Source organism: Anser cygnoides, chromosome 25 (assembly GCF_040182565.1).
Source record: "Anser cygnoides isolate HZ-2024a breed goose chromosome 25, Taihu_goose_T2T_genome, whole genome shotgun sequence".
Classification (NCBI taxonomy): Eukaryota; Metazoa; Chordata; class Aves; order Anseriformes; family Anatidae; genus Anser; species Anser cygnoides.
Window position 1 is genome coordinate 3,979,316 of NC_089897.1, and position 121,960 is coordinate 4,101,275.

Sequence of the window (121,960 nt, forward strand, 5' to 3'; positions counted from 1 at the left end):
TATATTCAGCTACTGAATGTGGGATTACTGAGTACTCCTTGCAGTTCCCAGAATGTTTTTCCTTGTTTAGCTCAGCAGTTTTGTACCCCGATGCTGTTCCAGAAACAAATACAGGGCTAGGGTGATCCTAGAAGTGCCTGGAAAAGATGCAAGAATACAGTGAAAGATGGCTTGTGCTACAAGACAGAACAAATACCACCTCTCGGGTTATTCCAGAATTAGCTCTAAGCAGCATTTTTCCTTAAGGCATAAACTAAGCAGCCAGCAAGTTGGGAGTTCTCACCCTAAAACACTGCTCTAAAGAGGTGTGACCAACCCCAGGCCCTTCAACTCATTCCAGACATTCCTGTGCCGTGATGCGTCCGGTGAGGAGCGCAGCCACCAGGGACGTCAGGAGGATGTTCGTCAGCAGCGGCTCCGGCCAAAATCCTCCCACCCCGCCTGGCCAGCCTCACATCCCACTAAGTCTTCTTTCTTGTGGTGAAAATGCCCACTATCCTAACAAATTTCCTGACCTAAAAGCGTGGAGTGACAGATCCTGGTTTACATAAAGCCAGGTCCTTCTTTAAAACCAGTTATGGCAGGTAATGCCGTGCAGCACTAGGTGTCACTGGACATCACCACCTTCCTGTGCTCTCACCTATCCTGAGCTCCTCAAAAGCATTTTGTTCTTAGTTCATTGCAACATAAGAGAATAAATGATTCACTGTGCTAACGTCCAACACTATGCAGCAAAATACAGAAGTGTTTAGGCTCTTCTAATTAAAGAAGGATCAGATGTTCTGCAGCCTCAGGTCACTTCTACTCACAAGGTGACACCTCAGATTTATTTCAGTGCAGAAACTTGGAAGTGCTTCAGGAAAAAAAGAAGAAAACCTTCAAAACCACACAGTAATCATAGTTACACAGTTGTGCTAACCAGTAAGCAAAGCAAATCTACAGTATTCTTTGTCAATTAGAGCAACAAAACGTTAGCACCTCCGCTTACACCAAGCCAACACCCAACGTGAACATGAGCAATTGCACATTTTGGGTCAATTTAAAAGCTCCATCAGTACAGGAGCCCTTACAGTCACGCAGTTACTGGTTCAGAGCTTACAGCCTGCTCCCAAATTACTACCACCTCTGTAACACCAATTCTGCCAAAGCATTTAACATTCTCAAAGCGAAATACATGGGCACGAGTTGGGCTTCAGCACCGTTACACGACGTCTCCCGTCAGCTCTTCCAAAGAAAAGAACAGCACAGCATTATCTTGCAAATATCTTTATTACAATTTACAGATTAGTTCTGAATAGTTTTGTTATGTACAGAAATATAACTTTAGATATAAAAAACCCAACAAACTCGACACAAATCAATTAAAATCTGTATAAAGCCAATGTTGAAGGTTTTCTAACTTTCTCTAAATTATACAAAAATAAAATCTGATAATTACAGTTTTGATTTAAAGTTCAACAAGTATTATTTTTTATGTTTCACTCCAAACGCACATGTACACATCCGGTAAGACAACTTTAAGGTAAGTTATAGGGAAAATGGTGACAAAAAAAAATTAGCTTGCTCATAAATTTAGTGTTAGAATAACTTCCTACCACCACTGGATACTCTGGAAGTATGAGGTTTGAGAGGAGGGAAAAAACTTACCCGAGCAGGCACGTTTCTCTGAGAATCAGAAGTTTTAGAACAGAGCGCTTGATACACTGCAGGTTGAAAAAAAATAATCTCAGATATCAGAAGTACTTTTGGAAGGAACAGTTTTCAACCTAGCTTGTAGATAATTTGTCAATTCTGTTCATTTCCAGCTGTAGCCTTTCCCAAGCCTCTGCAAAAAGTTGATCGGTGTCTGCAGGTGTTAATTCACATCACCCTAGAGTTTTTTTTTATGAACACCACTACACCAAGTTAACCAGAGCAACTGAAGCAGCAGCAAGCTTTACAAGACCAAATAAACTCGGAGTGTCATGGAAAAAAGCTCTCGTATATTTTACCAAGAGCGACGAACAGCATTTTTACTTATCAGTCACGCTAGGACCATATGTCAACAATTTTTCTCTAATTCTAACACATTAATCATCCTGCGTGCTTTTCCCTAAACAAAACAGCAGAACACCTGTTATCAAATACGACACAGGAAAATTAACTCCTAAAAACTGAAAGCTAATCCATAGGATTCAAGGGCATGATTTATGATTTCACAACCAAAATAATCTTTTTTAGAAAAGAATGTGGTTTTTTATTCCACAGGGATTAAAATAACATTGTTGCATGGCTTTCAATTAGCCAATCCAAACGGCTGCCTGAGTTTCAGCCATACTTTGTGTGACAACTCTACTATACCTCAGTTAACTCTCTTAATTTCATAATGAACACTTCTAACACGTAGGAGAGAAAGGTAATTTTTAAATCCAAAGAACGAACTTTTTCCATAAAGCGTAAATCCCAAAGCTCTGAAATTTGAGACAATTAAAATTGCCAAAAGCATGGCAAGATGAAGCAGAAAACTCCGTAAAGCTTTGGGAAGCTCTTTTCTCCATGTATCCATAACTTCTTTTGAATTCAAAATTGAAGAGATTAATGAGACGACAAATTTCAAGTGTTTCTAGGTCTCTTCCTTACAAAAATAGAGGCACTCCTAGTCAGCTGAATGAACAAAATAGCAAATCATTTACTCACACCATTTTTTGCAAACAGATACGAATTCTTTAGATCTGACTGGTATTTATTCCATTGCATGACCTCATTCCTGCTTGGGTTACAGCCATACAACATCTTCCAGGTCCAAATGCATATCCAAACTGTGCTGCTCTTTTATTTTGACTGAAACAATTAAACATTTTAAGTTACAAACACAAATAAGGAGTGTTTTCCTTCCACCGAGGACCTCAACTTTCAGATCCCAAACGTGAAATGTTATTTTGGTACCAAATGAACAAAAGTGCAGACGCAGAGAGGTATTAATACTGGCTTCTGGTAAAGAACACAGCACTCTGTAGTCTTAGATTTCCAGAAAGGTAATTCTCCTTACACGTACCAGATAAAAGAAATACAAAGAACACCCCACTTCAATCAGGAAGCAGAATCAATTAGGGTGAAGTTGCTCTGAGATTACCTAAAGACCTACGGCCTAGTTCCACACGTGCAGCTATCTCAATTCAGACCATCAGCCACAGCTTTGATATGTACCTTGAAGCTTCAATTATTGATCAGGACGAGGCCTTTCACTGCCCTGAAAGCAAAGCGGCTTGGTGCACAAGCAGCCAACACCCTTTGGAACAGTACTGGGTAAAGGTACTACTTAAATAAAGACAAACCAAAGGGCTTAGAGTGCACCAGAGTTCCCCTGAATCCCCCAGTGTGCTAGACTGAAATATTAAGACATCAAAGCGTTACATCGACACTCAAACAATTAGATTGCACGCAAAACTGGGACCTTAAAAAGGAAGCAAAAAGCATCCGCTTTGTGCAGTAAAGTTAACATCATGAGCTAACAAAATCGGAGACTTTTGTATAGGTTAGAGAAAATGGAGAACCACAAACAAATAGCACATGCCTTTACAAACTTTAAATCAAAACTGCAATAACTAGGTTCTGAGCTCCATAAATATTTCCTTCAAAATGTTTGCTTTTTCAAAGTGCAAAATTCCAACTGAATAGCCACCACTTCTCAACATACGGCAGACAAGGCATTTTTGGAATGGATTTAACCTAAAGCAGTCTGTTTCTCAAATGGTACTGAAGAGGAATGCAATTATACCACCCTCACCCTTGTTGATACTCGAAAGGTTTTGTTTGGATGTCAAAAATGGGATACACATAGGTATATTCGTTGGCTGAATATTAAACTGGGAAAAAGTGTTAGAATCCCACTTTTCTCCCCATTTCAAAACAGCACACGCAGCTGCCACTTCTTGGTTTGAAGATTTTGATGAGTGCTTCGGGTCACACACAACCACCAGGTCTTTTAAGGTGCTAGAAGAGATCAAACCCCTTGGAGTAGGTTTCTCGGAGTCTATTCAAAACTCTCTGTCTATGCTCTGTGGTGAAGCAGTACCCTATGGCTTCTTCTGTTTCTTGGATACGTTTCTGGAACCTGCAACCATCTCGGGCAAGCTCTTCCCAGGGTCCTTTCCGATCCTCCTCGCTGCTGACGTAATACTCAGTAACTTTTTCAAGGAAGGTTACCTGGAAAAGACAAGCCATTTATCAAAGCGTTAGCCAAATACTCATGCAAAAGGAGCTTAAACCTCATCTGCACATACAATTACTTAAAAATAAAAGTTGTCTAAAATACCAACAAACACTCAGGTGTGCTACCAGTTCATGCTATGTCTCTGAACCAGCAGGGAAGGAGTGTGTTTCACCTCTCAGGTTTAAAAGCAACCTCACGTGCAGCTGCTGATTCTCCCTCCACCCAAAGCAGTGCTCAGACTGCCAGGTAGTCCCTAAACGGTGGCCTAAGATGGGCTGATATCAGAGCAAACAACGCTCCCTGCGAAATAACAGCCCCCCAGCACCACTTTAACCTCTCACAGACACAGTTCCTGCAGGTTATTCTGGAGGATATACCAGAACACTCATTTAAGACTAGATGTTACCAACCAGTTTCTGATTAGTACATCATACAAAAAGCGAGAGCCATTGTTCTGTGGAATGAGTAATCGTGTGAGTCAACTCGAGTGCCTGATAAGAAATCTTACTATGCTGCATTTAAGGAATCAACACTCATCACCGTATGACTGGAACAAACTCATCTGTTCAGTGCCAGTATCAATGGTAAGCTCATGGAAGGAAATGAAGTCAGTTGGGGCACTTCAAACTGAATGCAAATTTTTTCCACTCTTCATTATTCTTAAGAAAATGGAAAAACCTTGTAGGGTCAGGGTCTAAACTCAGCAGTACTTAGTTGACTGCTATATAAAGATTCAAGTCTCTCTCTTATCAAGTGATAAGAGAAAGAGAAACTAGTTGAGATGCCTGCAGAATTATGTGTGGCTTTTTATTTAGCTACATAAAAGGCTTAAAATCGAAGGACAAACTAACTAGCTGTCAAAGTCCCTTGACTCTCAGGCTAGGACCAATTCTTGAAGACAAGGAAACTGCTGTAGTTATATCAGCATACTCTAATTTGCTGCAGGAAGACCAGGAAGGAATCTGTGGAGGCAGAAAACACTTACTGCTCTATTCCTGCATTCTATTAACAGAAACCCACAGTTTCACACCCCGTTCATGTCAGCATAATGAGAAGTGTAGGATGAGATGGCTTTGCGTGGTACTGCCACCTTCTAACCCTCACAGAAAACATGAAGGTGAGAGTTAGAGGAGAGGTGACCTACAGGAATACCCACCAGAAGACGCAGAGCCCCAAGGGACTGTGCTGAAAGCAAACCCCAGAGGTCACCCAGTTCCAGTGCAGCCACCCCAAATTACTTCGAGCGGTCTGGGAAGTGTGGGCACCAGACCCCACATGCACTGCGAACACACGTGCTATCCCACGAGTGACACAAACACTCCCAGGCTTTAGGGCTGTACAAACACGAATATTGCTGCTGTTTGCACGATGCCACAGAGGAAACAGCCCTGTGCGGGGCAAAGGACTCCAAGGTTTCCTGGGTAGGCGCCGGTCACTGCTCGGCGACCTCTGCTCCCCTCCGCTGGCAGGCCTAATTAGGTACCTGCCTTCAGGCACCCGGCGCCGTTACATCAGCCTGTCCCTTAGCGCGTTACCACCTTTCAGCCTTTTTACATCAGTCTAAGATACCCTTGGGCACAATTACCGGATTTTGTAACAACGCACTAAATATTGCGTCTAGACCATTGTTGTTTCACCGTGTCACTCGATTACTGTAAATTAGTCTAAAAACATTATTACTGCAGTCAAGAAGTGCTGTTAAGTGTACACATCTGCCACGCAACGAGATTTTAGGGCATGACAGCATGAACTTACAGCAGGGCTCACCAGTGCCACAGCATTTCAGACACATGCTGTCAGATACAAAGGTCCTCTTGCAAAAACTGTTTTCCATTTAGGTGGCAAAGCAGTGGTTTGTCTCGTGTTAACCTTCTAAGTTTGTAACCACCACCTGCCCCAGCAAGAGCAGGTATGAAGTGAAGTCCAAGCCGGGCTCTCAGGGAAGCAAAATCTGTGCTGTAAGAACGCTAAAGAAAGCGGGATACAACTTGTCTTTGTTGCTATCTTGTTACACCAGGGCATTATCCTGGGACTTGGTATCACAAGCTATTACTCACACAAAGGTATGAAGTGTCAGGCAAGACCCAGAGGAATATCTCGTGTCTGAAAAGCAGTTGTGTCCATCTGTAGCATCACAAAACCTTTTAGAGGGCAAATTTATTTAACTGAATCCTAGCACATTCACTAACGTTTAACACACCGACTCTTCAAACACGCTACACCTCCAGCTAGCATTCAAAAGCCTACTTCCATTACATCCTTTTTTATAAAGACTGCTGAATTATAAGTAACCTCTTAATCAGAATTATGAGCGTTAAAGCACTTCTATTGAAAGTTTTAACAGCTTACTGCAGCATGAGCTAACCCAAAACTGAAGAGTTCTTCCTACTCCCAAAGACTTTTGCTGTCTAGAACTCAAAAAGTAGGCTTGACACACTCCTAGATACTTACCACACTTAAGTCTCAGTTACACTGTGCACAAAAAAAGTCCTAAAATACTTTATCAACGTGATTCACAACAGAAAAGGGTGCTTTCCAGGGGCAAAACTTAGATCACAGTTCTCATCTGTTCGTCTGATGATGGAAGCTACATTAGAACGCAAACACAGAATTAAAGCTGTCTTTAAAAAGCAGTTCAACTTCCAGTCTAGAAATGAAGCATAAAGAAATTCTGTGCCCCGTGTGACTGAATTACAAAGCCTCCCATCACGTATGAGGCACACTGATTACAGTCAAATAATTAGACCATAAGCTCACAGGGTATGATCTGCCACCACCACGGCTGGAATCCTGGTGCAAATGACCTCACCCACCCACATACCACTTAGCAGATCCCAAACAAAAACAAAAACAAAAAAAATACCTTTTTCCGCTTGGTACTTCTACATTTCTCACCCAAAAGAATGCCATGCTGCACCAAGTCTGTGACCCCACAGTTATGTTTTTCCAGCTGTACCCGACAGACAGTTAAGTGACTATGCTCAGAAGTGCCCAAACTCGGCCCCTCTGTTCCTTTTGAGCCAGGCTTCCCTTTCTTCTCTGCTGTTTGAAAGGGTGCCTTGAAATTTAAAGGATTATAAGGATCGTCTGAGGTACAGAATGAGTTCCAAAGTTTCAAGTTTTCTGCCTCATCCACACTGCTACACTCCCACTCGTCATGCTCTTCAGAACTGAGGTGAGGAGAGCCCGAAGATGAGTCTGCCCATGAAGAATCATCCTCCTCCTCCTCCTCGTCCTCCTCCTGTTCCACATCTGACCCACAGTGCATCTCCTTTCCTGGACTGCTGGAAGATGTCTGAATGGTCGCCGTGAAGTTCTGCGGGTTGTAAGGATCCAGGCTGAAGAAGGACTTCCAGAGGTGCAACCTTTCCCCGCTCTGGCTCCCGTCGTCTGAATCCGAGAGGAGCCCTTCGCTGTCAAACCCATCATCATCATCATCCCAGTCTTCCTCATCATCATCATCACCCGCACTCTCCTCCCCGCTAGAGGTTCCCCCTAGGATATAGTCTATCAACTTATTAGCACAAGCAGGCCTGGCTGAAATCGGAAGGTTTCGCTCGATTTCTGAGTCCTCGTCGCCCTCTGCGGCCAAAGCTCCCACCTCAAGCTCCCCTTTCGGGGGAGGGGAGCCCCTCGCCGCCTCCTGCTCCTCGGGCTTCCACGGCTCCCCGGCGGTTCCCCTGTGCTGCTGCTGCTCCTCCTCCAGGCTGTGGTAGCCGTGGTCGGGCTCGGGCACGACGAGGAGCCGCTGCTGGAGGAACTCGAGCCGCTTGCTCCGGAGCAGCTCCACCTCGGGCAGCCCCCCGCCGCCCCTCCAGGCCTCGCCGGGGGGCTCGGCGCTCAGCGGCCGGGGCAGGCGGCTCTTGGCGGAGCTGCCGCTTCCCAAAACGAAGGAAAAAAAATCCCCGCTCCGCACCGCCAGGGCGGCCGGGCCGCTCCGCACCCCCCCGGCTCCCTCCTGCCCCTTCTCCTCGGCCCGGCGGAGCGAGGGGAGAGGCTCCGGCGGCGGGGGAGCCCCGGTGGCGGGGCACAGGGCGCTGCTGAGAGCCGGGCCGGGCCGCAGGCGGTGAAGGAGGGCGGGCAGCGGCGAGAGGAGCTGCGAGGCGAGGCGCAGCCACGAGAAGGACGGGCTGGCCTGGGCCGGCCCGGGGGCGGCGGGGGCCGCGCTGGGCACGGCCAGCTTGGGCCAAAGCGGGGAGAAACCCAGCAGGGAAGCGGCGCGGGCTCGCCCCGGCACGGGGCCGCTCCGTTCTCGGCCGCTCGGCTCCATGAGGGTGAGGGGGAGGCTCCTCAGAGCGGCCCGGGGGCGGCGGAGGGCGGCTCCCCGCGGGGGCCCGGCGCCATCCCGGGCCGGGCCGGGGAGGCGGCGGCGGCCGCTACAAAATGGCGGCGGGGGCGCGAGCGCCGCGGCTCCGCGCTGCCCCCTCCCACCCGCGAGGGGCGGGGCGGGAGCGGAGGGCAGGAGCTGTCCGTCAAGGGGCGCCGCCGCGGCTGATTGGGTGGAGCCGAGGCTCCGCCCCCCCGGTTGTGGGAGGGGGGAGGAGGAGGCACCGCCCGCCGGCACCGCGCAGGGATTGCGTCAGCCGCCGCGCGGCACAGCGCCCCCTGGGGGACGGGAGGGGCGGGGGGGGGACAGCCACGGCGGGGCGGCCCTGACGGGGGACACGGCTACGGGGACCCATGGGCATGGGGACATGGGACACAGGGGCAAGAACATGGGGACACACAGACACGGGGGGACATGGGACACAACGGGGACATGGGGGACACACATGGGGACACAGGACATGGATACACAGACACACACACGGCTACAGGGACACAGACATGGGGACATGGACATGGGGACACAGACACAGGGACATGGGAACACGGACATGGGGACACACATGGGGACACAGGACATGGATACACAGACACACAGCTACAGGGACACGGACATGGGGACATGGGATGCAGGGACTCGGGGACAAGAACATGGGTACACAGACAGATGGACACAGGACATGCACACATGGCTACAGAGACATGGAGACACGGCTACAGGGACATAGGACACAGACATGGGGACATGAGACACAAGGACACGTGGAGAGGGACATGGGAACAAGAACACGGGGACATAGGCATGGACACGGGGACACAGACACGTGGGGATACAACGACACGGATACGGAGACATGGACACAGGGACACAGGGAGATGGCGACAGGGACACAGGGGTATGATGACAGGGACACAGACATGGACACATGGCAACACGGACACATGGGACACAGCGACAGGGATATGGACATGGCAGCACAGGGACATGGGGACACGGTGGGTCCTGCGGCACAGGCCAGCCAGGTTAGCAGCAGCCAGGCCGGGTGTGGGGCGCGGGGAGCTGCACCCACCTGCAGCAAGGCCTGGGCTGGCTCGGTGAGCAGCTGAGGTGGGGAGGTGACAAGGTCGAATGGCACGTTCATTAGGTTTAATTGGTGATTGAGATACCCCGTGCTGGGTTTGCCACGGGCACGCTTAGTCAGTCTGCGGGGTAATTATGGGAATAAAAATTATTCCGTGCTCGGCAGAAAGAGCGGGGCCGGGACACGTGCCATGGTGCGTGGGGTGGGACAGCAACTCTGTCCCCGTCCCTGTCCCCATCCCAGTCCCCATCCAGCCCTGCAGGACCGCAGGGAGACGAGAGGCTCCCCCTGGCCCCGTGCACTTCATCGCCTTCATTTTAACACCATTGTGCCACGGCCAGGAGGGTCCCAGCCGTGGCGAAGTGCCGGCTGCAGGAGCCTCTGTACAAACCCCATGCCCCCCCCCTCATGCCCTCTCCCGCTCGATACAGTATTTAAAACTTTTAATATAAAGGTAAGTTCATTATTCTCGATCCTGAGAAACATTTCGTCCGTTTACGGAGCTCTCGCTGTAAACAAAGCACCACAGGCACCAAGCCCACGACACCCTGGCGCAGGCGTCCCCGGCTGCGGGGCCGGGCGAGGGGCCGAGGAGGTGGCTCTGTGCTCCCCGGGGGGCTGGCGGGGTCACCCCAGCAGGACCCCCCCCGCTGCACTGCTCTCCTTTGGGAGCAAATCCCCCGGGATGGGAATGGCCCGGATGCCAGCAGGCAGCTCCTCGAGGAGATAAGGGGGGTACAAATGTTCCTGGGGGGCACAAATGTCCCTGGGGGGACGTCTGAGTCCAACCTCGGCGATGCCACCGCCGCCGCCTCCTCTCCGCCCCGGTGCCCGGCCGCGCGCTACTCGTTGTTATTAAAAAAATTAAAATACAGATATCCCAAAGGAAGAAATAACCCCCCCGAAGTGCCCCGACACTCCTCCCTGCCCACCCCCCCGCGTTGCTCCCTTGACACAAGGTAAACTTAAAAAAGAAGACGGCTATGGCAGCTCCCAGCACACGGGTGCCCGGTCCCTACGGGCGCGTCCCCAGAGGTGCCGGTGACACCAGTGCCTGGCCCCGGAGCTCAGAGGGTGCCATGGCCACGGGAGCCCAGGGCGAACCAGCCCATCTTCTCCTGCGCCAGGTCGAGGTCCCGCAGGCGGATGCCGACCTCCCCGAGGAGGATGTTCTCCCAAAAGCCTTCCTCGCTCAGCACGCTCAGCCGCAGCTCCCGCTGCTGCAGGTCCCCCCGGGGGACGCCGTCGTAGACCAGCTGGAGGGGGACAGAGCAGGGCAGAGCCTCAGCCACTGCCCCCGAAAGCCCCCCAAACCCCGTCCCCGTCCCCCGTACCATCTCATTGTAGGTGGGGTTGCAGGTTTTTCGGGCCACTTTGGTTTTCCTCTTGGTGGTTTTCTGGGGGTCGGGCAGCAGGTAGGTCTTGACGTAGGGGTCGGGGTCATTGCCGTCCTGGAGGGGCTGCTGCCGGGCACAGCATGGGGCACGCCGTGAGCCCGGCCCCGCGAGCAGACCCTGCCCCAGCGCCGCCGGGACACCGCGCACCTACCAGCCCCCGGATGTGCATCACCATGATGAAGAGCTTGTTGTTCTTGTAGGAGATGGAGAGCTTCACCTCGCCGCCGACCTTCCCCAGGGGACGAGCCCACGTGGCGTCTGGAGAGGAAAAGGGACACAGGAGGGACGTGGGGGGGGACACAGGAAGGACACAGAGGGGATGTGGCGCGCACCCCAGCTCACCTACCTGCTGGCTTTGGTGCCGGGCTGGTGCCGGCCGCCTTCTCATCCCTCGGCAGTGGATGGAAGAAGGTGTAGATGAGGTCGCACTGCGGGGCAAAGAGGGGCCATTACTGGTGACCATGTCCCTCGCCATCCAGGGTGCGCACACAGATGCTTTACGCACCGCGTTTGCCCCCTTTCCTCCCAAATTCCTCTCCCCAGCACCCCCATCCCCACCTCCCGGGGTCCCCCGGCCCCGCACCTCGGCCACCTCGGGGGTGGCGTGGATGAGGTGCCAGATGTAGCCGTTGAGTTCCTCCTTCCTCCTCTCGGCCACCGCCTCTCCCCGCGACCGGCCGATGACGAACCTGCTGGGGAAGCTGCCGCGCGGGCACGGATGCTCAGAGACCCTGGGGGACATCAGGAGACCCCCCGGTGTAGGGTCTGCGGGGGTACCTGGGCAGCAGCGAGGAGGGGAAGAGGAGGCGCAGCTTGTTGTGCAGCTCCTGGAACTCCTCGAAGGTGCGCTGCACGAACACCACCTCGCTCGGGCTCTCCCGCTGCACCTTCACCACGTAGGTCTGCGGGGAGAAGGGGCTGCGAGGCGGGATGGAAACACCGGGACGCCCCGTGCCCACGAGGGTGAGGGGCTCAGGGATGGGGAACGTTCCTCTGCCCGTCCCCTCGGGCTGTCCCCACTCACGTAGCCCTTGCTGGGGTTGAACACCCTCTCGTGGCGGCAGAGGAAGACGTCGCGGATCCGGCCGGACGTCTTGATGGTGTGCGTGCGGGGGGCAAAGGAGAGCGTGGGGCGGGCGTCGGAGCCTGTGAACTTCATCTGCGCCAGGTTGTGGATGAAGAAGTTGAGCTTGGTGGCCACGCTGCCCAGGCTGGACTCGATCAACCTGCAACGAGGCCGCTTGCTGGGATGGAGAGGCTGGGTCATGGAGCCCACGGGCGAGACGAGATGCAGCCAGGGGCCGTGCCTCCTTCCTGGGGGTCCCTCCATCACCCCCCACCCCATCACCCACCCGTGTCCCATACCTGGTGAAGTACGTGGTGGCATCGGCATCGGTGTCCTGTGGCCTCAGGGCATCGTAGACGTACTTGAGGTCCTCCAGGTCGGAGAGCTCGGGGATGCCGCAGGACAGCATCTGGGCAGCGAGACAGGGGTGAGGGCGGGCGGTGGGACGAGGACGCGGCCCCCCCAGCCACCCTGTCCCCGCTTTGAGGGGCAGCGAGCGGCCCCAGGCTCTCACCAGCCCCAGCAGGTTGAGGAAGAGGTGGGTGTGCTTGCGGATCAGGTTGTAAGCCTGGCAGCACAGGTCGACGAAGTCGTGGAAGCGGCTGGAGGGCTTGTCCCCGCCGTTGATGACATACGCCATGTCCGAGGTGAAGACGAACGGGGCCCGGTCCCTGCGCCGGGGAAAGAGGGGCAGAAGGTGAGCACGGCGCCACGAGGAGAGGGGCTGCACCCGCAAAACCAGGGTGGACCCCAAAGCCAAAGCATCGCAGCCCCACGCGTGCAATCCCAGCGAGGGGGAAGGCGGCGCCGGGGGTGGCTTCTCACCTCTTGATGTTGCCGAACATCTGAGCGTGGCCCAGGAACCTGCCGAAATCGATGTGGAACATGTGGCCGGTGGTCTTGAGCATGATGTTGTCGTTGTGCCGGTCGCAGATCCCCAGCACGTAGGTGGCCACGCAGCAGCCGGCGCAGGAGTAGATGAAGTTCTCCACGGCCTGGGGGGGACGGAGGGATGGAGAAAGACAGGGCGGCCCCGAGGTGGGCTTTGGTGGCCCCCACGCTAGGAAGCAACATGTCTTGTCCCTGGGGAGGGGGACACGAGGAGCGGGGACCCTGCCGGGCACCTCCTCACCTTCTCGTACTCATCCTCCTCGGGGTTGTGTTTCTGCAGCCAGTCTGCCAGCGGCCGGTCCTTGAAGGAGCCCGTCACGCCGTGCTCCACCTGGATTTTGCGTAGGGTCTCGGCGTTGGGGATCATCTCCACCATGCCTGGCAGCCGGGACAGCAGGGTGAGACCCGTCCTTCCCCCGTGGGGGGCACGGAAACCCCAGCCCCCTTTGCCACCACCAACCCAGCTGCCATCCATGGGTGACATTCCACAAAGTTCCTACAAACGGTCTGTAGGAACCAAACACGGTCCTACAGATGGTCTGTAGGATCAAACCCAACGGCGGCTCACAGTGACCCGGGGTGGCTTCTCCCTGGGGATCCCCAGGACCTCCCATGCCATCGCCAACCCCAGAGCATCACGACCCGGGGACCAACGCCGCCGGGGGATGCCCCCGCACCGGGATACCTCGTCCGCGTCCCGTGGAGAAGCAGCGGAAGATGACCATGCGCATGTCCAGCCCCTCCTGCACCCAGATCTTGTTCATGATCCGGATCATCTGCAGCGTCAGCATGTCCTGCCGCAGGTCGTCGCCGCACTGCGAGCCCCCGGGGGAGCGACAAGAACAGGGGGGTGTCAGGGGCAGGGTGCCCACGGTTTGGGGCGCGGTGCCCACGGTTTGGGCACCCAACGGAGGATGAGCTCACCTTGAAGATGACCCGGATATTTTCCCCGAGGGGGTCGACGTTCTGGAAGGAGAGCTTCAGGGGGACGGCGTTGGAGTTGAAATAGGAGCAGTCCTGCCGCCGGGGAAGGGAAGCAAACCCCATCAGAGCCGGCTGGGCCCCGCTGGGTGACGGCACCCCCGGCGCCAGCACTCACCCGGGGCACGATCCCCTTCACCAGCAGGCTGGGACTGAGCGGCAGCCGGCATGAGCCGTTCGCCTTGAAGAACTGCTTCACCTCCTCCAGCCCCTCGCGGAGGATGCCCTGCGGGAGGACACGGGGGGCTGAGACCCAGCTGGACCCGATAAACCCCCCGATGACCCCGATACTCACCTGGCGAGCAGACGGCGCGGCGTCCCGCACTTGCTGGGCCAGCCTGGCCAGGGTGTTGACCAGCAGGCACTGCCGGTCGAATTCCTCCCGCAGCCCCTTCCCGCAGCAGCACAGCAGAGCCGCCAGCAGGTACTGGTAGCGGATGCTGAACTGGGAATCCTTCAGGCCGTCCTTCAGCAGCCTGCCCGCAGCGCAGAAGCACGGGGTCAGACTCACCACGGGTCCCCCCGGCCGCTCCCGGCCCCCCCAAAACTCACCAGAAGAAGTAGTGGGTGATTTTCAGGTCGCAGATTGCCCGCTTCATGAGGAAGCGCACCAACGGGCTGTCCAGGTAGCATTCGTACTTCAGGGCCTGCAGGAGGGGGAGAGGGGACAGTTTTAGGGTACAGCAGGACCAGCACATGCCTCATGCTGTGTCCTGGTCCCAGTATGTGCCCCACGCTGCATCCCCACCCCAGCACGTCCCATGAAGCATCCCCACCCCAGCATGTGTAGTACAGTGCATCCCCATCCCAGCACACATCCCGTACAGCATCCCCATCTGGGACTCATCCCAAGTAGCATCCCCGTCCCAGCAAACACCCCGTACAGCATCCCCATCCCAGCACACACCCCACACAACATCCCCATCCCGGCACACACCTGCACCAGCTGGGGCAGGTAGTCCAGCAGCTCCGTGTCGGAGATGGAGTCGATCCACTGCACGGCCGTCCTCCTCACCTCCTGGTCCGGGAACCTGCGGCCAGGGGCGGCACGTCCCCGTGGGCTGGCCGCCACGGGACCCTTCCCACTCACCCCACACCAAAAACCCGGCACCAGTGGGGCTGGACGCCCTCTGGCTCAGCCTGCAGCGGTCCCAAGCCCATGTAGCGCCCCGTGCCTGTGTGATGGTGACTTACGTGGCGTGCAGGAGCCCCAGGGCGTCCTGGTGGCTCATGCAGGTCCACTGGCCGAGCAGGGCGTAGATGTCGGGCAGGCAGGCCCACTCCCAGCTGGGCGCGCTGGCCAGCAGCATGGGCAGCGCGCCGGGCGCCGCGTGGCAGTAGTAGCGCTTCTCCCACAGCCGCTTGCGGTCGGCGTCCGTCAACCTGCACGGGGACGGCACGGGCTGGGGACGGGGCGCCCCGCTGCCCCCGGCACGCACGGTGCGGGGGGACACCGATAAACCCCTTGGGAAGAGGCAAAGGAAAGCAGGACCCTGCCAGCATCCCCCCGAGCTGCGGAAAGCTCAGCAGAGGGGGCTCTGCCACCCTGCGTGATGCTGGGTGCTGCCCATGGAGCACCCATGGACAGGGTGACCGAGCACCCACAGGGACCCCCGAGCCACCCCGCTGGATGTTTTGCAAGCAGGATCGGCCCTGCTGCTGGGTCCCAGTGGTGTGGCTGGCGGTGAGGGCACGTCCAGCACCACTGCTGAGCACCAGGGATCCGGGCACAGCTGCCGACACCTGATCCTCTCCGTTTATAGCCAGCACCATCCGACGCCGGCTGGCTCAGCCATGCTGGGCTGGACAAGGGGCCGGGCAGCTGTCCCTGCTGGGGGGACACCGCCGGAGAAGCCACCCTCGGGGCCGGGCAGCCGGGAGGGCTGCTCCTCTGCCCGCTCCCAAACTCAACCCCTACCCCCGGCTGCTTTCCTGGCAGGATCAGGCCCCCAAATACCCCCTGTGCCTGCCAGTACCGCATCAGCGCTGGGGGGAGCTCAGCAACCCCCCCGAGCAGGATGATGCTGAGCCCTCTGCTCACCAGTAGAGCGATTTCTTCTGCATCGCCTCCCGCAGCCTGCGCTGGTCCTCCTCGCCCAGGCTGCCGAATTCGTACTTGGGGCTGACCTCGGCCGCCAGCGGGCTCGTGAACTTCACGTCGAAGGCGGAGGTGGGGAAGTCGATCTGGGGCGGAGGCGGGCGGGTGAGCGGGGGCTCGGCGTCCCCCCCCCCCCCCCCGGCACCCCGCCGCCGGCACCCACCTGCAGGATGACGCTGTCGGGCTGGTTGAAGTTGGGGGCACTCGACCTGGCTCTGGAGTTGTCCTGGGTCGCCGGCCACAAGCCCAAAAGCTTTCGCCCGCAGGTCAGGACCCTGGAGGAGAAAGGAGGGGGGCTGAGGGTGCTGCTTTGGGGAGGGGGGGTGGTGGCAGCGCTGCACCCAAGGGTGCCCGCTGCGGCGGGACGCCCCACGCACTGCCTGAAGTTGAAGAGCGGGGTGGTGACCCAGCCCAGCGCCTCGGGGACCCGCCGCTGCTTGTTGGTGTCGGAGGAGCTCCCCGGGGGGGGCACGGGCACGGCGAAGAGCGTGACGCTGAGCAGCGTCTCCCGCGGCAGCCGGTTCACCTGGACGGGGAAGCAGATCCTGCAAGAGAGCAGTCGGCGGCTCAACCGTGCCGGGGACGGGTGCTGCCAGCGGCCTCCCCCCACCTCGGGATGCCAAAAGAGAGCCCAGCAAGCCCCCCCTGCTGCTGGCACCTGGCACCGGGGGTGCCACGTGCCCCCGGCACGGCACCGAGGCCCCACGTCATGGGCAAGCCCCCCCGGTGTCGGGTACAGCCAGCTGCTTCTGCGCCCTGGGAAGGTGGCCGCGGGACAGGGAGGGGTCCCCCGCACACTGACCTCGTCCCGGCTTCTCCCTGGGGGTCCCCGGGGTCGAGGCTCTTCTCCGACGTGCCCGGGGAGCCCAGGGCACCAGCTACATCCTGCCCGTGGGGCGGGCGGGAGGCACGGAGGGGTCGGCACGGCCCCACTCGGCACGGCCCCACTCAGCGCGTGTCCTTCGGGGGCACAGGCGCTTTCTAAAATTATCCCCGTCCCGTCCCCACCTCCCGGGGACACGGCGAATGCCAGGCATGGCGAGGGCTCGGCACGGCCTCCCCGCCTGCTCCCGGGGCTATTTTGGGAGCAGATCCCCTTTCCTGGGTGCAAACAAGCAGCTCCGGGGACGGCGCGGCTGGCGCCGTGGGGCCAGTGCTATTCCCGGGGATGACACAAGAGCTTCCGAAACCCAAAATACAGCGAGAGGCGCAGAGAGGAGGAGGAGGAGGAGGAAGCAGCGTGGCTGGGGACCACCCGTGCCCACCCTGCGGCCAGGGGGCTGCCTTACTGCTGGTCCCATATGATGAGGTGGAAGAGGTACTTGTAGACGTGGGCCTTCCTGGTGTGCAGCGGGCTGCACAGCTCCTTGCCGCCGTGCGTGATGGAGCAGGAGAGGTAGAAATCTTCGTAGCTGCAAGGGGAGCAGAGGGGCCGTGAGCAGGGGGAGCACTGAGGGTGCTTGGGCTTCACCCACGCCAAGGGGCAAACCCCATAGCAGCGGGGTGGGGAGGAGGAAGGTAATGCCTGGGGGTGCAAGGAGGCTCAGAGCTCTCCCCACCGCCGGCCGTGCTCCAACGCGGCCCCTGCACGAGCGGCTCCCCCTCCTCGCCTTCCCCCGGCCGGGCTTTGAGCAGGGGAGGGGGTGTAAAGCCAGCAGCCCCCACCCCTCCCGTCCCCGTCACCATATGCCACCGCGCATACCGTCACACGGGGGGCTGCCGGGGGGGGCCCTGCCATGTGGCAGGTGCCGAGCGACAATCCGGGGAGGGCTGCGGGGCGCCGGAGGTCAGGGGGATGCCGGCATTTCCCAGGCTACCGGCTTTGTTCGGAGCCAGTCACCAGGGGGAATACATTAAGGACGGGACAAAGGCGAGGGGTCCCCGGCGGGGCGGCTGCTGCCGCCGCCGCTGCCTCGCACGCCCTCCCCGCGGTGGGCTCCCGCCGCCCGCCGGGACCACCGCCGTCCCCCTGCACGGGGCCGGGCACCGCGGCACCTAACAAAGGAGCCTGCCGCGGCACCGGGGCCATCTGTCACATCGGGGGGATGCTGCAGCCCCGAGGGTTTGTGGGGTTGGGGTGGGAGAGCACCGCGGAGCCCGCCAGCATCAGCGCCCCCAGTGCGCACCCAGGCGCGCAGTCCTGCCCTTTGGGGAGGTTTGGGGTGGGTTAGCTCTAATGCGGAGTATTTGGGACATGCTTTTTACAGCAGCCTAGGGGAGGAATGCCCTGCTGATGGGTAACCAACAGGGTGCTGAGCCCCAGGACCCGCAGGCAGGTTTATCTTATCCCCTACCTGGCAGCCCAGGTGATGGGGATGCGGTGGGTGGCGTAGACGGTGAAGGAGAGCGGGCAGGAGAGCAGGCAGGCCTCCTGCACCACGCCGTGCTCCCGGCTCCCCTGCACGGCCGTCTGGAAGTCGGCGTTGAAGGTGTTGCAGTAGAGCCCCACCAGGTCGAGGATGGCGGCCGTCAGGCTCTCCACGATCCTCTCTGCAGGGGAGGCAGCAGGGGGGTGACACGGGGCTGCCCCGCACCGCCGGTCCCTCGGGGATGCTGGGGGGACCCCGGGCACGTCCCCTCCTCTGGGGCACAGCGGGCCAGGGGAGGGATTTCAGGCTTCCCACTTTGCTGGGTTCACGGGGAGGAACAACAGGCACGGCCTCCAGAAACCCTCGTTTCTTAAAAAACGGTTTCAAACGCATTTTTTGGCCGTAATAATCGAGGAGGAGGGGTTTGAGGATTAAAAGCACCAGGAACTTAAGCCCAGAAGGGGAGGAGGAGAATTGAAATACCTCGATTTTCCCTCTTGGCCAGGACATTTGGATCCTGTTGAGGAAAAAAAAAAAAAAAAAAAAAGAAGAAAGAAACCACGAGAGCAATGTCAGGAGGAGCCCCGCGCGTCGCCGCGGCTGGGAGCAGCTCGCCGAGCCAGCGGCTTTACGTAAGCGGCCGGGGGGAGCTCCGTGGTCCCGGCTCCTCGGCTGCTGCCACGGGCAGGGCAAGCAGCTGCCTGCTCCCAGCTATTGAGGAATTTTCCACGTGGTGCAGCGGGAAGGAGGAAGGAAGGATGATTTTTTTTCCCTTTACGCCCCCCCGGCCGAGCAGCTCCGCTCCCCCTGCCCTTACCTTCTGGATTTTGGGCTGCATGCGGGAGGGGCAGGGGGGCATCTGGTTGAGGGCGGCCGTGATCTCCTGGGACTCGACGGCGGCCAGGGCGTTGCAGATGGCCATGACCGACTGGATCACCCGCTCCGCCTTCAGCGGGAAGTCTCCCTGCGGGCAGGGGGAGGCTGAGCGGAGCCCCGGGCTCAGAGCCAGGGCAAAGCAGAGCCTCTGCCCTCGGGGAGCCGGCAGCAAGCAGGGAAGGGGATGGGGAGCGGCGCCTGCACCCTCTTGTGCCCAAGAAAAGACCAAGGAGAGGAATAAATGCTGTCCTCAGCCTTCATGGCAGCTCCCCAACCCACCACGCAGCTGCCACGTGCAGGCTTTCCCTCCTTTCCCTCCTTTCCCCTCCTCTGATGCAGACTTTGAGCCCCATCGTGATAATAAAAAAGTCTGCAGCAAATGTCTGCTGCGCTCCCTGGGAATATGGGAGCCCCTTCTTTTGGGGCGATGCTGTCCCCTCGGATATAGGCAGCCCCTTGGGGCACAGGAACGGGATGGGACAGGGTGGATCTGTGCAGGAACAAGTGGCGATGCTCGGAGGAATGGAGAGGTCGGGGCTCCCCGGGCAGGAGAGGCTGCTTGGAGCCTCTACCAGGAAAATCCGGCACCTTGGGCACGTGGGCAAGGGCGCCGGAGCCAGGCTGTGCCAAAGCCAGCCTCCTTCCAGGGAGGGGACGAGAAGGGCAGGGCTGTCCCGGTGCCACCCGGCGCTTCCCCAAGGCACCGCAGCCCCTGAACGCTCACCTCAGCTGCCAGGAAAGCATCCACCTCGTTGTGGAAGGTGTCGAAGAGGAGACTCAGCGCCTGCCTGCGGACGCAGAGAGCGGAGCTCAGCCCCAGCGGGGAGGGCACCCGGCGCAGGGCCCGTGCTCGCCCCATGCCCCCTACCTGCTGATGGTCTGCTTGATGGGCCTCTCCTGCAGGTGGATGTAGTGGTTGAGGGTGGACGGGCTCTGGTCGTCGTTGGCCTGGAGGAGGAGAGGGGCTGAGCGCGGGCTGCGGGTGGGTGCTGCCCCTGCACCGGCACGGGGCCGTGCCGCGAGACGTGCCACCCCTGCGAGCCCTCCTGCCCCTCTCCCCACCATGGGTCCCCTCTAAGAGGCTTGATACGGGGCTGGGGGCTCGATCCCTGCAGGTTACACCCAGCAGGGAGCTGGCAGGGAGGGGTTTGCCAAACCCTAACCCAGCCGAAGCATCTCCCCGGGGCAGGGTCCCGGTGCAGGCGGGGAGGGCGCTCCCCCCCGCGGGCACCCACCGTGCGGGCCAGGTCGCTGCGCACAGCCTTCCTCCTCATCAGCTGCAGGCGGATGTCGATGTCGAACTTCCTGCAGTGCTGGATGTACTCGTGGCTCCCCAGCGCGTGCTTGCTGCAGGGGCACAGACAACGGGCTCAGCACGCGGCCCCGCTCCACCCGCCAGGACCAGGCTGGGGGGAAAAATCCCCCAAAAGCAGCCCCGTGCTAAATCCCTGCGGCCGGGCATGGCTGTGGCTGGGGTTTGGCCGTGCTTTGCTCGCCTGCAAAACGCTTCAATGGGATGCTCGTGCTTAAAAAGCCCGAAGAATAAGTTATTGTTTTTCCTCCTTCCCCTGCATCCTTCAAAAAAGCCGCAGCCGGCCCCGCTGGTGCAAAAAGGAGCGGGCACAGAGGAGCCCGGCAGCAGCAGGGGGAAAGGCTGGCACCGGGGGCTCCTGCAGCATGGCAAAGCCCCCGACCAGAGCCCGCGGGGCTCGCCACACTGCCCCGCTTTCCTTGCCAGCTTCGGAAGAGAATGAGAAGAGAATGAGCCAATTCAGCCCTCGGCGGTGCCGTGGCCAGCCGGGCACGGTGCCGCGATGGGGGCGGCACATCTGCAGGCTCAATGGCAGGATGGAGCCGCAATGGCAGGATGCGGGGGGGGGGGGGGGGGGCGCCAGGGGCACCCCCAGGGCTGCTGGGGACGGGGACGCGGAGCCTGATCAGTGCGCGGCTGCTGGTGCTGGGTCCTGCCCTGCTGCAGGAGGGGCGCTGCATGCAGGAAGCCTGGCCCTTGGGCAGCGCCGTGCCCTTATCGCCGCGGGGCCGGCATCCTGCGCACCCCGCCTCGGGCTGCAAACGTCCCCTGGGATGCTCTGCTTTGTCCCCTGGGGTGCTCTGCTCCATCCCCTGGGGTGCCCTGCCCCGTCCAGCCTTCCCCCCGTGCCTCGCGCATGCCAAGCGGTGGAAAGCAATGGCAGCTCGGGCTGGTTTGGAGAGCTCGAGCGCCCGACCGGCTCCGCACGGAGGGTTTTGGCACTTCCAGCATCTCCTCTGTTGGGGGAAGACGTGGAAAGAAAAGACGGGCGACAAAAGGGCTTTATTTCCCAGGGCTTTCTCAAAGGTCCTTTGAGGGCCCCGGGAGATACGGGAGCTGCTCGCTGGGGACAGGCTGTCCTGCTGCAAGCCCAGGATGCCTCCAGCTGGGTTAACGGGCAGGACAACGCTGCTGCGACCCTTTTCCAAACGGCGAAGTTAGGCAGAAATGAGGGGATTTGCCCCAAATGGCGCAGGAATCCTGCACAGAACCCAGGACGGGCTTGCAGCCCTGACTGGCGGCCTGAGCCAGCTTCCATCCTCGAAAGCCCTGGCTCCCTCTCCAAAAAGCGACGCCGAGGAGCGGGCTGCACAGCGGCGTGGCAAAGCACCGCTCTCTCGGCTGGTGCAAATCCCGTTTTTCCAACGGGGGCTGTTTCTAGTTAAGGCTCATTACGGCAAACAGAAAACAGCTTTTTGCTGACAACGGCAGCATTTGCAGAAGGAAAGAAACCAACGGCTGAAGCCCAGCGGGTACCGAGGGGAAAGGGGGGCTCCCTGCAGCCCCCCCAGCAGAGGGACAGACGGACGGACCTGCTGCTGTGCCCAGGGCTGGGTGGCAGCATGCGAGCAACCCCGCTGCATCCATGCAAACACGCGCGCACACGCGTCCTGGGCTCTGCACCCCCCGTGCCGGTGCTGTGCAGGCTTATCCCGTGCCGAGCAATTCCCAGCTGCCCCTTTAGGGCCTGAAACTGGAGCGAGCAGCGGCTGTGGCAAAGCTCCCGCGATTTCGAGCGGCAGGGCCAGGCCGTGGGGCCGCTCTCCAGGCAGGGCTGGAGCTGGCTGGCGGCAGGCAGCCGCCGGGAGGGACGGCATGTGCCCCTGCGTGCGTGGCTGCCGCTGCCTCCACGCTGCACCTCGCTCAGGACGGAGCTTTGCCCCGGCTATCGGAGCCAGAAACGCAGCCTCGGTGGGAGCAGCAAGCCCCCAGGCAGCCCCGTGCCTGGGCTCCGTGCAGTCCCGGCTTCATTAAGGAAGGGAAACCTGTCCCCTTTCTCCCCGCTTCGCAGAGCGGGACATTTCTGAGGCTTTGAACCGCCCCCAGTCGCCGCTACCCCCCCTGGAAATGGCTTTTTCCAGCTCCTGCAATTTAAAAAACAGGCTGGGGGAAGCTGGGCTGCTGCCGGAGCAGGGCTCTGCCGCCCGGCTCAGTGACACGGCCGTTATTAATGCTCTCCCAAAGAGCTTTTTTGGCAGCTCCCAGACTCGTATCCTGCCCGGGGAGGGAAGGATGCTCCCAACACGCTGCTTTTGGCGAGAGCACTGCGGTGGCTCGGGAGGCAGGGACGGACCCGGGCCATCCATCACGCCTGCGCCGAACGAGCGCGGCCGGGCGCGTGAGCAGTGCAGTGCCTGTGTCCCCCCCCCCCCCCCAGCACTCACTTTTGCAAGAATTCCTCCAAGCCGCAGAGCTTGAGCACGAAATCCTCGACGTCGACGGCGTGCAGCTCATCGTGCGTGTAGCACAGCGTCTGGTAGATGAGCAGGTCCACGGTGGACGAGCCTGCGGGGACAGCGAGCAGCGGTGAGCCCCGGCGTCCCCAGGCTGGTGTGACCCCACGTGCGATGGGAGAACCCCCCCAAAAATCCCCCCCAGGCATTGCTCGGGGCTGATCCTGCCTCCCAGCCCCCCCGAGGGACACTCACAGTCGCAGGTGAAGGTGAGGGGCTCCCGCAGGCTGTCGCACACCACCGTCACCTTCAGGCTGATGCCGTGCCCCAGGTGCTCGGGGCTGAGGCTGACGGCGCTCCACACGAAGCCGGTCAGGGAATAATCCTTGGTGCTGGGGCCGGACCGCAGCCTGCGGGCAGGGGCAGGCTCAGAGCCGGTGCCTGCCTTCGTGTCCTCCCCCCCCCCCTCAAAACGCCTCCGTCTGGGGGCATTTCGCTGCCTGCCCTCGCCGGAGCACGGAGCCCGACACCCCCAAGCGAGGGCTCGGGGCGCGCCGAGGGGCGCAGGGACGGCTCGGGCACGGCCGCGGTACTCACACGTCCAGCATGTGGCAGAAAGCAGCCACCTCCTCGTCCCGCTCCTCCGACACCTCGAAGAGCTCGTAGCCGTTGGCTAAGGAGTGCGGCCGGGGGGCAACCTGCGGGCAGGGCACGAGCCCGTCAGCGGCACCCCGGGGGCTCCCCGCGTTCCCCCTGCCCCCCGCCTCGCTCCTCCGGGACCGAGGAGATCAATTGCCTCGTTCTGCCCAGCCAGGGCAGGCCGATCTGAGGATGCTGAGGGATGGGGGGACCGTCCCCGGGCCACCAGGGTGCCGCAGCAGAGCCCTGCCCGCGCCCGGTGCCAGGCTCCCCCCGCGCACGGGGGTCCCCGAGCCTCCGCCGCTCTTCTGCGGCGAACAATGGCCCCACTGTCAGAGCAATTAACCCAGCCAGCAGCTAACGGGAGACAGAGAAAGGCAGAGAACACGGCAGCCACTAAAGACAATTTTAATGCTCTTTTATAATTGGTTTCTGGCAGCGAGAAAGCCGAGGGCGACTTACACCGCCCCTGCCAGCGGTGCCCGGCTGCAGCGCTCGCCCACCGAGGGGGGGGACCAGGAGAGGCTGTGAGAGCAGGACAGGAGCCCGCTGAAGCCCACCTGCAGCCCCCAAACGTTCACGTGCCGGGCTGCTGGGGGCACGGCAGGGCTGGGAGCAAGGCGAGGAGGTTGGGCACAGCAAAGCCACAGGACACAAGAGCCTGCGGGCACCCACAGCCCCCCTCTGCACCCCCCATTCACCGCCCCATTTCCAGCTCTCCCCAGCGCTTTGCCTCCATCCCTCCCGACCTCAAAAGTGGGGAGCCAAAATCCTCTTACCGGATCGACGGAGATCCTGCGGTTCTTGTTCGGGGCCAGATTCTTCCTGTTGCCAAAGCGGGAGACGTAGGTCCGCGGGGGCACCTGGGGGGGCATGGTCTTGCTCCGCGCCACCGGCTTGCCGCTCGACTCCTTCTCGAAGATGCTCCTGCCTTCCTTCCAGCCCCGGGAGGCTTCCCGCAGCACCTGCGACTCGTAGGTGGACTTGAGGTTGAGGCAGGTGATGGCGTCGTTGATGCCCTCGTAGTCGGCGAGGCCGTAGGGGTCCTCCTCGGAGATGCGCCGGGCGAGCAGCTTGCCGTGCGCTCGCTCGTGCGAGAACATGTTGATGTCTCTGGGCTGGGGCGCTTTGGAGGACGGGGGGGACCCCTTCCCCAGGCGCTGGCTGCCCTCGGGGGGGCTCCAGATGGAGTGCCGGGGGGGCAGGGGGGGCGGCGAGAGCTTTTTGGGGGAGCTGCCCCCGCCGTCGGGGGGCGAGGTGCCGTTGAGGGGCTCCCCGAGGAAGTCCCCCTCCGAGCCGTCGAAGATGTACAGGTAGTCCCCGGCCAGCGGAGCCTTCAGCCAGGGCTGGCTGTCCGGCCGGGGGGGCGGCCCGGGAGGGGGCCGGGGTGCCGGGGACCCCTCTGGCACCGCCGGGGGGTCGTAGCTGAGCGTGGGGTCGGAGCCGGAGAGGCCCCGTGCTGCTTTGATGCCGGCGCAGCCGTTGGGCTCGGCGGGGTCGTCCCAGGAGATGAGGGGCCGCTCGCCCCGCTGCTTGGCGCGGCTCTCCTCCTTGTCCTTGTCCTGCCGCAGGCGCGACAGCGCGTCGTACTCCATCTGCAGGGCCTCGGCCAGCGCCAGCTCCTTGCGGCTGATGCCCACCGACTCGAGGGATTTCCAGTGCTCCCCATCGCCACGCGTGGCGGACATCTCTCCGCGCACCGGGACCTCTCCTTCCTCCCGCGCTCAGAGGGCTCAGGAGAAGGGCATGCTGCACCGCCGGCCACCTGGGCGGAGGGGAAAGGCGAGGGTTAACGGCTCTGCAAGCTCGTCAAGGGCTGGCCCTAATGAGCCTCGGAGCTTCATGCACCCAGGGGTCATTCGGAGCCCTACGGAGGGTTGGGGCTGGCAGCGCCCGAGGTCCGGCCCTTCCTCTCCGCGATGAAATAAAGGAAACGTTCACGAGCTCGGCAGAGCGATGGCTTAAAGAAAGCTTTCGCAGCCTCCAGGCAGGCGCGCGGGGCTGCTCGGCCCCCAGCAGCAGCTGCTGGGGCTATTGCTGGATTTCCCCGAGGACAAAATAAGACACCGAGGGAGGGCGGCGGGGCCAGCGCCAGCATCTGGGGCTGACTCAACCTGCAACCCCAGTGCCCTGCGCCGGCATCGCGGGGCCCGGCAAGCTGCCGTCGCGTGCCTCGGGCACGGCTTCGAGCCCCCCCGGTAGTCTCGGGGGCATTGCTGCGTGGAGAAAACCACGGCCCCCGCCAGCAGCACTCTGCAATCAGAAAGGAAAAGTGGAGGGAGAAAAGCAAGGGAGGAAGGAAGGGCGTCTGCGGCCCCTCCTGCCTTGCCTCCCCTGGGGGAGAGGATATTCGGGGGAGAGGATATTCGGTTTGCATCAGCGCAGGCAGCGAGGCAGAGCCCCCCCAGCCTGCCCCCAGGGGTTACCCAATGCAGAGCCCCCCCAGCCTGCCCCCAGGGGTTACCCAGCTGCTCTCTGCTCACCCCAAAGCCTGCACGGGGCCCTGGACAACCCGGAGCAACCACTGCCCACCAGCTCCCATTGCTATTCTCCAGCTCCCACCAGCCCAGGATGCTTCAGAGAATAAATCAGAGCTGAAAGCCTCCCCAGGGGACCCGACAAGTCCCTCCGAGCCCCTCCAAGCCCCCTCTGCCCCAGGGAAGGGCTCAGAGCCGGCTGCTGTCCCTCTGCAGGGATGCTGCGAGCCCCCAGCGTCGCACAGCTTCCAAACCCAGCGATTTTGCAGAACTGAGCCGCAAGCAGAGAGGAGGAAAAGCCTGACTCGAAACCACCTTCCTGGCCCCTGACCAAGGCACACAAACCGCGGTGACCGCGGAGCCGCAGAGCCGCCGCTCCCTCCCCGCCGTCCGCGCGCCCGGGACCGCTGCCGGGGCTCGCTCAGCGCCGCCAGGCCGGCCCGGCGCTCTCCAAGGAAGGCTATTTCCCCTCCTCTTCCCTTCCTAGCAAAATAAATACCCAAGTGGATGTTAAACAGAAAAGTGGAGCGAGCCCAAAGCCTCCGGAGACGTTCGGCACTTGAAATCTCCGGAGCTGAGAGCTGGCTGAGTGTTTTCTCGCTCCGGCCAGGGCTCACGAGCATCCACGAGGGGAGGACGCGGGGTGTGAGCTGCGAGCCAGAGCCCTCCTCACCCCGACACCACGCACCCTGCAAGGCTGGGGACAACCCGGTGCCCTGCTTCAAGGTGCGACCACCTCCAGCACCCAGCAGAGCATCCCCGTGGGATGCAGCCCAGGCTGCCAATTGCCCCCACAGCAGCCCCGGAGACCCAGCCAGCCCCCCCCGAGCCACGTGGCCCCGAACCAGATGGCTGCTAATCAGCCCAGCCCTGGCTTTGCCTGCTGCAGGCACGCTTTCTCCCCAAAATTACAGTTTTGAAGGAAAGGGCTCGACCCTCTCCGTGCTCGGGTGTCGGTGCCGCAGCCCTGGGTGCCACCGTGCAAGCAAAGGGGGGGGCGTTGCCGGCAGCCACGGGCTTTTCCCGGAAAAACAGAAATCCCAAAAGCTGGCAATCCTGGGCTGCTGGAAGCCGAACAAAGCAAACGTGCTTTTAACCCAAAAGCAATAAAATAGACCTGAGTTTTTGTGGCTGACAAAGCTACAAATCCATTCTTGTCTCCAGGAACAGCATCTGCTGGAGTCTGAAGCAGAGGAAGCGGCCCCGAAGCGGCCGGCCCCATCCTGCCTCCGCCACGAGCCGGGCAGCAGGACCGAGGCGATGCAAACCCACACGAAAAACCCCAAAGAGCACCTGCGCCAGGGCCGAGCCTGGCTCCTCTGTGGGGTTTGGTAAGGGGACGTCTGCATTCCCACCGAACGCCCCCTCTGCCCTCCAGCCCGTTATAAAAAGGGCACGGGGCTGAGAGCTGCGGGTTAGGCGCCGTCTGGCAGCTCCAGGGGCAGGCACCGAATTCCGGAGGCGCAGACGAGCGGATTTTTTTTCCCCCTCTTTAAAATATCCCTGCTGCTCATATAGGGGCGATTTTCTGACTTTAAATTTCCTGGCACGTGCGCTGGTCACGTCAGCCTCGGGAGACGCGTTCAGCGAGCGCTCGGCGTCCCACCTTGCACAGAAATGCTTCGAGACACGGAGCGGCTCCTGCTGCCTCAGCACGGCGCTCGGCTGGGGCAGCCCAGCAGGGAAAAGCACTTGTCCACTGCAAACCCTCCCCGGCTTGTGGCTTAACGTCGTTTTCTTCCTAGTTTCCACCAGCAAAGCCCCAAAAAGGGAGGTTGCAGCCTTGTGGGGAGCCGCACGCGGACACCACATCCCTCATGCTCCAGCAGGAACCGCGGCGCTGCCACATCGGCGGCTGCGAGCAGCAAATCGGGGGGACACCTCCCCGGCCACGCACGCCCCACGCGCACAAAGCCACCCCACCCTCCCGTCTGGGACAGTCCTCGGGTGCTGAGGACCAAGGAGAAACAAAACCAAGGCGAAACGTTTGCTTTGCCTTGCTCTCATCTACCGGAGAGCCCCACGCAGGAAGGATGCGCCCACCCTGTGCCTCCCCACGGACCCTCGGGGCCCCCTCGGGGAGGTGCAGAGAGGTCGGGGGGCTGTTTTCACACCTGCACACCCGGAGACCCCGCAGAGTTTATTTTTCCACCACCAAAAGAACCCGACCCACCCACGGCCGCCCAGCCGGCCAGCAGCGGGTGGAGAAATAGGAACAAACCCTCCCGAAACGCCCGGGGTTTTTCCCCACCGCCTTTTCATTTCTGAGCCGGTTTGCACGGCGCGGCCGGCCGGACCTGCTCAAGTCTGGTGCTGCCGGATGCTTTCATGGAAATACGGGGTCCCCGAGGGCCCCCAGCCCGGCACAACCTCCCCAACCCTCCAGCCAGCTGTGCCCGAGGGTCCCCCCCCACCTCCAAGAGCTGCAGCCCCCAGCCCGAGCCCTGGGGGATGCTTTGGGGTGGCCTTTGGGGTGCACGGCCCCCCGCAGGGCTCTCCTTGCCCCCGCAGCCAGCAGCAGCGGGACGGGGAGGGACAAGGCGCAAGGAGCCGAGCGTCGGGGTGGGAAGAGGGCGAGGGGGGACCAGGGTGGGCTGGGGGCGCAGGGGGCACCCGAGGGGTTTGGGGGGAGCTCGGTGCCCCCACGCAGCCGCCCCCCAGCAGCTGAGCAGCACCTGCTCGGCGTGGGGAGGGACGGGGGAAGCCGAGCAGAAAATCGCGCGGCCGGATCCCACGCACGGGGCCGGGAGCCCAGGGCACAGCAGGGGCTCGGTGCTCGCCCCCCGGCTCTGCCCATCCCCTCCTCCCTTCCCCCTCGCAGGCAGCTGCGCTGGGAGCAGATAGAGAGGCCTGGAGCATCTGGGAAGACATCAAACATCTGAGGGCGAGGAAGGAAAGCGACGAGCCCCGGAGGGGCACCCCCCCGGCGGTGGGAGCCGGGGGAAGGAGGTTATGCCTATCAGGGGGAGACAATTCCCACCCATTTATAACCCGGCGGAGGGAGGAGCGGCCGCGAGGAGGATAAAGCCCCCGCGAGGAGGATAAAGCCCCCGGCTTCACCTCGGGGGCTGCGGGTCCATCCATCCTGCCTCTCCTGCTGGACGGGGCCCGGCGGCCCGCGTTCCCAGCCACCGGAGCCGGGATGCTCGGGGGTGCCTTGGGGACACGGCTCCTGGCGGCCTCCCCGGCCCCGTGGCACGTCCCCGCTGTGCGTCACAGCACATCGTGGGGTGACAAAGCTCCCCAAATGTCCTGGAGCCTGCAGCAGCAGGGATGCTCCTATGTCCACATGTGCGGTGCCCAGCACAGCCTCACAGAGCCCGCCACCAGCTCCAGCTCCCCCAGAGCGCGCAGGATTCAGCCCTCCCTGTTCTGGAAGAGACTCTGCTCTCAGTCCTCCTGCTTGCCCCCAAAACAGGGGGAATTGGGGCCTTTGGGGGCCTTGGCACTGGTCTCCCAGCAGTGCAGTGACCGAGGGAGGCTCGTTGGGTCCATCCCCAGGTTGTGTTTTGATAGGGCCAAAGCTCAGGATTTTCTTCCTGGTTTGGAGCCGGAGCTCCAGAAAGGGAATCTGGTTTTAAAGGTCATTTCAAACCGAAACCGAAACCTCGAGCGTTTCGCTCCTGGAGCCCCACTCAGCACCACCAAAACACCACACCTTAACCCGAAACCCAGCAAAACGAGCACTCAGACTTATCCACTTGCAGCAAAATCAACACGATTCCCCCCAAACTGATCCCCACAGACACTTTCAAGCACCTCCAATTTTTTACCCCAGGAGCGATCGGTACTGCGGGAGCCGCGGGGCAGGGAGGCGACCGCTGCCCTTCCACCAAACCCCAACAAATCACCAGCAGAGCTTTCGAGGAAGAAGTCGTCGTCCCTCCGAGACGGAGCCAGCCCCCATCCCACCATCCCACACGCCCCGATGGGGAGCCCCCCACATTCCCCCCGGCATCGAGCATTTTGTGACAGGCAGCGAAGCAGCCCCGTGCCCCGCACGCGGAGCCCAGCAAACGCCTTGCAAACGCCCAGCACCGTTTGCTCCCAACCTGTTCCTCGCAGCTCGAGGAGCTCCTTCCTCCCGAGGCCACTACGCCTCCTATTAATAGGAACCCAGCCCGGTCCAAGCCCTCTGGAGGAGGCAGGATGTGAAGCTGTCCGATGCCAAATGCTCTTCGAGCATTTTTCTACGCATTTCCACCCTCGGGAGGAAATCCTGCCTGGGGAAGATGGGTCAGGCTCGGGACGGGAAAGCCCCCCGAGCACGGGGCAGCCGAAGGAGGAAGCTGTGCCAAGGAACCCCCCAAAGCCCCTCATGGCACGCGCTGGGGCCAGCGGAGGGGACGCGCAGCAAGGTGTGAGAGCCACACAGGATGCGCGGGAGGTGCTGCACCTCACCCAGCATCTGCAGGGCCAGGAGCAAAGCGAGGGGGACGCGGGGAGGGGCGAGGGTGGGACCTTTCTGCAAAGCCACCCGGCGCCGCTTCCTCTCCGGCGCTCGGTGGCTCCGGCAGCGAGCCGAAACGCCCGCGTCTCGCCCGGCCCCGGGTCACACCTGAGCTCGGGGTTTCTGTCTTACTCAGCCCCGGCTCCTCCGGCGCCCCGTGCCCGAAGCCTGGGCTGGGTTTTCTCAGTGCTCGGCGTCCCCGGGGGATGCTTGTGGTCGGGCTCCCCTGGCGCGGCGGCCGGGGCGCTCGGTTCCTATGCAAATCTCGGCTTCCTCCGCTGCGAGCGCTCAGCACCGCGGTGCTGCCCGCAAGGGGGGTGCGCAGCCCGCACGGGGGGCTCGCTGCCCTCCGGCACGGGCCGCTATAACCCCATAGAGCCCAGCGGTGTGAAGCACGGCACCGCAACGCCGCCCCTGCTTCGGCCAGCCCGGCTGCACCAGGGGGGTCCCGCTGGGGTGTGCTGGCAAGCAGCGGCTGCCCCCCGATCCAGGGGCCCGATCCTGCTGCAGGATCACTGCTGCGTGCTCCGTACGGCTGCTCCTGCTGCCCATCCATATGGATCCTGCTGCTACCCCCATCCGTATGGCCGTTCCCACCGCCACCGGGCTCACCCCCATCCAGGAGCTGGGTGCGCGGAGGACACGCAGCAGTTGGGGTGCGCCCCACTCTCTCCGGTCCCCCCCCATCGGGGTGCAGAGGGCACGGCCACCCCCAGCCCAGCCCGCGATGGGAACCGGCTCCTCGTGCGGCTCGGCGAGGCGGATTTGCGTCTCGTGGGAGTCAGACAAGACACAGCCACGCACGTGGGCCGGGCGTGCACGGCTCCTTCCCGGCACCCAAAACGCTCGGGACGGGCGGCGGCTGCTGCAGCTTCTCCCACGCCGTGCAAATTCACGGGGCGCATCCAAGCAACGCGCGCACGCACGGCAGCAGCGCCGCACGCCGCAGCGGGCGGGCAGGGCTGCCTCGTGGCTCGCCCTCCTGCCCGCCTGCCTGTCTCCTGCCCTCGTTTTTTTTAAGGCCGTGCTCCCGAGGCGAGGTGGGGCAGCACCTTGCCGGGGCGGTTAGCCCGGGAGAACCCGAGCACCCCATTTCGGTGCAGATTTCCCTCGCCCCGTGGCGCTCCCCGCTGCGCTTTCCCTCTCGGTGGAGGAGGAAATGATCGATTTTTTTTTTTTTTTTTCCGGCTCGCACTTGTGCTGGTTTCACCCCGGCCCAGACCCTGCGAACAATCGCGTTCGTGCCTGGCTTTGCAGCCAAGAATAGCTGCGGTTGAGTCGACGCATCTCCCTTGCTCAGGGGTAACAGCTCACATATCTGGGGAGTTCAGAGCTAAACACGCGCGGGAGCGTTTCCGCAGGGATCCGCGGGGCTGCTGGAGGAGCAGGGAGCCTGCAGCGAGCCCGGCACCCGGAGGAGCAGCACACGGAGCCCACGGCTGCACCGTGCCCTCGGTGGGATGAGCTGACCCTTCCCGGCCGCACACAAGTGCAGGATTGTCCCCACCCCTGTCCCCATCCCTGTCCCCATCCCCGTCCCCATCCCTGTCCCCATCCCTGTCCCCATCCCCATCCCTGTCCCCATCCCTGTCCCCATCCCTGTCCCCATCCCTGTCCCTGTCCCCATCCCTGTCCCCATCCCTGTCCCCATCCCCATCCCTGTCCCCATCCCCGTCCCCATCCCTGTCCCCATCCCCGTCCCCACCCCTGTCCCCATCCCTGTCCCCATCCCTGTCCCCATCCCTGTCCCCATCCCTGTCCCCATCCCCATCCCTGTCCCCATCCCCGTCCCCATCCCTGTCCCCATCCCTGTCCCCATCCCCATCCCTGTCCCCGTCCCCGTCCCCATCCCGGTGGGGGGACACTTTGACATCACGGAAAGCCTGGCGCTGGCTCCCCCCCCCCCCAACACTTCTCTCGCTGGCAACTTTGCAACGCGATGGGGGCTCTTTCACCGCTCTGCAAACGCCCCCCCCTTCCCCTACGACCCCCCCCAAGCACATTTTAAGGCCAGGACCCCCCCTCCCCCCCCTCCACCCCCCCCCCCCAGCTCGGCTGCGACTCCCCGGGCTGCCAAAATCCCCCGGCTGGGGGCTTTGGGGCAGCACCCGGAGGGGGGGGGGGGGGGCGCCCTACGGCACCCCGACACCCCCGCAGCGCGGGGGGGGGCGAAAATAAACCTAGAAAAAGGGGGGAAAACCCGGAACGAGCCGCAGATCGCACCCAACCGGCCTCCTCCCGCGGACCCCCCCCCCCCCCCCCCCGGTTTCCCTGCCACCTCCCGGTGCTCCCCGTCCCCCAGCTCCCCCCGTTACCTGCTCCGGGCGGTGGCGGCGGCGGGGGGGGTTGGGGGGGGGGTCCCGGCAGGTGGGGGGGGGGGGTCCCGGCGGGGGTGGGGGGGGGGGGGGGGTCCCGGCTGGCGGCGGCTGCGGGAGGAGGGAGCGCGGCGGCGGCTGCGGACAATGGAGGGGGCGCAGCGCGGTGCGGAGCCATCTCCCGGCCACCCGCAGCATTGCACGGGGCTGCCCCCCCCCCCTTAAAAAAAAAAAAAAATTAATAAAAAATGCAGCCCCGGCAGCCCCAGCAGCGCGCCCGGCTGCTGAGGGTTCCCCCAGGGGGTGTCACCGTGCCAGGGAGCTGGAGAAGGATGCTGCCCCCCCCCCCCCGATAAAAAAAGAAAATCGACCAAAAAATGCAGCCCCGACAGCCCCAGGGATGCAGGGAGTTGGGGGAGGAGGCTGCCGTCATGGGCCATCAGAGATCCAGGGAGCTGGGGAAGGATGCTGCCCCCCTTTAAAAAAATAAAAAATAAAATAAATAGATGCATCCCCACCAGCCCCAGCAGCGCGCCCGGCTGCTGGTGGTTCTCCCAGGGGGTGTCACCGTGCCAGGGAGCAGAAGGATGCTGCTGCAGCCCTGAGCCCGTGGGAAGAGATCCAGGGAGCTGGAAAAGGATGCTGCCCCCCCAAAAAAAAAACAAAATCCACCCCCAAAATGCAGCCCTGCCAGCCCGTGGGGGTGTCAGTGCTCCAGGGAGTTGGGGAAGGATGCTGCCCCCTCCAAAAAAAATCCCCCCCGAAATTCAACCCCACCAGCCCCACCAGCGCACCCGGCTGCTGGTGGTTCCCCCGGGGGCTGTCGGAGCTCCAGGGAGCTGGGGGAGGATGCGGGACACCCTACAGCCCCTAATGGGGTGGGGGATCCTCGGCAAGGTGTGGGGGGGGCTGCTCGCCCCACAGCCACGCTGCAGCTGGTGCTTCGGGTTTGGTGCTGACGTGGGATGGCTCCGGCCTGCGCTTCTTGGGGGTACCCTGGCTAAGGGGGTGGTTTTGGGGTTCACGCAATTCCCAGTGAACCCCAAGGCTCCGTCTCCCACCAGGCCCTGGGGGGTAAATCCGACCCTACAGCCCCCCGCGGGCTGCAGCCACCCTCTGACAGAAAATGTCCCCACCTCGGGGACAAGCCGGGCTGCTGGAAGAGCCCCGTGCCCTGCTGCTCCCCGTCCCGGCACGGATTGTTCCCCGCTCTCCTGTTTTAGTCTCCTAACCCCTGTGAGGCAGCGGAGGCTTCCCCGGCGCTGCCCCCGCACCGCAGCAGCACCCACGGCCTGTGCGGGGAAAAGGGCGAAGGAGTTTTGGGGGGGAGCCGCCGAGCATCGCCCCGTGCCCGATTCCACCCGTGCAGGAGCCGCAGGAAGGACGAGGAGCAGGCCCGAGCCTGGTTTGGGTTATTTCACGTGCTTAATGACCGAGGCGTTAAGCAGCGGTGTGTGGGGGGAGCCCCAGCACCCCGATTCCAGGCAGGTTTTGGTGCTGACGGCACCCACGGGTGGGTGCGAGGGGGCTGCGGGGGTGTGCTGGGGAGCCTCGCTGCTGGGTCCTGCTCCCAGGGCACGCTTTGTCCTGCCGGGCTCTGCTCGGGCTCCCTGCAGGGGGTCCCAAAATGCGGCAGGATGGGGGTAAAGGGGTACAGGTACCAGGGGGGAGGGAGGGGGGGGCAGCTCCCTTCGGTGCCTGCAGCGGAGCCATCTAGGGGCGGAGGGGGCTGATCTCGCAGAGCCCGGATAGCTCAGTCGGTAGAGCATCAGACTTTTAATCTGAGGGTCCAGGGTTCAAGTCCCTGTTCGGGCGGATGCTTCTTTTTTCCTTCCTTCATTAGTTTCTATTTTTCCCTTTTTCTCCTTCCTTCCCTAATATTTTATCTCAAGTTTTTCTCCTCCCCCTCCTGCCTGTTATCCCCCTCCAAAGCCTTCATAAGCCGGTGACGGATGCTGCGTCTCCCCTTCCCGGCAACCCGTCTGAGCCCCTCGGCAGCAAAGAAAAAATTAAAAAATTAGAGAAAAGCGGTGAATGAGGGAGGGAGACGCAGGCGGGGCTGGGGAGGACAAAAAGCTGCACCGCCCGAACAGGGACTTGAACCCTGGACCCTCAGATTAAAAGTCTGATGCTCTACCGACTGAGCTATCCGGGCTCTGAATTCGTAGGTCCGGCGCCGTCATTATCACCGTGCTGCTCCGATCCGTGGCTGCACTCAGAGTGCTGGGGGGGGCCTGCAGGGGGCTGGGGGAGTCCGTGGGGGGCTCGGAGCGGCCGGGGGGGGGCAGGGCCCGGCGGCGGACCGGGGAGGGGAGGCTCCGAGTCCCCTCGTGGCGCCTCGCGGGCCTCGCCGTGCTCGCCTCAGCGCGGTCCTCCACGGCGGGAGCGGGGAGGGGGCGCGGCGGGGGTCCCCTCTAGGACACACTTCCGGCGCGCTCTATGGTGCGCCCCCGGCGGGCCGGAAGCGGCCGCGCCGCCATGTTGGCTGCGAGGGGAAGCGGCGGGCGGCCGCGGCGCTAAGATGGAGGCGAGGAGCCCGCGGGGGGTGTAGGGGGAAACCCCCCCCCCCCCCCTCGCCTGTCCCCCCGCCACCGAGCCGGGCGTCCTGGGGCACATGGGGCTGCTCTAGGGTGAGATGAGCCGCCGGGGGATTGGGATTAAGGTTGGGATTAGGGTTGGGATTGGGACTGGGGGGTCCGGGCCGGGTTCGGGGGCCGCGGCCTCCCTCCGGGCTCCGGCTGCGGGCAGCGGATCCGTGGCCGTGCGGCACCCGCCGGGCGCTGCGCCTCGGGAGGGGGGCGGGGGGTAAATCTCGGGGTTTGTGGGGGAAAATCAGGTTTCTGACCCCAAATCAGAGCTGCCCCTTTGAAGTCTTGTTTCTGTAGCAGCGTTCGTGTCGCTGTGGCGGTGTACAACGTTTGGTGGGTTGCGCTGAGGGCTCTGGATTCACGAGGTGGCCCCGAACGCTGTGTCGGTGCCACTCAGAAACATCCAGACTTTAAGGATTCTTCCAATTATGCCTTGTGCTGGGCGCTTGGAGTCTGCTGGTGTCTGAGCCCGTGGTTTGCAGTAGCTGATGCTTAAATCACGCGCTCCAGCAGCAAAAGGAGACGTGACAAGTGTTTCTGCACTGGGGCATGTTTGCTGCAGCACCCTTCCTCCTCGCTGGGCTCTCGCAGACCTCGTGGGTGCCTGCAGCCTTGGTTGCTCTGCTGCCAAATTTAACGTTTCAGAGCAGCGTGATGCAGCCCGACCACAAAGTGAAGCTGGCTGGAACTGCCTGTGCCATGTGTCATCTCTCGCGCCACGATTTAACCTTAAACGCTGCCTGCTTTTCCAGGGCGAAACGCCGCCAGGGGCTGTGCGGTGTAACTGTCACGGCAGTGGTGCTGCTAAGAGCCGTGTTAACAAGGAAGTAATTTCAGAGAGGCATTAATAACTCAAAGATCAGGTGTGTAAAGCTTAGCAGTTATTGCACAAGAGGGACTGTAAAAGGAAATCCCTGTTTTCTGGGATGGTCAGTTCCATATGCTGTCTGTGGGTAGCGCAGAGTTGTTGAGGGTTGCAGTGCTCATAACAGAGGTGAAGAATTTAACCAAGTCCTGGATAGGATCGGGTTGAGGGAAGAACTGTTTTGGAGAATGAACAGCAACTCTCATATTATAGGTGAAGAATTTGGGTCCTGGATAGGATTGGGTTGAAAGAAGAACTATTTTGGAGAATGAACAGCAAGCAGGATTGAAAGGGCTGTTGAAACCCAGACTGCTGTTCCAGGCTGGATTTACACCTGCCCTGGTATTTGTTCGTGTCGTGTCTCCAGCAGCTCCACGTTACCGCGCTGCAAGCATGGCTGGCGCAGCTCCAGCAGGTTGTGCGCGCGCTGCTCCTGCCAGGTGGGTCAGGCCCAAGCGCTGCACCGCTCACAGGGAGGCTGCGTGGTAAACGTGCCGACTGAAAGAGGTCAGAATTTAGGTACTGAGCGCCCGGGCCTTCAGGGACGTGCTCTGGGCTTTGTGTGGCAGACAGGCTGGCAGGCGGGCTTCCAAGAGAACGCTTACGTGTTTAGCAACTCTTCCAGGAGCGCAGCAAAAACCCCCAGATACTCAGCTTAAGTCAAATGTCAGGCGGCTGGTTCTGCTGAAAATGTGATTAAAATAAGGACTTTTCTCGTTTTTCACTACTGCCAAGATTACTAGCTTTAGTTTCACTCCTTCTGAAATGCCTGGCTTAAAAATTAATCTGAGCTTTGTGACAGGGACAGTTAGCACGCTCTGGTTAGCCCTTACCTGGTGAAGAAGTAGCTTTTTTTAAACGCTCTGACTTGCTTCATCTCTATGTTTAAGTAGTGATATTGATTTGACGTCCACTTAAGGAAGTAGCCCAGAGAAAAGCCCGATTTAAGATATTAAAATAGAAATAAATGGAAGCAACAGCATGGGCGGCGGGGTGGAACTGCTGCAGGATTCCAGACATCACCAGCAACAACTACTGTCAGCAGCAGCTGATTTAGGGAGCTTCACGCAGCCGCTGGCCAGCATTCCTTTTTAATTGAAACAATCAGTTTTGTTTTCCTCCTACTTAACTGGTTTTGCAATGAAAGAGCATTGCATAACATTTGTACTCGATAAGTGCTAGCATTTATCAAAGGTTGGCTTGTTTTGGCGCCTTACTGGCAGAGCTGGAGGTAGCAGCACACAGCGCGCGGCAGATGCAGCATGTCAGCAACAAACTCAGGTCAGGAGAAATTCAGAGTTATTACATCTGCTTTATGAGGTCTGGATTTTATTCCAGAACAGTTTCCAAAAAGGAGTTCTTTAAAATTAGTGTTTCAGCTAGATGTTAAAAGTTGCAGCTCTGCCTTTGGTTGCCATAAGTAATGCGTTACAGGGCTTCTCCGTGGTGAAACTGGGTTTTTCTCAGGATACTTTTCCTAGTTAAATGCCAAGTCAACATCCAAACAACGAATCGGAGCACTCAACTAAGAGCAGGACAGCAAAAACTGAAGTCAAGCAGGCTGTAAAGCAAGAAACCTGTTTAAATCACGTAATCCATGCCCCAGCTCTCGCTCCTCCTGCTGCCACCTCCCAGCCAGCAGCCCCCAGGTAGCCCCCAGCACTGGGACCAGCTCACGGAGGCAAATCCCTCCAAGGTGGCACTGGAGGGGCAGCTCTGATGTTTCCTTGGCTGGCATCTTGCAGCTCTCCCAGAGGAATGGTGATGCAGTCAGGTGAGAATTACAGCCCGGAGAAAGGCAGAAGCAGCTGGAGCAGAGACAGGCTGAAGATGCGAGTGAGGCCTGGCTTACAGGGAGGAGTTGTGGTGTTCCCTTAGCGAGCCGGCTGAGATAGGTGAGCAGAACTGGCAGACACGAAAGCTCTCAGGGACTCACACTGATAGGGACAAACGTAATTAACTGTGACTCAATTGTCAGATTAGTGCTTGTTTAAAGCCTCCCCTTTGGGGCTTCTCTCTACACGATACCGTACATGAGACTGCAAGTTTGTTTTCCGGAGGAATTTTACAGTGTTTGAAAGCAGGAAGGAAGGGGCTGACTGGGGACAGGGCTTTGGAGCAGACTGTAAGAAGTAAGGCGTTAGCGAGACTGCAGGTACACCGAGCAGAACAACGCCTGGTTTATGCTCCTTGCTGCTGCCTCCACTTTGCACAGAAGCTACAGAGTGCATCAGTCTGGCAGAAAAGACAAAAAAGTGAACCGAATTAGAAACGTGGCTTCAACTGTACAGACACTGAGCGCCAAGAAATGTCCACGCACACAGAGCTTGCAGCCGCTTCTGGGTCTGTTAGCTACGATCTTTTCTCTCAACCCTGCCTTCTACAAGCACCAAATGTGCCGTGGTTTTATGGAGTTTTGGTCTCTTTCAGGAACTTTTACTCACAAAATAGGCAGGCTGTGCTCGTCCCTGTAGTGTGCATGACCATATAAAGCATTTGAATGGAAAAATCGTTGCTTCATGATTACTTTGTGATTCATGGGTTCTTCCAAGTCATCAGGCTGGTCCACAGTGGTTTTGTTACACAGCTCCAAAGCTGCAGAGGGGAGCAACCCTAAGTTCTCTGGTGCTTCATTCAGTTGGCTGCAAATTAATGTGAACTTCCAGCATTGTAGGGTAAGCATTTGGCAAGAAATATGTGGGGGAATACAGTTACTGGGAAAGTTATGTAGGACTGGAGCAAGGGGCTTTGCAGTTCTCTAGGAATTGGCACCATTTCTCTTTCTGGCTAGCCTGAGCACAACATCAGTGAGGTTTTCTGTCCTGGCAGCGCTGGGCAAGGCAACCAGGGGCTGCCTTTGTAAATCTTGTGGGCGTTTGCAGCCTGGACATGTCTCAGGACTTGCATGCTAGTTAGCCTAATTAAGAGGAATCTGATGTTACAAGTCAGTGCTGAGAATCTAACCTACTAAAAAATACCCTTTGTAAAGGCTGGAGGCGAGGCGCTAGCTCACCTGCCTCTGAAATAAAAGGAGCACTGAAAAAGTTCAAGTGTTTTTTCTGTCTTAGCTCGCTGCCTTACCCCGGGGTAGCAGAGTCCCCTTCCAGGAAGGCAGGGTGGGGGGAACTCCGCTCTTCTTTGCCTGTCCTTCACACCTCCTGCAGCTGCCCCAGGAGCTGATGCATTTAGCAGCCAGCTGTGGCCAGGAGGGGGGTGAGGGCAGGCTCTGCAGTTGCTCCTAGCACAAGGACTTGCAGGAGCACAGGCACAGAGGGGACGCGGAGCAGAGAAGTTCAAGGTCGGTAAGTTCAGCTGTGGATCCCACAGAGTGCAGCTCAGCTGGTACAGCGTAGAGAGGATCCCCTGGGTGGTTTGTGGGGCAGCGTGCGTGGCATTGGTAAGTAGACCGCTTGGAAGAAACTTAAGACAGCAGCGATTTTAGCTTTAAGTCAGTTATTTCTAGTTATACCTAGGTCTGGTTGCTATCAGTGAGATTTACCAAGCTTGAATTTGATACACATTTATCGGGCTTTAAGTATTTAGAGATGCTTGATCTTCAGGAAGGATTTTATCCCCAGTAGTGCTTATTTCAGGAAAAGGTAATGGTATAAGAAATACCAGAAGCCTCTTACAAAGTTAGTATCTGTTTCTTAATTAACGGGGCAGTGGGAGGGATAGGGGTGAACGTTTAACGCCGGCTGTCAGCTTGAATGTGTTTTAAAACCAACTTTTGTCAACTGAAGTATTTCCACTGCCTGCTAGATAAACGTCCAGCTTATTTTGTCTAAATCGAGGATGTTGTTACATTCCTAAGGCATAAGCCTGGTTATTTTGCTAGTGTTCACTTCTGAATGTAGCTGAGCATCCGACTCAGTCTTCCCGAAGCAATGTAGTAAGACTCATTTCCTGTCTCTCAGGAATCCCGTGGCAGCAAACTTAGATATTTCTTTGAAATACATGAAAAATTTTGGCTTCAGATTTTTAAATTAAACTATTACAAGGGTTAAAAGCTGACACCTCTCCCAGACTCCACACAGTAAGCTTTCCCAAGGTTGCAGCTGTGTGGGCAAGCTCAGGAGCCAGGCTTTGCTTTGTAGTTCATCTCCCACTTTACCAGTGTGAGCAAGAGTCAGTTGCAGGACTTCCTTCAGTAGTGCCCGCAAGAAATGCGACTAGATTAATGTCAAAAGGAAGAATTTATTGTAACTTGTTCCAGGGAAACAGAACAGCTTTGCTTTAGCTATAAATCGGTGTGCTGTAGAGCTGAGGCGATGCTGTGTGACAATAAGAGGTCAGGACTTGAGTTCCTTCTCCAGCAGGTTCAGTTTACTCTTTCCCCGTGTGCAGCTAATTAATACTGTCCTTTCTCTTTAAGGATAAAGAAGGTTTTGAACCTACTTTGTGTGGGGCAGATCGTGCTGGATTGTGTTGAGACCATGAGTCATTACAGATCATTCTGCATATGAAGCTGTGCTCTTTGGGTGGATGCTGAAACTGATAGGGCTCGACAAATTCAAATAGCTGCAGGACTTCCCCTTTTGTTCCTTTCCAGGAAAGGATCATTTCACCTGCTCAGCCAGCAGTGCTGTTGAAATTGTTAACTTGTGGCCTGCATCTAGTCATTCTGGATGAAGGCTGCAGCAGCTTTAGCAGGTTTTCATCTCTTAAAAAGCAGGTGGGGAATGTGCTAATCATTGCCATCAGCCCTGGCTGCTCAGGGCTTTGCTCTTCTGTGAAGATTTCCCTTGGGGTTATTGTGACTCAGCTTCTGTTCTCTCCCCCTCTGACTCAAAGATTTCAACATACTAAGCTTGCTAACAGCGTGGCAGAGGCTGGCACTTCCCTTGAGCTGGCAGGTTGAGGTTCCTCACCCAGCCATGCCACTCCTCGAGTGGGACAGAGCAGAAGCATCCTCAGTGCTGCAGCAGCCCCGGTCCCTGCAGCTCTGTCCCAGTTCTTGTGCAGCTGTTTTTCACTGAGCAGCTGGATGCAGCCAGGACAGAGCAAAACAGGTCTGTGGTAAGAGCAGGTGAGGGGGTACAGCGACATCAGCTCCATCAGTCGTTTAGGATATGCATGCAGGGCTATTTTTAAAACGCTGATTTCCTGAAACTTCTAAGAAGTGGAAGTGATTAAACTCAAGAGCAGGTTTCTCAGCTTAACTGGTACATGAAACTTCTCGTTTGTAGGTCTGTGCCACAAACAGCTAATCACTGCCACAATGACATCTTCAAGCTCTGCCCAGCATCCAGCAGCTGAGAATGCCTGCAGAATCACTCTTGGACAAGCTAACCAGGTAATTATCTCCCCTACTTACCTTCATTGCTTTCCCCTCACTAAAGCTCCCACTTTTTCCATCAAATTAAAGCTCTTTAATGCCATTTAAGTAAGAAGAATTTAGCCTGATGGAGTAGGGCTTTTATCCTGAAGATTTGTTGCTTTCACTACCAGATCAGGGATTTATGAGTGTTTTAAAGGGAAGAAAAATAGAGAAAGCAGTTAACATGGGCTGTAGAAGAAAGGGCATGATGCATGTTTTCATGCTGGACCTGTACTTAAGAAATTCTCCATCGAGCATTTCTCCTAGTGCTGGACTATGTGACAGTTGTACTGGAGCACCATGATGTGCTATGTTGCCCTTTATTCAGGCAGTAATGCATCCCCACGCCTTTTTTGGAGTTGCTTAGGTAAGTGGCAAACACAGCACTGGTCGTTATTGCCTATTCTTAGAGCAGCCCTGGAACAAAAAGGTAGCTGTAGCTTCAAGCCAAGGCCAACATGCAAGTGCATGGTTTGGGGCTGTGGTAGTCTGGCTCTGACCCAGTATGTTGTCAGCCCAAAGAAATATTTGTAGTGTAAACAGTGGCTGGAGAAAGCTGGTCTAAAGCAAGATGTTTCTCCAAGACTGGCATCCCACCTGCTGGAGCCATTTCATTGGAAAAAAGCATCTCTGCAATATGAAAGGAGGGGGCAGGAGCGAAAACGAGCTGAGAGGAAGTTAGAAGATCCTCCCATTTGAGGCTTAATTTAGAAGTTTTGAAACATAGCCAAGTCCTGGGCGGAATTTGTATGTATGAATATTTATTCCAATCACTGCTCAGAAAAGTACATAAATAGGCTCTGATATTATTACCAAAATATTGTCAACACTCAGTTTCCAGACTAACGCTTTCATTTTGGCTGTATTGTAATAAATAAGGACCCCTTTTAAATGGATCAAGCTAACTAGGTTATTTCTTTAATAAGAAAGATATGAAGAGTTATTTCAAAATCTATTTGAGACTGGTCATTAGAGAAATGAATGAATGCAAATACATAATTTCATCTTATTGAAAACTAAGTGCTGATACATGCAATTGTGTGGTGCTCAGCTTTTTCCTAGGGAAGAAGCTGTCTTAGAAAGACTTGTGGCTGGACATGAGTTGCTCTGAGTTTGAAAATGCATCTAACAGTTACAGTAATGAGAAAACAGATAGACCAGATACACTCACAGCAGAAATGAAGCTGTACAATGTTTAAACAGTGGAACAAATGCTTTGCCAATATAACCTCAGATAGCTGGGTGACAAATTACATTTGTGACAAGCAACCAAATCCCTCCTCTCCTTACCTTATGCAGGAAAATGGTAGTGCAGCTAAAGCTGGCTGTTGAGGAAATGCAGGGCTGTAAGCAGACTGCTCTCATTAGGCAGGAAAAGTCTTACAGTTGCATTTATAAAGGTAGAAAGGAGGGGTGTGTATGAGGTGCAGGTGAGCCCATCTCACACTGATTGCTGAAGTCCTTTACTAGCAGAAATTACATGCCCCTGAGAGCTTAGGTCTTGTCAAAGTGTAGGGGAAACAGCAACGAACATCATGTGCTGAGGATTGGACTTTCTGTCCAGTGACAGATTGAAATATCTTGCTGTATTAGCGTCTGGGTGACAAAGGAGAACAGAGGAAGAGGTTCAGTGTGGGAAATGTACGCATTAGCATACAATATTGTACACAATTACGTAGCATTCAGCTTCCAGGCAGAACAGTGAGGGCTTTCTGACATTTTTTAGGAACACAAGATGTGGATCCAGGGGGTGACACTCTCCTAAGAACTGCTAAAATTCTTGTGGAGTAGATGAAGTAGTGGTGCGGGGGAAGTAGCTATTTAAAACTTGCTGCTGTTTTGCATAGCATCATCTGTCTCCTCTGCTACTCAAAGTTGCTTGGGTGTGTGGGTGAAACCTAAAGAGGTTGTGGTGCAGTTGCATTGTTCCTAGGATTCTTTACATTTCATATAGTAAAGATTTTGGTTGGTGATTGAGGTCCACAGAAAATACACGTTCTGATCCTTGGTGTTAATTAACCATCCTTGCTCCTGAATATATGACTCAGTACGTTTGGTTAGTCACTGCCTAGGCCTCCATACCATGGCTCTGAGTTTCCGATCTTTCCTCACATGATGAATGACACCAAAGTTAATTGGACAATGTGAGCGATTAAAGCCTTTGGAGCAGTCTGCCCAAATTCCTTAGCTTTTTTTTGTCTTGCACTTGAGTCAGAGTGATTGTGCTAATTTTCAGTCCTTCTAACTTCTTTTTTTAAGCATTTGTCCATGCAGATGACTTGCAAAAGAGTACCAGCCCTCAGCAGATTAGCCTACGGCAAGGGGTGTTTCCCATGACCTCCAATTCATCCCACAGTTGTTATCTCTGTGCTTGGTGTGACAACCTTAAGCAGGTCTAGCAGCATGGGCTTGTGAGCTGTGGTAGGCATGCATGCCAGGGTGACATGCCTTCTCTCAGGACACTTCTTGTCGTTCTAACAAAAATCCCTGCTTTGTGTTTTAGGTGCGACCCAAACTGCCACTTCTGAAGATTCTGCAGGCTGCAGGTGCCCAAGGAGAAACCTTCACGCTGAAAGAGGTGGGCTCAGTTTCTCGGCACTGAAATTGTGCCTGTCCCTGGTCGCTGGGCAGATGGCTCGCTGTGGGGAAAGGCTGGGGCTGGCTCTTGATTCTTCTGTGCTTGGAAGCCCTACCTGCAAAACAGGGATACCACACCCATAGGGCTGCTGTGATTTGATTGATCGTTAATTGTCCTGAGAGCCTTTGAAGGAATTGGGAATGGAGTGTGAAATAAAATCAGAAACCTCTTTAAAGAGAGGAAAGATGGAATAGATAGTCACATATCTGAGAGGGTGTAGGATTCAATTGTCTTTCTGTCTGCTCAGTGCATGAAAGCCTTAAAAATTGGATTCTAGTTGATATTTTTCTTTTAAGGTTTCTTTGAAATGGCTTGTCAGCTAAACCTGAGAGACCCTGTGAATTCATTTATTTTAAGATTAAAATGCAATATATGTACAAGATTAAAAAACTGACACCGACTGTGATTTACAAGAGTAGCCTGTCTGCAAAGAATTAAATGCAGTGGTTTTTCATTATGAATGTGTCAAATATTCCTGCGGAGCCCTGTGACTTATTTTAAACACTTATGCATTTAAATAACTTATTTAGCTTCTAAAAAAGTTTTGCAAAAACAAATTGAATGGTTTAAATGGGGGGAGTTGAGTATTAAATGCAGGTTGCTCATATGGATTAACATTTCAACTCCACTAAGTCAGTTTTTCTGCAGTGAATGGCATCCTGTTAGCATAATTTTGGTGACATTTGCTATCATTCAGGTCACTTTGCTGGGTAATGGGGGATGGATCCTTGCCTATATTGTGCTTAACTTTTTTCACTTTTTTTCCCTCCTGTACTGTGGATTCCTCACTGTAACTGGTAGTGTCTGGTAGCTCTCACAGGATGTTTTCTCTCCATGCTTTGTGATACTGATGCTCACATTTTTGCATCTTGCAAGCTGTCTCCTCAGGAATGACACTGTAATAGTGGTCATCCTTTAGTAATGGCTTATACAGCTTTTAGCTGGTGATACCTTCTGCTTCCTCCCCATGCCATTTCATTCTCTTTACTCTGAGCTGTTATATTGTTCCCTCTCCCATTTCAAAGAGTGGACCTTGAATGACTTGCTACCATTCTTTCAGGGTTTTCTGCTCCGTCTGTGTCTTGGCCCTGTCTCTGCAGGGACAGTTCTTTGTAAGGTTGATGTGAACAGCAGCAGGCTCCATCCAGAGCTCTCACTGAGGGAGATGTCCCAGATAAGTGTTATCACCCATGGTGTGGTTTTTTTTAGTGTGGGGTAGCAGAATGATTCCTGTTTATCCATCTTCAGCTCAGTTTTCCCTCCTGTCAAGGGTAAATAGTTACAAACCTTGTATCAGTGTGGTAAAGCATACCTCTTCCTTAGTTGTGAGGCACTGACAGATGCCAGAAATGCAGAATTAGCAGGTACTGTTTGACTGACACTATGTAAGGAGGTGAGTAGCATAAACTAAAGCAAATTTCCAGGGCCTTTGGTGGTTTGGTTTCAGCTGCAGATGTGGCTAATGGTGTGTTCCGTGTCCACAGGTTATGCATCACCTAGGACAGTATATAATGGTGAAGCAGCTGTATGACAAAAGACAGCAACACATGGTGTATTGTGGAGGAGATCAGCTGGGAGAACTGCTGGGACTGGAGAGCTTCTCTGTAAAAGATCCAAGGTAAGAAAAAGCAACTAACATACGTTGTCTGATAGCGATTGCTGAGGCAGGAGACCCTTGATGTCACTGTTCCTGTTTACAGTCACATAAGCCTCCATGAATGTGGAGTGCCCTGCTCAGTGACTTTTGGCTAATTCATTTGGCAAGTTCAAGTTCAGCTCCTTTGTTTTGAAGAGCCAGTTCTGAATGGTCCAGACAGTGAGCTGCTTGAGGTAACATCTTTTCCCCCCTTTTATTTCTGTGTCTTCTCAGACTGTTGGTTTCAGACTCATGCTAAAGGCTGCACCCCTCAGCTAGGTTCTGAGCTAGACTTCTCTGTAGCAAGCATTTAGCTAAAGAGTGGCAAAAATTGCCCTGCAGATTCCAGCATTTCTTTGCATAATAAACTATCTCCTTCTTTCCTACAGCCCAGTCTATGAAATGTTGAAACGGAACCTGACTTCTGCTGCAATGACAGGTAGGTTTGTCACAGTATGGACAGGTATATTCAATATAGTGTTGATTTAACTTGGGTAAGTAATGATATTCAGAAAAGAGACATGTTTCTGAAGTTGGAACAAACTGCTAATGAAGGCTTTGACAAGACAATCTCTTTGAGTATGTGTCTTTTTTTGTGTGTGCACCATCAGTAGCTGTGGTATGAAATCAGTTAGCTGGTTGAGTAATACAGCTGCCTGTAACCAGTGGACAAACTTCAGGATGGCAGACAGACTAAATATTGCAGATGTACAAATCAACGTGGCTGAAGTATCTCATCCAAATGGTTATTGATTTCTCAGTCTTTTTGCAGTTTCATAGCATTCTGTGACTTCTCTCTTACCTCATTTTATGCTTTCATAGTCTTGAGAGTGAATGTAAAGAGTGCCGGAAACCTAACCTAGTTCTGCAATCCAAAGAGGTCTGGACTTTAATCAAACCCTTGAACCTTTACAGGTTGCTATTAGTTTTTCAGCTCATGAGAGAAATAAATCTATCTACATCAAAAGTCCTTCAGTCATAAGTTAAAATTTGTACTTAACTTAGTGTCAGCTGATGGCTCCCTTGCAGCCAGTTCCCATTGTACAGCTGGTCATCTTCATGTGAAAATAAACATCTCTTGAAACCACAAATGTGCAAATCATGAGTGAACTATACCAGGGAATTTGTGCAGTCTCGTGTCATTTGTCCTGGGGTCTCCAAGCAGATAATATGGGCTTAGTTCTTCCTGAGTGCTTAGTCTGTTTTTGCAGACGGACATAAATACTAGTTCAAATTTAGAAACTGAGAAAACATGGCCCTAAACTGTTCAGTTGTCTGCTTTAAGCCATATATTAGTGCCTCTAAGGTTCCCCTCCTTTCCCTGTTTATACAAAAGAACCTTCCTAAGCAGACTGTTGTCTAAACACTTAGCTACAGATTAACTGTGTGAGTGCAGTTTCCCTTGCTGGTGGTACCCTGGCCTTTTACCTATAGGCAGTGTATGTGGAGAGCAAAGGATCTCAGCAAAACGCTCTCCTCTGCTGCCCTGTTCCCTTCCACTTGGTGTGTGCATGTGGCTGTGCACGTGTGGCTGGGTGTGCATGTGTGGTCCGGTCATGGCGTAACTATTTCTAATTGTGCCAAAGGAAGTACTGTTCCTTTAGTGAGATGGTCATTGAGTCTTACTACCATGTGTGCCTGTGTGTGTGTGACTACGAAGCGAAACAGGTTTGGCAGACCAGGCCTTTGACAAATATATAGGAAGGATGACTCTTGGTATTGGTTTTCCTTTGTTGAAACATCAATCCTTTGTTTTGTATCAATAATTGAAGGTGCTGTAGGGCGTAAAGAGGCCATTCTGTTTCATGTTGTGTAATAGCCACTTGTATTCATTAGCCAAACCAGTGCTTATCAGAACATCACTTTGCAGATTATCCTGCCCACTTCAAGTACGCTTGTAGAAAGAAAAGTGACTGCAGTACATCTTGATAATAAAGATTAAGCTCTTACATAATGCTTTTTATCAGATGGTGTCCTTACATGGCTAACTTTCACTCTTAGTATGAATCACATGAGGAGGTTTTAGGAATACCTACTTCTCTTTAAGGGCATTTTACGTTCAGTTCCTGATATACGTGGGCTTCAAAGAAAGCCTTCCAGTAAGTGGAGTGTATTTTCTTAGTGTTTAAGACTAGTACGTGTCGCTTGTGAATTGTTAGAAGGGCAATTCTTCAGCTCTTCTAATGCCACTGCAGAGACAAAGCAGTGATGGATGAGCCAATTGGCTTCTGCTTTCCTTCAGGTATCAAATAATTAGTGACTACAGAAGCTGTATGTTGAGGGAAGGGAACAAAAGAAAGCTGAACTAATGCATGGAAGGCAAAAAATGTGGGATAGAGCCGTGTCATTTTGTGGTCCTGTGTTTTATCACTTTAAGGTCCACTTTTCTGCGTACGGGGTAGTTTTTCAGTGCTTTCATATCAGTGCCGTGATTCGTGATGTGAATCAGATCCTTCATGTCTCCTTGGCACTCTGCAGAGAAATTCTAAACTGAAATGGGAGAAAGCAGGAGCCATCCTTGCATCTTTTGTTTTCTAGCAAATCATCCTATTCAGAGAGTGAATTCCTAAATACAGCTCTTCTAGTACGTACAGAGATTCTGTTGATTGTTCTTGCTGTTTAGGTTGGCCTTTTAATTAACTCGTGGGGCCAGCATAGTTGTCTGGATTAAATTGTAGTATGGCTATATATTCAGTTACCCAGGAAAGAGCCTGCTGTGTGTGGGATTTTCAGTCTAGTTATTGTTCTTGATGCCCACACCCTTAAGAAGGATGCCTCTCTAAGCAAGTACTGAAAGCAGTAGTGTTCTCAGGTATTTGTAAGAACCTTGCTTTTTCTGTTCACCTTCTTCAGTGTAGATCTGGTCCAGCCTTGAAGTTGAAGTTCCCACCCTCTGCTGTTGCTCTGGGTTTCTGCTTCCATGCAGGCCTTGTGTGTAAAGGACCTAGAGCTCACAACTTGAGGACAGGCCGTAGGAGACAGAATAGTTTTTCACATTGGGAAGAAGGTTCTTACATGCTGTATAGTTCCATCAAGCTGCATTTCTGGGGAGGCACAGCTGCCGTATTCCATAGGGTATTGCCTCCATATGTGTCTGGCAAACCCTAAGGAATACTAGAGTGATGCCTCTTTAGGAAATGGTCAGCTCTCTAAGAAAGAAAGGGCTCTGTTTCCTTAAAGGGTTGCTTAGAGGTCTGCCAAGCCTGGCTCGTTGGTTGCTTGCTGAAGACCCTCTGTGTTGTGAGAATGGTTATTACCAGGGAAGGTTTTTTCTTTTGTTTTACCTGCTATCTAGATGCTGCACAGAATCTCGCAAAGGAACAGAGCGTCGATAAGCCAAGCCAAGACCAGCTGAAGGTAAACCCACTGCCTGGTGGTTTCTTTTGTTGTACAGAGTGCCCCTTCTCTGTACCTGTGCATGGTGGACTGCCAGAACTTTGTGCTGCTTGGCTGCCAGGTCCTCACCTTCCTGAAAGTTCTTGGAGTCCACAGAGCAGGGACAGAGTGACCCTTCTCTGTTCTCATCATAACAGAGTACCAGTCTCTGAGCGCGTTTCTCTGGGGTGTAGCACTTCTAGTCCTCAGTTCCTCCAGCGTGCTCTGTCTTTTCACATCTTTCCCCCTCTCTCTCATCCCCTCTCTGAGTAGGAATTGCCAAATAATTAAAGTTTCTAAAAAGTGTGAATAGGTTTTGTGTTTAATAGGATTGTTTTTGAAGCTTTCAGGCAGAATCTGAAACCTAGGAAAAATCTTTGCGTATTCTAACTTGTCTCAGGTGTATTTTGGGGTTAAGGTAATTGACCTGGGAGGTGTCTGTTCACGTTGAAGGGGGCCAGAGAGTCACGAAGATCGTAGTCTTTCTTCATTTAAGATGGCAGCTTTTGGATTTTTGCCAGTCTTAAGATTTTTCCTGGGTTGCAATATATTGTTTGTGCTGATTACAGATGCATTAGCCTTCCTAAAGAGTTAACAGTGTGTATAGCTTTTGTTCAGAAACTCCTATTTCTCTTCATGCCTTTTTGGTGTTGTACTGCAGCTGGTGACTCGGAATGGAAGTGCTACATCCCCTTGTCCCTATAAGCTCTGGTGGACTAACATCTGTTTTTTCCTTCCTTCATGCAGTTTAGCCCCCAAGAAGGTTCTGACACTGTCATCAGAGAAGGTGAAAGCAATACATCTGCTGTGTCTACCTCAGAGCACAAATGTGAGAATTATGGAGGTGAGTGCCAGCTTTTCTGTGGTGACAGTGTGTACAAGCACTTCTCCTTCCCCAGTGTGACACATTGAGCTTTGCATCAGGCAGCTGCTGGAGGAGGGTGTTGGGAGACTAATAAGAACTTGTGAAATGCAATCGTTAAAACTCATCATTTTATGGCAAAGATTGAGAGAACTGCAAATGTCTGTCGAAGGTATTTTATGATAGACTTGTTTTCTAGCTTGGATATTTGGTCTCATAAACAAACAAACACTGAATAAAATGGCAGGTTAAGCCCCAAAAGCACATCTATCACTAAACAATGCCATCAAAAATCTTACAGACCTTGCTGAAGGGTATTTTAAATGCTGAAATTATACTCGTATCTATTTATCTTCCCAAGGGACTCTTTCCTCTGATTACGTAGAACACAGCCTGAGCTGTCTGCAGTCATTACCTGCAAACCAATCAGGAATCTGAATAACAATGGGATTTTTTTTTTCCTACCCACTTTAAGTATCATACAGCTCCTTCATATTTAGACGTTTCCTTTGTTTTAATGTCTGGGGATTTCTTGCTGGTTCACTCAAGGATTTCTGACGTTACAGAAGCAATTTTCCTGTTTTTCTACCTTCTACTCTCAGATTATTCTCATATCAAGGAAACTAATTTGTAAACCTAAATCATCTTTGCAAGTGTGCGTATTTCTGGATAAAATGAGAGCAGTAAATATTTTCTTGGCTGCATGTACAGAGGAGGCAGAAACAGTCCTTGTCGGTGTCTTTGAAGCTCTCAGAACTGAGGAGAGATGGATTCAAGGTTATCTTGAAGTTCAGACCTCTGAGTTGAGGATCATAGACTAAACTGCGCAGGCTAAAAAGAAGCAGGGGCTGAAGCAGGGGGCTATGGAGAATAGATTTTTACCTTTCTGCTTCCTATTTTGAACCTGGTTTGGGAATTCAGGAGCTCCCATCATTTGAAATCTGAACCAAATTCAAACCAGTCCTTTCTACATATTAAGCATTCAGGAATTTTCCTCTGTGTTGACTTGGATAGAGTTCTGAAAGAAGAGTTCATGTTTGTGTATTAAGCCTTAAAATTAAGGTAATGCTAAAGAGAAACGTGTACAGTTGTAGAGACACTGGGAGCTCTGGGATGCTTCTTTGACCTCTGATGGCTGTGTGGTGACTATTTTGGCAAGTTTGCTTGGATAGATAAACTGGAACAGACGTGCAGCAGATCTGACATCTCAGTACGCTTACACAAACCTCAAAGCTTTTAGCAGTATCTCTGGCTTTCAGATAGAGCAAGGAAGATTTCTCAAATCAGATGGGGCCAAATTTTTCTCTGCTAGTCTCTTAAATGATGTAGGTATGGCGTGACTTAGATTCTACTTGGCTCTTACAGACAAAGACTTAATAGAAAACCTCTCTAAAAGCAAGAAGCCTAAACTGGACCTAGTGTTTGAGGAATGGGATGTAGCTGGTCTTCCATGGTGGTTTTTAGGCAACCTCAGAAGCAATTACAAGTCCAGAAGTAATGGATCAACAGATATTCAGACTAACCAGGTGTGTAGACATTTTAAAGAGGTGAACTGTATTCTCTTCCTCTCCTCTTCTGTGTTCCAAGTAAATAATAAATTCTTGTTCTTTCTCTTCCCTTCCCACATCCCTTCAGGATTTTCAGCCTCTCCTTTCTGTGTTCCTGTCCCAGCCTTTCACATCAGGTGGTTGGTTACCTTTAGCGTTGTTAAATAAACTAGGCAATCTGTTATCCACTGGAGGACCTTCTGAACTCCAGAGCACTGGTTGTATTGCAGGAGCTGCCCCTCTTCTGGGTTCCAAGTTGTTACGCAGTGCAGATGGTGGTAGCATGGTGGCCAGCTGCTGTATGGCCAGCTAGCAAGGGGAACGAGCACAGTGCTGCTGCCAAAAAAGGGGTGGTTTTTTTTGAGAGTAGTGATCTGTCCCTTTTTCTCCTAGGGGTGACTGGAGAAGCTGACCAGGGCTGAGAAGGCTTAGTGAGGAAAAAGGGCGAGGTGTTCACTGGCCGTGGCTGCAGTGCTGGTACTCCTGCTGCTGATACCCTGAGCTCTAAGTGGTGTCTCTTGTTTCTTCTCCACCAGGACATAGACACTGCCATTGTTTCAGATACTACTGATGACTTGTGGTTCCTCAATGAAAGTCCGTCGGATCAGACCAGTGCTGCAGTCAAAGTGGAAACAGCTGACTGCGAGGTAGTGAAAGAAGGTGACACAAAGGTACCTTTCCAAACAGCCACAGTATACATGTTCCACTGGTTGGCCTCGTTTAAGCGATTGCATGGAAAAAAAAATCCTTTTTCACATGAAAATCCTTTGCTTTTCATCTGTCTTCTGGTGTTACATTGACTTGAAAGGAGCTAGATTTGTAATCATCCAGAGTTTAAATTGTGTTTAGGAAAAGCTGTCACCATTCTGTATGTGGTGTGTTAGGTTTCCTTTGTAGTTAGTGTGGGTTTTGGTTTAAATGTGCATTTTCAAGGCACAAAATTAATTTAAAATTTAATTTAAAATTTCTTAAAATTGTAGCACCAACTCTACTAAATTTCTGGCCAGTATCTGAAATCTAATAATTTTAAAAAAGGGGGGGAGGGAGGGGGAGAAAATCTCAGCTTACATTGCGCTAATGTTTCGTATGAGATAGGCCTGTCTGAATCTGCTAGCTGCAGTGGTACTAACATTAGTCCCAAGAAAAAATTTATCAGATTTATGTTTAAGTGATTGAATTCATGTTTTCTTCCATGGAATTTAGTAGGAACACCCAGGTGTATATGCTTGCATTTGTATGATTATCTCTGTACATCAGAGAGACGAATCGATCACAGGAAAATACAACTGTAAAGCAGTTCAGCAACAGTTATCAACAACGTTTTGGAATAGATACAGTACATAAAATGGTTTTTCATTCACTTCTCTAAATGGATTAATTCTCATGGTGATTATATCGTTATTTTAGTTTTGCTGTACCGTGCCAGGCACATCATAAACACAGATTCTTGCAGCAATTCTGACTGCATATCTACTTTTCCCAGGTGACCGAGGATGCATGTTTGCATGACTTTGAGGATTCTCAGTGCTTAAGCGATGACACGGACACAGAAGCTGCCTCTGAGGTAGGCATCCTTTAGGTCAGCATTCCTTGCTTGGAGTATGCTGCAGTCCTAGCTGTAGTTAGAAAAACTCACAGCTCCTGGTTGGGGTAGGAGAAGCTGGTTCTTGTATGGGTTTCAAAGGTCAAGAAAGGCACAAAATCGAACAAAAAGTATTTCTGTAACCTCTGGGAAGGAATGTAGAGAAGTTGGCTTGACCTTATCTGGTTTGCTTTGGACAGGGCTGAGTTAAGTTCTAAATTGGATGGGCATTAAACAGTGGCAGCCCAGGAATGCACACCCGGTCCAAAGACAAAATACCTCCGCTGGCCACAGAGCAGTCCTGGAACTTACGTGGTTTTGGTGCTTTTTGGGGCAATGTGAGAGGATTTATATGGATTCTAGCTAGGAGTGTTTTATCACTGAAGTGGCCAAATACAAAGTGATCATACCTGAAAAACTTGTCAGTGCAAATACCTGTGTCAGAATCAGCATTCCACTGAGTGGACATCCAGGTGGCTAGGAAGCTGTCAGTTGCTTCATTGTGGTCTCTGCCATGAGAGAATCCACACCCCACCTCACCCCTTTTTTCTTTCTCAGACAATTTGTTTGGCCAAATCAGGAGGAGAGTCTTTTGAGTCTTTGTTGCAAGTCAGCAAAGGTGTATCATGATACTCTTTGCAGCTGGTGACACCAGCATTTTTTAGCATTATTTTCTGGACTGCGTATGCTTGATAAATTAGGATGTCCCTGGCATTGGGCAGCTGAAATGTAGCTCTGATCTTGGGCAGCTCTTGCACTTGCTTTGTGGGATAATCAAGTACACCACTATTAGTTGTGCAGATTCATCAGGTGCTAAATGATTAATGAGTCTGGCAGATACATTCCTAACTGATTGCAGGAGCTCTACCCTTGAATTTAGGGTGAGATACTGAAGATTCAATAAACTGCACAGCTTGAGAACATTGTATTCTTGCAGAGTGGTGGAGGCTGGGAGAAGGGCAGGACAGTGTCAGTGGTTAAGGAGGGGTCTGCATCTATCGAATGCACATGGGCAGTAAAATATTCCATAGGCTTTCTGAAGTGCTGATAATCAAAGTAGCAGCCATGCGTCTGCAAGCCTCAGTTATAATGACCTCTTTTGTTGAAGCTCCTTTTCTGCTTTTCCTATGCTGAGCAAAAGAATTGTATGCAATAATACATTAACTTGCTGCTGTTTTTGTCTGCCTCAATCGTTCTTCAGGACTGCTGGCAATGCACCAAATGCAAGAAATTTAACTCTCCAGGCAAACGGTACTGTTACCGCTGCTGGGCCTTACGGAAGGACTGGTACTCAGATTGTCCCAAACTGGCTCATTCTCTTTCTCTGTCCAACATCGATGCTATGCAAAACAAAAACGATGATGAAGGGATAGATGTCCCGGACTGCCGAAGGACTATTTCTGCTCCAGTTGGCCAACCTAAAGATGTGTACGTGGTAGAAAACAAATTACGCGTAGATCCCTGCAGCTCTATTGAGTCTTTGGATTTGGCACGAGAATGTGAAAGCAGGGAGGCTCTGTTGCATTTCACTGAACATAAAAAGGAGGAAGAAATACAGTCTTTAGAGAGTATAAAAAAATTACTGAATCCTTGCTTCTTATGCCATCACAGACCACGGGATGGGAATATTGTCCATGGAAGGACTGCTCACCTTGTGGCCTGTTTCAGGTGTGCAAAGATGTTGAAGAAAAAGAGATCACCTTGTCCAGTGTGCAGGAAAGAGATTGAGATGGTGATCAGAATCTTTATGGGATAGTTGTACCAGTTCAGGCATTCTCTACAGAAAGGTAGCACACAGATTTTCTTGCACTCTACACAAACCCTAACTTCAGAGCTCATCAGGCAAACACCAAAGAGAATTAAGATTCCAAACTGACCGCGAACACCAAGGAATCAATCCTCTGCATCAAATGAAGTAGCATCCATTTTTTTTGTCTATTTAAATGAAAACCTGTAGGGAGCAGGCTGTAACCAGCATGTTGGTATCAATGCCCTAGCTTTGAAATTGTCTAAGTCATTTGCTATGATTCTCTGTTCTGACAACTGGTCCTTGCAGAAAGCTAGTTTTGGAGAGAGTTATGATTTTGGCTGTTGGAGTGTTCTCCAGTCAGTCAAACCCTGTGCAATGTTTTTTAAGGGAGGAGTCTGGAGCTGAGAAATAATATATGCCGAGTGGGTGGGGTGGGAAGGATGGGAGGGAAGGGTAGGTGAAGAGGGTTGTAATTTAGAGAAGCCATTTCTCCAAGGATCAGTTCTCTTGAAGGCGATGAAAAGTGAATATCCATGTGTCTGATAAGATGTTTTTTGTGTTTGTTTTATGTGTGTTTGTTAACTAAGGTCCTTTTGCTTCCAGACTTGAAACGAGCACTCTCAAACACTCAATCTATAGCTATCTCAGGTTACATACCAGTTGGGAGACAAGGAAGATGTTATACTGTGCTGTGTTGTTGGATTATTTTTTTTTTCATTTGTATTGATTCTTGTTTCATTTCAGTACAGTTCTATGTCAGCTGTTGTTGCTTTGTTGAAGCCTGTCCAGTGTTAGCTCAGAATCTGGCGTGCCAGCTGGGTTAAATTACAACAGCTCTTTATCACAGCACCATTGCAACTTCCACAGCTGCAGCTTCCGCCATTGCTGCATTTCATCAGGCCAGTCTAGATTAGTCTGGTTTAAGTGTGCATTTTCAAGGCACAAAATTAATTTAAAAAATTTAAAATTACTTAAAATTGTAACACCAACTCTGAACCAGGGCCTTTGGGGGGGGGGGGGGGAAGTCCTGCAACACACTGTCTATGGACTGTGCTTGGTGTTAATTTTTTGAATGCTCTCCAATGATTTCCTTTCCCAGTGATTTAATGCTTCAGATCCGTTTCAGCATTTATGTTGTTCTCCGAAGTTATCTATGGTTAGTCTACTGGTTGTTAAAACTCAACTAGAACTTCAAAAAGGGTTACACATTTTTAAGCTATGAGATCATACACTAGAGTGTACTCAGATCCTCCTCAGCCTACTGGCTTCGTGAGGATTTGTGCTCAGAGAATATTCCCCCAAGGAGAGGAGCTGTGTTCTTCGTGTGTGTAGAAGGCAGGTGGATGTAGTCCTGAATCAGGGGTGAATTGTAGGAGTGTAAAGCCTTGGGGCTCCCAGAGAATTTCCTGCAGCCACCTTGGATGTCCTGAGATCCCTGGCTAACCGGGCATCCCTTCTCCATGCTTCTTCCAGCTTTCCCCTCTGTGGATTCTGGACAGGCAGAGGAGTCTGCGGAGTCAGTGGGAGAAGACAGCGCTGTGGGAGTATGCATTAAGCATTATTTCTTTTAGTTTTCTAGGTCATTATTTATTTTAAACATAAGGTTAGCGAATAGTCTTGCCATCCATTTAGTCTGGAGTTCACGATTGTGGGCCAGAGAGGTGAGGGAAGACAGTTCTTGACGTGTTCTCCAGGGCTTTGGAGAGCCTGTATGCGGTAGCAATAGTGCCTTCACCTCTCGCTTTCGGTATACCGGTGTTTGAATTCAGTACAGTGTGTAGGATATAGCCCGTTTTGTCATCTTCTGTACAATTCCCTTTCTGATCTAGGGAGTGCTCCACTCCTGCCTCAAGATAAGAAAAAAAAAAAAATGGGGAAAAAAAAAAAAGATAGTGCTTAGACCTTGGTGCTTCTTTTGGCTCTTTCCCCCTCGTTTTCTACACTCCTTTTGCTGGTCCAGCCCTCGCAGGTCAGGTGTGCACTGAAAGCCCCTGAAACCTGCCTAGCAGAAAGTCCCAGCAATCTCCCATGTCATAGTTGTTGTTTCTGTGCAAAGATACTGGAGTAGGTGCTATATGCAGTCACTGCCTTATCACTGCCAAAAGTAAGATCGCTTGTATATTTTACGTAGTGTTGTGATTATTTCTATACCAGCTATTATTTAGATTGTTATTGTTGGCTGTTATTTACAGTTGTATTGTAAAAGTTGGGGGATAACCTTCTGTTTTGCTGCACTATCTGTACGTACATGCGAGTAGATCCATGTGGGAAAAAATGACTTTTTGCTTCCCTAACTGAAGGGCTCTTAAATTGCAGGTGATGCACTTTAATCATGCTAAGCTCAGTGGTGTTATCTCCTCGGATCACAGAAGGGAGTTCCTGCCAGGTAGTTGCTTCCACTTTCAGGTAGTTGCTTCCCTTTCAGGAGCGTGGGCTCAGGCAGCGTGCATTGTGGCACTTCTGGATACTGTGAATCTCCCCTCACCCCAATTGCTTCTAAAAACAAAACATTTTGCTCAAGGCAGTCTTACTGAATTGGTCAGGTGTGGCTGCACTGAAAAGCATGTAATTTGTGTTGACCAAAAAAATGTAAGGAGAGTTTAGGTTTCTGTAAGGGGTTGAATATCCTTACCAAAACCCTACTGAGATCTGTATGCAGCTTCCATTGTTAAATGAAAATTGCTGTTGCTGTTGTGATAAAATCCAAATCAGCAGGATACGTTTTGGGGTAACGACCTTCTTATCTGTGACTTCTTGTTGAGTATAACCACGGTGTTTACAACATGCATTTGACAAGTTCTTATTCTTTTGAACTGAAATAGCAGTCGTAATGTCTCACAATGTTACAGTTGATCTTCCTTTTATAGAAGAATAAGCTATTGCAGCACAAGCACGTTGTGATGAGATGTAACTGTCCACCTTGTGGCTATGCTTTGGGGCGGGGGGGGGGTGGTGAGGGAAAAAGAGGGAAGAAGAACATTTTATTGCTTTAAGTATAAGGCTAAAAAGGTTGTAATTCAGCAAGAGCTGCTCTTTTTTTTTTTTTCTGACACTTTTGAGGAAGTGCAGGCTTGAGGTATGAGTTGAAGAACTAGCTCAAAGCACTTGGTCGTAATATTTACGCCGCAATGCCATGAGATGTCGGCCCGGCAGTGCTGTTGGTTTCCCTTTCTACAGATGTGACAGCTAATGTGGACTCCTGTTCAGAACTGCCTTTTGTTGGAGGAGCTGAGCATCTACCTGAGATGGGTGTGAACGCAAGGTCTCTGACTACAGCATTGCTGTCACATCACTCACCACTCATGGCAGTTTTTCTCTCTCAGTGAGGTTTTACTATGAAGTGCAATACGGCAGAAGTGGTCCTCGGGCGAGCATTAGCAGGCATTGCTGCGTGTCTGTTCGAAGCGTGGAGCACAGCTGTCTTTTGACTGTCAGATTAGGAAGGTCTCTGTTTCACTGCTCCTTTCTCCAGTGACATTGGTTGCTGTTCCTCAGGAACCTGCTGAAGTCTCCCCAGCGTGAGTGTGCCCATAGGCTGGGCTTCATCCACAGATACCTCTGCTTTTCACTCCGAACTTCTGGCACCGTTTAACCCTAGAACCACCAAACTTCTTACTTGGACCTACGTTGAAACAGCATGGGAACCATAAGCCTCACAGCTGTATACTGCCGCTCAGTACGTTATAGTGCTCTTTGTTGCAAAACACTGTACATCATTTGCCTTCATTCTGTTTTGGCAGCCAGAGGTACCCACACCGCGTTCACTGCATTCGCTCCTGCAAGTCTTTCCAGTTTAAGTGCCTCTTCGCAGTTCCCAGTGACTATTATTTACTGATGCAGCCGGCATATCAGCCTTTGCTTCATCTGTCTGTTCAAAAATCCGTGTCCATCCTCTGCTGAGATGTATCACGGAGCCAAATTTAGCCTCACCAAAGCTGCTACGTGAATTACAGAGAGCCTTTGGAGCAGCCCCCAGAGTGCTTGTTTCTTCTGAATGCTGGGTGTTTCATTGAAGACTGTTGCGAACTTTCTGCCTCTGTGCGTAACTTATTTATTACGGTGCATGACTGTGATGGAACCCGTGGTGCAGCTAGCCAGGGTCCTCCCCATCGTTCTGCATCCAGCAGTGATTGTGTGTGCTACTGAGAAGCTGTCCTTAAAAAAAAAAAAAAAAAAAAAGTGGCTGTTGACAAATGGAAGTGGCCTGGAAACTGAGCTTCAAAACCCACTGGGGTAGCTTGCAGTTGCCTGCTCACTCTTTGCCTGTTCTGAGCTTCATCTTCCTCTCCTGGAAGAAGAGAAATGTTCTCATTAGAGGCCTTCAGTGGAGGCTGACTGTTTCGGAAGACAGCATGATTAAGTGGTTGAAGAAAGGATGCAGAGCCAGGGCACCGGTCTCCATTCTGGCTTTACTCTTGCCATGGTGCATGAGGTGAGGAAGAAACTCCCTGAATCCTGTGTGTGCTTGCAGGAGGCGCTGCGAGGCTGATCTTTCAAGGTCAAGAAGGACATCCACAGGTGATGTGAGGCTGATAAACATTGTGTGCTTGGAACATCTCCAACATCTCCAGAAACAGGTTGCCTCCAGGCAGCAGCTTTCCTGCTCTGGAAATCCTTTGGTTATCTGTCCAAAGTGGCTGGAATTTTCCTTGCTGCTTAGAAAATCAGTGAGACCATGCCTGTAACTGCCTGGTGTTGTCTGGCCAGCAAAATCAGAATGGTCAGCAGCCCCAAGCTGTGTTACACACCTCAGCAACTTGCTTGCACTTGTTTATGATGCATACAGGCAGCTGTTATGATTGCAGTTCTGTGTTTTTGTGCTATTACCCTGGTAATGTGCGTTTGCTGCCCACACACGCATGGACACCCCATGCCTGCCACTCTGAGCAGGTGTTGTAGGAATCCGTAGCTGCTGAACTCTGCAATTAGCTTCAGTCCCTTACTCCTAGAAGACAACTGCCTTTGACGGTCAGTCCACGAAGATACACAAGGTATGAACAAACATGTTTTACCTCTGGCAAAGATAACAAAGACTTGCTCTTCTGGAAGGAATGCTTTCCTGCCCCGTCTCACTAGCACCCTTCCCCTGCAGCCCGCTGTTCCCGAGTCTGAACCTGGATCTGAACACCCACCCGCACAGCGACCCAATAACCAGCCTCTGTGCGTTTGCACTATTTAAAAAAGGCACGTGTCATGGACCTGTTTTTGTGTCCACAGCATAAATCTAATTAAATCGATCGCATTCTATGGCAATGTAGGTTTATTTTTTCATTTGTACTGTGTTTCGGGGAAAACTTTAAGTAAAGGCCTGTTACCAGTTACGTAGCCTGTGGTCTTTGTGTGCTTGCCTTCCCTGAGACCTTCCCTCCCTCAGGATGTGTCTGCCTCGCAGCTGAGAGGGGAAGTTACAGTGCAAGTATTTGCATCCGCAGAAGTCAGCGGCAGTGGCAGCATGAGAACAGCCCAGGTTTCGTCTGTGCCAGCCTGAACACCTACTTGCTGTTTTTAACCGGAGCAGTTCCCCAGTCCCATTGCCACCAACACTTGTTGCTGCTCCAGCTTCCCGGAGGGGTGACCACCCCGTCACTTGCTTGTGTTAGTGCCGGGAGGTTGTTCAGCACCTCTCTGACAGTTTTTAAGCTGTTCGCTTTGAGCGTGGGATGGAAGCAGCCCTGGTGAAGGCAGCACGCCCCTGCTGCTCCCCAGCCAGCCAGCTCGCTAGAGGGCACCCGCTGGCTGCTGATGGGGGGAGCAGGCTGCTGCCAGCCTCCTCGCAGCTCTCGCTTCCTCGCTTCCTTGCTTCTGGGCTGTACGTACCGAACCTTTAAGGCTGGCATAAATAGGTTGCGCTGGGATTCGGCTTTCCTTGTTCTCCTCTTGGTTTATGGTGCTGGTCGGAGAGCAGCAGGCTGTGCATAATCAGGAGGAAGACAGATGAGCGCGCTCTGCGCTCTGTTGGAAACCAGCACCGTGTACGATGGATCGCTAGTTGCTTGCCAAGGAGGAGATGCTGCTGCTGCTCTGTAACAAGCAGCGTCTTGATCGCATTGTGGGAAAACAATAAAAGCCCACCTGTGGCAGCAGGAGAACCGGGGCTGGTTCCCCCATCCCTGACACGAGGCAGAAGGCAGCGCTGGCAGTGTTTGTGCCCCTGCTTGCTCCCTGGCTGCGTTTCTCTGAGCAGCTTCAGGCAGGGCTGGTGTCCAGGTTCACCTGCGAGCAGGCAGCTGGTTTGCACCCAGCAGCCATTTCCAGTTCTGTCCTGCAGAAGCCATAAGAGCAGTAATTAGACTCGCTGGTAACCTCTGCCTACGTTCCAGCCTGCGGGGAAGTTTCTGGCTCTGCCTCTGCAGTGTTTTGTCAGCGTAACCTTTCCTTGCACCCTGCCAACGCAACCACCCGGTCTCGTTGTGCTCCAAAGAGCAGGAGCCGCATGAAGCAGGTCGCAGGGAGCAGAAGGTTAAAACGCTCATCTGCTGAAGCAATTCCCTTCCTGCTGCAGGGTCCCAAACGAAAAAGGTGACGTGGTGCTGCCTTGGGCACTTGGGGCAGCAGAAGCCCCCCCTTGAGAAGGAGCAATCGCTGCTCTGCTTTCTTGTCCTTACAGCACTGGATCCAACTCCCAGTCCGCTCCCAGTTTGTGCCAGTAGAGCCGTTAGGACAGGCAGGATCCCAGCTGGGGACGCTCAGGGCAGGTACAAGATGCTGTGCCTAACCAGGATGTGATCCTCGCCTGTGTAGGAGCTGTTTATGGATAAACGCGACAGATTGCTCTGGGTGCCTTTCCCCACGGTGTTTTACTTGTTTGTTTTTCAGCTTCCCCTGACTTCCCACTCCTCCAGCTGTCCCTGCAGTCTCCTTTGGGTTTTTGGTGGAACGCTGAGCACGCCTTGGCATTCCTCTCCACCGCAGCTTTCGGTGAGGAGCTGGGCTCTGCTGGGATCTCCCTCTATATCTGCAGCCAGCCAGATGTTTTCACCGGGCTGCCGTGAGGAAGGAGGCTGCTCCAGAGCATCTGTGTCCATCCTGCTTGCCAGGGGCTCTTCTGTGCTGCTGAGAGCCCCCAGCCTTGCTCTGCCTGTGGGGTGAGCAGCAGCACTGTCACCGCAGAACGCAGCAGGCAAAGCAAATCCTCCCACTTCTAACAGAAAACATTGGAGCAAGGTGGAACTGCTCACCTCCAAATTCGATTTATCAGGGAGGGCTGGGCAGGTGCATGCTGGAAGGAACTGGCCATTCATCTCACGTGGGAAACAGCAGGACTGGCATTTCCTCCTCCTGGCCACCACAAAGTGCAAGGCGGGTGTGTGGGGAAGAGATACCATTCTGTATCTTAACAGGAAATAAAAGACCTATTTTTGGTGCAGCGTGCCGAGTAGCCAGGGCTCGGTACTCCAGTCCTGCTCAGCTGCTTGCCTCTGAAATCCCTCTGCTTCACCAGGCCGCTTTATTTCTTATATTTTGTAGGAAAGGGATTATTTGGGGCAGTGGCTGTGACACTGGCTGGTGCAATGGCACTCCCAAACCACCGTAACCGGTTGCAGGGCCATGCTCTTGAGGCTGCTGCTAGGAGCTGGTGGCGCTTATAAAAAAGTGATCCAAACCCCAATGTTTCTGGCATGAGCTGCACTGTCGCCGTCCCAACCACAAGCACAGGCTTGGAGAGCACCTCAAGGTCTATTTGGGGGTCTCCTGCTGGAGTCACTGAAAACTCAGGCAGGGAGGCAGGAGGCGCAAAACCTCACCAGCAAACAGGCTCAGGAGCACAGGTGAGTGCTGGTAGCGCACAAAATCCAGGCTGGTTTTAAAAAGAAAAGCAGCTCTTTCCTTTCTGCTTTCCTTTCCTTTCTCCTTTTCTTTCTTTTCCCCTTTCTGTGGGAGTGTGGTCACGGGGGTCGACAAGCCCCGTGGCTGGTGATACCATCGGAGTGGTGACGATGAGGCCATGAGGAATGGGAACGAGTTAGAGGGAACACAGAAGGGTGATTCAGGAGGAGCCTTGCTGTCTCAAACTGCTTGTTCTCCAGCCGTTAAGACATGGAAGTGGCTAAATATTTGCTGTTACCGGGCAAAGTTGTTAACCGATGAACAGTTAGGGGAAAAGTACTGCTGTAGAGCGAATGGTGTAAGGAGGGAGCCTGTCCTCAGTAAGGCTGTTGAAGTTATTGATCCTTAAAAAAGCCCTGGTGTCCGTGCGGTCATTTTGCCACACCTTTCCTGTCCTTTTCCCTTCCCACAGCTAAAGCGCAGTGAATGTGATGGCTGAAATGGCCACACAACCAGAACCAGCACCACAGTCCCGGCGGGGATTAAAGGAACCAGCGTGAGCCTGCGAGCTGGGGGGCATGGGGAGAGCCGTGGCTTCGCTGCGCTCTCTCCCCGCTCACCGTGGGGCTCTGCGGGCACCCAGCCGTTCCCTGGGCTCTTCGATCCCCACATACCTTTTGTTTCTGCAAAGCCAGAGCGGCCTCGCTGTGATTTTCCTTAGTAGCTCCCTTTAACGAGACCACAGTACGTTAGACAAGAGCAGAGTCTGGCTCTGGGGTGGCGTAAAGCTGGGGTGAGATGCGTTTTTGGGTTGTTCCCCATGCTCACTGCAGACAGACGTGCCCAAGACGCAGACGTAGAATCCAGCCCAGTCACATCCCGTCACATCCCAGTGTCACATCGGGGCAGAGCCGGAGGTCCGTGCCCGAGGGCAGATCCCCGATGCCCACCAAGGACTCGCACTTCCCCCGTGCAGCACTGGAGCTGTCCCCGTACCGCAGCATCCCCCGGCGGACCGGCAGTAAATCAGCACAGACGTTTACCGGGGTGATTTAGTGGGATGCTGCAAACGGCACATAAACGTTTGCATATTGCTGTGAGCTTAGGAACAGCTTTACAAGTACCAGGCACTGTTACTGTGTTTGGAAACCGTGTTCCCTTTAAAATCAATAGCACAAAGAAGGATGCAGGAGCAGGCTGGTTTACCTGCTCCAGTCCTCCTCGTATTGCCGTTAGCAGAGGATTGTAACCCGCACTGACACAGCCCTTCCAGCTCCAGCCGTTATTCTCACTCGGTATAAAGCAACGCTTACTTCATCGTGACAGAGCACTTTTACCTCCGACCCTTGCTTGGAGAATTGCATTTTCTGCTCATACCTGGGAATAAAAGACGCCACAGTCAGGTCTTTAGACCATAAACAAGCAAATGAACAACAAAACCACTGCCACAAAAACGGAATTCAGGGAGAACACATTGCTTTGTCTTAAAACACAAACCCATGGACATCGTGCCATCAATCAGCCACACTACGGAAGGGGACAAGGGGCACGGCCCCTTCATTTTGTAGGCAGCGCAGGCTTCGTGTCCCCGGCTGTTCCTGTTCATCCCGTGCTGCTGTGCTCTGCGCAAGGAGTCGGCGACTACATTGCCACCTAGAGTGGGCTTAACGGTGGAAATATTCAGGAAATATTCGCCCGTGCCTGGATTCTGCAGGTGCTTGGGAGTCCCCTAGCCCCCAGCAGGTGCTCTGGGTTCTGTCCAGCAGCCGCAACCCCCCCGGTTTGGGTTTGAGCCCCCTCCGGTGCTCCCCACCGAGCGCAGCCCCACATGGTCCTGGAGGAGGCAGCTCCACCCTGCCTTTGCTGGCAGGGGGATATTTTATTTATCTCCTTGTGATTTTATCTGGATTTAAGGTTCTGTAGGTGCCACTTTTATCTCTCTTCTCCCCCCCTTTCCCTTAACCTTGTTTGCGCAATGCTGTGCCCAGATTAAATATTTACTGTTTTCTCCGTACTGGTGAGCCTCCCAGTTCCTTTCCACTCTCAATTAAAGATTTACAAGGTGGGCATCGGCACTTCTGCAGGGCCAACAAGCAGCCCCCCTCGGTAGGTTTTTAAGTGCTTCGTTAGCCGTAGTCCAGCAGAGCTCACATAAATTAGGTCCAAAACACCAGCACGTGCAAACCTGCCCGGCACAGCCCGGGCGGTGGGAGCCGAGTGCTTGCAACCCCCCCCGGGACATCCACGCTTGCAATCTACACACACCCCCCCAGCTCCCCAGGTTTGCAGCTTCCCACCTTCCCAGGACCCCCCCGGGGGTGGCAGAGCTGCTCTTTTAAAGAAAATTTACGAGACAGAGGACACCAGGCACCAGGGCAGAGCTGGTCCTGGCACGGAGCCCTCCTGCAGCCACGCTTGGACAGGGCAGCGCACCGCAAGGCTGGCAGGAGGGGGGGGTCACTTTCTCCCCACTCTGCTCTAATATTTATAATTAGCCACCTTTTTTAGATCAATATTTTTTGGGAAGGTTGCTGGGGTAATTCACGCTTCGAGCATCTTCCCTCCACACGAGCAAAGCCTGGACTATTAGGAATAATTAACTTTTTGCTACTTACCTTTAGCGGAGCAATAAATCTTTAATGTTAGCTGGGAAATTTAATAATGGAAATCTAGGCGGTGACCTCAAAACTTACAGACAAGGTTGGCAGGGGGGAGGCAGACGGGGCTGGGCCGTAGGAGCAAAAGTGACAGGAGCACAGCGAGGAGACGCAGGCGCCCGCAGGGACGCGGCGGTGCCCGGGATGGGGGGCGCAGGATCCACGCCCCTCTGAGCCTGGCACCAGCACCACCAGCACCAGGCACCCGCTTTGCAGAGGAGGAGAAACCACCAGGATTTCCAGGCGAGCTGCTGACACAATCAGCTCCTGGCTCTCCCTCGGCTGCCGATGCGCTCTGAATTTTATTTCCAAGCAGGGAAGGAAGAAGGAGAGCGCTACCCCCCACGCTTCCCCCCGCCACCCTGGGGTTTTTGGGAGGCATCCACGGCTCGGCGCCGCCAGCCTCTCCCCCCAAAGCAGATGTTTCCCCCGCTTGTCAGCAGCCGAGTGGTTGTCAGAGCCCTGCATTATTTATCCGCTCGGTAACATTTGCTGGGATTTAGTGTTTAATAACTGTCACTCCAATATATCTTTTCTTAATCCCCTCAGATCTGTCGCTGTGGCAATTTTAAATATTTATCAGCGCAGTTTGTGTGTTCACTGTTAAGGTTGCAATTTTCTTGTAATTAAAGATTTACAAGACACTGCTCAAGATGTAGAAAGGATTGGTAAAGATCAAAGCCGTTTGGCATTCACGCTGGAAACCAGCGGCTCCCCGAGGTTTTCCATGGGACCCCGATGCCTGAGCGATGGGGCGGCCCCCCCCATGCACCCCCGGGCCGTTTTTGCTGTTGTTTTTTCCCATTGCTGCTTGCAAGAGGAGCCCTTTTATTGCAAAACCAAGGGCTTTCACCACGTTTCATCGTGGCTTCCCCCTTCCAAACCCTTTTATTCCTCGATGCCTCATCCAGCGGGGGCAGATGGAGCTGTGGGCACGCGGTGCAGATGCTCCATGAAATCTCCGTGCCCCCCAGGGACTCCCACCCTCCCACTGCCCCTGCTCGCCCCCCAACATCCCCACTGGTGCCTGCGTTGGTGCCTGCTCCCCCCGAGCTGGGCTCCGGCTCCTTGGTTTCCATTAATATTCATTTCTCATCAGCGCCAGCCCTGCCTGCCTCGCCCTCCCATTTACCCACACGCAAATCCAAATCGATTTCCCCCTCTCCCCCACCTCGTGAGGGTTTGATGTGGTTCCAGGATGACTCCGCAGCAGCGAGGCACCGGCCGTGCCCTCTCCCCGCACGAGCAGGACGCGGGCGGAGGATTGGGCTGTGCTGTCCACGAGGGCTTTTTTGGACACCCACAGCCCACACACAGCTCGTGCCAGCAGAGCCCTGCCTCACCAGCACCCGCAGCATCCGTGGTCTGTTGGCATCGTGTGACAAAGCCCTCGTGTCCCCATCCCCATGTCCCCAAGCCCTTGCTCCTCCAGGGACATCCTGCAGCAGGGGATGAATTCAAGCCACGGCCCCGAGCACCCTGGTGCTGGGAGGGAGCCGAGCTCCCCAAAACGCTGAGCACACGCAGGTTGGGGACAGCTCGCCAAGGCTGCAGGGACCTGAAATTAGGCAAAGCAGCTAATTGCAATGCAGCCCCCCGAGGAGGTCAGCGCTTTCCTGCCCTCAGACTGCTCAAAGCTGACTTCGTGTTGCCTCCGCTGCCCTGCTGCTCTCCATCAGCCTGATTTCCACCTCGATTGCCCACTTGAACGCAGCTGAACCCGTTTACTCAGTGGGCGGCTTGGGCAGAGAGGCTGCAAAAGGCCAAGGGAAAGGATCGAGCTGCAAAATTTCTCCTCCGTGACGGTTGCCTTGGCTGCTTCTGCCTTCCTTTGGTTACTCCTGTGAGTAAAGGCCAGGGAAGTGCTTGTCCCCTGCCACATGTGTGTGCTTGGAAGAAGGGGACCAGGAACCTGTGTGCCACCACAAGTCACCGAGTGGCTCCGTGCCTCTGTTTCCCCACCTGCAGAGCAGCGACGAAGCAGGGAGGGGGAGAAGTGCTGGAGCATTCGGTAGGGAGAGCTGCCTGCCGTGGAGATTGACAGGGAGATTTTCCTGCAGGTTTTTAAAGCAGCACCTGCTTCATCCTAATGGCATCATGCATATGGATAACGCCGCTGACATTTCCCAGGGAGGTTGGGGTTTTAATTTAAATCATTCTTGAGGAAGTGCTGGAGGAGAGGCCTGCTTTGATTCTCTAACGAACTAATAACAACGTGCCCTTGGTGCTCCTCGGGAGCCTGAAAAGCTTTGGTGTGGGCAGGGATGAGGGCAGGGATAAGGGCAGGGAGGCTGCCCAGCAATGGGTACGAAGAGTGGGACAATCCGCAGGTACCAGGGCTGTGCAAAAGAAGGACACAATAATGGAGCCACTCCAAAAACGGGTTTTATTAGGTGCTTAAAATAGAGTCTGGCACGCAATGTTCTCGGTTGGCTTTGTCAGGAGAAGCTCGGTTGCATATGAGAGGCACGATGTTGTTTGCACGGAGAAAGAGGAGGAGGAGGAGGAGGCACGGAGGGCAAAAGAAGCAGAAATTAGGACTTTTACTGCTATCCTCAAAGTGAAGGTAACAGAAGAGGAAAAAAAAAAAAAAAAGAGAGAAATTAAACCTGATGAGCAGCTAAGGCAGAGTGATTTATGGGGAAAAAAATCAGTGCCCAGAGGGAGACCTGAGGGGCCAGGCTGGGGAAGCATTTCCCAACCAAGCCTTTCCCATCCCAGATGGAGAGAGGAGAAGGAGGACCAGGAGGTGGTGGAGGCCATCCCCATTTGCCTCTCCCTGCCCCATCAGCCCCCCAGCAGCAGCCAGGAGGGACACTGGGTGCTGGCGGCACTCTCCTGGGCTGGAGACATTTGGGATTCTCTTCACTAGAACATCTCTTCGAGAGCTGCATTTCTGCGTGATGCTTGGAAATGGAGGCCGCTGCCCCCCACTGCTGGTAAAGCTGCTCCAGCAGTTAATTACTTCTATGGTTAAAATAAAAGAAGACGTCTTGTTCTTAATTTGAATTTCTCCGTCTTCCAGCCCTGGACCTTGCCATGACTTTGGGTGGTAGATTAAAGAGCCCTCGAGCTGAGAGCCCCCTGGCTTGTATGCTGCTTTCCACTTGCAAGACTCAGCCTCCAAGCAGAGGAGGATCTCTGAGTCCCAATTATGACCCCTATAAAATTTTGCAAAGCCACAATTCACCTGGAGAAGTTCATTTCTGGCCCGATGCCCCCAGTCAAGAGCTGGAAATTGCAAGAAAAGATGTGGAGGGGGAAATGTGTTGTGGGGCTGGTACCAGAGGCTCGTGTCTCCCTGGAGTCCTCCAGCAGCGGTGAGGTGCTGCCCCAATCTGCTCCAGCTCTGCGGGCCCCACAGGGGCTTTGGCACGGGGGACAAAGTTTTCTGAAGCATCTCATCCAGCACAGCACCCAGGAAAAGCTGCTTGGTGCTTTAATAAGAAATATTAGCAACACCGAATAGTGCATGAGGCACCTGTGGTGCTCTCCAGCTGATGTCCAAAATGCCAATCGTAGAGGGAATACAAATGCTTCGAGGGCAGCTCCTGTTTGGGGGGGAGGGATTTTGGTGCCCCCCATGGGCTGGGGGTGCAGTGGGGTGTCCCAGCTTGACCACACCACGCAGTGCTCCTGGGGTCACTCCGGTTTCAAAGGAAATAAAATCAATTGCACGTATCTTGCGTTTTAATCTCTGGTTTGCAGGCATCGCATTGAGATTGGAGCAGCCGATCCCGGCAGCAGCTGAACCTTCACCCCCGTCCCAGCGTGGCAGCAGCAGCCACGATAACCATGATCAAAGAGGCTTTTTCTCTACACCTACAAAATTACAGCTTGTGAGGGCTCGGTGCTGGCTTTGTTTGGGAGCCGGCGATGTTTCTGCAGGGACTGCGAACAAGATCGTTGTGTGCGGCAGAGGGGCAGGCAAGCAGGATTAAATCAGAGATGTGTTTACACCGGGGAAATTTCTTAGCAACCCTTTCCATGGGCTGTAGCTCCAATTTAGCTGAACTGTAGGGAATATATTCTGTTTTAGTCCCCCCACTGTAAAGAAGGCCGAGGAGAGAGGCTATTTCAGGCCCTGAGCCTGCAAGCACCGAGCGCTGCGCACCGGAGCAGCTCCGCTGGCAGGGCTGGGGCTCAGCAGCCGAGCGTTCAAAGCAGACGATGCCTCTAATTCAGCAAAGTATTTAAGCATGCACTTAAGTTTCAGCGTGTGCTTGGGGCCCCTGGAGATCTCGCTGGGCCCTAAACACATGCTGAAGTGCTTTGGTGAATGCCGAACGGGGGCCGGGGAGAGCCGTTACCCTCCGAAATAATTACCCAGCGAAGGCGCCGAAGCCGCATCGTGTGCCTGGCTGAGCGCGGAGCTCATGCAGCGAGGAACTATCTCGCCTTGGCTGGGAGATGAATGAGGACTTCACGCAGCTTTTTCCTCCATCAGGATCTTCTGGTGCCTTCAGAGCCCCCTGCACGCAGCGATCGCACCAGCTGTGCCCGAGGGTGCACCACGTCCGTGCCAAGACGTAACCTCTCGGGGCACCCGCACCCTATGGCCCCCCTTGGCCCCCCAGCTCTCTCTGGGTTGTTTTTTCTTGGGCTTTCCCATGGAAGGACCCACAGGTGAGGTGTTGGCTGGGCTCTGGGTTCACCCCTGCCTCCTGGGCTGCACCAGGGTCTCTCGGGGCTGTGTGTGTTGGCAAAGGCACGTTTTGTGTGGGATTGCAGTTAAACCGACCCCAAATCCTCACTACTAACGTACAGGGACTAGGAGTAAGCCCAAGCAAGAGAACGGCTCGTGGTCTTAACCCACAACAGGAACATCGCTGGCAGGACTGGTGCCCATCGAGTGGGAGGGAAGGGCCCCTGTGAGCCTTGCTGGTTTGCAGTCGCCCCATCCCTCGGTTTGGCACAGGCGGGGGGCTTGAGCTGCCCATTGATCCGTTCCTTTTGTAATTTTAATCGCTTACCAGAGAAAGAAGCAGCAACAGCATGGGAGAGCAGATCCCACATCCTCACCTCCCGCAGGGGTGCTCTCAGATGGGGGCTGGCCTGGCCTGCCCGGGGCCCCCCCCACTTCTGCATCTGAAGCAAAGTTTGCTACTCTGAAGCCTTTCAGATGCACACCAGTGTGCAAAGGATTATTTTTTTTTTTTTTTTTTTTTTAACAAAAGCAGAAAAGCAAGGACTTCCTCCCCCCCCCCCTTTTTCTTTTTTTGGTAATATTATCCACATAAATTTACCAAATAGCCATGAGATTACACTTGCTGGAAATGGGGCTGACTCCTGGCAGAAACCAGCCAGCCCCACAGGGATGCCAGTTAAGCCATACATCACCACCGTCACGCCTGTTTCTTTTGCCCGAGTCACCTCCTTCTCCTCCGTTTTCCTCTGATCAATGGCAGCAAACAAACGACAGGGCTGCAGGAAGGAGCTTGGGATGGGTTTGTGGCTGATTATCTGAGTGCCCCCCCCAAAAAAAACAAGAAACAAACAAAAAAGAACGTATCCCAAAGGGAAAGGCCTTTTTTTTTTTTTTTTTTTTTTTTTTGTATTTCCAAAACAGGGACTGTCCAGCGAAGGAGCTGACCCCGCTGGGGTGCCACGGGGTGCCGGGGTGCGTGGGGAAGGGGTGATCTGCTGCTCACCCCTATGGCTCTTCAACCACCTGGGGCATTGTCCCCTCGGGGCCGGACCCTGCCGAGAACATCCCAGCTGTCCCAGGATGGGATGTCTGCTGGATCCAGACCCTACACATGGATCCAGACCCTGCAGGAGCTCTGCAAGCCCCGTGGCCAGCTCTGCTCCCGTCCATCTACCACGCTGCTTTGTCTCTTGGTCAAGTCCATGAAATCCCTCCTTGTCTTGTTTACTTTGTTCTGTTTCATGGGTTTTTGTTGGTTTTTTTTGGTAAAAAATAGTTTCTCCCTCCCCACCCCAAACCACCCCACGGTCAGCCCCAGCAGCGCGGGGCCTTCAGGAGTCCAGGGGTGCCGCTTGCACCTCCACGGCCAGGAGCTGCCCGCCACGAGGCCCCCGAGCCCAGTGCGGGGCGAGGTGGGGATAAACCACGCGCACGGCCACCGCGTCCCGCAGGAGCTCCCCAGCCCTCCTGGGCTCGTCCCCGAGGCCGCAGCGAGCCACCAGGCCGGCGGCGAGCAGCAGGACGCAGAGCACCAGCAGGGTAAGGAGGCTCTGCCTGTCCCCCAGGGGCCCGTAGCGGCGGGTGACCTCTTTAGTCCTGGCGTTCACGCAAGCCACCTTGGCCTGCAAGTCTACAAAGGCCACGTGGAGGCAAGCCCAGTACTCCGTGTCCTGGTGGAGCCGCGTGATGTTGTAGGCGTGGGTCCCTGTCGGGATGCGGGCCACGTTGGTCGTGTCCGAGTTGGAGCTGAGCGAGAAGCTGGACCAGGTGAGGTTGGAGGAGACGGTGTTGAGATGCGGCTTCCAGGCTACCAGGATGTGGTAGGCTTGGACGTCCACCACCGCCAGCTCCAGGCTGGCCTCGCTGAGCGGGAAGGAGCTGTTGACCGTCACGCTGACGCTCCTGGTGTCCGCCCCGAGCAGGTTGTGAGCCACGCAGGTGTACAGCCCGGCCTCCCGAGCCGAGATCCCGGCAATCTCCAGCGTCCCTTCGGGGTGCACCTTGTAGCGCCCGTCTTCCACGTAGGGGACCAGCTTAACCCCCGAGGGGGTGACCCAGTAGATCTCTGGGTCTGGCTCCGCCAGGGCACGGCAGTGCAAGGAGATGTCATCCCCGTCCGCCGCTTCCAGGCGCGAGGGCAGGCTCCGGGCAGAGATGAGGGGCAGGCAGCGATCCGTCATCTCCCGGAAGGGGACATCCCGAATGTGCCTCCTCTTGAGGTCGGGGGGCTCGGCGCACAGCGTGGACTGGGGCTCGATGAAGCGGATGCGGTTCTCGGTGCTGTTGACCCAGCGGATGACGCAGTCGCAGCGGATGGGGTTGCCGTGGATGCTGATCTCCTGCAGGTTGGGCAGGGACTCGACCGTCTGCTTATGCAAGGCACTTAGGGCGTTGTTGTTGAGCATGAGGGTTTCCATCTGGGGCAGGTGGTGGAAGGCGCTGGGGTGGATGAAGGACAGCTTGGGGTTGTTGGTCATGTCCAGCTTGGTCAGCTCGGGGAGGTTGATCAAGGCAAACTTGTCTACGGACACCAGCTCCTCCATGTTGTTGAGCCCCAGCTCCTTGAGGTGCAGCATGTTGGTGAAGTCACTTTGCCTGACCCTCTGCAAGGGGTTTTTGTTCAGGTCCAGGAACTTGAGGCCAGGAACTTGCTGCAGGGCCCGCTTGGGGACGTTCACGAGCTTGTTGTCATAGAAAGAGAGGCTCTCCAGGCTTCGCAGCCCCTCTAGCGCGTAGTCTGAGATCTCCCTCAGGTTCATCCCGGCCAAAACCAAGCTCCGCAGGTTTGACAAGGGCCTGAAATTCATATCCAAGATAGCATCCACCCTGTTGCCTCCGATCATGAGGATCTCCAGGCTGGGCAACATCTGGAACCAGCGGCTGTCGACCGTCCTCAGCTGGTTGGAGTTGAGGTGGAGGCGCAGGAGGCTGCCGAGGCCTGCGAAGGCGTGGGGAGCGATCCTGCGGAGCTGGTTGTGGTTCAGGTAGAGCTCCTGCAGGTTGCCCAGCCCGGGGAAGCTGCCGTCGGGCAGCTCAGCCAGCTGGTTCTCCTCCAGATGCAGGCTGAGCAGCTGCGGCATGCTCTTCAGGCCAAAGTCCCAGACATCGGAGAAGCTGTTCTGCGACAGGTCCAACTCGGAGAGGTTTCTGAGATAGCCCACGTCACTCTGCTCCAGCCTGGCGATGTTGTTGCTCTGCAAGAGCAGGGTCTGGGTCCCCTCCGGCAGGTCTTCGGGCACGGCGGTGATGAACAAGTCATTGCAGTCCACGGTGGCGGCCTCCCGGTAGACGGAGCGGGGGGTGTACCAGGGCCGGATCTGGCAGACGCACTGTGGCGGGCATTTCACCTTCCAGGGCACGATGGGGATGGCGGCGGCGGCCACCACGCAGAGCAGGAGCGAGCTGGTTCGGAAGGGTCTCATTTTCGGCTGGTGGGACTGGCTTCTTCCCAGGCAGGAAAGGCTCACGGGGAGCATCCGGAGCAGGGCATGGGGCGACTGCGTGTGGGCACGGCGTCCGCAGGAGAAGGTGCCCCCGGGGGAAGCCCTCGCACCAATCAGCCCCCGCTGCCAGCTGCCCTGCCTGCCTCCCCCCGCCGAGAGCACATAACCCCCCGCGCAGGGCTGGTCTTCTAATCAGAGCTTCGCCTCCTCTTCCTCCCCAAATGGCTCATTTCGGGCCTCTGCTGCTTCTTCCAGGCTGCTCCTCGAGGTCATTCCTGAAAGAGGCCAGACAAGAAGCTGTGTTAGGGGAGACCCTGCACAAGCAGCAATCACTGGAGAGGCCAAGTGCTGTGCGCAGGAGCTCCAGCACCCTCCCCAAGACAGACCAACCTGTCCATTTAATCTTTTACATCCATAGCGTTGCCTGTCCCCCCCAGCACAAGAGATTCAGGTGTTGGCCCCTGGCTGCTCTGCCCAGGGCTACCAGCAGCCCCCTGGACGTCTCAGCCCCATCTCACCCTACGCTAGCACAGCAGTCAGCACCCCTACCTCTGTGCAAATTTGGACCTTAAGGTTTAAAGAAGCTGATATTGAGGACGCTGGGGGCACAGGGGGCTGATGCTGAGTGGGAAGCCAGGCTTGCCAGAAGGAGCAGTAAGTGAGCACAACAGGGTTGTGGCATCCAGAGCACCACAGCAAAACAAAACATCTCCAGGGACCTTTCTGTGGCCCCTTCTTCCTCTATTGCTTCTTCGTTAGCAGAATTGCTAGGTCATTAGCAGGCAAGGAGCAGCTGGTGGGCTGCGCTGCCAACAGTGGCCAGCAGCAGAGGGGACAGCGGGATGTCCTGGCACGGGGAAGCCCACCCTGATGCAGCTGCTCTCTGGGCAAGGCTGCCTGGCCCCTGCCTCCCTCCAACCTGCTCTCACCTCTGGACGTCTTCAGCAGAGGAAACCAGAGGGACAGAAGGAGGGAGAAGCCCCTCAGCAAGCAGCCTCATGCCCTGGAGCAGCCTCTCCTCCAGGAAAAATCACCCCAGCCCTTTGGCTCCTCTTAAAGCCCTAGTGAGACCCAATTTCCTGGGAGCAGGAATCCCCGATCGGGCTCATTAGAGGCTCCTGGGGGAATAGAGAAGCTCCCTAACCCCGTCCACGCTGGGCGCGATCCTGGCATCTCCTGCCGGAGCAGGAGCAGGAGCTGGAGCCGGCCTCATCCCCACCTTTGATTTTCCGATCTGCTGCCGCACTCCTGACCCATGCTGACACAAATCAAACCGAGCCCCAAAGCTTTTCCCTGTCTTAAAAGACTCTCGCACAGCAGGAAAAACATTAAAAAGAAGCCAGAGTGGGAAAAGAAAGTTTCTCTCCCAGCAGCTGTATTTTATCACCCCCCTGTCCTCCCTTAAAGGGCTTCCAAGCAAAGTTTATTCAGCATCGACTCCTCCAAGCCCTGTGCCAGAATTGATCCCGCACACTTCCCTTCTTGCCTGCTGTGAGGACATTGGCTTTTAAACCATCTCCTGGAGAAACAGCATTAAAGAAGAGGAAGGCTGTATTGATTTCTGTATCCTTCTGATGGACCCTCATCTTTCTTTTTAAGTGCAGAGGCATTTCTGTGGCTGTAAATCTCTCCGGCCATTAAAATATTATAGAATCTTTTCTCCCTAAAAAAAATAATAATATGGAGGAATACTTTTTTATTTCCTTATGGCTGTGAAGAAGAGCCCAGAAAAAAAGCACTTGTTTCAACCTCCATTTCACAGGAAGATTCCCCAGCTCTGCTCTCCGGTGATTTCTGCACAGGCTTCGCCTCCACCGCTGGGTTTTTCACTCGTGCCCAGCATGGATGGGGCTGCAGCACTGCTGGCCGTGGAAAGTCGTGCATGCAGGATGATGCTCCAACAGCCCAAGTGTTTCCGTAAGCAAAAGGATCAGAATTTGCAGAAAAAAATGTAATTTTCTGCTTGGTTCTCCTGGCTCCATCAGAGATGCCACCTGAGCTCTCAAAGGGACCAGCCGTGTGCTCCTGCTCACACATGCCCCAAGGTCCCAACTGCAGCTCTTCATCAGGAAAAAACCCACAACTACAACAGCTAAACTTCTTGGTTTCACTCAAAACACCCAGGGCACTGAAACACACCGAAAATCTGAGAGAAACTGGAATTTGAGGATAGCGAATTGACAGTTCAGGTTCGGGATGCGGCTGACGTTGCTGCTTGGACGGAGCTTATTTTTTCCCAGAGATGTAGAGCCAGGGGTTGAGCACTTGCTGCAGTGCCCCGGTACACTGGGAAAGGGAAAATGCCCCCAGTTTTCTTATTTCCCCCACAGGATCCCAGCCCTCTCCCCACACGGAGGATGCTGCTTGCTTCTGGCCACAGTTTGCCAGCATTTACCCAGTTCCTTGGCCTCCCTAAGACATTTCTGTGCCTGCTGCCTTCAAGGCTCCCCACGAAGGGGGAGAAATGCCCAGGTGCATGGGCTGGGGGGGCAGGAGAGAGCGCTGCTCCACCGGCATGTTAAGCACCAGCAATGCGGTGGTGCTGGGGTACCTCAGCAGCTCAGGAGGTATTTCTGCTCCGCTGCAAGTGAGGAGATGCAATGCAAAGTGCCAGGGCCAGCCAGGCAGTGCCCCAGATGGTACCAAGCACCCTTGGCTCTTCCCCGTAGTCCTCAGATGCTGATTTCCATCATGGGCAGAAAGGCTGCGCAGCCGTTTCCAGAAGGCTCACGCTGTCTGTGCAGTCACCTTCTCCTGCTCAGCTCGCCCGTGCAGACAGAGACCCAGATTTTCCTGGCAGTTCTCACAAGAGAAGGTTCAGACCGGGGATCAGCAGCGGGTTCACTAGCAGAGGCACAGTTTCTGCCCAAAATGCTGCCATGGGGTGGTCACAGCACCGTGCTCTCAGCCCCGAGTTTCCCATCCTGAATTTGTCACAAGCCCATGAGATTGTTTGCAGAGCCACCTGAGAGCCCAAGGAGGCCGTTTCCACCCCAGCCAGATGTGCCCAGGGACAGAGAGGAGGATGCAGAGGAGAAATACTGGTGGAGGGGATGAGAAGGAATGGGGGGAGTGAAAGCAACACATGGATATAAAGAAAAAGAGGGAGGACCAGAGATGAAAAGGAGAAAGCAAGGGACAAGGAGAAAATCAGAGAATGGGAGATGAGGTGGAGAGAGCAGGGGAGAGGGTGCACGGGGCCGGGGATGGGGAGCGCGGCTGCATGAAAAGGCAGCAGAAGCCCAGAGGGGAAAAAAAAAAAATAGAAAAGCAATGAGAATGAGAATTGATGAGGCACAGAGAAGGGAAGAGTCTTTTCATCAGCAAGTTTGCTGGATGAAGCCAGGAGATAAATCACCAAGTGGAAGGAGCCTTGGTCTCAGTGCTTGCACTGGCTGCCTCTCTCCCTCTGTCATCTGTCTAATAGCCCGGCTTCGGGAGATAAATGGCTGCAGCTGAGCCCGCGCTCGCCTGCCCTTCCCTCTCCCTTAGCAGCAGCAGCGAGAGGGGCCGATGCTTCCCTGGTGTGGCAGTGCTGTGGGGCAGGAGGTGATGGAGAACCCCCCCGCCACCCCGAGGGGGCTTCCCCGCCTGCTTCTGGTCTGGGGAAAGCCTGACTGCGTGGCCCAGGCATCTCTCTGCAAGCAGCAGCCGTCCCCTGACGATGTCCCCAAGGGGCAGCAGCTGCCCCCATCCAACCCGTTCCACGCCCTGGCAAGCCGAGATCTCCTGCGGAGCCCTTGTCATTTGGGGGTGACAGTTTTAAGTAAGAGGTGCAGGCGGCAGCTGGACACGGCTCTCGCTCCCGAAGCTTTCCCGCGCCGCTGCGCTTGGGTGGCCGCCGGGTCCCCGCCGGTGGCCCTGCCAGCTCCTGTGCAGGCAGATGAGAAGTGGCAGCCAGATGCTGGGGGGAATCCCCGTGTCCCCCCCCCACCCCACTGCCTTTTGCTCTTTTCAATGGCGTGCTTCCAGTCTGCAACCAGCCCCTGGGAGGAGATGCCACGGCGGGGAACCCGAGTGGGATCCGGAGCGATGGGGACACGCTGGGGCATGGCTCCGTTCGGCTTTTGGGGTCTGCAGCCTGAGATGCACCCACCATGGCCTGGGTAGGACCCTCTCTGCACGCTGAGACATCAATAACAGACCAGATGTGCACCCCTCCTGCACGCACGGCCCCGCTGTACCCCCAGAAAAAAGAATCTGGGGGCAGTTTCTCAGCCCCAGCTGCTTGGGGTCAGCATTCCCCTGGTGGCACCCAGAGCAGTTTGTCCCCATGGGCTAAGGGCACGTCTCCCCTGTTTAAATCTTTATATAAAAGCTTCACGGGGTTTATCAGTGATTAAAACCAACAAGAAGTTACAGGGTTCTGTACCAATTACTTATAAAACTTTGAAATAAGGTACCATGCTGTTATCTGAAACATCCTATATCACTTTTTTATCAGGAAGGAGAAGCTGTATTAAATTCTGCTGGGCTTTGCTGCAACGGCTGGCATTAAGAGGCTGGCTCTGGGGCCACGCTGCCTTCACAGCTGTCACATCCCCTGCCCAGGGAGCAAGGATTTTGGCACTGCCACACGCACACCACGAGCTGGAGGTGTTTGGGTGCTGTTCATGCATTGAAACCCAGCGGGGAGAAGGGAAGGAGGAGCAGCCAGCAGCTCCATGTCAGCACGATGCAGCTGGGGACCAGGCAGGGGACGTGCACGGCGTTCCCACGTCCAGCACCACTTCGGGGTTTGGGGGATTAAAAAGCATTTTTAAATGCATTTTGAAAAGTGCTGGAGCTGGATCCCCACTGGGGTTGTGTGGCTGTGCGGAGTGAAGGATCAGGCCAGCCTGAGGGTGGATCTAAAAGCACGGGTACAGTATGGTAAATACATCCCAGGGGATCACTAAATCCCACGCATCCTGGATTAGCCACTTCTGTAACTCTGATACTAATGGTATCTATTAGATAGCTGTTAATCTTGAATAAATGTTTTTAATGATCCACTGTTTAACATACAATAACTGACATATTAAATCTCAATTAAGCTGCAGAGATCAACTCATTATCTGGGGCTAATGGTGGCATGGATGGTGCAGAGACATAACTCTTTGGGCGTGGGGAAAAGGAAATAAATCCTTCAGGTGTCCCCAAGGCTCTGGAAAGTTTTCCTGGTGCAGGAGCTGCTCGGTGGCACCGAACACCACAGGGGATGGAGCAGGAACGGGGCGATTTGGGGCTGGTGACACCCAGCCAGGCAGCCGGAGGGATGCCTCTGCTGGCATCTCGAGTTGGCTGCAGCTGATACAGGCGCAGAAAAGAGCAAGAATTCCTTTGTAAAATACCTGATGCTTGAGTGAGGAAGCCTGGTGGCCAAATCCACCCAAATCTTCACTTTGTCACGGGAAGCAGCAGTTCCTCCAAATCAGCTATGGCCACGAAGCCCCAGCTAGGGCCGTTTCCTTCCCAGACCCCAAGGGCGACGGAGAGCGGTGGCACAGGAGAGACACACGGCACGAGAAGAAAAACTGCACCAAGGGAGAACAGAGCACGGGAGGGCTCAACACCCTGCCTGGCTGGAGACCTGGCAGAGGACCTGGCTCCCCGGGGGCTCCGATCTGCCCCCGCTGCCCATGGAGAGCTCCCAGGGACGTGGGTGGATCAACCTGGTGCCGGGGGTAAGGGTTTCTCCATCCCTATCTCAGCCCTATGCTGGGGCTGTAGCAAAGCACTTCAGGCTTGTTCTCGCCAGGCGCTGAGTCCTTACAAACCTGTTATGCTAGGCAATATCTCCGGAAACCAAACGCCTCCCGTTTCTGCCCTGCCCAATGGGGCCAGGACCGCTCGCATCTCCGAACAAGCGGCTTCAGGCTCTTGGGATGGAAAAGCCGCTGCTCCGTTCAGAGCAAAGATCCCGCCACAGACCTTGGCGAGGAGTTTGCCGCCGCGTCAGAAAATAACCTGATAAATAAATAACCACAATCCGCCGAATCCCCCCCGGTACCGTGGCAACCGAGCCTCCCGCACCGGCCCCAGCATCCCTCATCTGTATGCTTTGTCACGGCCCCGCACCATCCGCCGGGTTAGTGCCATGGCAACGCTGTGGTCTTTAAACACAGGAGTTTGTGCTGCGATCGCAAACAGCATTAGGCAATTTAATTAAGCAGCTGGCAAAGGAAAAACTTTGCCTGTTTGAGGCGTTTTATTAAATTCTGTCGTATTATGCAGCTCCGCATCCTCGCTGTCTGGTTCGAGGGATGGGAGGATGCTCCCGCCCCGTCCTTTCTGCAGCCTCAGCCCCGGCAAAGCAAACAAACAAAATGGGGGGGTGTGGGGTGGTGGCGTGGGGGGACGGGTGGGAAACCCCTCGTGGGTCCCTGGAGCCGCTGCCCTCCCCGGCATCAGCAGCAAAGGCACCTGCCGGAGGGGCAAAGCCACGCTCCAGCCTCAAGCTGCAATTTGGGGTTTTCATCCCCCAAAAAAGCATTTACGCAAGGCAGGGAACAGACTCTGAAGCTAGCAATTTGGGGCTGCTGCTCTGCCGACTTTTCTGGGTGTTTCTTTCCTCGGTTAAGCCGTGTTTTGTGCAGGGAGATGCAGGGATGCTGTTTCTGGGCCTTCTCCCACATCTCTCCTGGCAGGGAGGATGATAGCGTTATTTCTGCTTGTCTAGGAGGAAGCCGGGAGATAAAAAAGCTGCTGGGGAGTGTGCAAAGCAAACAGCTCCGCTGGCTGCACCTCGCTATCGCTCTGATCCACCCGGAGCCGGTGGGCAGGAGCAGTGCCCGCTCCTTATCTGGATGCTTCTCCCCCTCGGCTTTGGATGTTTTTTAATGAGGAGGGCTGGGAAATAAGCCTGTTGTTCCTATTCTCTGCTTCCAGGCTCTGGAAGGGTTACAGCAGCTCTGCCCGCCTCCGAAAAGGACTCACAAGTGCCCAAGGCTTCTCTGCCAGCCCCCGAGGGTCCCGCGGGGCCGTCCACAGAGGCACCCACATCTTCCCTCATCTGCGGGAAGCCCCGGGCCCGTTACAGGGGGTAAGCAGCCCACAGCTCTCTCCTTTTGGCTGGGGAGCCCTGGAGCCACCTGGTTTTATCCCTGAGAATCACTGGGCTGGTCTCCAGGTCTCAGGGTTAACCCGGGCGTTTGTAAACGGCCAGCGAAAGCAAAGTGGCAAAGCTGGCTGGTCACTGCTCTGGCCGGCCAGAATAAATTCGAGGCTGGGAAAATGGATTCTCAGCCTAAGATCGTAGCTGGGCTGTACGTTCTGTAAATTTTGAGTCCCTAACAAAAATCCGTGCTGCATTGGACAGCATCTCAGTGCATTTTGGGATGCTTCTCAGATGACTGGCACCATCCCCGGGCTGCAGCAGGCGCTGAACACCGGCTGTGCGCGGCCTCTGCAGTGCAAACCCCTTCCTCCTCCTCGTGTTCACCTTTCAAAAAGTCCAAATCCAGCCCACCCCTGGCAGAGAGGGGATGATGAAGGGAGAGGCAGGGTGGGGAAGGACTGACAGTAGCCCCTTCCACCCCGGCAGGGGAGGCTGCAGCTGACCGCAGGCACCTCCCCTGGCTCTGCTCTGCTGCTTTATTTCTTCCCAGTAATCCCCGCCTGCCATTTGCCCTTTCCAACTGTTGCTGCACCGTCACTGTTTCCAGCGAGCTATCTCCTGAATCTTCCTCCTGAGTGGCAACAGCTAATTTAGAGCCCTTCACCCTGCAAAAGCCATCGCTGAGCCTCTGAGAGCCTCCCGCAGGGCTTCAAATGCCATTTGGCTTCTTAATCACCCGGAGGCTTAAGAAAATGTTATCTACGATCAACAAAGCTGAGAGCAGAGCGGCGCCCAGCACCTCCTTGCGGGCAGGATGAGGACCCTGGGCTCCCACCCATGGGCTCCGTGGGTCCGGAGCCCGCGTGGGACCCTCACCCTTGGAGAAATGCTCTGGGGAGCCACTGCTGTGCCCACCCCGTGCCCTTTTTCCACTGCATTTTCACACCAGGACCTTGCTCGCAAGGCTTTACCTCCAGCCTGCCAGGGTTGGAGGACGAAACAATGGTTTTCTTCCCCAACCCGGTGTGCGCAGCAGCGGTGAGCGCCGCGCGGCAGCAGGGAGCTGTGCCGCAGGCAGAGCCTGTGCCTGGCACCGCCGTGCTGCGGCCGGCAGACAAACAGCCCCGGCGCTGTAATGAGCTCCCCCGTTCCTCCTCCCCGCCGTGCTGTTCAATTATTCAAGCGAGCTCCTGAACTGCCTGGAAAACACCTCCAGGTCTTTCCTAATGAGCTCGCCACGGACCCGAAGTCCGAGGCTTGGGAGCAGGGAGAGCCAGGTCCTGCTCCGACACGCAGGCACCGAACAGGAGCACGGAGAAGGGGGGATGTGATGGGTCACCGCTGTGCCCCCAAAAGCTGCAGAGTGGCTGGCAGGTCTCTACGGCCCCGGGCTGCCCGCATGGCCCCACAGACATCCCACTCCAGGAGGAGGTGGCTGCTCCGTGCCCTGCTGTGCAGAGCAGTCGGAGCTGCAGCAGTGCAGGCAGCAAAGCCACGAAGCACAGGAGCAGTAACGCCTTTCTCCGTGTGCCCTTCATTTCCCCCTCCAGCCCCTTTCCCTCCTGCCAAGCCCCACGGTGCCCTGGGCAGAGCCTGGCCATGTTTTTAGCCTGGCGTGGGGCAGGAGTGGGGCACAGCGGAGGCAGCCTCGCATCCTGCACGGTGATGTCCCTGTGCCATTAGCAGGGCACCTTTTCTGCTATTTCCTGGCTTTTTCTGGTGGCAGGCTCCCGTGACTGACACCGCGGCTGCCACACAACTCCCCGGGGCCATGGGAGCACCAGGATGGGAGGAGAGGAAGCAGTTGAGGGGACAGCAGCCGAGGCGTGCATCTTCCTGGGAGGGGGGACTTGGCCTCGGCCAGGCTGGCCATGAAGCCAAAGCTTTAACGTTTGCTTGGCAGCCCCCGCAAGGGGCTTAAGTCTGCAGTCTGCTGCCTGTCAGTGGCCTTTTGTGCTGGTGCTTTCGGGCTATGGGGGGATGAAAATGAGCATAGAGAGAAAGTGGTGGGGGAGGAGGGAAAAGAAAGGAGACCGAGACATCCCCCGTGGGCTGAGGCACTGCGCGGGCTGCTCCCACTCCTCAAATTCCCACCCAGCTTTCATCTTGGGAGGGATTTCCCACAGCTGCCGAGCTTCTCTACAGCCTGGGGAAAGCCCCAGGAGTCTGAGGGGACACAGGAAAAACAGATAAATCCCTAAAGCAGAAAATCCAGGAGCACTCCAGCTCTTTGCCCCAGCACTGAAGGCAGGGGCAAATGCTCCAGCAGACCCCTCTGCCTCGCTGCTCTCGTTTGGGAGATGTCTTCTGCAGGACCTCAAGGGAGAGCACCCATGGGTGACACCATGGCTTGTCCCAGTCCTGGTTTCAGGGAGGAGGAGAGATGCCTGAGAGTTGACACCACCAAAAACCGAGCAAGACAACCCCAGGCTGGTTTGCAGAGTCCTGGCCTTGAAAGCGGAGCAGACGCGAGTCCCAGACGGCCCGGTCAATTCCAGCTAATAAAAAGGATATTTCACACATCAGGCACTTCGCAGACACGTTAATGAGAGCAAACAAAGGCTCTGCGATGCAGATTAGGGGATGCAGAAGAGCAGCTCCCAGGATGGGCACTGCTGGTCGCAGCCCACCCGGCTGGTCGCCGTGGCCAGCCCGGTCCCGGGGGGCACCCATGGGAGCACCCAAGGGACCACAGCCAGACCCTGCCCCATGGCAGCTCCGTGAGGCTGAAACAGCAGCGGGGAGGGGCAGGGTTCCCAAACCAGCCCCAAATGGTGGCACTGGAAGCACAGTGCCCTGCAGCGAGGGTGGGAGAAGGGTGCTGTGACCCCAAAAAGCTGCACTGCACAGGACCTATCTTGGCCCTAATTCATCCAGACTCATCCCTTGTCGGTCCATGGGATGGGAAAGGAAAGCAAACCCAGCACCGTGTAACCCCAGCACGTAACGCAGCAGAGCAGAGGTGAAGCGCAGGATAAGGAGGGAAAATTCCTCCCTGATCCAGCCTGGGATCAGCGAGCGCTCCTCCTGCCCCGCACGGCTGCAGGAATAACCGCGCGGTGCCCAGCAGGGAGCAGAGGGGGCCGGAGCTGGGCAGTCCCAGGTTCAGGGGGATTTGGGGTTTGCATCCAACGCGCTCCTCCCTGTCTCAGCCCAGGCACTGGGAAGCAGCAACCCACGAGGCAAACAGGGCTCAGCATAAAAAAAGATTGGCAAACTACAGCACAAGTGGACTCTGAGCCAGGATCCTGCCTTTGCTTCAACTCCAGAGATATCCAGAGCTTCAAACTCTGCTAATGCCAGGTAAAAACTGAATCCTGCTACTTCCCCCATGGACTATCCAGAAAGGGAACCATCGCTAGAAGGGTTAATTTCTTTTTTTCCCTTCTTTCCTAAAGGAGAGATTTCATGCCATGCTGAATAAATAAAATAATGTGATATTACAAAAGACTGCAGCACAGTGTATTAGATAGCACAGCACCGTTGCAGGGCGTCTGTCAGCACCAATCACCATGACTGATGACTTATCAAGAATGGACCTGACATTTCCAAATGAGCTGTTTTGATAGAGTTGTCATTCAAAGGGGATCCGAAATAAAATAATAATAATAATAAAAGCACCGGATAGGAACAGGAAGGAAAAATGGGAAACATTTGGTGCCTTCGTCCCACCTATTTAAGGGCTCCCAGCTTGGCAGCGAGACGGGTTGGTGTACAGCACAGGCAGTTCAGCAGGGATGCACGCAGAGTCCATATGGCTGGGGAGAAACCGGCCGCATCCTGCCTCCAGAAGCAAAGCTTTGCTGAAGCACAGCCACAGCCTGAGCTTCCCTTCCAGATCCAGCACACAGCCAGGCTGCGGAGGGACAGGGCGACCCGGCCGGGCAGGGCTGGCATGCTAATTGACGCAGGGGTCGCGCAGCCCTGTCCTTCCCCTCAAAGGGCTTTTAAACCCCTCGGAATTTAGAGATAATTACACATCTACATGTTTTGTGAAAATAGCCAGCTGGGAAAGGCTTCGGCAAGTGTTTATCCCCCTGCCAGGGACTGAAGATGTTGACAGAGCAGCCCAGCCTGACCGCAGCGTGCTCCTCCAGGGCTGCTGCAGCTGCTCGGCATCAATCGGCACACCCGCGGCACGGTGTTACGCCCCCGTTGTGCTTGGGCTGCTCCCAGGGCAGGGGCAGCAGCAAGGGGCAACGCATGGGCAGAGCCTTGCAAAGCAGCCGAGCCCTTGGGATGGAGGGAAACGCACAGCTGCGTCCCCTCCGGGCACTCCAGCAGAGCCTCGCTGCTCGGGGAGCCTTCCCTCTCCTGCAGGACGGGGGGCTTGGAAATGCAGCCCCCCAGGGCCAGAGGCAGCTGAGCACGGGGCAGGGCTGCGATCATGCTCCCAGCGAGCCCCTTTGCCCTGCAGCGAGCAGGAGCAGGGCTGTGGGTGCAACCCCCCCAGCGTGGGAGCATCCCCAAGGTGGGCACATCTGCGGCCAGAGCCCCCCCTGTTCTTGCATGGCTGGGAGATTCGTGGGGGAAGAAACAGCCCGAGATCAAATCATCACCATCGTCAGGACTGAGAAAATACTGTTTTCCAAAAAAAGAGCCACAGAAAATCCCCCTCGCCTGACTGACTCCGGAGATATTCATCCATTCGAGACACGGAAGCACAGAGAGGGGCTGTTTTTGGAGGAATTTTCAGATGGGCCATTACGGGTTTAAAAGGACTGTAAAACAAATAAGCCTGCTGCTGGATACAGGCATGTGTGTGCATCCGTACGTGTGGTAAGAGAAGAGAGAAATTCAAAAGCAATTTTCAAGGAAAAACCTACTTGGGAATGACACGCCGAGTTCTTCCTCATACTGCAGAGCAAATAAAAGGACTTTGCCTTTCCAGTGCCCTCCTCTGGGGCAGGGAGGAGAGGGACGAGCTCCCCCTCACACCACCCAGGTGTTGGGGCCAGGCTCCCCCAAGGCTGCACACGCAGATTTACAGCCCGAGGCTCTCAGAAATGAAACCACCGCAGGGAAACGCTCCCAGAACTGCACAGGACAGGCTCACCGCTCCCCACAGCCACTCTGCCACCGAGATCCTCCCACCAGCTGCGAAATATCTGCCACGAGCCCCTCAGGGCTGGGAGTTAATGAGCTCAGAGCCCGACTTTCACATCTCCGACTTCGCAGCAAAGCGTCACCGCTCAGCACCCCCCACCGCCACCCAGCACCTGCCCAATTAAGCTCGTGGCTCCTGGGTGGCTCTGACGGGGTCCTCCTGGCCCTGAAGAGCCCCCGTCATTAGCTGATTACCGCCCACAGCAGTGGTGTCACCTCTCCCCAAGCTGCCACTCATCACCTCGGTGACAGCGGGAGCTCTGCCGATGACCCCGAGATGCGCAACGCCGATTCGGTCAAATTTGGGAAGGTTTTTGTGACCCTCCGTGGCTGAGCAGGGCTGGGCTGCTCCGGCTGGGGGCACGCTCACGGGAACAAAGGGGTCGGATACCGGGGTCTGAGGGGGTGAGGGGGCAGCCTGCGGGTTGCAGACCCTGCGGTGCGTGCAAACACGGGGCGGGTGGTGGGTGGTGGGGGGCAGAGGGGATGCACGGTGCCGGGGATGCAGGAGGGAAAAGCAGGGAAAGTGGTGTCAAGGATACAGCCGGTGCTGGGCTTTGGGCCTTCCAGGAGAGATTTTAATTGTTTTTGGCTTCGGACAAGTCGGACTTTGACCTCAATTATGCAGGCAGCTAACTGAATCCGTGACTGAGCCCAAGGTGTCTGCGAGGCACGGTGCTTCTGACCCCAGGCGACGGCCATGGAGCGCGCTGGGGGCAGCGTCACTGCTGGCTTTTCCCGAAAGAGCCTGAAGAAATGGGAAAGCATAAATCTGGTGGCAGGAGAGGCAGGGTCACCAGGCCACTGCACGGAGCTGGCAGCTTGGCAAGGGTGCTCGTGGTTTAAGCCCCAGCATGACGCTGCTGGCGGCACGCTGGGTGCTGCAGGAGGCTGACGAGCAGGACGTGATTTCACTTGAACCGGCCCAGAGAGCCATCGCGTGCTCGCCGCAAGTTCCTCGCCACCCCTCCACCCCAAACTGGAGATGGCGTTTTTCCCTGAGACATTTGGTTACGTAGCTGTCACTTAATCTTCATCTCACTAACACGATCTTTTTCTCCTCTTCCCCTCCCTCCTGCCCCCAGCTCGCTGCTGCGGGTTTTAATAGGGAAAGGCTCCGGGGCTGCAGCATGCCGCAGGGGAGCCAAGGCCCGGCATAGGGCTCGAGGGCACACTGAGCCTCAACCTCTCAGCCTTTTTATGAGCTTTGAAACCAGCTTTCTGTTTCATCCAGAGGGCACAGGAAGTCTGTTTTCCCTTTAAAGCAAAGCCAGTAAAACTGATGCTCAGGCCGTATTCAGGTTTGGGCGATTACTTCTTGCAGGCAGCTCCTTCCCCCTGCAGCCCCAGCTGGTGCTATTAAAGAGCTGCCCCCAGAAGAGGCTCAGCCTCCGTCAGGATGAAGGAGCCCTCTCCTCGGTGCTTGAGCTAAAATTTGCAGCCCCTTGGGGCCGGGAGCGGGGCAAGCTGCGTGTGGCAGAGCCGCCGCCAGCTCGGGAGCGCTTTGCCCTGCGCTGATCAGGAGATGCACAGAAGATGCAGAGCGGGAGGGGGCCGGGTTTCTCGGAGCTGAGCGATGCGACACGCAAACAGACACAGCTCCCGAGGCTGCTGCAGCCTGGAGACAATTTGGGTGCCTGCTTTGCATCGAGGATGGAGAAGAGGGGAGCGCGGCTGCGTGCACAGGTCTGCAGAAAGTAGCGGGGGAGTTTTGCAAAGTTCACCAAACTCGGTGATATTTCTCATCCAGACCCCACCGGGCATCACGCGACTTCCAGCCGAAGCTACACCACAAGCTCACTTGGTATTCAAGACCCAGCCACCTCCTTCTTCAATCTAAATTAAGTATTAAAGTGAAAGGCAATTCAGTGAGACGCCGAATTCATTAGGAAGCATGGCTAGATCTGAAAGGTGCTGTGGATGATAACACGGCGGGGATGTGGGGACAGGAGGGGGGGCCCAGACAGAGATGTACAAGCAGCAGTGAGTTAAAATCAGAAGGGGGAAAAATCAGTGCGTTATTTCAAATGAAGATTAAACGACAGCCCCCCGCTTCAAAGGGCAAGCGGGAGAGGCTAACAGGCTGTGACAAACCAGAATGCACGGACACAGGCAGCCAATTCCCTTTAAATAAAACTTTTATTGGCCATGATGTCTGAAAACAAGCAGCACACAATAAAAATTAATGTTTTCCCCTGCCTCCCCGGCACTCCCCAGCCCGGGAGGGCCTCGGCCGCTGGGCCCCCCTCGCCGTGTCCCCGCTGCAGTGGGGGGAGCGGTGGGGCCGTGGGAGGAGGAGCGAGACGGAATCACTTAGCCTTCATTAGGCCAAATTAAAATCAGAACTGAGATGACAATTACAATTTGTGACCGGCTAATTGTTCGCCTCAGAAGCTGATCATTGTGCAGATTGGGGAAATTAATTGTTGGCGATCCCAGGTGGGCCGGCGTCGAACCCTGCCGAAGACGCGGCGCCGCTGCGGGCGCTGCTGCCTGCGCGCCAGCCAGGAGCCACATCCTGCCCCGACGGGGGTCTCAAACCAGGCTGTGGACCCCCAGGGGTCTGCAGACCCCCAAAACCGTCTCTGTATTCTGACAGCCCACCCTGAGCAGCTGCAGGATCACTCACTCCTGGTTTCAGCGCATGGTGTGGAGCGGAGCACCCATGGGACCTGCCACCTCCGCAGTGGGAGCACCCGAGCACCCACTGTCCCCCCCCAGGTGGCACGGTGGCTTTGCCCACAGATGTCCCTTCCAGCCACCAGGTGCCTTCCGATAGGACTGGGAGCGCTGTAGCTGGGGCCGAGCGCCGTGTCAGCCCAGCTCCCATCCGTCAAGCCCGCCCCTTCAGAGCATCCTGCTCGAATTTATTTTCTCTCTTCTTTATCCCCAGGGTGCTTGGGTGCAGGGTGCTGTGAACGCTCGGGTATAATTATAGCTCCAATGGGGCTGCCAGAGAGGGGGAAGGTGCCAGATTTCAGCGGAAACGGAGACCTCCAGCTTCTGCCTTCTTCCACCCTCGGGCTTGCTGGCAGGCTCCCCGGGCACTGCGCTGCCTGCGTGGGCGCCGGCTCCCCGCGGAGCCCGGGCTGGCATCGGCCCCGCAGCCTGGGGAGCTCGGGCTGGGCACGGAGAGGGCTCTCCCACTGGCAAGCCCCCCTTGCAATCTGCAGCGGGGTCCTTTGCAACCTGCTGCAGGCACCACGCTGGCAGAGGGGCTGCTTTTCCCTCTCCTCCTCCGTTTCCTTCTCCTCCTTTTCCCTCTCCTCCTCCTTCTCCCTCTCCTCCTCCTCCTCCTTCTCCTCTCTTGCAATACTTAGAGCATCCCTCATGGACCGCAGCTCCTCTCCTTGGAAACAGGGTCCCAGCCCAGCCCGGGGGGCCGTTTGCCCACGTATATCTGAGGCTCAAGCAGCTCCCGAAGCCCCGGCAGCCTGGGGGGAGCTGGCGGCACGGAGCGGGGAGCGCTGCGGCAGCGGCTGCCAGCGCCTGCCAGCAGCCGGGCACGGGGCTGCGCTAGCTCCTGGGGCTGTACACGCCTGTTGAGCTGCGACAACATGACAGCAAGAGTAGCTCATAATACACACAAGTGTGTGTTTGTGCCTTGCAGCGGTGTGCGCGCTGGAGAGACAGGTGCATGCCAGGAAATTATGATATACATTTCCGTGACACACCGTTTCCCTCTGTTGTAAGCCACAGATACAGAAGACCCCACAGATTGTTAGGGATGGAGGAAACAAGGGCAGCCCGCCAGGAGGAACGGGCTCGTTAACAATTTGGGACAAGATTTTCAAAGGGCTCATCTCCCGTGAGCCCGGCTGACTGATGCAGACAGCTCTGAAGCTCTGGACAGTGAGTCTTTGTGAAAAATCAAGCCAGTTCTGCACAGGAGCTGGGAGTGAAGAGGGATGCTCACATCTCTTCCATTTATTTCTGCATCCCTCTAATCAAATAAACAAGTGGCATGCCTAGAGCTGCAGCATGCAGGGAAAGGCTGCCTGAGCCTTCCTCTCCAAAGGCATTGAAGTCCCAAGAAAGTGCCCATCGCTCCGTGGCGCTCCCGGCTACTCGGACACCCCGGGGTCCTCAACACACCGGGCACCTGCACCAGGGCTTTGCCCCCATCCAGCAGGCATCTTGTCCCTAAAACCTAGAGGCAGCTGCCCAGGGTGACCCTGTCCTGGTGAGCAGGGCTGCAGATGCTGCCTGTGGTGCATCAGCCCCAGTGACTTTCCCCAGCTGACTGGCATGGAACCAGAAGGAGCACGAGGGGCACGGACAGTGGGGCTGGCACGTTTGCAGAGCACCTCACCCCATAAACCTCCCCCCTTCCTACCTGCACCAAGGCCAAGGGCAGCATGCTGCAGAGAGGGGATGCTCGGGGCAATTTCAAGGGCTTTTGAGCTCTGCCCCCCAAGTGGCACGAAGCAAAGTGGTGGGGAAGCAAACCCAAGCTTTGGGCTCCGACGGGGACAGAGAGGAGGGCAGCCTCCTGGGGAGGACACGTCCATGTCTTTGTGTTGGCCAAAAAATAACAGGTCCCTGGAATAAGGTGTCGCCTCCCAGTTAAAGCACTGGGAAAGCAGCTCTCGGCAGCTGGGGCGCTGGGGCCAAGCGCTGCCCGCCGCCCCATCTCCCACCCTGGGCTTGCTTTGGGCAGAAATGCTCTCACTGCAGTGTTTTGATGCCAGTCCCTTCAGGGGGATGAATCGAGGCTCTTTAAATTTTCTTCAGAAGGGATGGGTGGGTGGGGAGGAACAGGTATTAAACAAAGCTTAAAAAAAAAAAAAAAAAAAAAAAGGAAAGAATTCCTGAGTGTAATTAAAATCTAAACCGTGATGGGATGTCTGCTGTTATTTCTCTAGAGATGCCTGTTGTTGGAAACAATATTTCTTCAGCTAAGCAGCATTGCTGCAGGCAGGGAGTGCTGCCCAGGCAGTGCTGAGAGCAGAGGCAGGGACGGGAGGCCAGGGACGTGGCTCTGTCCCCGTGGTATCAAGCCCCCCCCAGCAAGGCTCACAGGGCTAGCAGAGCCCCCAGCAGCATGGGCTCCCCAGGACACTTGTTTTTGGGGTCTTCCAGCCTCCTCCCAGTGCTGGATCTGCAATGGGGCTGCTCAAACGCCCCAGACAGGAGGTGGTCGTGGATGCACGGCGAGCAGCATCACTGTCCCATAAGTACTCGGGCATCTCAGCCGACACTGAACTGCCCCCTGCGAGCTTGCCCCTTGTTGTTTCCATCTTATTTGTGCCTCTGCTGGTGGATTAAGCTGCTCTTGCAGGAGGGAAGGGAGCCTGGAGGTCCCCAAGGGGCAGCCCCAAGGGCTTGTAGGGGCACAGACAGGGTTTAGTGCCCACAAGCAGGCTGCCTGGTGGGGAGGTGGCAACCCCTTGGGGTCACATCACACATGCACCATGGGGCCAGAGCAGCTGGGGCTGGAGCCCAGCCCTGCTCCGCTCGGTTTTCAGCAGGAGAAAGGTCAGGATGGCAACGCGACTGCTTATAAGTGCCGTGAAATCAGGTTAATTTCTAATTACGGGAAAGTCTCTCCCTGGTATCAAGCTGGCATGTCCTGGCCTCTATGGCCGTGGGGCTGTGGAAATGCTGGGGTTCTGTAGCAGCTCCTGGGGGCTCCCGGACCCCGCAGGGTGGCCCTGGAGGTGCCCTAAGGACACGAGGCCCTCCCCAGCCCACCCTTGCAGGCTGGCAGAGGCTCCCCTGAGAAAAACAAAGCAAAAGCTGCTATGGGCTGGGGGCAACCTGGAAAACGATGGGAGCAACCCCCTGCCTCAGTGCTGCAGTAGCTTTTCACCGACCCTAGAAGCCTACGAGTATCCCTGGGATTTTATCTGCGCACACAGATTTCTGCTCAGGGCGAACCATTTTGGCTAGTAATTGCAAAGCTGATGTTTTGGCAGCATTTTAGGACATGGCAGCCACAAAGAGCACGCTGGTGGCGTTACAGGTGGGACGTGAAGCTGCTCCCAGCCCTGCCGGCAGCTTTGTGCCCAGCCTCTGCTCACCCTCCAGATCCCACACGCAACACAGGCAGCAGCACCCCTCCAGGAAAGGGAGCCGTGCAGGGCTGTGGCTCTGAAGGAATTACGCAGAGTTGTTTAGAGCCACACTCTCACCAGCCCAAAAACCGCCTGAAAGCCCTGCATTGATCTCAGGACCCAGGTACGGATTCAGCTGCCAGAAATTGGCCCCAGGTGAGGGCAAGAAGACTTTCCGAATCTCCAAAAAAGCCTCCAAGCGTTTGTCAAGGCAAACGCTGGCCAGCCCCGGGTCCAAGACGTGCTTTCAGGCAGACAGGGCCGGGCAGCCCTGCTGGAGGCGTTGCTGCTCCCTCTCCATCCCAACAAACTGCTCAGAGATGTCATGAGCAGCTAGGAAGTGCCTAAGCCACCCCAACAGACCCGGGTGAAGGATTGCTTTCGGTATTAAATAGGGATTAAAAAAAAAGAGAGCATCGATTTTTTCTCTCTGGGCTGAGTTTCACCAAGGGAAACCTTGGATGTCGTGCCAGCACGGCTGGAAATCCTAAGCAGGAGTCACACCCCAGAGCCCCGACAAACCCCATGTGCATGGGCCCCCTCTTGTTTCCCTGCTTTCTGCTGCCTCTGGCTCCTGCAAGAGCCGCTCCTCTCCAAGCCCCATGTGGCCGTACCCTCCTGGCCTCCTCTCAGCCTCCCCAGGGATAAAGGAAGCTGGGATTTGGGCCCCTGCCTCGTACAAAGGGTGGGCAGGGGGCTCCTGTCCCTGCTGCTCCCCACGAAGCAGTGCCCAAGTGGGGCAGCACTGGGGCAGCCCCCCCAGCCCGACCCCGGCTGCGGCACCGCACGGGATGCGCCCGCTCTTCGGGGCCGAGGGGACGGAAGCCAACCTCCGACAGCCCCCCCCCAAAAAAAGCTGTAGATTACTGCAAATGCCAATAAGTCATTAGGAATCCCAAGAAAAATGTGTGGTTGCCATAGCAACTGCCATGCACGGCGTTCGGGGGATGCTTCGCCCCTTCCGAGGGCACAGAGCAGCGCGGGGTGGGGTGGAGGCAAAGCCCCGCACGGTGCCCGGAGAAGCCACGGGAAGGGTTTGGGGAGGTGGTGGCGTCCCTCTGGGATTTGGGGGTGCTGAGCCCCGCCTGGGGAGCCACCAGCAGAGACCCCAGGGACACTTTCTAAGGGATGGGGACCAATGAGTCCCCCACGAACCACAGGACTCATTCTGCTACCGGAGGGGACACAGGAGGGAAGAGCACGGGGATCCGAGGAGCATCCCAGTGGTTCCTTCCCTCATGTCCCCATGCTGACTGCAAAGACCCCGATTTCCAGGGCTGCCCCACACCCCTATGCTTGGGCAGGCACTGGGTGACCCCGGGGACAGGCCGTGCCCTGGTGGTGATGCTCTCCCACCCGTGCAGAGCTGCTGGACCATTCATCCAGCCTGGCGCAGCCTGGTGCCCAGCGGTGCCCAGCCTCCCGCACTGCTCCTTTTCCATTGCTCATTTTGACAAATGCTTTAGAAAAACTAATTCCCCGTTCTGCTTCTTCCCCCCCTTTGTCTTTCCTGCCCCCTCCCTCACCCACAGCAACCCACCAGGTGCCCAGAACCACCCCTGTCCCCCTGGGTGCCGCCGGTGCGCCCACAGCAGCCAAACCCCGCTCCCGTCCCCCCCACGCCACACGTGCCGTGACAGCAAGCTGTCACCCAGCACTACAAGGCTCCCTGCCATCTCCATGCCACCGTATCAAGCCGTGAGATTGAGCTGAAGTGTTGGCTGTTGGCGAAGCAGGGGAAGTTGCTGCTCTCAAAATCCTCCCTAGGAAATGCAGCCCTCGGTGGCCCCACGCTGGGTCCCCCCCAACGCCGGCAGTGTGCCGCAGCTGCACATGGCTGGCGGAAATGTCACCCACTTTATCTTTAATTCACAAACACCGCCTCCCCCCTGGGATCTTGCTTCTTTTCCTTTTTTTTTTTTTTTTTCCCCCTTTTGGTTTATTCACAGGATCAGATCTCTTCCGAGCGTGCATTAGTGGCTCATCGCCTCTTCGTCATCCCTGCCTGCTGCGGAGGTGGGGGAGCCACACCGAGGGGCAACCCTGGGGCAGCCGGGGGATTTTTAGGGGGATCAGTGCCTGGCTGAAGCAGGAGGGGGCTGAGGGGCTGCCTGGCCCCCAGCACAGCAGGGTGACACCCTGTCACCCCTCTGTCACCTGCTGTCACCCCTTTGCAGGGGGTGCAGGACTCAGCCCGGGGAAGGCAGGAGCTGCTTGGAGCCCCTCCGTTGCCTCCGGCTGCAAACTTCTCCCTGTTCCCCACTGGGGTTTTTAAAACTCATTTAGCTCCATAATTCCATTATTTACAGGCACTGCCCGAGGAGACCGTCTACACCAAGGACACCGGGAAAAATGAAGATGGCCCCGAGCCCCGGGCAGGGTGGCTGGAGCAGCACCAGCCCCGCGCTGCGTCAGCCCCTGGTGGGGTGGGAGAGGGACACGGCTCCGTGGGGAGCAGCAGAGCCGCTCCGTGATGCTGAGCATCCACCCCCCTTTTCCCTTCCATGCACACCAGCAATTTTCCTGGAGGGAAACGACTCTGTCTGCACGCTGCTCCCGCTCTCCGTCTCCATTCAGCACCCATAAAAACGGAAAATCAAGCGAAATGCGATCTCAGGCTCCCCTGCAGCTTGGCGCGAGCTGAGCGAACAGCACTGCGGAGCCCCTGGGCTCCCCCCGGCCCCCCCGGCCCCCCGTGCTGCAGAGCGGCAGCAGTCGTGCTGCTGCCAGCCCTGAGCAGAGATTCGGGCACGACAAGCGACGGCTCTCGGATGTAAACAGCCCCGCTTGTGTGGCTTCCATTAAAACCCGAGCACAGCAGCGAGAACACAGCGTGGCCAAGCCGGGGACGGGCGAAGCAGCAAGGAGGGAGCCAACAAAATGCTAAAAAGCCCTAAAGATATCTGGAGTGTGGCTGGTCCTGCTTGACAGCTTGATGGAAAGGCAAGAAAAGAGAGGGGAATTCAGCAGGACACGGGGCAGCCCAGGGACAGGCACCAGGACAGCTCGGTGGGACAGCTCTCACATCCCACAGCATCCTGATGGAGCCAGCCCTGCTCATCAGCCCTTCGAATGCTCGACAAAGGGTCGGATCCTGCACGGTAATGCACGCGCGCCGCACAAACCCAGCCCTTCCAGAGCCCGACTGCCCAGCCTGGAGCAGCGGCAGCACGTAGGAGGAAGGAAAAGTGACTCAGAAATAGGAGCCGGTGAAAATTTTCCATGTCTCTAAAAGCACTTGCTGAAAAATGCAGCTTCGGATCAACTGCAGCGATTTGCAAATTCGGATCAGACGCTGCAAAGCCTCCCAGAGCAATGTGTCTGAAGGCCGAGCGGACTTCTGAAGTCAAGTCAGCGGCTTTGATTAGGCATTTCCAAACTATGTTTTGAACAGCTGAACCATTGAATTAAATTTAATTATCATGCTATGAAAGAGTGACGGACACCTAATTAAAATGCTTATTCCAGCATGAAACGAAGCGGTTCATTTTTTGGTAACATTTCACCACTAGAAAAACAAACAAGGCAACAAACAAACATTTCTTGTTCTGTTTTCAGGTGACTAGATGTTAGCTTTTTTTTCCCCCAGTTTTTCCAGCCCGTTGCTCTCTGGCCACGCAGGCCAGCTGGGACACGGGGAGAGGAGGTTCCCTGCGTTTTCTTCCCCCAAAACCAGAGGTGGAGTTAGCTCCGTCTGCCTCGGGGAAAGGCTGGTTGAAATGCAAAACCCCCTTTATGCTGATTACAAACTCCTGGCTGATGAAGGCTTTTAAATTCAAAGCAAGCATTAGGAAGTCTGGAAGAGGCACAGCGGCTTGTCTTCGTGCAAAGCAATTTTCCCAGCTTGAACCTGCAAACGGGCTCAGCTCCGCTTTGGTCACCAGGACGGACAAAGGCAGGCAGGCTCCGACCTCACACGCCAGGTTTGGTCCCAGAGCGGTTGTTTTATGGCTGGTTGTAAACGCCACAAAATACGGTTTTCTAATAGAGCCTGGGATAGGCTTTTAAATCCAACGGGTGGCTCTGGAGCCTGGAGGGGTCAGAAGATATCAGAGCATTTATAAGCTGCTGGAGGGGGAGGCTGGCATTAATTCTGAGTGGAGCTGGTGAATAATTTATCACAAGTAATTTATTGACTAAGTTTGTCTCTTTTGCCTGTCTGGGTGAAAAGCACCCCGGTGCAGAGAGCCAGCACAAGACTTAGGCACCACTTAAGTCCCAATTAAGCCCTTTGTGAATTGTCTGGGAACGGATCCCAATTTTCCCATATTTATTTGTTATTCAGAATTACACGCCAAGCAGAGCCGACACATAATTCCTGCTCTGCCTCGTGTTTGCAAACAGCTCGCGGGGAGCCCCCGCCGTGCAGACGTGAGCCATTTCGGGGGGCACTGGGGGCACTCGGGCCCCAACCCTCCCCGCCTGGGGCAGGGGCATTGGTGGGACCCCATACCCCATGCCAAGGGGACCCCATGCCCCCCCCTGCCAGGCAGTAAATGGGGATAGGTCTGGGGGCTGCCACCCCCTGCCAAGTCCCTGCTGCTCCCAGGGCGATTTCTGGCATTTTCTGCCTTCCTAAACCCACCCCTAGGAACAGCCTTTTACAAACCCACTTTAAATGTATTTATCACAAAATCTCTGCCGTCAACCGCTGCCAAACCTGCGCATTTATTTCACCGTCTGTGAGCTGGCTGCTGTCCTGGGATGGGGTCAGTCCAGAATGAGGGGAAGGGCCTGGAAAGGACATGCTTGGGGACATGTGCAAGAGCCCCACAGGATGCAGAAGGTGGCCAGGGCATGGCCAGGGGTCACCTGGAAAAGCTCTGCTTGCAAAGCTGAGTGCATCAACAAACGAAACCTAAACTCAACCCCAAACCCAAAAAGGCCATCTCCCTTTTTAAGAGCAAGTTCTAAACTCATCTAATTTTAATGTTTTTCCATTCCCAATGCATTCCCAGCAAGCAGGAGGGAGCACTCCTGCTGCAATCCTCCTCCTCGAGGCTCTGGCAGCCAGGGCTGGGCTGAGAGCTGCAGCTCACGCTGCAGAGCACAGGCGAAGGCATTTCCCCGGGAACAAACATCCCATTTCCAGGAGGAGAACCCGAGGCTCGGGTGCTTCCCCATCGCGCTGAGCTGAGGAAGGGAAGCCACCGGGTGCCTCGCACCTCTCCGTGCCTCCTGGCAAAGAGGGGTGGCGGTGAGCTCCTGCTTGCAAGGACCCCGCGGGGACCCTGGTCCGTCCTTTCTGCCCTTTAGGAAATCTGCCTTGTGTAGATGGTAATTTTGTCTTTTAGGACAAGCTCCCCAGAAGAGAAGAGGCATTAGTGAGCAGGGCCAGCCCCGAAGGTGTTTTAGGAGTTGCGTTCAGATGCTGGGAATAAAGAATGGGAGAGAGCCCTGTGCTGGCCCTCCCTGCACTAGGAGAGGTGCTGATGGTGACGGCTCACCTTCCAGGTGCCCACCTGCACTCAGCTCGGGACCTTCCCAGCACAGCCCAGCCCTGAACAGAGCCAGAAATTCAGCATCCCATCCCCAAACAGCAGCGATGGCTGCGGCGAGGAGCGAGGACGAACCATCTGCTGCCGGGAGCCAGCACGGCTCTGCAAAGCAGACGGGGCCGTGGTGGGATGGAGCCGCCGATGCTCTGCCCCGTGGCGGGCACCGGTGTCTTTGTGGCCCCTGCTGAGGCTCAGGGGGGCTCCCCGGCCCCCCGCCAGGTGATGCTGCAGCCTGACACAGGGCGCTGCTGGGGGGAGATTTCCCAGCCCGAAGGCCTAACGAGGTGGAATGGGTTTGGTGGGATCCTGCCAAACTCCCCCCATTTCCCTGCCCCAAAAGGATTTTGCGTGCTCTATGATGGGTGTTGCCACAGCTCAGCCCCAGCTGCTGGTGCTGAGCTCCTTGCTTTACACTGCAGGAGTTAAAAAAGATCCCACACAGCCGAAGGGGTTTAAAACGGCCAAGGAGCAGGGACTTGTCACTGGATTTGGCCCCGTCCTGCTCTGCATGGCCATTTATGCCAGCACCCAGTGGGTGCCAAGCCCCTGCTTCCCATAGGGGACCTGGTGCAGCAGCACCCAGCTCTGCACCAGGGAAAGGGACTCAGGGGTGCTGGGAAGAGCTGTGTGCACTGCAAAGGGGCTGAATCACAGGGACCAGGGTCCCCTGCCAGGACAGGAGCTGGTGACGGTGTCCCATGTCCCAGACCTGACCACTGGTGACCGATGGGCACCCACAAGAGAAGTCCCACGGCAGGGGCAGGCAGCTTGCCAGGAAACTTGCACCGACCCCGCAGCTACACAGGGCTGGGGCTTTTAGGGGCAGAAATAAAAGAAGAAACGTTCATTTCCCAGCCTTGCCACGAGCTTTGGCTGCATGCAGGCTGCAGGAACAGGGCTGCTCAGCCACAGAACAACAGCAGGGGCTGGGTCCTGGCTCAGCACCGGGGCAGGATGAGACGGGCAGGGTCAGCGCGCAGCCACGGGGCTGACCACGGTGCAGGGGTCCCGGCACGCAGCCCTGGGGAGCCCTGACCCCCACCGCTCCCCGCGGAGCACAGAGCAGCAGCGGCTGCAGGAAGGGTTAGGAAGGGTTGAGGTAAACATGAAAACAGCACAGGGATCATTAAAATGGCACCATCGGCTTCTCCCGCGCGGCCGAACTGGCAGAGCAGCCCCAAGCCCTCTCAGCTCCCCCAGGGGCCATCCCCGTGGCTCGGGGGCCGGACGCCCCCCCAAGCCAGCACCCGCTTCCCCTGGGTCAGGGGGCTGCAGCCCCCAGGGTGCGGCCAGCAGCTGATCCCCTGCTCTCCTGCCCCGCCAGCAGCAGGGAGGCGATGGGCAGCGGCTCCGTCTGCTCGGTCCAGGGCTGTGCCCCCCAGCCCCGAGCCCCCCCCCGCCATCGGGCGCAGACCCACTGCCCAGGGGTCACAGCAGCTGCCCCCCCGCTTTGCTTTCCCATCACTTTTTGCCTCTCCACCCCTGGGCAAGCTGCCCTGCCCCTTGGGTGGGTTGTGCCGGGCACCGGGGGAGGGGGGCAAAACTGGGTTGGGAAGGATGGGGGAGACCAAAGGATGAGGCTGGTTCATTTGGTACGGCCTTTTCTCTGCACCTAAATTTGCTCCTTTAAGGTTTTCTACAGGGCTTGGGCACAGAGGGGTTAATGCGTTGGAAGCGCTGCTCCCGGCTGGATCGCATCCTGCCAGCATCCCCGCGCAGGGCTGGATTTCGGTCTCAGCGGCACCAGCACAGCCCCACTGCATGGCCGCGGGGCTCAGCACGGTCACCCCACGTCCCCTTCGGTGCCCGGGTGAGGATCAGCCCGATCCCGGGGGAGTTTCCAAGGCAGGACGGGGAATCCAGCTCCCGCCATCGGTGCCGAGGGAAATCTCCTTTCCCTGGTCCTCCTGATGTGCCCCTTGTCCCCCTCCTGACCAGGCACCCGCAAGGCACAGATGCTGCAAACATTCCCTATTTTCACCCGCTTTCCCTTCTTTTATTTTTAAGTGCACCATTCACCATCCATGCCAAGGATTAAAGAGAAAGCAAAGCTCTGGAAGGAAGGGAATAAAAAAAAAAACAACAAACAGCAAAGCAGCCAGCACTGGGTGCCAAAGCCCCCATCATAGCAGCCCCCCCAGATCCATGACCACCCGAAAACGCCGGTAATGGGGCCGGAGCCCCACTTACCCTTGGGCTCTCCTCCCGTCCCCCAGCGCCGTGAGCATCCGTCTGCCTGCTCCCCGCTGCGGCCGCCCGCTCATCTGGCTCCCGCGAGCCCCCGCCAGCAGACAAAGGGCTGGAGCCGTGCTGGACCCGTCGAAGCGGGGTCCTTGTCCTCGTCCCGCGGGGACGGGGCCCAGGGCCAGCAGGCCACCCCCTGCCACGCTCGCCCTCAGCTCGCGGCCCGGAGGCAGCGGGGAGAAGCAGCCATCCTCCCCTCGCACGGCTCCGCTGCGGCCGCACGCACACCGCTCCCCGCTGCTGCCTCCTCCTCCTCCTCCTCCTCCTCCCTTCTTCTCCCCTCCCTTTCTCCGTCCTCCTCCTCCTCCTCCTCACTCGAGTCTTGTCTCCACGGCGTGCCACCCACCTGAGCCAGCTCCTGCCAGCCCCGCGCTTAACTCCTGCGGCTCTGGCAGGCACCGCGCCACCGGCCACCACCCGCGGGCACCAAGGTGACGTGGGGACGGCCACCCCTGGCACCCCCCCAGGGTGATGGTCCCCAGGCCCCGCGACATGGGGTCACTGTGGGGTGTTTCACCCACAGAACTGCCTGGCAATGTGCTGGGAAGGGGGTGGACTCGTGGCCCCAATCCCCCCCTGCACCCAAAGGGTTTTTTTCTCCTTCCAGAGCCATCTGGCTGCTGACATCGACCCCGTCCCCAGGCTGCCCACGGTGACACCGCGGATGCCCCGTGGGGTTTGTGGCAGAGGAATAAGGCCCTAGGGGAAGAATGGCAGATTTACCACACCCCAAGGACCCTTATAGGGCAGGATTGCAACCAAGCCAAACTTTCCCCTTCTTTAACCCACTTTAATCCAGTCTTAATTTTGATAGAATTGCGAAGTCATATTTCTGGTGGTAAACAACTGCAGGAGCCTGATGGCCAGGTCTGAGAGACCGACTGCAGTCAGCCAGGGGGAACCGGGCTCCTGCAGATCCAGGCACAGACGCGTGCTCCAACCGAGGGATGGGAACCCACCCGGTGCTGAGACAACCCCAGCTGCTGCTGTTTGCTTGCCAGCAGTCGCTCCCCCCAAAATGCTTTTCCCAACTGATGTCAGAGCCCTGCCTTCGCTTCGTGCCCCCAGGGTGACAGTGGCCGTTCGATCTCCATCTCGTGTGTACATTCATTTGCCGGCTGGACCACGGGGCTGGAGAATAGCCGCGCACACACGCGCCAGCACCGGCGAGGGAGAAGAGGCGAGATCGGAGTGACCTGATTTAATTGGCAGGACTTCAATCCCATCAACTGCCTGCCCATGTGCCCAAACCAAATGGGTGATGTTCTGGCATGTTGGCCCCCGTTCAGCAAAGCATTTAAGCTGATAGTTAATGGGAGCACACGCTTAATGTCAGCCGCACTTAAACGCTTCGCAGCATGGGCCGAGAGTCCAAGCTGCAACGTCCCCTCACGGCCTTTTAAATAACGAGGGGTGACACAGGAGGCCGAATCCAAACATGGGGGCAGGCAAGGCCGTGCCTCTTGATTCTGCAAAAACCCCGTAAGCACCCTATGAAGCACTCCAGGTGTTCGTGTCTCCTCTATCAGCGGGGGGAGAGCTCCTCTCCTGCCACGCTGTGCGCCCCTCGGTGCTCAGGGTCCCACGGGTCCCACACCGCAGGGACAGCTCCTCGTGCCAGGCCAGTGCAAAGGGTTCGGTGCATCCTCATGGACATAGGATGCAGATGGGTTGCTGTGAGCAGGAAGGAAGAGCTTACCCTGCCCTTTCCATGGTGCGGGAGGTGCCCCAAGGCCACGCCGCGCTCCTGCAGGGAGCAGCCGGCCTCTCGGAGGGCTCTCCAGGCGCAGGCTCTCACTCGGTACTTGATGGTGGCTCTTGACCCGTCTGCCCCAGGGCTTAATCTCCTGGCTCGGCCACGTGGCGCTGATGGAGAGGCTCGCTTCAGCTGCAGGGAGAGGGAGACATTTGCTGCCCTATCCCCGTGGCACTGAGTGGCTGCTCCTGCCCTCAGTGGGGTCCCTCCGCGGCACCCCGAGGTCCCCAGGGACAGCAGAGGCCGGTGTCAGGACACCCCGTGCCCCAAAACATGGGCCTGGGGGAGGTTGGGCAGCAGCAGCTCCCCCCCAGCAGCATCGATCAGAGCAGCTGATGCTGCAGAGACCTTGCTCGGGGCTGGACCGACGAGCGAATGTCATAGAAACAGCTGAACCCAAATGAACCGCGCAGGGCTTTAATCCAAGGCTGTGTGGAAGCCTGCACAGCACCGTGAGGCCCAGGTCATTTAATCACCTCTCGTCACAACTCAGGGGGGTGTCCAAGGGCTGCCTGGCCTTAGCAGTAATTGAGTTTCTCCTCCTCTGCTGCAGATTCCCTGCACGGCCCCAGGCAGGTCACTTAATTATGACCCCCTCCCCATTTGCGGGATTGGGACACCAATGCCACCTCGCTCCCGGTGACGTGGGGCACTCACTGCCTCGCAGAGGGCAGCGATGCTGACCCACCGTGGCAGCACGCCCCATACGCTTTGGGTGCAGGAGAAGCATTTTTAGGACTAGGTTTCCAGGTGAGCTGCCTGCACTGCCAGCGAGGCAAGGGGATGGAAGCAGGCGCCTGCCCTGCTCCAGACGCAGCCGGGGAGGGAGAAGCCGCCCCGGGTGGCCTCGAGCCCTCTCTGTCTAACACCTTGCTGCTAAACACGCTCCTCCCGTGCGCCGAGGCAGCCTGCTGCGGATGATGACTAATGCGTGTCACTCTCGAGATGCTATCTTCAGGCGGATGAGTACAGCCTGATCCAGGTTTTAATTGTGTGGGATTTTAGCCGAGATGGCACTAATTTATTTTCTCTGCTGCTTCAGCAGTTCTCCTGCCTCTCCTGCACTTGAAGTCACCTGGAACGTATTCCCCCGGTGCAAGGGGTTAAAACTTTTCATGCCGGAGCAGCAGCCTGCAGTCTCGATGATTTTTTAAAAACCTGTAGCCAGTTACATGTGCGGGGTTGTAAGGAGCCGCACGTCCCCTTCTTATCCCTTAAGACACAACATTAGCTCCTTGGGGAGGAGCACTAAGGCGATCTTGCAGAGCAGCAGCGGATTTGGAGGGCTAAGCTTGAGCAAGCCATCCTCAAGCACGCCTTAGCAGCAACAGATCTGGAAAAGAGAGGATGCCACTGCCTCTGCCTCCCCTCCCGATCAGCTCGGGCTTGCCAAGCCTCATCCATGGAGGACGATCCTTGCAAAGGCTCTGTGCAGGTGCTCGGCACGGCTCCTTGCTGAGGGATCTGGGGCTCAAAGCACAGAGCAATGTTTACCCACACCTCCCGTTCCAGCAAGGGGTAATGATGACCCCGAAACCCCATGAAACCATTGCACCAGGCGCATTTCTGCTCCACCCACACCTTCAGCAGCTAACATCAGGCCCCCAGGCTTTAATTTTACATCCAGAGGGCACAGAAAGCACATGAGGCTGGCTTCACAGCATGAAGAACAGCCAAAAGAAAGCAAGACGCACCACGACTGCTCTGGGGCCGCAGCTGCCCATGCCGCCCTGGACAGTGGCAGCCAGCATGAAGCTCCTGGGAGGTTTCCTCCATCTTCAGGGCCCAGCCTGCTCCTGCAAGCCCATGGCAGTTGGCTACAGACAGAATCAGCCCCCAGCAGTGGTTTCTCCCCTTTCTTCCTCCCAGGTATCTCCAAGCCAAGCCTGACTTCGCTGCATCCCATCAGGGACGGAGCTGCTGGGCAAGAAGTGCCAACAGCCCCCGGAGCATGGCCTCAGGGTTACTCGTGCGTGGCAGCAGGTGGTGGTGTCACGGTTATTGCTGCTCTTTAATGATTTAAGGGCATAGCAGCAGCTCCCTCGGGCAGCAGGATGGACTCATAAACCCTGCAGGTGCTTAGAGGAGCTGCCCGTGGCCCTTTCTCTGGAGCCAAAGGACCTACACCCCTTCCCTCCCCCATCTCCCCTGTGCAGAATAAACCAACTCACCTCCCTGCAGCAGGGTGAGTTACGGCAGGGCTATCGCTGGTGCAGGACTGAGCCGTAACTCACACAGGCTCTGCTGCTCCTGAGTTACAGCATCGCTGGTGCCCGTGGCAGGGCGGCTGTACGTTACCCTTGGCACCCAGGGTGCTCCCGTGAGGGACCAGCGACCCTCCTTCCCTTGGCAGCAACGCCCAGAAAAGCAGCTGGGTAAAACACGAACTGGTTAGCACAGCCCAAACCAGAGGCAGGTGTCCTGGGGAGGCTTTGTATCGTCTGAAGTGGCCACAAAATGATACCAGGCATTTTCAGGGTTATCAGCAAATCCTCACTTCCAGGCACTATTAAAATGCTATTGTTATATTCATATTTTTTGCACATTTTTATTCTGTCTTCCAGCACTCTTTTGGGGGATAATTTCCAAATCCCTCAAGATCAGCCGAGGCACGGCGAGGCTAAGGGCCGGATCGATAAAGACTGAGCATCCACCTCTGAGCCCCCATTGATTTCGGTTTCAAAAAACATTCGGAGCTCTGGGTCTATAGAGCCCAGCCAAGGTCACGGCAGAGGTCTGTAACGGCGAAGGGAATTCTACTCGGGACTCCTTCCCGAGTCAGAGGTGAGCATCCCGAACTGTGGGGCTCTCCTTCTCCCTGCCTGAGCAGCTCATAAAGGGTGCTCAGGCCCAGCACCACCTCCAGGGATGAATCCCAAGCCCCGTCTCACCGTGCAGCAGCAGGCAGGGACGCGCCGTGCCCGGCCAGCAGTGCAGGGACCCCGCTCGCACCATTTGGGACCAAAGCCTCGGCCCCAGTGTGCCACCTCTGAGCTCTTGCTGTGCTGCCACGGCTCCTGGCAGGGAGGCGAGCGGGGTGGGGAGGGAAAATGTTCTTCTGGTTACTTTATTTCTCTGCTTTGGGGCTGGTTTACAGCTGCTATTAAAGCTGCCGATAAATCAAGGGTGCTGCTATAAAGCGCAGGAACAACCGGAGTTAGAGCCCAGAGGAGAGCGGCTCCCTCTGCCAGCCCCAGAAACGCAGGAGGAGCAGCTCGGTTTATCTTCCCCCCTCCCAGCTGTCTTTATCGCCGCCCTGGGAAGCGAGTTACAGGGGTGAGGCGAACCTGATGGAGTCCCCCATTATATGAACACGCTGGCAAGGTGTGCTGAATAATGTGGCCGTCTTTTACGGAACGAGCTTTGCATTGCAGAAATTTTATATCACTCTCTCTTCCTCTCCTCCTTGCTGTCTTCGCCCCCACCCGCTCTCAAATTTACAGGCAGGAGATTGGTCTGGGGGGAAATAAACTTCCTAAAGAGCACAGCGTTTGCTGATAAAGAAAGGGAAAAAAACGGTGAAGAAAATGATTATGATGCCTCATGTGTTACGCGCTGCTTTAAGAGTCAAATTTGTTTCTTTTACTGCCAGACAAAAATGTAATTAAAAGGCTGCAGCGTCAGCCAGTTGCAAGGGAACTTGTTGCATTTGTTAGCGCTGACTATTAACACCTTTTGTGTCTGGGTCTTCCAGTCTCCGAGGACCAGTTAGCTCCTCCACCGACTCCTTGCAGACACATAAGCAGCCTTGCGAGGCAGCAGGGATGCGCCCGGGCGAAAGGCACAGCCTGGGCTTCGGCACTGCCTTCCCTCCTGCCTTCTGGGCTGAAAAATAAGCTGCGTGGTTGCATTTTGCTTTCTCGACATTGCACGGGGGTATAAAGGGGGTTTCCGTGGGGGGGCTGCCTGCCCCTTCCCCATCCCCGAGCTCCCACCCCACGCGCGCTGGGGCTGTGAACCCCTTGGGGAGCTGCAGGGGCATCAGCCAAACCCCACGCAGATTGAAGCTCGGCGCTGAGCACGAGGGGCGAGAAATGCACACGGGCACCCCAGGCGCCTGCTGGGACCCCCCGCCCCGGGTGCGTTTTGATGCTCTGCCGCTCGAGGAAAATCTCAGCGCGAGCAGCGAGTGGCGTTTGCTGGCATATTTGTATTTGTCAGCGTTTCCATGACGATGCGAGCCACCTTCTCTCCCTTGCGTGCTGCAGGCACACACGCGAGCTCACACGTGTGCACACACAGCCGGGCAGCGCACACATGCGTGCGCTCACCTACGTGCTCAAGTGCACTCACGCTCACACGTGCATGCTCAGAGCTTCCTCCCTTTGCCTCCCCTTTCCATTCGAAGGCAGGTTTCCAGGCCTGCAGGCTGTGCTTGCTTCTCCCAAACAACAATAACAGGCGGGCTGCTCTTAGTGCCTGCCCCGACGGCAGAACGCTGATCGGAATAAAACCACAGAGCCGAGAGCTGCGGTTACGAGATGTTGCTTTTATTTGGTTCTCTGTTGTCACACTGGGAGCACACGCGCTCTCTGTCGCTGTTTTTCTGCTCAACACGGGGGCTGTGACCGTCTCAGGTCACCAGAGAATGGCTCAAATATTTAAAAAAAAATAAATCCCTTTTTCTCCAGTGCAGTTTCCTGCAAAGGAATGTATTTTTGGGGGATGGTTCTGTCCAATGTTGGCAGCCAGGACTGCAGCCCTGTGGGGGCAGGCAGTGCGCAGTGGGACGTGGATATTTAACTCCTGGGATTTGCTGCTGTAAGAGCTACGGGAGGAGAGCGCAGCGGGGCAGAGGGATGCGGGAGGTTTGGGGCGAGCTGAGGGCACAGACGCACAGTCCAGTGCATCCACGGGCTTGATATGGATTCAAATCTCCTGCACATCACGGCTCCTTGGGTACCATCACCACGCCATCCGGGTTGGGCAGCCCGGCTCTCGCTTTGCTCTGGAGCTCAGCCCCAAGCAGAATGGGACCAGCTTTCCTCCTCGCTTTGCTGGGCACCACGTGCCTGGAGCAGTCTGGTGGCACTGACACGGGTCCCTCAGCAGCATCCCCAGCTGGTTCCCAGCCCCCCGACCCCCCCCCCCAGCCAGCTCCTGCAGGGCTTCGTGCCGGGGGTGGCCGAGAGCCCCACGCAGGATGTGTCCCCCCCACCCCGCCTGGTCTGCGGCAGAGCCACGAGCCACGCACGGGGCTTGTTTCCCTTCTTATTTTTTTAATTGGAATCTCTGCTGAATCTGCTAATTAAGTTCTTTGCCTGCAACTAATATTGTGCTGCTAATTCCTCCCCAGAACGATTCCTCCAGCAGTCGCAGAGGTTATGTTCACTGGCATCCTTCCACGGCTCCTCTAGAAAAAAAGAAGAGCCCTTTCCAATCACCGCGGATGAATCATCTGCCAGCAGGGCGAGGGAGAAGTGGGCAGGTGGGAGCCCTGCCTGCCCCGGTGCTGAGCCCTCGCAGGACGAGGCCACCCTCTCCTGCCACTGCAAGCAGCCAAAAGCCACCCCTTTGCCCCCCATCCGCAGTGCAGCAGACAGCACAGACCCTTTCCCCCAGCTCGAGGACTGCAGCAGTGCATGTGGGGACTCCAAGCCAAGTTTAAGCCTCATCTGCTTTGCAACAGTGCACCGGGTCCCTGTTGGAGAGGCAGGATTTGGCCCCCGGGCCCCCGTCATCGCGGTGCAGCTGGGGCTCGGCTCCCTGCACCGGCGGCCGCCCGCTCTCCTCCCCGAGGCACCGGGCTGTGATCCGATCCAAAAGGCTGCTTGCTCAAACGCAGCATGAAAATTCAAGAGCCCTTTGATATTTTTCCTCTCTCCCTGTTTCTTCTGCTTTCTATTTTTATAAATAATACCTGGTCTCGCACTGAACAGAATACCAAGCGTGCAATTAAATCCCCAAGTGCCAGCGCTGCCTTTGAGGAGGGCTTTGAGGCGGCTGTACCTGGGGGCTGTGATGCTTTGGCAAAGCCACAACCAGAGCCCTCAGGGGGACGTGACCACGCTTTGGTGCCTCCAGAGCCTGAGCACAGCCCCCGACAGCCTCGCTGGAGACAGGATTGGACCCACGCTCCACCTCCGAGCTGCATCCTGGCTCTCCCGGGACCGGGGCTCCCCCCAGCTCTTTGATCTCAAGTGCCATTACTGCGGGCTGTGCGGCGTGGGAGCAGCAGCTCTCCCTGCCTGCCGTGCTCTGGCTTAACGCCGCGCTGCTGGAAGGCGAAACCCATCAGAATTAACCGGAGCGAGCAGGGAGAATAATGCACGTCCTGCGTGTACAAAGAGGGGGCAGAGAAACGCAGCCTCCCTTTTTGGTGCTGTAAAACGTATCGATGCTGCTTCGATGTGTCTGAAGGTGCTGGTACCTGCCCACGTCGAGCAGAACGAGCCCTTTGCCCCTGCTCTCCTCCCAGCTCCTGACGACGGAGGCAGCTGGAAGGAGCACGGGGCGCTGGTGATGGTCCCAGGTGCCTCAGAGCCAGCCCAGGGTGCCCCAGTGCCATCAGGGCCGGCACGGCAGGGAACACAGAGCCCGGTGTGACCCAGGACAGCGGTGTACGACGGTGAATCGGATGGCACTGCAGCCCTGCGAAGCAGCTGGCAGCTGGGGGAGATGCTACCTGCTGGGTCTCCAGCCAAAGACGCGCTCGCAGGCAGCTCAGGAGGAGGAGGGCTGCGGGGTTGCCATGGCAATCAAGCGTCTACAAATTCACTGATTATTTATCTTCGGTTTTGTTTTGGTTGAGTGAAAGCAAGTCCTGCTTTTGGGCAAAGGGCTGCCGGTGGGCTGAGGGCGCAAACAGAGTGCTTGTGGGAGCCCAGCCCATTGCCCAGTAATGCAGTGCACATCATGGAAAAGACACAAATCCAAGGACAGCTCTATAAATCACCTGCTCAGCCCCCGAAAGGAGGCCTTTATCAATGAGAAGAGCTCACAAGCACGGACACTAACAAAAAAGACTGAGTCTTGGTAGTTATGCTTGCTGTTTGGCTCTCAGATACTGTGCAGCTCCAAATCTCCCACAGATCTGCAAATATCAGGCATCACGAGGCCACGCGGTTAAATTTGGCACGTGCAATGCAGGTGGGAGCCTCTTTAATTAGTTGCCTAATTTTGTTGTCTGGATAGACTTGGATCGGGCCCTAGATTTGCCTATGGGGACTGAATTGCTGCTGGATGGCTGTCTGCTAGGAACGCCTTCCAAAGCAATTCCCAAAATTTGAGGGAGTTTATCGAATAACGCTCGGGTTTATGGCATTTCCTGACGCCTTCCCCGCTCCCTTGCTGGAGCACCAGGGCACCCCACAGCCCCGGAGCTGTACCCAGCTGCACGTGCCCAGCTCCCAGGGCTTGCAGAAAGCAAAGACGCCTGATGGGGAGCCCGAGCTATTTCCAGATGCCTTTCTACAAATCTTCTATCACTCAGGCTACGGAAAACAAGGGGACCACGGGGAGGTTTGTAGCTGCGTGGAGCTGGGAACTTCTCCGCAAGGTGTAGAGCAGGACAAATGGCACATGGAGCGGGGAGGGACCCGAGCGTTTAGCAGCCTCTGTAACCCGCTGCCAGCTCCCAGCCTGCTCCCCTTCAGAAGAGACGTCTCAGTAATTGCTCCTAAATCTAATAACCGATTCTTTTTGATGCCTTCAGTGTCACCGTTATGTAAATCCCCCTGTGACGATGCTGTATATTTTATGGATGGTGTGTTTGCCGATGTTCCTGAATGTGTGTGCAGCTAAAGAAATGCCTTTGATTGCTGGATCAAAAAAAAATCACAAGATACGTAAGGACAATACAAGCAAAGAAAAACTCAAGGAAATCAGGAGCCTGCGGTTAGATTGATTTGATTTGATCTTGCCAATAGAGGTCAGTATGAAGTATTAAGGTTCCTGAAAGTGTACAAAGAGATCCCATTACTCAAGGAGCAGACGGACTATTTTCGGGCACGAGAGGAAATGACGGGAAGGAGCGAGCCAGGAGGGGTGGCAGAGCCCCGGGTGCTCAGCAGGAGCTGTCGTACTCCCACGTGGCAATGTCCTGGGCACAAACTCCGGGCTGGGCAGTGCAGGATGCTGAGCAGGGCTGTGCTCCCAGCAGCTCTGCAGCTCCTGCAAGGCTCCCCAACCCCCTCATCAGCCCCAGAGCACCTGGGGGCAAGAGGGAGAGGGGAGCTGGGGTTTGGATGTGGCTGGCTACTGGGAAAAGAGGAGAAGAGACTGGTGCAACCCCCTTCTGCTTCATCTCCAAAGGGCTTCGCTGCCCTTCTGCTCTTGCTTTGAGCAGCTTTTTGCTTTCCTGGGTATTCCTGCTCCAGATGGTGACCTGCTCAGCTATTTCAGGCCTTGACCACCCTTCCCCTGCTCCCGGCTGGCAGCCTCTGCTCCAATCCAAGCAGCTGCGCGGGGAGCCTGCGTGCACGAGGCGCTGGGGCGGGGGGAGGCAGCCGGAGGGGCACCTTGGTTTATTTTCCGCTGGTGCGGCTCTGACAGTGAAGCCTCTGTATAAGTGCAATGCAGAGGAATAAATTAGGCTGACACAGCTTCCCCCAGAGCACCAGCCCCGTCCCTTCTCCACGCATGCCCTGAGATGGCCAAGAAGCATCTGCAGGCTCGGGGTGAGCTCTGGAGCAGAGGGTCCCAGCTGGAGCTTCCCCTGGCACCACTGCAGAGGGCATCTGGGGCGCCCCTCTGGGTCACCCACAGGTGGGGGGACGAACAGGGACCTTCCCACACTAGTTACAGCCATGAGATGCTGCTGGAGGAGCCTTAGAGGAAGCACACCTTGTCTGAGAGCTGGGTCTCCCTTTTCCTTCCAGCCATGGGGTCTGTGTTTCGCACAAAGCGCAGCTCCCCAAGCCGCCACGCAGCAGAGCCAGGGCTCCCCCGGCTTAAAAGATGCAGGGGGAGTGTGGGGTCTGGCTAAGCAAGTGGAAGATGGGAAGAAGCTTTAGGAAGGACTCCTTGGGAGGGAAGAGATGTTTTCCAAGAAATGCCACCCCCGTGTGGGGAGGACAATGACAAATGAGGTGAATTTGGAGGCTGCAGAGAAAATTGGCAGAGCACTGAAGATTTGCTGCCAGGTTTGGGGGAGCTTTAAATGGCATTTAATTAGCTGCATTCAGGTGGTCACAATACTGTTGAGGCACAGTGGCAGCAACAAGACAGTACTGCGGTTCCTGGCATTTGTTAATTAAAGCCACTCCTGACAGAGACTAACGACTTTTTAATGAATCTGTTGTCTTAATGTCTTATTAAGTTTTGACTTTCCCTTTCTATCCCCTCCGAGATCCTCTGCCAATCTCCCCACGCTGGCATCCACGTGAAGGCACCGAGGCTTTGCCGGGAGGCGAGGACTGCTGCCTCCTTTCTGCGCAGGGCCAGATTCTGCCGAAGGAGCAGAGAGATGGCACGGCTCCTGCCTGCAGCCCCGGCCTCCTGGAGCAGGGATGCGCAGGGATCACAGCAGAAAAACGCTGGCTGAGAGGGGATGGAGCTACCGCAGCCCCTGCCCAGTGAGGTGCTGCTGCCCTGCAGGGTGAAGGTGAGGGGTAATGCTGGAGCAAAGCATCTTCTCCCAGCACCTGGGAGCAAGAAGGAGTCAGAGCAGGGGAAGCACAACCAAAAGAATCCATTTTTCCATGGGATAAAAAGCAGAAGATGTCCCCCTGCAATGGGTGGCTGCCCTTCGGAGCTGCACTGTGAGAGCACGTGTGCTGCTACAGCCCCGCTGCAGGGTGCCCTGGGGATATTACATTCGGGGGGAGAGGTTGGTCTTACTTGTGTGGTTTGGACTCATGCACAGCCTTGGACAGAGGACTGGGGGGGACAAAGGTGGCCCCAGGGTCCCAGAGATCTGTGCTGTAGACAGGAGCCACCTCTCCTCGTTATACCGGTCCTGCTCTCCAAGAGATCGGTAGGTAATTAAGCCCCTAATTCTCCTTAACTTGCTCCACACGTATACGCAAAGACATGGCCCTGCAGAGGGGGATCCACAGGGATATTTAGCATAAGTTTGAGTGCCAGGGTCACAGCCCAGCCGGATCACACCACACGCAGCAGTGTGCACAAACACATTTGTACAGCTCTGGCTGCACGTGCAACAGGCGTGCAGGAGCACACCTCCACACCGATGCCCTCTGCCACGGTGCGTGCATGTGCACACACATCATCCCTGCAGACTCAGGCCTGGGACGCAATCCAGTTCAGTGCAGCAGAATTTTTAGCTCTGACACACTGTACAAGTGTTGCCAGCGAGCAGAAAAGCCACTAAACCCAGGTATCTGTCAGCCAGCCAGCAGGTTCAATACATCAGGCTTTAGCCCTCAGCAGAGCACCGCAGAGCACTTGGCATTTAATCCTCCTCTTCCGAGCCTCTGCTGAAGGACATGCTCACCTGGCCATGCCCAGACACCCCCACACAGCTTCATGTCCAAGCAGACACCCCTGCCCACCAGCACGCACGTTGGGGGACGAGGTGCACGCATCCCCTGCCCACAGCTGCGCCTCAGTGCCACCCAGCTCGTGCCACCCGCTGTGACATGCACACGGCATTGATCACGCGTGTTTTGCAACCTGGATGGATGCAGATGCTGCCTGGGATGCGTCTGGGTGCTCAGGGACACGTGTGGGCTCCCCCAGCCAGCCTGGGTACAAGGATCTGCACAAAGGAGCACCCTCGCCCTGCACAAAGATGGGCACGTCCCTTAGGTCCCACGCTGTCCCGCAGAAATGCAGGCAGTGCTCTGTCCTCAGTCCCAGCTCTCTATCCCCAAACTTGGCCAAGAGCTGAAGCAAAAGCACTGATGGCATGGGAAGGGTGACGCTGCCATCCCTATGGCAATGGGGCGCAGGGAACCTGTTACTGGCCACCCTTGCCAGCCACAGGAAAACTCATTAACGGGGTCTTTATCTCTTGGAGCCACCTTGGCCGCACTGCCAGCATTGCCAAGGGGTTTGGATCACAGCACGGGGCACCCCCGGGCTGGAGCAATGCATCCTGCTCTGCCTGCCTGCAGCTCCTCTGTCCACGAAGACCTTGGGGACACCACAGTGTCCCCCACCCCAGTGCCCCCTCTCCCCCTCCATCCCTCACCCCTTCTCTGACATCCCCCCCGTGCAGGGCATTTCCAGCACCGCAGAGCCCCCCCAGAAAGAAGGAGCTAACCTTAACAGCTACTTGCTGGATTACTGCTCTGCATGTCCCAAGACCTCGCTGCTTCACGGCCAGCAGCTCTCCATGGGTGCCACTGTCCCAGTTAGGAGGGAAATGTTTAAAGGAGTGGACTGGGGGGAGACAGAAAATGCACAGAGGACATGGACCAAAGCTATGCTTAGGGAATAAAAAGTGCTCTGAAAATGGGATGTGTGCATGGGGAGCAAGGGCTTCTGCTAATCCAAGCTCCAGGACATAGGTGGAAATGTTTCCTTAGGTAAAGGAAAAACAAATATCTCAGTTAAGGCATTCGGCTGGATTCAGCAGATCTTGACTCAGCTTCTGGCTCTGCCACCGATTTCGTGACGTGCCTTTGGACAAGGCTCTGCTGGAACCAGGTATTGAACAGGTTTCCCCAAAAGCCGAGTGCAAAATATAGCAGGATCCTAATTGCGATCATTTGTCAGGCATCACTCTAGCTAAACAGAATCCCAGATGCTCTGGGTAGGAGCCCACGTCCTGCCGAACGCGAGACTGACGCTCCTCTGACAGTTCCCCGGTGTTGACATCCGTAAGAATAGCAGCAGGCAGAACCCGCTTCAAAGGGAGCACAAAACCACAAAAATAGATCCCATTTCTCCATCTATATTTAACACTGTGTTCTCCTTGGAATGGACTCAGGCTACGGCAATTAACTAATGATGAGGATGATTAAGGATTGCTCTCGCGCTTTACATTTATAGCATCTCTCCCACTTCTTTTCTGAATAATAATTCCTTTCCTTTGCAACTGCAGCAGAGCATTCCCAGGAAACCAAGAGGTAAAAGGCAAGGTGAATTAGAAAGGTGACCCAGTAAATGGATCGGGGAAAGGAATAAATCTGATGTTTACCTGTCCCCAAAGCAGGACGAGGACATCCGTCCCTTCCAGGATTTTCTCTCAGGTGAGGACAAACAGCTCCAGCACCGGCTGTGCAAGCACAGAAGTGACTCCAGCTCAAATATGAGACCACTGGGGCTGCTGCAGGGATGCGGGCAGGCCCTGTCCTTAGGAAAAGCCAGGACCTATTGGCTTTACACAATCTCTTTTTAGGTACGGGGAGAAAGTGCTGGTTTACCATGCAAAAATGCCATTTTATTGCAGTAAGGGTGGCATGGAAGAAAAAAGGGGTAAAATAAAAAGGAGAAAAATAAAATACAGCAAAAATAAATGTAGATGTGAGATAAATAAGAGGAAGAAATCAGTCTAGATATCAGAGACACGCTTCTGTGACCCTGTTTGAGGGCAGGGGGTGAGCAGCCACGGCCCACGGAGCAGCTGGGAGCACGCGAGTGCCCGCCACGTGCGGGACCTGCTGTTCTGCTGCCACCCCAGCCTTTTCAGCATCGCTTCAGCACTGAGAAATATTGTTCCTCTTCCTGAGAGTGAAAACAAACACAGCATGGAGAAAAAAAAAAAATCAACTGAAATAATTACAGGTTGCAACGAATCAATCGGAGCTGTGTAAATAGCCTGCAGGCAGGCGTAGGACACGATGTTCGGCGCTGAACGCGCTCGGTGCTCGCTCTCCTCCCCGGACACCTCGGCAGCTGCCACAGCTCCGACCGAGGGCTGAGCTCCGGCGAGATGAGCACTGCAAACTCTCCCCGAAAGCAAACATTGACACCTGCCGTCGCTGGAAGCTGAGGCCCTCGTTTTAGGTTTTATCCCGGAGGAGCCGGGGAGGGCTGGAGGGAGAGGTTCGATGTTTGCTGCTGTGCAAAGCTGGGAGCAGATGGGGGGCTCTGGGCGCAGGTTTGGAGCTGCCTGAGGGAGCCCGGGGCACTGAAGGATGTCCTGCCATGCATTCATAAGGCTCTCGTAGCACAGACTGCCTTTAGGTATTCAGGCAGCTAATTCTTGGAGACGCGCTGCTGGAAACGAGAGGGCAAAACCATCGTAGTAGTGAAAATTTTATGGCTTGCAAGCCTCATAACAAAGCATTTGGAAGTAACAAGACAGGAACGATTTTCTAGGATGTTTCTGCTGCATCCAGATACCCTGATGAAAATCAGTGCTGTGCTTCAGCCTGCTTTCAGCCACTGCTGCACGGAGAGGAGCCTCACCACGGGTCATCCATGGCCTGGTCCCTGCTAAACATCCTGCCAGGTGCCCCTGAAGCACGTAGGGCTTACCCATTCCATCTCACCCTGCCTTTCACAGGACCCTGCCACCTCCTGCAGCTCCTGGCCTGGCTGGAGAGCCAACCCCAAAGGCTGTGGGGTGGCAGCTCCTCCCTGAGCCCTGTGCCACTGGCAGGACCGAGGTGCCCCTCTGGGAAATTTGGGCACGTGCCTGCCCAGCACCTATGAGGTCCCGTGGGCATTGGGACCCCCTGTCATGGCCCTGCAGGTCCCCTGCATGCATGCCCCATTTGCAGCAATGGGACCTCCAAGCATCACGCCGTGTCCCCAACACTCTGCAGCTGATCTATGGCCACCAGAGGCTCATTCCTGCTGATTGATCTCCATGGCTCCTGTGCATGCTTAACTAGATGCTAATTTAATGCTGTGGTCAACGGGCAGTGCATGAGGATTAATGCCAGCTAATTCCACGGAGCACTGCTTGCGAGGAGACAGCCCCGCATGTGCCATGTTGCTCTGGGCTGAGCTGGAAACCATGCCATACCCTTCTGCTCCTCCCCATGCTGCAGTTCCAGGGAGATGTTCCAGCTCCACCGTGAACCAAAAGTGCAGGAATTTCATGGCTGGTTGTGCTGGAGCACGGCTTGGGTGGCTGCCGTGTCCTCTTAGGGCTTGGAAGTCCTGGGCACCATAAAGCATTTGTTAGGGCAGCACTAGAACTGAGCTAATGCCTTGCAGAAAATATTTTTTTCTGGACAAATCTTGGCTTGAAACTTGCTTGTGAACAGCTTCTGTGTTCCCTAGCCAGATCTTTTAGAAAGCAATCGTGGGATAACTCCTGCACCAGCTGCTCAGGAGGTGGCTAATGCAGGAGCAGCAGACGGTGGATTTTCAGTGTGCATTGCTTGGGTGAGCCTTGGGCCACTTGTCTCCCCCATGACTCTGCTCCCCAGGGGGATGGTTCTCTGAACGCTTGTGGTACTGAGCTCTGAAGGAACTTTCTGGAAAATTTCTCCAAAAGTTGCATGGAGTTTGGCTGTTTGCTTGAACGCACGTGCCAAGAAATTCATTAGTAAACTATTAATGGAAAAGAACACAACGTCTGAGTGCCCGTCAACGAGCTCACAAAGGAGATGCTTGGCAGCTGGCTGCTTTCATCAAGACTGGCGTCTTTTGTTACACCTGAGAAGCGTTGGAAATTCAAAACACCCAGCACCTGCGTGAGAGCAGCTCTGCAATAAAAGCCCCGAAAGGAGGGGCTGCTCCCCCTTCATGCCCCTGGTGCTGGTGGTGTGTCAGGGTGGCACATCCATCCTGAGTGTGCCCTGGGTGCTGGGAAAGCCTCGGTGCCTGTAGCTTTTAGGATATGTGGCTGTAGCTGGAGCACCTTTGGGCTCCTTGCTCTCACCCTGGTTTCCAGCATCTGCAGGAGGCTGAGGGCAGGAGGTGCACCGGTGGTCCTGATGACCCTGCGCTGTTCTCTGGGTGTCTGTGGTAAGGTAAGGAGTTAAACCCTTTGGGTGGGAGGTGCAGGAGCAGTGCCCTGGCCCACGTGTAGGCAGGAGCGTGTGTTTTGGGGAGGAGCAGCTCCCCCAGCTCATCTGGCCAGAGGTTGGCTCATGGGGGCTTTCTAGGGAGGGGGCACCAGCCACCTGTGGCTTAACCTGGTGAACCTCCCCAGATGGAAGGAGCTGGCTGGTAGCCTTCAGTGTCTGACTTTAAAAGACCCCTCTGGGAAAGCAAGCAGCAGGTTGCCATCTGGGTGGCTAAAAATGGCCAGTAAATCTCTGCCTGGCTGGCAGGGCGTTAGCACAGCAGGGCTTTGTTGTGCTCGCAGCAGGTAGCCCTGACCCCCTTAGCTCTCTGATAACCTGGTTAGAGCTGCTGGCTGGGTGGGATGCCCTTGGTGGGAAGAACGGGTGATGCACAAAGCCCCTTGGTGCCTGGAGGTGCAAGCAGCCCTGCAGGGAGCACCGCAGAGTGCCAGGGGGCCCGCAAGTGTTACTGAAGGCTTTAGAGATAATATTCCACGCTTGGATCCCTTTGCAGTGTGAGGTGTCAGCTGCGTTGAGTTCATGCTATATAAATATTTATGGCTCCTAATGTAGAGGTTTGTCATGCATAATGACGTGACACTAACGTGATGTGGCCTATAGGTGAGGTGCTGCGCTGAAGAAAAGCGGCTAATGTCCTGCTCCGCTCCTGTGGGAAGTGCATTAGGGATGCTTCGTGTGTAGCTGGAGGGATGGGGGACTTGGGGTGGAAGAGTGATTTCTTCCCCACCGTACTTGAAGATACAGGAAGGGAAGCTCACGATGTTGGGTTGGCCTTTCTGATGGCTCTGAGAGGGGGCTTGGGGTGAAATCCCCCCCCGGGAGCACCCTTACTGTAGACCAGGGTGGAGGCAGGGGTGAGCACCCCAATCCTGGCAGTGGGGGCAACCTCCTGGTGCTGCCTGGGGGCTTCTAGGCTCCCATCCCCACAGCAGCTCTGGGCCACCACCGCATTGGGATGGGTGGGCATGGAGGGGTCTCCTGGACAGAGCTGTTCCCCTTTGAGCATATGGAGCTGTGGGGGGCAGGATGAACCACCAGCCCCTCTGGGACATCCCCAGCTCTCCTCCTTCATACAGCACATCCCCCAGCATCAGCACTCACAAGCCTGACCCAGGCTTTGGGGTGATCTCTGGGCAGTGATGTCCCCCATGGGAACGCAGCAGGATGAGCCCTGGCGCACGCTGACACGCCAGCACCGAGGGGCATCACCGTCACCTTGTCATGGGGTGCAGCCCCTCTCCCACGCAGCCCCCCTTGCACACCGCTTGTAACCTGCTAATAATATCCCCGTGCCTACTTGTCAACCACACAACTTTTTTTCGCCCTCCTCTATTGTTCCGCATATTTCAGCTGCTCGAGGCTTTGAAGCAGTCTCCCAGCCTCGCTGATAATATCACCATTGTTCTCCTCACCTACTGCCGCTCCTCTGAGTCATTCTGCTGTCTCGCAGGGCAAGCACAAAGGTCTCGGAGATATCAGATGCAGCTCAGCCAATATCTGGCTGTTTGGTTGGGTTTTGCATCTGCGATTCATCTTCGGGGAAGTTTAAGGGGCTGGGGGAAGGGAGGAAGACTAATAGGATTAATCCTCTGAATTCATTATGCAAAAACTTGGCGCCCTGCCAGCCTTTCTCCCGAACAAATGGTCAATGCTTTTCTTTAATAGCATTAAGCAAAATTACAAATCACAACGTTGGTTAATCAATCTCAATAGGCTGCTCTGCATGAAGTTTTTTTTAACTCTCTCGTGGAAAAGGCTGTAGCGGCTGATGCTCCTCTCTCTCTTCCCCAGTTTCTGGCAGGAGCTGTTACTTGCTAGAAATCCTGGTTATTTTTGTCTTCTAAAGTCCTGGCCCAGATGGACACAGGCCTGCTTGCAAACAATAAATAAATAAAAGGAGCTCTGTGCTCATCTTAGCACTAAACCTTGTGCAAGCAGTGACCTGGGCTCGGTCCAGCCCTGTTTGAGCCCTTGGGTGGGAGCTGAAGTCCCTGGTGCCACCCAAGACTGATGTGCACTAGCAGACCTACTGCCCAAATAAATAAAAAATTACTTGAGAGATGTAGAATACCCATTCACTGGATGGGCCAGGTTCTTCCCTTGATTATTGCTCATGGTTTGGGTACCTGGAGCTGGGCTTGGCTTGCTGCTATGCCTGGTGCTGTAGAAGAGCAGCCCCCTACAGCAGGCACGAGTAGGGGCAGATGTATTCCTGTTACACTTGAAAACAGTTTGGAGCCAAAGCAAGGCACGTTTTGGTCTTGTTTTTATTTCATTATTGCTTAAGCGAGCATATGTATATATGTATTAATAGACAGCGATGGTTTGCATACAGTGTATGGGTATATAACAAAAATGCTAACACTTGATTATATACATCATATGTATAGCTATATATTGCGCACTCCTGGTTTGCAGAGCGGATACTCAATGGGTTTGCTCACCTGTGGGTTTGCAGTGTGCCCTTCAAGGTGGTTTGCTTTAAGCCAGGCTGTGGAGTGGGTGCTGCTGAGCACCCAGCAAGCACCCATGTGCATGGGGAGGTGAGCGCAGTGTGCTGTTGTGCTGGGGCTGAGCACAGCCTGGTGCCTGCAGTAGCTGCCCTTCCTTCAAGTTACATGGAAAAGGTGATTAAGCTCCAGCTGGGGTAAAATAGCAGAAAAGATGACAAGCACAAGCTGGCAGAGAGAAGAAATGGCTTTGCAACAAGGCTCCAGCACTGAGTGGATGCTCTTGGGTGGCACGGTCTGGGTGAGTGCAGGGAGCCAGAAATGTCTCAGGAGCAGGCAGTGAAGAGGGCAGAAACCCCAAAAGGTCAGGGGTGCTAACCTATCCCTGAGGAAGCTTTTTAGGGTGAGCCTTGGCTGGACTGAAAGCCTTGAGGGAAGGAGCTCTGAAGCAGCCTTGCATTGCTGGCTGCCTGCAGGAGGCACTTAGTAAGAGGCAGGCTTGCTTCAAAGACATGCCCATTTACCACCTACTTCATGTTCTCATAAGAACAACTGAAATATGCCTCTTAGGTCCGAAGTGCTAATTATGCTTAAGGTCACTTTTAGCTTATTTATGGTATTTCTGGCCCTGGTATGAATATTCACATCAATATACATAGATGAGCATACCGAGCTGGCATATAACCATCCCCAGGCCTGGGGTTTTAAGGACATTTCTGACACCTTTATAATGCACAGAAGAAACAATTTCAGTAATGTATGTGGTGCTGGAGCAGCAAGGGCAAGCCAGCCCACCTGGGTTAGACCTACCCGGGATGCAAGAAGCCACGCCATCTGCTTTGCTGCACTGAGTGTGCGTGAGGCTGCTGGAGAAGCTGCCTCCAGCCTGGAGAGGGGCATACCCCCAGCAGAGCTGGGGCTTGGAGGGCTTGCAGATGGCTAGGAACTTGTGTGGGGTCGGTCTGGTGCAGCGAAGCCCAAAGCCTGGCACACAGCGGGGAAGTGCTGGGGATGCTGCGAGGGTCCAGCCACCGGTGCAGAGCTGGCAGGCTGAGCGGTTCCCGTTAGCAAAGGAGAAGAGAAATCCAGCACTGAGCTCCCCTTGGTGCACCAGCCTCCTCCTCACCTAATCTAAAATTAACTTCACTCTTCAGCTGCATTTAAGCAAAACCAGTTGCCATGGCCACGCTGGGGCTCCTAGATATAGCAAACGAGGTAATCAGTTAAAATGAATAGCCACAGAGCTGATGCTTGCTGTAGGTTACATGTGAAGTTCATTCACTTGTTAAACCTAATGGACTGTATTGCCTGTGAATTGGAAATGTAAATTCTCTCTCTTTCAGTGGCTGGAGTTTGAATCAGGCTGGGAAAGCTGAAGGAAAATGTCAAATTAAAAGAGCTAGTGCTGTGGATAATGTGAGCCCGTAGTGGATCAGAGGGGATTTCTGTGTAGGTTCAAGCCTTAGGTTTGCTGCAAGGCATATAACTGAAAGCTGAGCCCCCCTTGCTGCTTCTGAGAGGGACACTGATATTTATAGCACCTTATTAATGCTTGCTTTGCTGGTGCTTATTAGCTCTGCTATCCTGTTCTGAATAAAATCAGCTAGCCGGCCCTGACGAAGGTTTGCACAGCTTCAGAGGAGGCAGGAAAATAGCTCTGTTTCTATAGCACAGCCTGCAAACCCCCAGGAATCTCGAGGCTCGAGGCACAAGGCGATGCAATAAATCATCTCTAACAGGCAGCTGTCTGCTCGCCACCTCTCTGCAGCCAAACCTGGGCGAGCTGTGTTGGGGGGCAGAGCTGTGTCAGAGGGCAAAGGGGGGTGACAAGGCTGCTGGCAAAGAAACTGGATGGTTGCTATATTCGTAAGCCATAGGAAGATCAGTGCTTGGGAGTGGTCCAGAGCTCCATTTCATGTCTCATACGAAATTTGGCGAGAGTTCTGCTCCAGAAGCCGTGGGGAAGGCTCTGCCTCTAAGGATGCGGGGAGCTGGGACCCTTGGCACAGCCCTCGGGGGTCACAGCCCCTTGCTGAGTCTAGGGCAAGGGCTGGGGTGGCCTCTGTGGTCACCCTGCTCGTGCTGCTGCCCAGGGCTGTTGGGGACTTGGTGCTGTAACCAGGGGGATTCGGCTGAAGCAAGCAGTGCTTGCGATCAGACCTCCTGCAGTGCGAGTCTCAGTGCTCAAAGCCAGTGCTGCTCGGCTCCCCTGATGGTGGGGGGCTGCAGGATCAGCTGAGGATAACCAGGTCTCAGCACCTTGCAAAGCCCTGAGAGCAGCAAGGGTGGATGGGCAGCATCACTGCTGGATTCAGTGGGATCCATCTCCCCGAGTAGCTCAAGCTCAGCACAGCTCCTCTGCTCACTCTTCTACATGAAAGAGAAGCGCCCCATATCTATCTTGCTGTCTGTGCTTAATGTACCATAAACCAGCCTTGACCCTGCTCCACACAGGCTGATCCCGGGGATTTTTGGAGCTTCCCCCTGGAATCACCGCGTGCGCAGGGGGTTCCCTCCGGGGAGGCTGCGAGCCCGCAGGCAGGCACAACATCCTCCAACAGCTCCCACCGCGTCTCCTCCGTCACGGGGGTGGCTGACTCATCTCCTGCCTCCCTCGCCTTGCCGGGTGCCTCTCGGTGCTTTGTGGCTCGTGGCGGTGGAGAAAACCACCCAGGGGCAGCCTGGCTTTGGGGAGGTCTGGAGCTTTGCTGTGCGGTGTCACCCTGAGCCAAGGTGTCCACCCTCACGTCAGTGGTGGCATTTCCAGTGCTGGTGTCATACCTACAAAGTTAATCTCTCACTAATTCAGCCTCAACCAAAGGGAATGGATATTTTTGTCTGCTTAGGGCCTGTAACAATTGGCAAATTTTGCTCTCCTGCCAGCCTGGGACTTGTGATGGGCACATAACATAACATTAGCCCTTTTTTATTACCTTGAATCACAACTGTAACAGACCCAGCAGTGGTTTTGTGCAGGATGTCCATATCTGCGTCCATATGGATAATTACAGACCCATATGGACATCATGGACTGGTTCATCACCTGACATAAATCAGAGCGGCCCCCGTTCTCTTACAGTTAGGCTGATTTACATCAAGCCAGAATTCACTCCTAAATAAGCCTGTGACGTTGAGTAATAGGCCTCATTGCAAATCTAAGAGAAATTAGCTTTGCTGTGACATATGGCACAACCTTCAGGTCCTAATTGTGCTGGCTCATGCATTCATAATACTACCAATTATTTATACGACGAGGCAGGATAGTGTGTTTATCAGTAATTTTCCTTTGCCGACAGTTTACGATCAGCCAAGTGGCACCCATTGGAATACTCCAGGCAATTAGACACTCTGATGTGTGCGGTGTCATCAGACGTGTCGCTTAATAAACAAAGAAAAGATTTTTATGTGTTCGAAGGGGCCCTGCTAGAGCTGCCAGGTCAAAAATACATCCTCCATGTTGTGACCGTAATTGCAGGAGGGTGTGCGGTTTGTCAC

General features: G+C 55.6%; 4 protein-coding genes, 1 long non-coding RNA gene and 2 other non-coding genes across 13 annotated transcripts; 3 read left to right on the forward strand and 4 right to left on the reverse strand.

Annotated features, from left to right (window-relative positions):
- Positions 1–1,250: 1,250 nt before the first annotated feature.
- Positions 1,251–8,586, reverse strand: PPP1R15B (protein phosphatase 1 regulatory subunit 15B). The gene is made up of 2 exons (XM_013189599.3): positions 7,056–8,586; positions 1,251–4,185 (listed from the first exon to the last, which is right to left on the reverse strand). The coding sequence occupies exons 1-2, from the start codon at positions 8,460–8,462 to the stop codon at positions 3,973–3,975; spliced, it is 1,620 nt and encodes a 539-aa protein (XP_013045053.3). The 5' UTR covers positions 8,463–8,586; the 3' UTR covers positions 1,251–3,972.
- Positions 8,587–10,026: 1,440 nt separating this feature from the next.
- Positions 10,027–32,844, reverse strand: PIK3C2B (phosphatidylinositol-4-phosphate 3-kinase catalytic subunit type 2 beta). 4 transcript variants are annotated; one of them, XM_066982967.1, is made up of 33 exons: positions 32,805–32,844; positions 24,342–25,327; positions 23,521–23,621; positions 23,179–23,333; positions 22,915–23,035; positions 20,454–20,565; positions 20,087–20,166; positions 19,943–20,006; positions 19,160–19,306; positions 18,826–18,859; positions 18,328–18,523; positions 17,323–17,445; positions 16,411–16,578; positions 16,197–16,308; positions 15,977–16,119; positions 15,130–15,318; positions 14,873–14,966; positions 14,488–14,582; positions 14,231–14,411; positions 14,054–14,161; positions 13,879–13,971; positions 13,640–13,769; positions 13,196–13,332; positions 12,889–13,058; positions 12,578–12,734; positions 12,363–12,472; positions 12,022–12,223; positions 11,775–11,899; positions 11,581–11,698; positions 11,344–11,425; positions 11,149–11,255; positions 10,935–11,063; positions 10,027–10,856 (listed from the first exon to the last, which is right to left on the reverse strand). In XM_066982967.1, exons 2-33 carry the CDS (start codon positions 25,248–25,250, stop codon positions 10,668–10,670), a joined length of 4,881 nt encoding a protein of 1,626 aa, XP_066839068.1. In that variant the 5' UTR covers positions 25,251–25,327; positions 32,805–32,844; the 3' UTR covers positions 10,027–10,667. The 4 variants fall into 4 exon arrangements, 3 of the variants coding, with proteins under 3 accessions (XP_066839068.1, XP_047927148.1, XP_066839067.1); XM_048071191.2 differs by lacking the exon at positions 32,805–32,844 and adding an exon at positions 30,092–30,217; XM_066982966.1 differs by lacking the exon at positions 32,805–32,844 and adding an exon at positions 26,010–27,133 and having other exon boundaries at positions 24,342–25,971.
- Positions 17,293–19,598, forward strand: LOC136786933 (uncharacterized). Its single transcript, XR_010826552.1, has 2 exons — positions 17,293–17,429; positions 18,848–19,598. It is a non-coding gene; the product is annotated as an uncharacterized lncRNA (long non-coding RNA).
- A 1,702-nt stretch (positions 32,845–34,546) lies between the features above and the next one.
- TRNAK-UUU (transfer RNA lysine (anticodon UUU)) lies at positions 34,547–34,619 on the forward strand. Its single transcript has one exon. It is a non-coding gene; the product is annotated as a tRNA-Lys (tRNA).
- Positions 34,620–34,886: 267 nt separating this feature from the next.
- Positions 34,887–34,959, reverse strand: TRNAK-UUU (transfer RNA lysine (anticodon UUU)). The gene has a single exon. It is a non-coding gene; the product is annotated as a tRNA-Lys (tRNA).
- Positions 34,960–35,278: 319 nt separating this feature from the next.
- MDM4 (MDM4 regulator of p53) lies at positions 35,279–60,288 on the forward strand. Of its 3 annotated transcripts, none has more exons than XM_048070952.2 (11): positions 35,279–35,434; positions 41,447–41,553; positions 44,081–44,155; positions 45,700–45,833; positions 46,241–46,290; positions 49,147–49,208; positions 49,974–50,070; positions 51,454–51,614; positions 52,172–52,306; positions 53,119–53,199; positions 54,419–60,288. In XM_048070952.2, the coding sequence occupies exons 2-11, from the start codon at positions 41,479–41,481 to the stop codon at positions 54,971–54,973; spliced, it is 1,425 nt and encodes a 474-aa protein (XP_047926909.2). In that variant the 5' UTR covers positions 35,279–35,434; positions 41,447–41,478; the 3' UTR covers positions 54,974–60,288. The 3 variants fall into 3 exon arrangements, with proteins under 3 accessions (XP_047926909.2, XP_047926911.2, XP_013045124.2); XM_048070954.2 differs by lacking the exon at positions 35,279–35,434 and adding an exon at positions 38,413–38,932; XM_013189670.3 differs by lacking the exon at positions 35,279–35,434 and adding an exon at positions 39,634–39,654.
- A 10,300-nt stretch (positions 60,289–70,588) lies between these two features.
- Positions 70,589–99,686, reverse strand: LRRN2 (leucine rich repeat neuronal 2). Of its 2 annotated transcripts, none has more exons than XM_013189778.3 (2): positions 99,372–99,686; positions 70,589–73,757 (listed from the first exon to the last, which is right to left on the reverse strand). In XM_013189778.3, the coding sequence occupies exon 2, from the start codon at positions 73,513–73,515 to the stop codon at positions 71,371–71,373; it is 2,145 nt and encodes a 714-aa protein (XP_013045232.3). In that variant the 5' UTR covers positions 73,516–73,757; positions 99,372–99,686; the 3' UTR covers positions 70,589–71,370. The 2 variants fall into 2 exon arrangements, with proteins under 2 accessions (XP_013045232.3, XP_013045233.3); XM_013189779.3 differs by lacking the exon at positions 99,372–99,686 and adding an exon at positions 79,242–79,459.
- Between the last annotated feature and the right edge of the window lie 22,274 nt (positions 99,687–121,960).

Excerpts from the sequence above, each read along its gene's own strand:
- PPP1R15B (XM_013189599.3), bottom strand. The coding sequence starts at position 8,462 with ATGGAGCCGAGCGGCCGAGAACGGAGCGGCCCCGTGCCGGGGCGAGCC. Across the intron at positions 4,186-7,055 it reads GAAGTACCAAGCGGAAAAAG|GTAACCTTCCTTGAAAAAGT; the intron begins GTATTTTTTTTG and ends TGTCTTTTCCAG.
- PIK3C2B (XM_066982967.1), bottom strand. The coding sequence starts at position 25,250 with ATGTCCGCCACGCGTGGCGATGGGGAGCACTGGAAATCCCTCGAGTCG. Across the intron at positions 20,007-20,086 it reads ATCAAGCAGACCATCAGCAG|GCAGGCGCTGAGTCTCCTCT; the intron begins GTAGGGGGCATG and ends CTGCGTCCGCAG. Across the intron at positions 11,426-11,580 it reads CCACCCCCGAGGTGGCCGAG|TGCGACCTCATCTACACCTT; the intron begins GTGCGGGGCCGG and ends TTTGCCCCGCAG.
- MDM4 (XM_048070952.2), top strand. The coding sequence starts at position 41,479 with ATGACATCTTCAAGCTCTGCCCAGCATCCAGCAGCTGAGAATGCCTGC. Across the intron at positions 45,834-46,240 it reads TTCTCTGTAAAAGATCCAAG|CCCAGTCTATGAAATGTTGA; the intron begins GTAAGAAAAAGC and ends TCTTTCCTACAG. Across the intron at positions 53,200-54,418 it reads ACACAGAAGCTGCCTCTGAG|GACTGCTGGCAATGCACCAA; the intron begins GTAGGCATCCTT and ends ATCGTTCTTCAG.
- LRRN2 (XM_013189778.3), bottom strand. The coding sequence starts at position 73,515 with ATGCTCCCCGTGAGCCTTTCCTGCCTGGGAAGAAGCCAGTCCCACCAG.